General features: G+C 34.3%; 3 protein-coding genes across 4 annotated transcripts in view; 2 read left to right on the top strand and 1 right to left on the bottom strand.

Annotated features, from left to right (window-relative positions):
• LOC145290674 (ubiquitin-protein ligase E3B-like) overlaps nt 1-15,681 on the bottom strand; it is a 156,996-nt gene extending 141,315 nt beyond the window's left edge. Inside the window, exons 1-3 of one of the 2 annotated variants that reach the window (XM_080136506.1) lie at nt 15,530-15,681; nt 8,708-8,821; nt 5,367-5,416 (exon numbers count right to left, since the gene is read on the bottom strand). In XM_080136506.1, coding sequence (XP_079992632.1) covers nt 5,367-5,416; nt 8,708-8,821 — 164 coding nt within the window. In that variant the 5' untranslated portion in view covers nt 15,530-15,681. The remainder of the gene's footprint in view (nt 1-5,366; nt 5,417-8,707; nt 8,822-15,529) is intronic. The other variant, XM_080136517.1, reaches the window with a different exon arrangement.
• A 4,040-nt stretch (nt 15,682-19,721) lies between these two features.
• Nucleotides 19,722-20,531, top strand: LOC145280001 (uncharacterized). The gene has a single exon (XM_080131626.1). It carries the CDS (start codon nt 19,722-19,724, stop codon nt 20,529-20,531), a length of 810 nt encoding a protein of 269 aa, XP_079987752.1.
• Nucleotides 20,532-30,805: 10,274 nt separating this feature from the next.
• On the top strand, nt 30,806-138,034 carry LOC145290515 (uncharacterized). Its single transcript, XM_080136495.1, has 2 exons — nt 30,806-31,999; nt 137,449-138,034. The coding sequence occupies exons 1-2, from the start codon at nt 31,505-31,507 to the stop codon at nt 137,944-137,946; spliced, it is 993 nt and encodes a 330-aa protein (XP_079992621.1). The 5' UTR covers nt 30,806-31,504; the 3' UTR covers nt 137,947-138,034.
• Nucleotides 138,035-144,179: the final 6,145 nt, after the last annotated feature.

Genomic DNA, 144,179 nt, shown 5'->3' with positions numbered 1-144,179 from the left:
AAAAATTCTCTCCGGCATGCTTGCGACTAAGTTTTTTATCAGTTGCGAAGGAATTTTATCCCATGTACTGAAAACTGAATCAGAAAGTTCCTTTATCGAATCATACTGAGTTCCACCCTTGAACACTTTTTTTGCCATCCATCCCTAAAGATTTTCAATGGGATTGAGGTCCGGAGAACATACTGGATGATCTAACAATTCTATATTATTTGAAGAAAAGTATTCTCGTGCTTGTCGAGAAGTGTGTATCGCAGCGTTGTCTTGCTGGAAAATCCAATTTCTTCCACACAGACGTGGACCTTCAGTCCTGATAGAAGCATTTTCAAGCATTGAAATGTACTTCAATGATATTTGGCGGCCTTTCACTACTTGCAACTTTAGGGTCCCAGCTGACGAGAAAGCACCCCAGATCATTAAAGACCCTCCTCCACTATGCCGAATTGAAAAAGTCTCTTTGGGCAAATTTTTATCATGCCAATAGTGTTGAAATTCATCTGGACCATCTAGATTAAACCTTTTCTCATCGGAGAAAATTACATTTTCCCACTTCTCTTATTCCCAAGTCTGGTATTTGGCGGCATATTTAAGTCGGTTAGTTTTGTGCTGTTCAAGAAGACGTGGTTTCTGCAGTCGCTTTAAATGATTGAAACCCTTCATTTTCAGATGCCTTCTGATGGTTTTAGGACTACATTCTGCTGGTGTTTGGCTTTTCAATCGACTTCAGCTCATACTGAATTTTTTTTTAAAACTTCTTCTGATACGGCGATCCAGTGATGGGGTTATTTTTTTTGGTCGACCTGGACTCTTTTTGTGCCCATATTGATCTGGATTTCTTAAAAGATTTGTGATGACCGTTTTGCTATGATTCACTTCGTTTGCAATGGATCTATGGGAGAGTCCACCCCTATTAAGCTCAAAGATCCTTCCTCTCTCAAACTCTGATAATGGTTTCCCTTTTGCCATTTATAATTTAGTAAGATATTTTTTATCCACTAACAAGTTGCTTTTAGTAACATAAAAAGCTTTTCGTATTTATTTTTTCAAAACTAGCCAATTTTATTAAAGTGGCCTTATCATTTTGACCAGGTGAAAATGTTAGTTTTTTAAAAAATAATTATTGGATCAGGGTTAAGGTTTCAAATGAAGCAGATTTCATTTTTTTTCCATCATATTTTCCCTTTTGGCAATGGTTTCAACCATTTGTTTGATTAAAAATTTGATAATATGCGTAAACGCTTACTTTCTTAAGTGGTCTTATGATTTTGACCAGGACACTGTACATATCTTTTTTTCATAAGTTTTGGTTTCAGTTTCCTTTCAAGCTGATGCACCAAAGTCATATGGATATATTTTTTTTATTTTTGAAATCGCAACTTTATCTATAATATAAAGCTGAACATTTGTGTGTGTGTCTGGTCATGAATAGGCTAATATATGGTTGACTATTATAGAAAACTGATCACATATAATGATAGAAGATGTATCGAGACACAGGAACAGGTATGTTTGATCTGGCATAATGATGATTTATTAAAATTGTGGGGTCTGCGTACATGTCTGATCCACAAAGTATGGAAATAAAAAATTTAAAAATTAAAAAAAAACGTTTACAAGTGTTTTTGATATAGATGTACATAATAATACTTTGATAAGTATGTTTTAACTTAAATAGGAATGATATAATAAAATTGTGGGGTCTGCGTTCGTGCCTGGCCTCCATAGAATGGAAATAGGCACAAAGACTTTTCATATCTATCTGCATAAGTATACTTTGATAATTATGTTTCAGTTTGAAGAAATATGGTATAATAAAATTATGGGGTGTTCGTTCGCACCTGACCTCCATTGAATGGAAATATGTCACAAAGTTTAACAAGGTTTTCTTCTATATATATAAAAGCGAAAATGTATGTATGTATGTGTGTATGTTTGTGTGTCTGCTGAAAACTTTCGACAGACACAACAAAAATTCACAAACTCGGTATCATATTGAAGCTCCATCCTTTGCTCAAAAAATATCGAAAAATTGGCTCAAAACGTTCATTTTTTCAACCTGAAATCAACAATTTTTGACCGGGGGTGGGGGTCAACAAAAACGGCCCTCTCGACCGGTTCTACGCATGCGTCAGATGACGTCATGACCTGATTTACTTTAAATAGTTGAAAAACTGAACAAATTTCATGTACGTCGCGTTAGGTCAGTTGATTAGCACGTTGGTTCATAATATAAACATTTTGGGTTCGAATCGTGGTGAGATGTCTTTTTTTTTTTTCGATTTTTTAAATTTAAATATTGAACCAGTGTTATTTAAGCCATTTTTCATGTAACGATCATTTTTCTGTTTTTTTTTTTTTACTTCGCTTATCCACCCTTGACCACACACCTAAAAACACCCGGGTATCCACCGATTTTTTAAATTTTAATATCGAAACAGGCTTATTTAAGCCATTTTTCACGTGTTCGTTTTTCTGTTTTCATTGTTCGTTTGCCTTACGTTAGTTTTTTTGTGTTTTTTTCCCGCTTAAGTTTTAACGTTGTTTTCTTTTTTTACTTCGCTTATAACAAACAAACCTGGTCATTGACGTCATAGTCGTAATGCTCGACGACTTCCGTGCACGCACTTGTCAATTTGGTTCTTACTTAAATAAATTCAAACATCTTTCAGTAACTCATTCTGGCTGGCCAATTTTATTTTCAAACTTCGCCTCAGGGCTTCGGGTTCGATCCTACCAACTTTTACCCCACCCCCGGTTTCTTTTTTATTTAACACCACACACACACCTCCAAACACCCGGGCAACACCAGGTACCCCCGCTAGTTTAATATAGATCCACAGAATATTGTGATAAGTGTTTCAGTGTGTACAGGTATGGTATAATAAATTATGGGGTTTATCTATTTTATTTTTACTTTTATCATATTTTGCTTTGGTTTTGGTACCCCCAAATTCAAAGCTATCTCTTTATAACCCTTCTTTTTCATAACCTATTATACTTTCATAAATCAGAGTACATTTTCTGTAGGCTGTTTTTGAACCCAGTCAACGACGGGTACTTTTGCTAGTAATATATAAAAAATCGATAGAACATTAACTTTATAATAATATGTATGAAATCTGCAAGAAGTAAAATATTATATTTAAGCGTATTTTACTACTGGGCTACGCCGGGCATCCCTGCTAGCTTAGATAAATACATTTGCAATTTTAACAGAAGAGCTACAATAATATCAGAGCATCTCCATTTACGTTGAACATCTACAGAATGCCAACATCAATATATTACATGTGAACGAGTCCCCTGTGGAATTTCCACAGGTCCCGCTAGTTCATTATTAGTAGTAGTATGAATGCACATTTTGAGTAAGACATTTTTGGAAGGAAGGGGGTCATTTTCGTACATGATGAAAGGCTTCACAGGCTAAAAAGATTGAGAACCACTGATCTAGAAAAATTAATTTTTTATACAAATGTTTACACTATTTGAGTATTTTGGGATATGTGACATAACAACAGGTAATGATGTTGATATATCAAACAGTTCTAAAAGATTACCTACTGAAAGGTCACGTTGGATTTGTATTAAATGTTATCTGGATCCATGGCCACAAAAAACACAGTGTGCATCACCCATCGCTACTAAAACATGATGTTGGATTTTTCTCTCTGTTAACATTTGCATTAAATGTTATTAAGTTAGTATTGTTAGTATGAATACACTTTTTGAGCGAGACATTTTCTGAAAGGGGGTGGGGGGTCGAGCTAAAACAGCTTCAGAACCACTGGATTAGAATGTACATCATACGGATTTTTTTTTGTACATCATACAGATTTTTTTTGTTTTTTAAATTTAATGAGAATTCTGAACAAGAACTGAATAATCTCCCCTTCCTAAGAAAAAAAATAGCAGCAGCAAAAGAAAGAATATGAAAAGAAACGAGTGCAAGCAACTATGATAGACAATTAAGATTAATATGTATCTACCATCGTGGCTAGTCTTTAAAAAAGCTAGATAAGCCATAGGTTATTAACATCTTCTGTATTTAATGAAAAGTACAATTTTATAAATAGATGATTTTAATAATCATTCAATTAACTGACCATCTCTGGTAGAACTTTTATAGATTTATGCAAATTGAGAAAAAAAAAAATTTAGTCAAATATTTTGAAAATATTAATCAAGGACTTTTTTTATTCTGGTCATCATTTATTAGTCATTTATCCTCATTCTGTACATTAATTTATAATTAGAATTTACTCTCTTTCTTATGATTGTTTGAAAACCCAACTTGCAGATCAACAGCCCAGCCTTTGGACTTCATATGCATTTTGCAGCCCACTTTACGCATCTCATCAATCTGCACATATTATGGACCAGCGTTTAGATCTCACTGATCAGCCTTTGTATCTTATGCACATCTCGCAGACCCACTCATACCCATCTTGTGGATCCACCATCACATCAACCCCACATTTCATAGCTCAGCCCTCAAATCTTACACAGACAAAGCGTGATCATGACTTACGAATTATTGCCTATTGTTTGTATTTCCCAGGTTACATTTCTGTTCAATAAAGATATAGGTATATGTTACCCGAGAAAATGTTGGGTTACTCTTCTTGTTATGCATAAACGGAAATAAATATCTATTCAAAATTTATTAACATTTTACTTCCAAAAGCATTGCCAGGGCCGCTGCAAGAAAGGTGGGCTCTCTCTACCGTGCTAGACAACTACTAACACCCGAAAGTATCCTGTACCTCTATAAGGCCACCATTCGTCCATGTATGGAGCATTGCTGTCACATTTGGGCTGGTGCATCTGCTACTAGTCTCTCGCTCCTTGACAGGGTTCAAAAGAGAGTCGCAAACCTGATAGGCCCTGAACTGGCATCTAAGCTTCAACCTCTGTCCCATCAACGAAATGTTGCATCCCTCTGCCTGTTCTACAACTATTTTAGTGGTGAATGCTCTGAAGAACTGCAAGCACTTGTGCCCCCACGATGTGAGCACCCTCGACAAACCCGACAGGCTGCTAAATCCCACCCCCACACTGTAGAGATCCCTAGATGTAAAAGATCTTTCTACTCCAATAGTTTCTTCCCCAGAACCGCCAGACTATGGAATTCCATTCCAGGTCCTTGCTTCCCCAACAGTACTGACGTGCAGAAGTTCAAGTGTAACGTGAACCGACATCTTGCTGCCCAAATCCCTACATAGTACCCCGGTAGTTGTTGCCCCTGATAGTAGCCCCCTACACCAAAGTGGCAATTTGCCTTGTTTGGGGTGAAAATGTAATAAAAAAAATTTTTAAATTAAAAAAAAAATTAATTTTACTATTTTATTACAAAAGAAGAATGAACTTACCGAATCTGTGTCTGTAGTTTGATCCGACAGAGAAAACCCCTGACAAGAGACTGAAAAATATTAAAAGAACAATTTTAGAAAAAAAGAATTTTTTTTTTTTTTTTTAGATAACTCACTGGGATTAACAATTTCTACAAAACAAAATAATAGTTACCTGTCTTTCCAACACATATTGGTCCCTAAGAGAGTGATCAATCCATCTTACATTTAAATAAGTATGACTAAAATAGTAGGGTTTTTTTTTTTTTTCAGGGAAAAACAAATTTGCAGAGAATTTTCAATCCTCTAAGAATGGGGGGGGGTAAATACTATAAATTTAACTAATAAAGATATAACAAGCATTCGCAACTGAATATATTTTAAAAAGACGTAATAAAAGTAGATTTTATATTATTTATCATAGGATTATGTAAAATATTAAATAGACTTTTTAAAAGCAAATTCAGATCTTGATATTTGTAAATTGAGAAATAAACACATTCAAGATAGAACTATTTTACTAGATAAACACTTATAGGCTCCAAAACTATTGAGTAAAATTGCATTACATTTAGCATAAAAAAACCCTTGGGATCTGAGATATGTCATTAGGGATCAAAATTTATACTACTACAACCACTCTGTAATGAATGTAAAAGTGAATGGACCCTAAAATGTATGCATGCTTTGCACAATTTGTCAGGGAAAATGGGAGAAATATTTGTTCAAAGGCCCAATGCAAGAATATTCAAAAGCTGCCCCAATCATAATGGACACTTATGCGATTAGAAGTGCAGATGACTTGTGTGTCGTTTTTTTGTGGTAGAAATATGGAGACTAAACAGCAAGGTGAGATGTTTCCAGTGATATACAAATATCCCAAGTGTTATGCAAATGAGTAGGTTTGGGTTCCATATAAAAAATAATAAAATGGTAGTCCATAGTCAAGAGCAACTCAAAAGTTCCTCTTTTCATTAGCTACTACACCAAAATGTAGAAGAGGGCACCACTCCTTTCCCAAGATTACTCCACTTAGCCTTGATCCTCATCTTATAATGCTCACCGTTTAAGCCCAAGGGCATCAAGTGCCATTTTGTGAATCTTTCAAGAGACTTGACCAAGGATTGAACCTTAATTCACCATTTGGCAGTGAACATAATACTGTTCAGAACAGTGTTTTTGGTAAGGTTTTTTTGCTCTTGACATATCAAAGGCCTTTGATAGGGTATAGCATAAAGGCCTACTTTACAAGACTACGGTATAGCTGGAAATCTCTTCTCAGTTATTAAATTTCTCTTTGATAGGTTCATAAGAATAGTGGTTGATGGGCAGAAATCGGAAGCTCTAAGTATTAATGCTGAAGTTCCTTAGGGGCCCATCCTAGGCCCAACTCACTTCTTGATCTACATCAATGATCTCTCAAAACACATACTTAGATCACTTGTAGACATTTATGCTGACACCACTACTATCAACAGCAACACATCAAAGGCCATAAATGACCAAGTTCTCTCTGATTTTCTCTCCTCTAATATTGAGCACGTAGTACAATGGGGAAAGGAGTGGCTGGTTAATTTTAATGCATCTAAAACCAAGCTTCTATCTTTACATCTTCAACGCTCTGATCCCCATCTGGCATCAATTGAAATGAATGGCTCTCATCTTGGGGAGACTCCATGTTTTGACAAGCTTCTGGGATTGACCTCTACTCCTGATCTTAAATGGAACACGTACATCAAATCTGTTGCCAAGGTCGCTGGAAAAATGATGGGATCCTTCTACCATTCCAGTAGATATCTTACTGCTGATGCAATTCTCTATCTATATAAGAGTCAAGTACGTCCAATAATGGAGTACTGTTGCCATATCTGGGCAGGAGCTGCTAGAAGCAGATTCTGCTGCCTTGCCAGAGTTCAAAATAGACTTCATAGCTTAGTGGGGGATGTCCTTTTTTTCTTCCCTGCAACCTCTTTCTCACAGAAGAGACGTTGCAAGCCTGTCTCTGCTTTATCGCTATTTCCACAGCAAATGCTCGTCTGAGCTCCAATCTATGGTCCCCCCTCACCAACTTTTAATGAAAAACACTCGTCTAACTGAAACCACTGTCAATAATTTTCCCCACTCTTTATCTGTGCCTAAACAGAAACACAGATTCTATGAACAAAGCTTCTTTCTGAGAACTGCATGCCTGTGGAACTCTTTTCCGTTTGTCTGTTTTCCAGCTGACTACAATTTGGTTATCTTCAAGTCCAACGTAAACAAATTCTTGATGCTTCATCCCCTTAAATAATCCAATTTACCAAATTACTACTACTAACGATTACTACGAAATTATCCCATTGACTACTGTACACTCAATAACCTTTATCCTCGAGTGGCCTCTGAGCTTTGATAAGTGGTGACCCCTATGTAAAAAAAAAAATGTGTCTAAAATTGTGTTTGAAAATTACATAAGATAGTGGCTAAAAGACTAGACGTAATAAATTAGTATGTGTCATCTGTTATTGCAAATCTACAATACTTTGGTCCAGAGGGGAATTTCTGGGGTCAAAATATTATATAGGAGATAAAGCTGGATTTGTGAAAAAGGGTTAAAATTACTATACTACTTAAAATAATGATAAACATGTGTAGGCTCAAAACCTATTGGTTAGAATTTCACCAAATGTGACGTAGAGAGCTAAGCATAATAACATAATACCAATTTGATGCTAAAATACTCTCCTTATAATGAAATCTACACTTTCAGTGACTTATGGCTTGTTATGAATTAAAAAAAATTTTTTTTTACTAATATAACCCCTTATCAAGACTAAAACTAAAAACCACTCAAGGACAAGAATTTTCACCATTTACTTACCTCGCTACACGGGCCGAGTTTGACATAAAAATTGGTTTTAAATGTGGGGAAAATCCAACTCCACAAAAATGGGCACTCTGAACCGATACAAAAGTGCCTCAGTCTAGATTTCTTCTTCACTGACCAAGAACAGATGAAATGTAGTATCAGAACATATACTACATTTTGATCTTAGCCAAAAGACCCAGGAAAGAGATGAATGTATTGTCAGTTGAATGATGAAGGATATTATGAGAGGCTTAAAAATTCATAATTTTTTTTAAGGGAATGAACAAATTTTGATTACTTATAAGGATGATTTATGGCAAGTATTTTTTTGATATTGGATCTGAGGAAAACCGTGTAGTAGTCTGTAGGAAAGCAATCCCATAGTAATGTGTCCCACAGAAGGGAAATTCCATTTGATGTTAGACACATAGAAAAAGAAAAAGTTCTTTGTAGTTGTGGTAATAAGATGAGTTTTAACTGATAAAGAAAACCAAATAAACAAATCGTGACTTACCTGAATTTTAACAACGGCATCTTCTCGTTTTCTTTCAAACGCTCGTTCTTCACGTGCAGCTTTAGTTTGTTCAAGAAACTGATTTTTTTTCGTATGATCAAGTGAACTGAACATCTGAAAAAACAGAATATCAATAATTTGTTGCTTGAATGTTGAGTTTTATGGCATGTCAACTGCTTTTGGGTCAATTTATGCCGAAACTGTGCATATGTTTTGTAAACACTAGTTTTAAGATTGTTCATTTTGAGGATTGGTTTCTTCTGTGGAAAGCAACTATTTAAGTCCCTTTACAAGGACTTCTGGTTTTAACCGACCATTTGTCCAAAATATTAGCATATTCAGTGTTATGACCTTGTACATTTATTTATATTAATCTATATATCTATAAAAGTGAATGTGTGTGTGTGTGTGTGCGTCTGTGTACATTTCCCTACGCAATAACTCTGTCAATTTTTAGTCTACAAACTCGAAATTTGATATACAGGGTACTGAGATTTGGGAAAATCGATGTGATCGGTTTTTGACCAGAAATTTGGCGATTAAGGGGTCAAAGTTCAACGATTTGACCTTTGAGAACTCTACCAAACTCCTCCGACAATTTTGGGTCTATGCACTTGAAATTTTAGATATAGGTTCCTTGGACATGGATCTAACTTAATAACTTGATTTGAGCCCAAAACAATAAATGTTAAGGGGTCATAATAGGGGTCAAAGTTAAAAAAAAATTGACCTCTGCAGTCTCTTCTAAATTACTCAGACAATTTCTGGTCTAAATATTTGAAATTTTACATAAAGGGTATTCAGAGATAGGGCAAGCTTTTTTTTTTTTTTTTTTTTGTTTGGGTTGAAAATTTTTAGTTACCAATATATAAATGCATGTATGTATGTTTGCATGTCTGCCTTAAACTTTCAATAGAGGCGACAGATTTTACCAAGATCAGTATCGTTTTAAAGTTCGACCTTTTATACGACAAATATCGAAAAATTGGCTAAAAACATTAATATCTTCCCCTTCAACTAGGCACTTTTCTACAGGGGGGAGGGTCACTTTTTTCGCCAATATTTTTGAAAGTTATTCTCTCCTTTAGATTGTCTAGCCTTAATTTTAAAACATGTCGCTTCTGGTTTGGCGGTGGTCGTAACAGCATAGGTTTTACCCCATTCTTTTCCTCCTTTGTGGTACAGGTTCGAGCCTGCCTTCCTACTACCACTTTTTTTTTTTTTGCTCAACATGCACATCCAAACACCTGGGCAACGCCGGGCTGAAATGCTAGTAAAATATATATTGTTAAAATATAATTATCCACTGACATGTGTTTCATCATCTATGACTCATCAGAGTGGTTGAAATATATATATATTTGAAAATTCTTTTTAGGGTACAAAAATTAATTATGGCTAAATATGAACTAATTAACATGATGATTAAAAAAATAAAAAATTAAAATAAAGGCTAGCTAACCAGGTTTCGTTCCTTGCTCAACAGAGCTAAATCGAGTAAAATTTCAATTTAAAAAAAAAATTGTCATGAATATGGCAGAGGTAGAGAAAAAATAAATAAAAAATAAAAAAATATGCGTGGAAAAAAAATTACATAGAAATCAAATTAAGTCCTAAGAGATTTTCTTTTTGTTTGCAAAGAGAAGGTCTCAAGGACTTAATAAAAATAGTTTCTAGAATTTTTAGATGAAAGGGTGAGTGCGACTTACTCAAGATTGTAAACATGTTAGCACTGAAATTCATGGCACAGGTATGGTTATTTATAAGGTTCTTGCAAATCGCAGAACCGTATGTATTACTCAGAATATCTGAAGGTGAAACATTTGCATAATTAATCTTTGATGGTACATACAACACTTACCATCAAAGATTCGTTATGCAAATTTTTCATTCATGTTATATATCTTTTAATGGAAATCACTCCAGACAAGGTGTGAAGCCACTTGATATAAGGTGATAACTAGAAAGAAAAATGATTATCACAGACAGGAGATTCCTATTGACTTTAGTCTTACTATTTTCATTATCAACATAATTTCTCTTCATATTATTGTGAAAGCAGATGCAAGGAACGGAATTATGTGAGATCAAGAATGTAACAGTCCTTTGATCTACTCACATTATCCTGAGGTAATACATGTAAAACTACAGTCTTACATTCAAAGAGACAACTCTGGTAAATAAATTACATTGTTTGTTTTTTCAACACATTAAAACAAGAGAGAGGAATGGATTGAGCGAAGAATAAAGAGAGGGTTGGGAAGAAGGACAGAAAGATGGGGAGAGGAAAGGAAAGGAAGATGAAGAGACGGGGAGGTAGAAGTTTTAACATCAAAACGTTACATACATATTTAGTTTTGTATGGTCTCAGGCAAAGCCAGATTGTCTTGCTAGTAAATAAAATAAAATACATTTTCTTTTGATCAGAGCGAAATATACTTATCCAAGTACCTTGTGTTATGTAGTTTCAGTTTATTGGGGATATTGATAAGATTACAAATGCCTTATGCTCTCAGCATCTTTGGTGGCTTTGCCATGTACAGTATGTCCCCTCTTACATTAACATAATAATGTATTTAGATTACTGCAGTCACAAATAAAAATTTTTCTCTTGTGTAGATTCCTGCTCTTCCCAAACGGAGTGCAACCCTGAAAGTGGTTGGGAAGCTTGTGTGCCTTAATGACACCTAGAGCTAAGCCGGCGGGAGATTCATCTCCTGGCAGGGCCACCTATGCCGGACAGGTCGACGGATAGAGGCCAGACTAAGAGCACTCCACCTTCCTTCTGAGCAAGGTTGAGCATGGGGTCAGCACCCTCACCCTGGAAAAAAGAACTTGCTACAAAAGCATCCACAACAAAACCCAAGAAACTTTGGTTCTGGTAGAGGAAGGTTCTGCACCTGCAGAAAGAATGACGTGCTGTGGTCAAAGCCGAAAGGACGCTTCAGTGCCGATAACCCTCTTATCGACCAGGACAACCACCACCATTGCTACATGGAACAGCAAAACCATATATGAAGCAGGGAAGGCAGCACAAGTGTCAGCAGAGATGCGCCGATACAACAGTGCCCTGCTAGGATTGAGTGAGACGAGGTGGCTGCAAGCTGGACAAACAAGGCTGGCTACCGGTGATCACACGCCAGGCCCTGATCTGGAACCCTCAGGGAAAGAGGAAAAGAGGCCGACCAAAAAACACCTGGAGAAGAAACCTGGAGGTAGACGCTAAGCTGACTGGCTACTCCTGGAGGGAGTTGGAGCAAATCGCCCAGGACCGTGGACGTTGGCGGGCAGTTGTTGATGGCCTATGCCCAACCAGGGGCTCAAGGTTTAAGTAAGTAAGTAGATTCCTGCTAGGTGATTTGACTATACACTCACCATTAAGTGGGCATGGTGTATTGATTTCATCTGTTCTTTGAAAAACTACTCCAGTCCCTTTAGGAATTATGGTAAGTCAGCAGAGAATCCTGGAAGCAACAAGGGAAGACTCTGTCTCTCTCCTATCCTTACCCACTAGACACTCAAGCATCGGCTTTCTTCGCCCGAAGATAACTGCTGACAGACTTTATAGGTCCCAAAGAACTTCCTTTCTTTACTTGAACACTATTCCACCTGTACCGAATGGTGTAGGTAATTTTTTATTTTACTTTGGGAGTCATCGCTTATCACTCAAGGATAAAGGTTAATGAGTGTTAGGTAGAATGTGAGACAACACTGTGATGATCAGTAATGGTGGAACTTGGGTAGGATTTAATTATAGAAGAGGACGGCTTAATGAGAACTTATTTGCATTAGACTTGAAAACAATGATGTTATAATCAGCTGGGAAGCAGTCCTACCGTATTTTCTTCCATAGACTGGTAGTTCTAGGAAAGAACCTTTGCTCATGAAATTTTTGTTTAATTTTAAACACAGATAGAGAATGAGGGAAAAGTTTGCTTCTTTTTTTCCCCCCCATACAACGATTTTTATTGTATGCTACTAATATATAGAAGTATGTCTCATTTCTATATGATTTCCCAGGCACTATGGAGCATGGTAGACCATTTGTAGCATAAAGCCTACTTTCTCCTGAGTATGAACTGCATCTTGAACCATCGCGGTCCAGTTTCAACGATCCTGGTTCAGGTCACAGGAAATGGTTAACCACTCCAGATTCCAGCAATAAGACAAACTTCTTGTGGGTTTGTTAGTACAAGTTATCCTTAATTATTCTTACCCAAATTTTCAGCTGCCCATCGATACGTTGGTGCCAGACAAGTAGAGGGATGAAAGAAAAAGCCTTGCAAATAAGCTCTCCCTCTGGTCAATAAGCTGCATGTCCAAACCACCGGAGACGTCATTGAAGGACAGAATGTAGGCAGGGGAGAAACATAGGTTTAGTGTTCAGTGGAAGCTAAAATCAGGACACAAGCTCCATGGCAGCAGCACAGAATGCTGTGAAGACGGTCGCTGTCAAAGACTTGCAGCTTGTACAAATCCTGGTTTCCACCATTGCCTGACAGATGCGAGACACATTAAGATGGAAGAATGCCAACCATGCTGCTTCTATTCACCATCCAATCTCAGCCACTGCCTGCCTAGTCAGCATGATAGTAAAGCCAAGACAGACAAAGGAATCCACATTGTCTAGGTGAATGAATGAGAATATTTGTAAAAAATGGTCAAATCAATTCGATTTCAAGCACCCCCAAGAAATAAGCAAAAGAGACACATTAGGGTCTACACCAGTTGATTTTCGACGCACGTGCCATCTGTAAACAAAAAGATAATATATTCGGGTTGTTTGGATTTTTGTCACAATGTTGAGTTTTAATATAAGGAAAGATTTATTTTTTTCTGGGGTCGGTGAAACCTGATTGATTTCTAAAACTCATTAAATTTTATACTGTTTCCTCCTTTTCCTTATCATAGTTTTTTCGAAAATGAAAACAACAAGAAAATAATTCTGTTTAGTTAAAGTTCTACGTATGGCACTAATTTTCGAAACTCATAACAAAAAATACAAGTAAAAACTAATAAGATGAAATTAATGCGTCATAATTTTTACTCTATATTGATCAGAATTTAAACCGCATAAAAACATTATTTATTTTACACTTCATAAAACCTGCAAAATTTGATTAAAGAAAAATAATTATAAGGGGGTGCAGATAGAACTTTTCTAAAGTTAAAAATCACATAATAATAATAAATAATAATAAAGGCGGTGGGGGGGGGGGCTGGAGGGCCCAACATCAAAACCAGGCTATCGTAAATTAGTTCAAGAAATGGGGGATCAATTTACTAGAACGTTGTATGTGAAATTGAACACCTCTTCCAAATCTTTAAATATTAATTTTTTTTGTTTGTTTTTGTTTTTTCCCCCAATTTTTTTAATAATCTCGTAGCTTAGTGTCCTATCGATAATAATCCGCAGAAATAGTTGAAAAAAGACGAAAAGGAAAAAAAATTGTAAGGGGGCGCGGAAAGCTTCACTTAGTTTTAGTTTTATAACTGTTTGTTTCAATTATTCATTAAATAACCAAATGATATGTAATTATTATTTAAACCTTAAATCCTATACAAACAATCATTTAGTAAAAATGAAAGTAAACAAAAATGAAAGACTCCCGGGCAACGCCGAGTAGACAATGTTTGAAAATAAGCGGACACGTTTATATTTGAAGAATGCGTATTAAAATTAACAAAATATAAAAAGGAAGAAAGATCACAATATATTATCACCAATTTATTCTAGAATTTTAAATAAAGAACAAAATACTCTGAAACAAAAAAAAACTAAACTGTTTATGATGTAAATAAACATATTCGCTTTTTTATTTTATTTCAGTATTAAAATATTTTATAAAATACGAACAAAAAATAATAAATACATCCATTTTTCGTACAAAAGCTGGATTAAATTATTAAATTAATAAACATTAAAGCAATCGCAAAGAAAAGCAAATATTTGCAACAAGTACAAGCTGGTGCCGATCACAATAAGCACCTCAAGTCTATTTAGTTGTATTACAACTAAACAGACTTGAGATGTTTATTGTGATCTGTACCGACCAGACACTGACCGACGATAACAGAACTAATTCATTAACAAGCAACTTAAACACGATGTTTTTCATTGCGTAGGTGGAACACGCAATAGAATTGGTAATACGATCTTAATCTCACGTGTATTTGTAGTCAAATTACCAAAATCTATTGTTGACAGTGATCATATTTTTAGCACGGTTGGTCATCCGTACTGTTAAAAGTGAATCATATTTTTTGTTGTTGTTGCTGCTTAATGCTTATACAGAAAATCATATTTTTAAAAAATGTTATTTTATTTATTGGAAAGAAATTTCGTCAGATTATATATATAACATAAATAAACATATACTTTTTTTATGATCTTGTGGCGCTACAACTTAAAATAAATATTAAATAAGAGATCACAAATGTTATCTTTTTATTTGAATTTCTAATATATTTTTAAAAAAATCGAAGCGATTTTATATAATTTAAAATATTTTTTTGTTATTACTGTTCGCGTGTTGTAATAAAAATGTACACAAAAAAGGGAATCTCTTGTTGCGCTAAAAATTAAAATAAATAATGAATAAGAAATAACATGTTATTTTTCATTTTAATTTCTAATATATTAAAAAAAAATCGAAGCGATTTAAGATAACTTAAATGGTTTTGTTATTGTTATACGGATGTTGTAATTAAAAAATGTACACAAAAACAGGAAGTCAGTTGTTATAGACACCAGTTTTAAGATACAAAAAAAGGAAAGAAACGTGAATGGATGTTGTATTGCTTTCTGATATAAACTGTTACCTTTGTGTCACAATTTCATCGTTTCACCGATTTTGTAAGCCGGGGAAACGTCGTCTACGATTTTTGATCTGTCAACAAAAACATTGCTCCGCCCGAGAGAGACGATCAAGACAAAGTGACGGCCATCATAATATGGAACCCGGTCGGACAGCGATAGTTTCGACACAAAACAGACAAAACAACGAATACAAATGTAAACATTAATGTTTATCATTTTAGTGATATGAAAAAAGTTCATTAAAATTAAATATCTGATTATTTCAATCATTGTTGCGTCATCAAACTTCAAATTAGTAATAAAAATTATTTGGTCTGAAAAATAAATGGTTGAATTCGAATAAATTGTAATAAATAAGTAATGACCCCCCCCCCTCATGCAAGTATTTTTAATGCATTCATAATTCAATTTGATAAAAAATATTAATTAAATAGATATTCCTTATTAATAAGTGATTGTCCGGAATTCCTCCTATATTAAAAATAATAATAATAAATAAATAATTAGCATTTGTGCACTTTAGTTTTGGGGAATAATATTTTTGTTTTTATTTTTGAAGATTTCTACTCAGAACAGGGGGAGGCAAATGACTGCTCAAAGCTATATATTTTAATGATTATTTTTATTAAATTACGAAAGTTTAATTTAGTAAAAAAAGAATTCATTATATTTTTAAGTCATACATTTTCACACAAGGACAACTTTCATCAGACTTTTATTCATTTCAGATATTTTTTTTTCTTAGAGATATTGTTAATTAAAACGTTCGTTTGAAAAATACATCCATTTTCATATAATGATCATCTTCACTCATTTCAGAAAAAAAAAAAAAAATGAAAAAATGCTCCTTGCAATTTATTCTGAAATTTTTATTTTAGAAAAAAAACATGAAGATGTAAGGGAGAAGAATGGAGAAAATATGTGAAGTTGTAGCGACTGCTATATACCGCCGGAACAAATCTTCGGCAGAGACATTTCATAGCAATCTCTGTTTTTAACTCACACACATATGAAGTAGCGCAAGCTTATGTCATAATTTGCTCATCTGCACACATGTGATAAAGGAACTATGTTACATTTCGCGCACAGTGACACAACAAATAGTTTGGAATGTTCTAGAACACAGGTATATAAGCTTTTAACTGCAAAAATCAAACCAGTTTCTCTTCAGATTTCTCCAGCTCGACTTGTGTCCAAGAGACTTTGTCCACATGGGACGTTAAATTATGTAACAAAACTTTCCACGTGTTATGCTTCTTAAATTCTCAACATGAAAAAAATATCATATCTAACGAGATTTATTCTTCATGGCAACCCTGTTCTTTCAAACTGCCGTTTTTATATGTACTGAACACGCACACATACACACACACACACACGTTACATAAGCAATTAATGATTTTCTTTTCTCTCCAGAAAATAAGCACATGTGTCCCTTTATTCATGAAAATCTGTAATCAAAATTTTGCCTTTTCTACAGGACACTTATTAGCAAAGACTGCTGAATGAACATTTGTGGCAAAATCCCTTAATATTAGAATGATTTGAATTACTTTTTCTTAAACAGGTTCATAAATGTTCTTTCATCCCAGTACAGCAATCCCGAGTCTTTTGTTGAATGTCGTTATTTCCAAAAGTTATTTCCACCTTTTTAATTTATATAGATATGAATGTGACTCGGTAGAACCCTTCTGTAAATTGGAGATCTCGTTAAATTTATCTTTAATGGTCCCAGTGATACTCTACCACTTTCGACATCCCTGCACCTGCAACCTTTGATCTCTTAAAATGACAGATTCTGATTATGAATTGGTGAACACCGAATCACAGCCCAATATCCTACAAAGTGTTGAAATTAAAGTTTGTCTTTGAACTGCCAAACACTGTTAAATATTCATGCAAAAAAAAAAGAAAGAAAAGAGTTTGTAATGATCGCTATACCCAGCCAGAATAAATGTCCGGCAGGAACATTTCATAGCGATCACCACTTTAATACACCTATGCATATAAAGAGCGCATAGGAACATGATGTCATGATGCGACCGCTGCACACATAAAACAAAAGGAACTATGTTATGCTCCTGCACCCAAAATACAAAACACGAATATCACAGCAAACACAACTCCTAAGCATATAAACACCAATATATAATTCACATAACAATGCAATCGTACAACACCGACTAGATTACATTTACAATTTTATTAGCTTAAAAATCGATATAACACATGCATACATGCACAAAACAGGCGGTTGACTACAACAAATTATAGCACGATAAACAAACACAATTTAGATAGCAAAATATAAGCTAATTATCAATTTGCTCTGTGCCTTCACCTACGTCCGCAACGCCACTATAAAAACAGTAGTCGTCGCGACAAAAAGTCAGTCAAGCCCAGAGACATTCAGTCAACCAGGATGGGATAATTATCGGGTTCGTCGGACCCCCCCCCCGCCCCCGACGTTAAACCCATGTTCGCGCACATCATCCATCAACCTCTCCACGTGGAAACACCAACAGCGAGAAGTAACACTCACATTCTGATTTCATCCTGAATCATACTAGCACCCAACTTTTCTTGCCTAAGAAGTTACAAACATTAACTTTACACCAGAAACCTTCTTTCCTGAACATTCTCACATCCTTACGAACTTTGAACACTTTGTTTGTTTTTACCTTCTCGTTAAGTTTATTTCCTTAAATTAACGATTAAGAAATCAATCATTTTAAAATTTAAACACATATTGTTTGTCTGGTTCCTTCTCGCCACATACGCTTATGCATTTTATAACACTATCAGTCAGTTATTGAGTTTGAATGTCAGTGACTTTTTACAATACGCACACGCCACCCTTGAACGCTTGTTCCTATGACCATTGTCACAAAATGATCGGACAATTATTTCTGGTTTGAATTTCAAACGTTTCTAACTAACTATTATGTGTAACCAAGCCCTGACCACTGCTCTCCCTAGTTATGTCCCCTTTCTAGAGAAATCTCCTACAAAAGAGGAAGATTACTTACTGCAAGTGTCTGCTCAATAAAGTTGCTATTACACTCAGTTCTGTGTCGTTTACATTCCTATACTAATGCATGAATGTATGAAGGTCGTTTTGGGGGTCACCACTCATAAACTCTCCATTTTTATTGGGGTGTTCATAATGAGAGAAAGACAAGAGACATGTATAGTGAGCCGTTTAGACCTGCCAAATTTGCTTTGTCTGGATCAAACACACAGACACAGAACATAGAGCAGAGCACGCACAAACATAACATAACTTTGACACGCGTATATTTCCGGTGACCTTTGACATAACCTTCCGTTTACGTCCTTTTTCTCACTCTCTTTTTCGCTTGACATCAAGCCATGTACACAATAAACCACGCGCTTCATAAGCATGCACTCGGAGAGCGACAGCAATAACATGAGGTAGGCTTGTATATTTTTCACATAAATATTGTTACTTGTAAGATGCATACACATAGAGCACACAATATGAACAATCCAAGACTGTGATATTTAAGCAATATATCACTCAGTAAAATGTGAACTGTAACCTCTACTTATGCACACTTCCACAGAGGTCAACGCGTACAAACCACAAACACACGTCCTTGCATGACTACCCAATTATTACACCGATGTATAAACTTTACTTTGTTTTGTTCTAAATAAATAATGTATTTTATATATACTGGTATAATGGTTTTCTTTATTGTTAAGTCGTGAACATGCATTATATAGCCTCGCAACAATTGGTGACCCTCGACCTCGACTTACAAAACTTTTCATTCCTTATACCGAGTATCAAGCCAAATAAAAGAGAAGCATTTCCACACCAAAATACTTTGCATTCCTCTGTGAGAGCGATAAATACACCAAGATTCAATACCCATGCCTAACCACGTGTTGTAACCCTTAACCTGTCTTTCGTCTGTTGTTAATTTTTTTTAGTCCACGTGCGCACAGAAAAACACAACTACTAATAACAACATTATCCAAGCAATCAAAAAATAAAAAATAAAATAGAATAAAAGTTTCATATTTTCCTTTTTTTTTTTTTTTTTAAAATAATAAAAAAAAAAAAAAAAAAGTTTTCCATATTTTTTTTCCCCTCATTAAAACACAACTTTAGACTGAGAATATTGGATAGTATTTTGTTACTCCTTTTTTTTTTTGTGCACCACCATGACCGAGGATAAATCTGCTGCTAGTGCTGTGGAGGGCTTAGTTTCTTTCAGGATGCCTGCCTTTAATTCTCGAAAACCACACATATGTTTTTTTCAGATGGAGGCTATTTTTGCTAATAGGAAGATTACTTCCCCAATGCAAAGATATTATTATTTAATTGAGGCATTGCCAGCAGATATTGCCGAAGAAGTAGAGGACATTTTTAGAGCACCTCCTGCTGAAGATCCATATACAGTGCTTAAGCAGGCCATTCTGGAACGGACCAGTGTTTCAGAAACAGCCAGGTTGAAACAACTCTTCAACGAGTTAACCCTTGGCGACCGAAAGCCTTCTCAGCTTCTGAGACAAATGCGTGGTCTGCTCGGCACACGCACAATGGACGACAATATCTTACAGCAGCTTTGGTTGGAGAAACTTCCTCCACAATTATCCCACACACTGTCCATGTTCGTTGGAGATAAGGATCTAGCACAATTAACGGTTATCGCCGACCGTGTCGCCGACGATTACCACCACGCGTCAGCTGTAACCACCGTTGCGACCAAACCTGCCGCTACAGCCTCCGCATCCAATTCCAACCCGGAATCATCGGAAATTGCTGCCTTAACCAAAGCAATTCAAGCACTTCTAGTGGACAGACGGTCACGGCCCAACAACAGACGAAATTCCAGAGACAGACACTCATCACAAAGACGCAGGTCTTCCTCTCGATCTCCTTGGTGCTTCTACCACCGTCGTTTCAGGAACGACACACGCAAATGCGAGCAACTCTGCACCTTCAAGAAACCTGAACATTTAAACGGGTAGACCGGTGGGATTGCGCGACAAATTCCACCCCATCTCTCCAGCCGTGTCGCCTACTATATATTTTCGACACACTCTCTCGTCAAAAGTTCCTCGTGGATACCGGCGCTGCTGTTAGTGTAATTCCTCCTACACGATATAATGATACAACAACAGACCCATTTTCACTACAAGCTGTGAACGGCAGTTCCATCCGAACCTACGGTACCTCATCCCTCACTTTGGACCTTGGTCTTCGACGTCGTTTTGCATGGATATTCATCATCGCCAATGTGAAAACACCCATTCTTGGTGCTGATTTTCTTTCCCATTTTCAACTTTCCGTTGATCTAAGAAAATGTTGTTTAGCTGACACAATGACATCTCTTTCTGTCCACTGCGGTATGCTTTCCTGTGATACACCAAGCATCCGCACAGCAAGCCCATCAAACACAATTTTTGCAGATCTGTTGAGCAATTTCCTGAACTCACCCAACCCTTTTCCCACATGGAGAATGTTAAACATCATGTGCGGCATCACATTACAACCTGTGGTGCTCACGTACATGGCAAGCCTCGACGACTGTGCCCGGAAAAGTTGGCCTTAGCCTGCTCAGAATTCCAACACATAATGGACCTTGGAATAATACGGCCTTCAAGCAGCCCATGGTCATCTCTGCTTCACATGCTACCTAAGAAATCGGAAGGAAACTGGAGACCCTGCGCAGACTACCGTGCTCTCAACCTATTGACTGTTCCAGATAGGTACCCTATTCCACACCTGCATGACTTCTCAGCTTCCTTATCCGGATCAACTGTTTTCTCCCGGATCGATTTAGTCCGCGCATACAATCAGATTCCTGTTGCTGAAGAAGACATTCCTAAGACGACGATATGTACGCCCTTCGGACTATTCAAGTTCACCCGCCTACCCTTCGGACTGCGTAATGCCGCCCAGGCATTTCAACGCTTTATCGATGAAGTCCTTCGTGGACTGCCCTTTGTCTTCGCGTATATTGACGACATCCTCATCGCAGGCTCCTCACAGGAAGAACACTTGACTCACGTCACTGAAGTTTTCCAACGTTTGCAATCCTATGGACTAAAAATAAACGTTGTGAAATGCGAATTCAGTGTCAATTCCTTGGATTTTCTCGGACATCGGATCGATGAATCTGGACTTACGCCTTTGCCTTCAAAAGTGCAAGCAGTCCAGGATTTCCCAGTGCCTACTTCCTTGTGTCAATTATGTCGTTATGTTGGACTCGTGAACTATTACCGCCGTTTCATTCCAAACTGCTCACATCACTTGTCCAAGCTCAAGGATTCTCTTCGCACGCGAAAAAAGACCCTCTCTCTCTCAGACGAAGCTATCTCATCCTTCCATGCATCCAAGACCGCACTGGTGAACTACACTAAACTTTCCTATATCAACCCTGACCCGGCAGCTAAGCTCTTTCTTTCAACAGACGCTTCTGATGTAGCTGTTGGGGCTGTTCTCAATCAGATAGTGAACAGTGAAATGCAACCTTTGTCTGTCTTTTCCGCCAAGCTAAGTACGACCCAACAAAAGTACAGCGTTTTTGGTCGAGAACTGCTCGCCATGTACTTAGCAGTAAAACATTTCCACTATATGCTGGAAGGGAGACAATTCACGATTTTCACTGACCACAAACCTCTGGTATCTGCTCTTATGTCATCTATTTCTGGGAAACATACACTTCGTGAATTACGACAGATGGACTATATCACACAATATTCTGCTGATATACAATATTTACCTGGTAAAACGAATATTGTGGCAGACACATTCTCACGTTTTTGCAATCCCAACAGTCTTGAGAAGCCCCTTGACTTCGACTACATCGCAACCGAGCAAGAATGTGATGCGTCACTCACAGACTTTATGTCGACTTCAATAATTCCGCTAGAAAAGACAACAGTCCCATTCTCGGACAAGCTCATTTGGTGCGATAGATCTGTTGCACATCCACGACCTTACCTGCCTTCATCGTGTCGAAAGCGCATTTTCCGGCATTTCCACGATCTCGCACACCCTGGTAAGAACGCAACAGTCAGGCTCATCGCAGCTCGCTTTTTCTGGCCCAGCATGAACACTGACATACGCAAATGGACTCAGGCATGTATTTCTTGCCAGACTACAAAAGTACATCGCCATACCAAATCCACTCCAGGCAACTTTTCTGTACCTGACGCCCGTTTTTCACATGTCCACCTGGATATTGTAGGTCCACTGCCACCTTCCGCTGGTCATCGCTATATGCTCACCATGGTAGACCATTTTACACGATGGCCAGCAGCAATTTCTTTGCACGATATTTTAACAGAAGTCGTAGCCCGTGCATTTGTAGAGAATTGGATCTCTAACTTTGGCGTACCCAACACTGTTACCACCGACAGAGGTTCCCAGTTTACGTCACACACCTTCCGAGAACTTTGCAAATCTTTCGGAATTTCCCACTTTGCAACCACCGTCTATCATCCTTCTGCTAACGGGATGGTAGAGCGCTTTCATCGTCGACTAAAAGCTGCACTAGCTGCTCAGCCCGAACCGCATCACTGGAGTGAACATTTACCGCTTGTTCTACTAGGACTCCGGTCCATTATTAAAGAAGACTTAAACGCTACACCAGCAGAGATGGTGTTTGGAACCACTCTTCGCCTTCCTGGGGAATTTTTCACAGTCAACAGGTCCATACCGATCGCTTGAAACTCGCAATGTCTCGAGTGATGTATACACCACCGCGCTCTGTCACTTCCAAACCATTCTACCCACCTGATCTCCATTCATGCAAGTATGTCTTCGTCCGCATTGACTCAATACGAAGACCTCTCCAGCCACTCTACGATGGACCATACCTTGTTTTAGAACGTTCGGAGAAGTATTTCGTCATCGACCGCAATGGTAAGCGTGACACAATCACCATAGATCGCGTAAAACCCGCCTTCTTGGAAAACTTGTATGATACTAATTTTCCTTCTACCAGTTTTTCAGATTCAGAACCAATAATCATACCTAGCTCTGACCCGATCATCACACCAGATCCAGATGTTGTCATTACACCTGCTGCTTCCACGCCACGTAATGAACCAGACATAAACTCCCCAGACTCTGAACCTGCACCCACACCTGCTACATGCATGACTCAAAGTGGTCGTCATGTAGTATTTTCACGCAAATATGCAGACTTCGACACCTCTTAAAATTTATTTTTCTCTTTCCTCTTCATCCCAATACTCCTAGTCCACATACATCTGCATGCTCTTTTCCATTTTTCTTTCCTTTTAGCTTCCAGCTATCTGGGGGGGAATATTATAGTGAGCCGTTTAGACCTGCCAAATTTGCTTTGTCTGGATCAAACACACAGACACAGAACAAGCTGTGTGCAGTAGCACACACGCATAGAGCAGAGCACGCGCAAACATAACATAACTTTGATACGCGTATATTTCTGGTGACCTTTGACATAACCTTCGTTTACGTCCTTTTTCTCACTCTCTTTTTCGCTTGACATCAAGCCATGTACACAATAAACCACACGCTTCATAAGCATGCACTCGGAGAGCAACAGCAATAACATGAGGTAGGCTTGTATATTTTTCACATAAATATTGTTACTTGTAAGATGCATACACATAGAGCACACAATATGAACAATCCAAGACTGTCATATTTAAGCAGTAAAATATGAACTGTAACCTCTACTTTTGCACACTTCCATAGAGGTCAACGCGTACAAGCCACAAACACACGTCCTTGCATGACTACCCAATTATTACACTGATGTATAAACTTTACTTTGTTTTGTTCTAAATAAATAATGTATTTTATATATACTGGTATAATGGTTTTCTTTATTGTTAAGTCGTGAACATGCATTATATAGCCTTGCAACACATGTTACACAAAAAGAACAAAACAAAACAAAACAAATAAACACTAACAGGCATACATTTACACAAGAGATATTTAATATGTGTTTAGGAATAGAGGATTACAGCAATAGAATGTTCGTGAATATTAAGAATTTTCGTAGAGCAAGAGGGAGTCTTTAGTTGAGATATAGAAGAGTTCTGATATCGACAAGTTTAGTGCCATGAGTCGCATGGGTCCGAAATATTTTTTTTTTTACAAAGGAATCGCTGCATGAAGGACCAGAGTCCACTCGAGGATAAGGGTTAAAGAGTGTACAGTAGTCAAAAGGACAATATCAAAGTAATCGTTAGAAGTGTAAATTTGGTAAATTGGATTACTTAAGGGGAACGGCTCATCAAGAACTTGTTTACATAGGACTTGAGGATGACCGTATTCTAGTAAGCTGGGAAGCAGGAAAATGGAAAACAGTTCCATAGGTGTGCAGTTCTAAGAAAGAGACTTTGTTCATGGAATCTACGTTTAGATTTAGGCACAGATAAAAAGTGGGGAAAATTATTGATAGTGTTTTCAGCTAGACGAGTGTTTCTCATGAATGTTTGGTGAGGGAGGCACAGATTGGAGCTCATACGAGCACTTGCCATGAAAATAACGATAAAGCAGAGACAGGCTGGCAACATCTCCTTTGTGAGAAAGAGGTTTCAAGGAAGAGAAAAAGGCATCCCCCACTAGGCTACAAAGTCTATCCTGAACTCTGTCAAGGCAGAAACTTCTCTGCTCAATTATATGAATTATATTTTCTTAATTAAAAGTTATTAAAGTTCATTACTTTTCATATTATTATAAACAAATTGAAAAAATGTTTAAGTGTTGTGTGTGTGTGTGTGTGTTAAGTTGTGATGGATATTAGTTAATCTTTTTTGTGCTAACAAATCTCTGATGGAGCAGTATTGCGTGCGTGCTGTCAATTCTGTATTCAAGTACAAAGAAAGAAAAAGAGAGAGAGATGTTTGGGTTCAGCCTTCTTATTTACTTCATCATTTGCTCAACTCGCCTGAGAAATGACATATGATTGGGCAAGTTGGGAAGTAAGCTGCATGTCTATGCCAATCAGCTTTAAGCTTGTAAATGAAAAATATTTAAATTTGCAAAACATCTTCACTCTCACCGCCACAAACACAACATGATGGCAGCAGTGTTTACGGAATTCATCCATTCACTGAGAATGACAGATCGTCAAACAATGTGTAAACAGTATTCCTCTCAGTTTTAACTTCTGTATATATTTTTTTTTCTTCTCCCAGTTATTCCCACTGGATATATTAATGACATGCCCTCAACTCATGTCCTCTGATGCCATGCCTATCATCTCTCTTCAGTCTTTTTTTTTATTGCTGTTACTGTATGCAAGCAATAATTAAATGATTCTTGCCCAAACGTTTTTTTTTGCATTGATAAATTTCTGAAACAGAATATGCTCATCTCACTATGATGCCCACTGAGGAAAATATGGCAGTTATCACTAATACCACTTCCTTGACCAGCGATATGTCTGGCTTACGACTCATATTTAGTAGAAATAAGGCTGACTCCTGGAAAATGTTTCTCAGTCAAGGGCCCAACTACTCGTTTTTGACAGGACTGGAATGATAAACCCCCTCCAAAACTTGACCGAAAAAGATATTGTGGACATGATCAGATTCCCAACAAGCAGCTTTCGACTGTAAAAGTATTCAACACTGTAAACGAAGCAATCACAAACTCACTCATACTCACATACTACGGCCTCCACAAGGAACTGATTCTCGAGAATGATGCATGCGAGTATGGGTTAGAAGCAGCGTTAACGCAGGTTAACACACCAGTGACATTTGCAAGTAAATCCCTATCAGATGTTGAACAAAGACATGTACAAATTGAGAAAGAGATGTTGGTAGCTATGTACGGCCTAGAAAAATTTCACTACTATACCCACAGAAGAGAAGTGGTAATCTTGACTGACCACAAGCCCCTCGTCTCAATCAGCAAAAAAGTCTCTATCAAAGTCACCAAAACAGCTACAGAACCTTCTGCTACATGCCCAACAATACAACTACACACTTCAATATAAGCCAGGAAAAGATATCCCATTGGCAGTCATGGGCACCAACAAACAAACCAGATTTGTAAGAAGTAACATCAGTGAATAATCTGACAAGGCAACTGATACAAAACCACAGGCTTCCAGAGATTCACTACAAGACAGTTGAAAACTCCAAAATGAGATCACTGACAGAAGTAATCGCTAAAAGGTGATCAGATGATTAGAAAAACCTTCCAATTTGATCAAACTGTTCTTCTATTACAAAGATGAACTCACTGTACAAGATGAAATAATACTGTGAGGGCAGAGAATAGTCATATTACATGCTATGCAGACGGCGATGAACCAAAAAGCATATGCCGGATACTTAGGCATAAATACGTCTGTAAAGAGCAAGAAATCTCATGGTTTATTTTCAGTATGTAACTCTTGATTTCCTTCTTTTGGCCTTTAGTCTGCACATTTCAGGAGTGATATTTCTGACAAAGAGGGAAAAATAACTGGTCAGAATTTGTTCCATTTAACACTTGTCATTGAAAAGTAGTATATATATATATATATATATATATATATATATATATATATATATATATATATATATGTATAAAAAAAAAAAAGGCTTCCTTCAGTCTTGACAGACTATGGATACCCACTGTAAGGGTGCCTGCACGCGTGAAATTTATGTGGCAAGAGTTGCGCAATCTCCAACCACGCCTCTTCTGAGTCAACATTGTTGCATACCAGTGGCAAGTTGAGGTACAAGACGACTGGAAACAATGCCGAGATGAGCGGCGAGCACATATAGCGCCTAGAATTCCCAAATGGTCACCCATCTGGTATTAGCCAGGCTCAATGTTGCTTAACTTCAGTGATCTGACGAGAACCGGTGTGTCAACGTGATTATGCCGTATATATATATATATATATATATATATATATATATATATATATATATATACATATATATATATATATATATATAGCTCCTTAAGTGGTTTCATATCTTATTTGGAACAATTTCTATTAGAAAAATATTAAAAATTATTATAATTCGATAAATATTTAAATAATTAATGTTTTATTTTGTGTTTTTGTGTTAATTTAGTGTGTTTGCTTTGCTTTTAATAAAATATGATGCAAAACTTCTCTCCCTGTTTCAAGTGGAACTCTTAAAAAATTAAAACCAAAATATTCGCAAACACTAAAATGCATATATATTTTGTAATTAGGACAGCATACGATGACTTTCACAAATTGAAGAATTATGTCAAAATAAAAGCAAATAACATTTCAGGTTTACTTTTTTTTTTAACTAAATTTCTTTTTCTTACTTTGCATTACAATAAATTATTCAACTATGCCTACCTAATTGGTATTAATAGAACTAAATTCCCTTCTTGTGCTAATTACTGGTGCTGAGACAGGGAGAAAGAAAAACTGTAATAAACGACTAGATTAAAAAAAAGAAAGACAGAGTCGGATTTATTTATTTATTTTTGTTTGTTTCTTTCTTTTTGACAGTGTCGGACAGTATGGGGGTCCGAGAGAGGTTTGAACTGTAATGAACACAGGTCGAGCTTAATGGCCACATTACAATAATTCTTCCAGTGTATCGATGTTGATGACTTGTGTTAGTCAGTCAACCGGCACAATACTCCCTCCTAAAGAAGAGCCCTGTTACAAAGAGTTTGTCCGGATCTTGAAAATTTGAAAGTGGAAATTCGGGCTGGTCATCTGGGAGCATGTACGTTGGTTTAAGTCTGTGGATGGAGACCCATTTTGGTTTGCCCCAGATGATTATTTTGTGGACTTTTCTAGATTTTGTGTGCGTTTGATGACACAAGGCATTTCTTTATTTCTTTGAAAAATGATGGATGTCCTGTAGGCTTAATGAATCCAACTATTGTGCCTAGTATCTAATAATGTCCATGGTTTTGATAGTGCATTCGGAATTCCCTTTTAGTTTCAAAGCAACAATAAATAAATTCATACATTACTGCTCATTTCAATTTTAAACTTTAACATTCTTGGGCCCCCTAGATTCTTATGTGTGCTGGTATGCTTCACCAGCTGTACCCCACCTTGTGGGAGGTGCATGGCATTAAGAAAATGCAAAACCAACAGCAACAAAAAAAAGAGGAACTACAACGTTTTCTAAGTATGCTAAATTACCTTTCCTCAGATATTTCAAACATTGGGGAAAAAGCTCAGCTATTGCACAGTCTTCTTAAATCTCATTCACCATGGATTTAGGACCACCAAAAGTGCTATAAACAACCCAAGGAAATGATTTCTGATGACTCATATCCTTCATACTGCAATCAGACTAAACCCACATCATTGGAGGTGGATGTCTAGTAGAAAGACCTGGGAACAGCATTGATCCCAGATGCCAAACCAGTTCCATTTGGATCCCAAACGTTCACTAATACACAAACCAGATGCAGCAACATTGAACTAGAGATATTATTAATTGTGTATGGCATTCAGCAATATCACTTTATGGGAAAGCCCTCGCCATCACCATTCGTGCGAACCGGTGCTTAAAATATTATGAGTTACCGAACCGGTTGTTAAAATTACGTAAACCCCTATTTGTAACTACATTATAGTAGATTCTTTATTCTTATTAACATTTTCTTAGAAGCTGTTCTTAAAAAATTTGAATCCCACCACTGGCCATTACTGCAAAGTCACTGATTACAATGTGCGCTAAACCATTGAATTCAACACACTACAGCGAATGCTACTGAAGGCCCAAAGCTGGGATAGTATAAACGTCAATGATGATCAGACTATCTCATCTAGCAATTTCTCATTGGAAAAACAAAAAATGCTACAAAATAAAAGAGACAAATATTCATCCTGGACTCCATGAAGGAGGACATCCTATATCAACTTCACCAAGCATATTTAGTGTCGACTCACAAGAGAAAGTGTAAACTAGATAAATATTAACAAAGATATTGAAAGAATGTGTAAGTTATGCACACTTTGCCAAGAATAGCAAGATGCACACAAACAGGAACCAGTGTTCTCATATGACATCCTATCTCAGCCTTGGAAGTTTATTGCATTAGACATTCGAGATTGGGGGACAGCAATTCCTGCTCACTGTCGAGAGATACTTAAAGTCCCCAATTGTTGACAAAATGTCAACACCAATAACCAGCAAAGCAGTGGCAGAGTTCTTTCAACACATTATGCCAACATGAAATCATTCTCACTTTCCCCATGTAAAGAATAGTGTTCTAAATAAAAAGCCATTCTTTACATGGGGAAGAAGGAAATGCTGTCTTTTGAATTAATCATCTGGCAGTTTTTGCTTCAGCATCTTCTGGTTGCTTATGGAAGATGCAGACGCAAAGTTGCCAGAGATTGAGTTGTAAAATGGATAAGTACTGAGTTGAACACATCTTCAAATAGAATAGCTTATGATATAAGAAATAGTGAGACGAATGAACTGATGTAAATAATTAAAATAGAGAGAAAGAGGAAGGAAAGGAAAGCGGAAATGAAGAAAGGTCTATTACGACTAGGGCTATAACAAGAGAATATTCTTTTCATTGTTCTGACTCTCGGCTATATATCCAACAGTTAGACACAATTAATTAATCGAGAACCACATCACTCTATCTAAAAACATATAAGATATTAACTGATATATACTACAGAGTCAAAATAATGAAAAGAATATTCTCTTGTCATGGCCATAATTATGACATCACAATGTATTCTGACTTTGTGAAATACTTTAAGTTTGTAATAATGTAAATAATTAAAAGAAAGATAAAAAAAAGAGGAACGAGGAAAGAGAGGAGAAAAGGGAAGATATGGGGAGAAAGGAAGAAAAGGAAAGAAAGAAGCATATTACCTATCACACCTCAATGTATTTTGATTTTGTGAAATCCTTTGACTTTTTAATGGGATCGTGGAAATAATTAAAGACAGAAATAGGAGAGGAGGAAAGGATATATATAGAGACGACGAGAAAACAGAAAGATACAGAAAAGAGAAAGAGTGGAAAAAGATATATTATGACATTACTATGCATTTTGGCTGTGTGAAATCCTTTGATTTTATAATTTTTGTAAAAAAAAAACTTGGTTAACAAATTTCATGGTTAAGAAATTATATATTTCATAATATATATATAATAGATACTGATACAGCTGGTCAAGATTGATCTAATAATCATTAAAACGTAAAATAAAATAAATAAAACTGAAAACAGTAAAAAAAATAATAATAATAACAACAACAACAACAACAATAATTAAGCGTCTGCTTCGCCATGCTTCTACTCGGCGCATGCGCATTGCCGTATCTTGTGTACTTCCGCTACGTCAAGCTGAGCAACAAACCGCCAGTCAGTCAGTCAGAATGAGAAAGGAGGAGTCAACAGATTTGATCCTCATCACTTAATGATGCATCATCACTTTAATTATCATGACTAGAAAAGATGGGATTGCTGTTGCTGGAGACTAGATCTCCCACGTCTTTCATCATCAAAAGGCCTCTTAAATGTGTTTCTACTATTTTCAGTATCTCTCCTCTCAATTCTGACATTCCTTTTCCTGCTTCCATGATATAACCGTTAAGTTAACAACGCAGCCTCTTTCCCCCTCCTTCTCTTGTTTTTCTTCTTCTACTAAAAAGAAACCTCTTTCCTCACTACTCTTTATTTTATTATTTCATTTTTTTTTTTTATTTGGCTCTTTAATAACTACCGACCATCAAGCTAACAGTTAAGTTAGTGAATCATTCGTAAAAGAAAAAAAAAAGAGAGAAACAAACAAAAGTAGCAACCATGATATTATTTCACCAGGTAACTGTTCGGCATAACTATTATCTTTCATCTTCTTCTTTTTATCATTTACAACAACACGCCCCGCAAAAAACACACAGCCGAGCACGTTCGCCATTCTTCTTGGAAAACTCCAAAAACTCCCCCCAAAACCCGGAAGAACGGTCCTGCTCACCTTGGCCCTTCATCCCTTCTTCCCCGTGTCCACTACTATGAACCATAGAGTTGTTAATATCAGCAAGATAAGGAATTTTAAAAGGCTCAAAATGAAGATCAACGAAAAAAGTCTAATCCACTACGCGAACTCTAAAAGCATCTCCGACAAAGAGGGTTACCTCCTCAAAAAGGGCGAGGTGAACAAGTCCTTTCAACGGAGCTGGTTCGTTCTTAAGGGGAACCTCCTGTTCTACTACTACAAAAAGAACGACAAGGAACCTGTGGGGGTTGTGGTTTTGGAAGGGTGCACGATCGAGTTGGCCGCTGCCCATCACATCAACAACGGGTCCGCCAACAACGGCTCTTCTGGGGCTGCCATGTCTACTGAATCCTTCACCTTCGAAATTGTCTTTCCTCGGTCTGGGGCGAGGACCTATGTCCTCAGTGCAGCCTCCCAGGAAGAAATGGAAAGTTGGATGAAGGCCCTTACCTGTGCCAGCTATGATTACCTAAAGATGATGGTCACAGAGCTGCAAAGGCAATTGGAAGAGGTGAGAAAGAAACTATTTTTACCGTTTTGTTTCGTTGGTATTATTGCACATTTTCACTTTATCTCCACCCCTCGCCCTACACTCCATATTAAAATAAATGAGATTCTACTCTTTCTTAAACGACCTGAAAGAAAAAAATGATCGAAGAAAAAAACAAAAACAAAACAATACAGTTATTTTAAAATATAAAGTGGGAATCCAGTTTCGCATAAATTAACATAAAATAATTCTTTACTTCCGGACTATTCTAGCATTTTAGTGCAGTTAACCATTTTTTAGGCGATTACGTGATTTTTATGCCCTTGTCACTTGAACTTATGGCTAGTGGTAAACTTTAAAGTTTAAATGGCCTATAAATGAAAGATTATTTTACATTAATGTATAGGCGAAATTGATATCCTACTTTAATTTCTAGGTACTAGTGCAGAGAGTGATCCGGACGTAAATAATAACGTTATTATTTAAAAAGCTATTTTTAACATGAGGAGGGAGGGTGTTTTGTGTCTATTGTATACCTTACAATTGAATGAAAAAACATATCATAAAACTTTAATTAAACTTGGAAATACGATTTAAAAAATAGCGCGGATCACTCTCTGCACTAGCACCAATTTCTAAAATATTTTTTCGTAATCGCCTAAAAAAGTAGCATCTCATTTTTCTGGTAAGGGGGTGCAATTTAATTAAGTGTGCTGAATCTATAAATTTAGTTTTTTTTGTGGGTGTCTATGGAGTCTTTAATACTGTACGTCTTGGTTGAGGAGCACAAATGATTATCATCATCGAAAGTCGATAAAGCATCGTTCATTTATAAGATTGTCAAATTGATAGTAATATTTGACTAAAAGTAAGGTTAATGTGACAGTTTTAAGTGTCAAAAATCAATGATTTTAAATCATTTTCGAATTTCTTACAGCCACGACAAAAATTGCATGAACCTTTTTAAAATTATTTTATATTAGCGCACTTATAGATCCGTGCTGAAATAACGTTATTATTTAAAAAAAAAAAACATTCTTAACATAGGGAGGGGAGGGTGTTTTGTACCTATTCTATACTACAATTGAATAAAAAAAAACATCATAAAACTTTAATTAAACTTGGAAATACGATTTAAAAAATAGCGCGGATCAGTAAGTGCACTAGCACCTAATAAAATTATAAGATACTTCCATACGTATGTTTCCGCGATTACGAAATAGAATTTAATTATTTATTATTAATCGAATATTTATTGAAATAAAATCACAAAATAAAACGAAATTTTAAAAATCCGATTAAACAATAATCTCGTTACGAAATCAGTTTTTGAATATTTGAATAAAGGAGTAATGATAAAAAGATTCCCAAAACCTTGACACAATAATAGATTTTTATCGATTTTTTTGTTTTACGAAATCAGTTTATTTTTAAACTAAAAGAAAAAAAAGAAAAAAAAAAAACCCAAACAAACGATTGTCTTTTTAATCGATTAATAACCATGTATTGCATAATTGGTACTTCTGCTGTTTAAGGGCCATGCCGGGCATGCCCCCCCCCTTTTTTTTTTTTTAAGTATTTAAGATAAATTCAATTTCTGTGGTATATTTTGTTTATTAAATTGTTAGGTGAAAGTATCGAATAGTTAACAAAGCCCTCTTCCCTAGGTTTCTAAATAATAACGATATTATTTCAGCACGGTTCATAAGCTGCAGAAGTTCGTTATAATTATGTTTTCTTTTTATAAAAATCAACTGATTTTTTTTAATACTATTACTACTACTGCAGATTCAGGTAAATTCCTATTTCGGTCACGTAAATTATTACGAGTAAAATGGGATCCAGTATTATTCTTAAGCAACTAATTTTTGCATAATAGTAAAAATAAAAAGGGATGGGAGTGCTTCTACAGAATTTCAACTGAATCAAACAGACTTTTGTCAAATTAAACCTAAAACTTGGGTTAAGTTTAGATTAGGCTAAAAATAAAAGCAACAAAAAAACAATCCGGTTCGGTCCAAAGTACAAATAAAAACAACAATAATAATATTAGTAAAGTACAGAATAGCTAACAGTCGAAAACTCGTAAACAATTCAAATAAATAAAGCCAACAAATAGTAGTCATCTTTTTAACTGTGTCGAGAAAGATTGCCGCGGAGGGTTCCTATTACACAAGGGTCTGGCTTGCCGGGAGCCCGTCCTTGACTTTTCGTCAAGGATAGCAAATTTCAACAATTAAGGATATTTTAAGTCGGGTGGGCCTGGGCCTCTAGAGTAAATGTGGCATTGTGGTGGTTGCAATGAGTAGGATAGACAGAGGCTGACACCCTCTCTCCTCGATTTTTATTTTTATTTTTTATTTTTTTCATAGCCTTGTGTCTACTTTGTTTAACCTGTATTGATAAATGTTACTTTTAAGTGTAACACAATGCCGACCATTCTAGTTTGTGATTGTAGGGTTTTTTTTTTTCAAGGCCGCTGAATTCTGAAAACGAATTTGGCATTTAAACCATTTCTACGGAATGTTTTCTTACTAGGTACGTGAAAAATGTATAAACATCCCCTCTTACTTAAACATTCACCAAAAATCAGGAAATTAACCGATTTTAATGAAATTTTCAGTGTCTATCAAATAATGATTACGGAATATAATGAACTCATTGTTTTTGTTTAAATCTTAGTAGAAATGTATTGTTTTGTTTGAATAAAAAATACCTTTACTAAAGTTATGGTTTTCTGAAGTAAAAAAAAAAAAAAATGCATGAATTTATTTTTGCTTTTTTTATGAAAATAAAGCATCGAAAATTATAACAATTAAAAAAAAATATTATTTTTACAGGAACATTACGAAAAAAGCCCCTGAAGTCCATATTAATGAATTCGATATAACTCTAAGAAAAATGAATTTCTCGAACTACCGATACATTGAATTAAGCATTGTTTATTTAATGTATATAATTACATGTTTCGTATAATTTTTAAATGTAAGATTCTAATATTCTTCTTGCTTGCATGAATGTGAAACTTTCAGCATAACATTTTATTTTATTTTTTTAATTTAGAAGCAGGAACATAGAAAAATAATTAAATTAAAAAATGGTAAAAATCATACAAACGTTCACGATACGGATGCACGTCTAGGGGAAAAAAAGAAAAGAAAACCACCACCTCCTACCTCCCTTTAACTACCTGACGTCATTTTCAGATGTAAGAAATTATTTCTCACATCCCAATTTACTCTCTGCAGAGGCAAAAAAATCCACAAATAAAAAAGCCATACCTTTCAAACTCAAAATTTGTTCAAAAGTAACAGCAATGAAAGTTTATTGGTTCTGGTATTGTTCATTTGCGAAACGGTGACCAGTTTTGTCTCTATTGCGTAGCACCAGTAGTATGAACTCCTATTGACGGAGTGGTAGTTTGTCCTTCTCGAAAGGATCCATGTATGTTCATGGTGGACTTGGCGGAAGTGTTAGTGCCTATAATTAGGCATAATGCGAGTAACTTCGGACTGTAGTTGAATTGAGATAAGATCCAATATTTGGTAAATAAAACGTGAAGAAATGTTCATCAATGTCATCCTGTAATTAAGATAATTTCAGCAATATAAAATTGTTTCTGCTTGTAGAGATGTGATCCTTTGTTCACCAACAGTTTGGTGATACAACATGAAGTAATTGACGTTGCTCCCTTCTCGTGTGGGAGCCGCTTATTTGGAGTCCATCCCTTTGCTGAAAAATAAAAGCATGATGCAAAAAAAGGTGCCAAGCAAATCACTTGACACATTCAAAATTAACCAATGACGCCCGACCCCCATAACTGTGTGGGCGGCCTAAACAAGAAAGATGGCGAATGTATATGGAATTTCTCACACCCTGCCAAGGGAGGAGGGAGTAATGGATAATCATTACTTTTTCCCAGTACAAATTAATTAATACGGTCGGATAAATGACAAATAGCAAGTTAATCCAATAAACATAAGTCTTAATTCAGGCAAATTTATAATTTCAATATGTTTTAGTTCAGTTAAACTTCTTATTTTATATGTGTTTGTTTGTTGATGTATTGAATCTTCTTAGTATGATTCAAATTGAGATTCAATAATTATAACTTTAATTCAGTTAAAACTACTTAATATTAATGTGTGCCACTGTCTGCTGTCAATTTAAACTTCAATAATCCGTATGCATCCAGATATTAGCTAATTTTCACGATGTAGAATGATCTGCGGAGCATCATCCTTACAATTTGAACAAAACCACTCCCCTAAGGTATCTTGCTGATTAACTCCTACTAGGTATCCCAAACCAACATCTTATTTTCATTATATCTAAAAAGAAATGAATGTGGTCATATAGATTTTTGTAAACCATAAACAAAAGTACAAAATTTATTTTGGTAGCTCAATTAGCCATCAAGTTATGATCGTTCAAAGTTTGTCGGAAAGTTGAAAATTTGCTATCTGGTCCAGAATCCAAATTTCATAGTATATAACTAAAACTGTAAGCTAACAAGTGAAAAATCCTTATAAATGTAATGTTATCTTGTAGTAAATGAAAATTAATACTAATGAAAGCAATAATTATTAGATGAAACCAACCTAAACACTAGGCAAAATCCCACTACCAACGAGAAAAAAGTGCAAATATGACACGGAAATGCAACTTTGTTCATTTCATATCAATTTCATTTCAACAGCTAATGTATTGAATCTTCTTAGTATGATTCATAACACATTAGAGATCAAGATAATTTTTTCTTTTAATTATAAATTGATAAAACCATTCAATTGTGGACCATGTAAAAGCAGTCGAACAAACAATTTGGTAAAAAGGGTTAAAAAAAATGAGTCAAAAGTATGTGTTACTGAAATTGCTGTAAAAATGTAACGATTGGAGGTAGAAGCTTAAAACTTTGCAACTTTACTAATTTTTGGGTGAGGAATTAAAAAAATGTTTGCCTTGTTTCTAATAACAAAATTTTTTGCCACAGAAGTATTTTTACTTTCGCGAATTTAAACTCACCAAAAAAAACAAAAAAGGACAGACAGCAATAAGATTTAGAAATTTGTTATACAAAAAGTCACAAGTCATTTTTTCAAGCATTGAAAAACTTTCAACTTAAAAGACAAGAAAACAAGAAAGATATTTTCTAGGCAGAGGTCTACGATTCCTTTCTTTATTGATTTTCTCTCAGAATTCTTTCATAGGCTTCTGCTATGGTAGATATATCGAACACTCCAAATCCTACCATTACTTGAAACTGGCATTACCGAAAAACCCCATCTGTAAACAAATGCTGACTCTACCTGTGCAATGTCATCTGACAAAGGCCATTGAAAAACATCTTTTCTACCTTTAGTTTGCGATAAAAATTTTATTACAGTGCTGGATGCAGATATAACCTCAATGACTTGGCCAATGTAAAAGTTGATGTCATAGTAGACAGCAACCCATTGTCCTTGATGCTCATAAGTAAAGATATCCTGAGATGGTTCTTCATCACAATTGCAGGAGTTATCTGAATGTTCAGCAGATTCACTAAGGGATTTTTTTTTTGTTGCTTTGGAGGTGGAAATGAATTAACTGGATTTCTTCTCAAGTAGTCAGAGAAAGCAGCTTCCAGTTGAATTTTATTTCCACTGGTGTTGATTTTGACACCTAACACAACCTTGAAATATCTCAGTTCAAGTTTATCAATTTGTTGTTGACCCTTTAAAGTTGCTTTAATTCAAAAGAATGTTTCATTAAAATTATTTATTTGTTCGGAAAGAAATATATATATTTTATAAAAATCCAATGTTGCTTTAATTACAAAATTGTTTTATTAAAATTATATTTTCTTACGCAAACTTTTCAATAAATGTTTTTCCAATTATTTCTTGATAAATTTTTATACAATAAATGTTTTGGTTTTCAAATGGCGCTCGCCCAGTTTAGACAATTATGAATATGTCATTTTCATTTTCTGTTTTTAATAATAAAAATATATATACGTTTCATGAAAAACATTCCCGTTTTCATTAATTTGTGCTAATGCACTTATTGATCTGCGCTATGTTTAAATAGTATTTTCAAGTTTGATTACATTTTTATGATATCTGTTTTTATTAAATTGTAACGTTAAGTTACAGGATGCTTACAAAACACTCCCCCTCCCCATGTTAAGAATGGCTTTCTAAATAATAACCTTGTTATTTCAGCACGGATCAATAAGTGCACTAGTACCCATTAATTAAATCAAAACATTTTCAATGAAATAATTACGGATATATGTTCTCTTCCACTTTCTTTATTTACTTTTTTTTCATAGTTCTTTCTTAATATCTAGTTTAACATTTTTATTATTTATTTCTAACTTCGGTCATAGTTTAAAATACTGATTTCTCCCTCAGATTTTAACGAGAGGTGCGCAAAAAACCCCCAAAAAACCTGGCGTTTCCATTTTCGGCGATAAACTGTAGAAGTACCGTCTCTGGAATTATTAAATTTAAAAAAAAAATGATTTTTACAGTGAAATTAATTTTTTCATTTACGCGCCACATGCACATAACTTAATTATATTTTCAGTTATTTTTTAAGTAATATACAGTGTAATTAAAAAATTATTTAACAAAATGTTCAAATTTATCAAAAACGCCCGATAGAACATAAACAAAAGAATGCACATTTTTACGTGAATTTAATTTTTTTATTTACACATGACTTGTTGCACGTAACTTAAAACTTAGCTATATTTTGTTATTTTTTTTTTAAAGTAATGCAACTGTACAGTCTAATAAAAAAAAGATAATTTAACAAAATGTTAGATATATCAAAAACGCCCGACAGAATATTAGAGAAATAAGTAAACAAAAAAATGAGGCACATTTTTTTAAATGAGAAAAAAATTCCCTTCAGTCACACGCAACTAAAAATGTTTGGTATCTGTTCTTCAGATACTGCACTTCAATTTCTTGTTCTCTGTCAGTGGAGGAGAAATCCTTCACGACTGAGGCAATTTTTTATTTTTGTTCCTTTTCTCCACGTTAAAAAACGACCCTGGTGTCTAACTCTGTCCCGTGGGGAGGCATTGTAAACAGGAACTAAAAATGTTTTTTTTTTTTTTTTTTTAAATGTACCCAGTTTAATTTTTAAAAGATAATTTAATAATGTTGAAGTTTATCCAACCAAAAGATAAAGCAAAGAACATATGAAAGTTTGAAAGAAGATATAGAAAATAAACAACTGACATTATCTTTTAAATTGTCAATTTTCATTTCTTTTATTGACGGGTTTATAGCACTAAAAATATTATTTTAAACAATAACTTTCTATAACTTTAAAATAAACAAAAACAAATCCATAGTGAAACAAGTCGTTTGTTCTTTCGTTGGGTTATGTGGTTGACAGTTGATTTTCGTGACGGTCACTTGGCATTAAGTTGTAAATCTCGATGTGTAGGTACATTCACTTTTATTAGTGGTGATTGCTGGTGCTCTTTGATTTATGAGCGTAGTAATATGACACCAACAGATTATTAAAGAGGGGATATTTCTGTACAAAATGGTGGAATTTTTTCAATTGAATTTCTTTTATATTTCCTTCACTGAAGTTTTCAATTTGGATTTTTTGTTGTTGTTGTGAAAAACAACTTAAAACCCTTTTTTAAACTCACCATATTGATAAGTGACCTTTTTTCTTTAAAATGGTACTATTTTTTTTTATAGCTAGAGACTCACAATATCGCGCGCACCAAATTTGAAAAACGGCAACATTTTTTTTGTGTAAAAAAAATAAAGCCATGTTCACCAAAATTAGTGACATAACTTGAAGTAACCTGGAAAAAAACTATTAAAAACACAAGAAAAAAAAAATTATATATCTTATAGATATATAATTTTTTTTTCTTGTGTCTTTAATAGCGAAAACATTAAATTTTATTTAAATCAAAACTTTCTCAAAATAACCCAAAAAATAAATGAGATATCGCAAGTTGAAGTTAAGGGAAATTTAACTTTATTTACTAGTTTTCACATCCTAAACTAGGCCAGTTTGGGATACCTACTCCTATGCAGCTGAAATGGTTCCAGCTGTCACAGGAATCGCAGCACACCATGGGTAGCAGTGTCAGAAATTTCGTGAAAATAGTGAATAATTCCACCCCATCTTTCCAAGCTTATAACTCCTCGAAAAATGTAATTCAAGCCCTAATTTTTTTTTTCAATTAAAGGAGTAAGGACCAAGGTTTTATTTAAAAAAAAAAAACAAAACAAAACAATGTGTTTTTTTTTTTTTTTAAAAAGGTTTTAAACTTCGGACTTTACAGGTAAATTTCTAAAAAACTGATTTTTTTTTTTGTTTTAAATTTGAATATATTATTTATTGACCTTTTCTCTTCAATTTGTGATATATAAAACTATTAAACATAAATTAATTATTTACTTTTTAAGAGAAAGTTGAAAATGGGGGGGGGGCGTGAAAATGGGGGGGCGTGAATTTAAAAAAAACGTTTGTCTAAAATATTATATTCGGTTTATTGGAAAGAACATAAAATTTCACATTGACCCTGAAAATATCGTAAAAATAGAATCAATAGAAAAATTTTGATAGATTTTTAAAATTTAAAAATATTGAGTTTAAAAATTGAAAAATATTGAGTTCGGAAAATTCATTACTGTTTTAAAAAAAAATAAAAATATTTTTATTACTTTTAAAACAACTGTAATAGTTTATTTTGGAAGTATAATCCATAAAGAAAATAAATAACCCACTTTTAACAGAGAAATTACGAGATTTTTATATTGTATTCGCAGTTTCGTGTTAGGGGTGTCAAAAATTCCTACAAAAATTCTGATACTGCTACACCATGGGTGATGTTCCATCATTAGGAACTGAACAGGTTAGACAGAAAAAAGGACCTCCTTAAGTTGATACAATATCATCATTACTGTTAATTTCCAAGGGCACAAGATTTTTTAAGGAATGGACCTGTTCACACACGTCTTTAAGAACGACCGCAGAACGAACATTATTGTCACTTCCAGTAATTAATTTAATTATTTTACCAAGATTCCAAAATTGTCTGGTTTTGTTGGGAGACTTAATAAGTACTATCTCTCCAACAGATAAATAACTTAAGCGCACAATTGCTCCCAATTTTGGCATTGACTTCTCTTAATGACAAGAGGTAATCATTATGCCAGATATGATTGAATTTTTCAACAAATTTATTCCTCATTTCGAGGGAATGTAACAAGGCAGTCCTATTTGGGGAGTCAAGACATAATTCAGCATCATAATTATTAATAAGCAAACGATGTTGATAGCCTATTTGAAGAAAATGATTTGGAGTTAAAATACTAAAGCCTCTGTTTAGAGGGTTCTGTCATTTATTGCCTTTTGCATATCAGAAAGTGCAGTCAGAAATTCAAAATAATCCAACTTTCTTCTGCCCAATAGTTTCCTCAAACATTGCTTGACAGTTTTAATTCATCTCTCTCAGGCTCCCTTTTGCCAGGAAGAGTAAAAGGGAATTGTTCGATGGATGATGTGAATGGATTTAAATAGTTCCTTTAGCTTGTCCGATTTGAGCACGTTCAATAACAATATATTGGATGCAACAAAAGATTTTGCGTTATCAGAATATACATGCGTAGGGATACCGAATAAATTGGTAAACCTAAAAAAGGGCAGCATGAAAGAGCGGGCGCTCTGTCCGGCAATAATTCTAAGTGAATTGTGCACAAACTCTTGCATGTAAAGAGAAATATGTACATTTTAACTTCTACCCCTCTAAATTTTTCTGGAAAATTGACCGGTGAAATCTACACCCACTTGTTTAAATGGGCGAACAAACCCCAAGAAGGTTGATATGGCTGTAAAGATTTTATTCAAATCTTTATTCAAAAAATGTTGGCTCTTGCCAAACAGAATTATGTAACCCCCCCCCCCGGTGTTTCCATGCATTGCCGTTAAGGCACTCAACTAATCTGAGATTATTTAATTTACTCCGAAGGTGTAAACCAATAATCCATTTAATGGGAGTGCCTTTTAAATTCTTATAACCAGGACAGAGTCAGAATCCTTCTTGAGTTAAGATATTAACAACTTTAACTTCGAATTTTAAATTCAAATCCCTGGAAAATAATGCTGCAAATTTAAAAGGATTTTGATCACCTAATTTTATAGATATATTATACTCCTGCAATTTCAAGGAGGCACTGCCAATCAACATGTTCACAGCCATATCAACCTTCTTGGGCTTTGTTTTTAGCAGAACACAATTTAAATAGAATTGCCTGGGCGAAAAACGATCGCCGACTCCCACTATCAATCAAACAGAAAAAGTAGATAGGTCGACCATGTGCTTTCATCGATATTCTAAGGACAGGAAAAATACTGTTCTGTTGTCCAGAAAATGTTTTGCCCACAAAGGACTTATTTCCCTTAGGTAGGCACCGCCAAAACTGGGGGGGGGGGGCAGGTCAGTACTTTTTGACGGACCGTCTTTTTAAAAATCTACCAAAAATCAGGTAATTATCCGATCAATACGAAATTTTCAGCGATTATTAGGAGAAGAATGAACTTTATAACAGTGTACTTATTTTTCATAAACGATATTTATATATATATTTTTTTTTGCTTACAAAACCCCCCCTTGTTTTAAAGTGGGAACAAATATGCTTAAAATAATCATCTGAAACTGAAATCAACATATTGTGTTGTTGTAAGGGACAGAATTATAGATTCAAAAAAAAAAAAAAAAAATTGTTTGCATACCTTATTTTGACGTCTGAATATCAGAACTTCGATTGTGTTTAATTATCCCACTTTTGAGTTTTGAAGTGTGAAATTCGGTGAATATGTTAAGTAAAATAATTAATTTAAGTTAAGCAAAACAAAAAAAAAAAATTTTTAATATTTATACGAAAAAAGCTATTTTAAAATTTTTGATAAATAAATTAACAATTTTTTTTTAGCGAGCCGAATAATGCATGACCATTATTAAACAGGGCATTCTTTGAATAATCGATACCAAAAAAAAAAATTCGATAAATATTGTGCCCTTTGTGTTAAAAATAGCATAATTTTTTTCGATCCCGTTTGAAAACGTTTGCCGCCTTTCGACTACGGTGGACCAAACGCGCTGAAATAATTTTTTTTTATTCTGCTTTAAATTGCCCCCACCCCATTTTGGGGAGCCTGGCCCCCACACACATACACATTAAAAACCAAACTCATACAAATGGTCACCCATCTGGTACTGGCCAGCCTCAGCTTAATAATACATTGAAATTTTCGTCACTGAAAAATAAGTTTTTTTGGCCTGTTTGGTCTTCCATAGTTTTCTTATCATCAAAAGAAAACGTAAACAGAGTCGATCTGAACTCTACGTCGACGCAAAATATTTGGTTACCTATATGAATAAGTGGAATTATTTAAAATTCAGGTACTTATATTATAATATTTTTGCATATTCTCTTAGAAAATCATCCTAAATCTTAGTTAGACAATAAATAAATAAATTAATTATTTCAAAACCCCTTTTTTTTAAATATTTAAGTACGTTTTTTGTGCAAGACAAAAAATGTCAATTGTTAACTTTTTGGGAAAATTTAACATTTAAAATTGAATTAAAAATAGTAGAAAAAGTTTTACATTATTCTGTTTTCTATATGATAAAATTCAGGGTTTTATCTTTCTGGAAAAAAAAAGTTACTCAGAAATAATGGATTTTAATAAATGTAATTTAGTTTTAAAAAACAACAACAACTTGATTTTGCGGCCATTTTTGGCGGTGCCTACCCTTAGGGCACATAACACTAAAGTGGCTTTTTAATCCACAGATTGCACAAGGGTAAGGAAACCCCTTACTTCCTCAACAAACTGCATCTGAGTGTTCACCCAGACACCGAGTACATAATTTTAATTGTTTGGCCCTTCAGCATTTAGCTTCGAAGGGAGGAAATTTACTACAGTTCTTAATCAAATGATCTGTAGCTTCGCACAGCTTGCATAATAAAGTGGCCTTCACCTTACGTGGAGACGAAGACGCCATATTAGATTTCATATTGGGTGAAGAAGGCGCCAATTTTGGTGTGCAAATTTCCCGCCGAACATTGAGCGGGGCGGCTAATAAATATTCCGTAATTTCAAACACATGGGACATAATAGTATTCAGAGAAGGGAATCTTTCATCACTTCTACTCATTAATTTTCTCCATATAATATTAGGAAATTTGGCAAATAATGTGGGCTATCAATGCCCCTGAGGTTCCACCCTCAGTAAAAAAGTCAGTCCCGTAAGACTTATCAAGTTCTGTCAGATCTTGCTTAACCTTTTCGAGAAATGATCTTAAATTTTTTAAATCCGTTATGTGAGACGGAGTAGAAATAATCTCTTCAAAAACCCGATTTCTAATTAAATCTGGATTTAAATATTTTTCCCTTAACAGTTTTAGAGCTACATCATAATTGTCTCATGTTACATCTAGACTGGTGATTTTTTTTTTTTTTTTTTTTTTACGAGGTGGTCACCACTTATCAAGGCCCAGAAGCCACTCAGGGATAAGGATTATTGCATGTACAGTACGTTAGTGTGGGGATTTAATAAAAGTGTCTCCTTAAGGGGGCGGTTCATCAGGAATTTGTTTACATTGGACTTGAAGACATCCAGGTTGTAGTCAGGTGGGAAGCAGGCAGACAGAACAGAGTTCCACAGGCGTGCACTTGTGAGAAAGAAGCTTTGTTCATGGAATCTACGTTTTGATTTAGGCACAGATAAAGTGTGGGGAACATTTTTGACAGTAGTTTCAGCTAGACAGGTGGTTTTCATAAAAGATTGGCGAGGGGGGCGAGAGATTATAGCTCAGACGAGCACCTACCATGGAAATAACGATAAAACAAAGATAGGCTCGCAATGTCTCTTCTGTGGGAGAGGGGTTGCAGGGTAGAGAAAAGGGCATCCCCCACTAAGCCACAAAGTCTATTTTGTACTCTGTCAAGGCAGGATAGGCTATTTTTAGCAGCTCCTGCCCAGATATGGCAGCAGTATTCCATCCTTGGACGTACTTGGCTTTTATATAGATAGAGAATTGCATCAGTAGTGAGATATCTTCTGGAGCGGTAGAAGGATCCCACCATCTTTCCAGCGACCTTGACAACAGACTTGATGTACGTGTTCCATTTCAGATCAGGAGTAAAGGTCAAACCCAGAAGCTTGTCAAAACACGGGGCCTCACCCAGACGAGAGCCATCCATCACAATTGATGCCAGCTGGGGATCAGAGTGTTGATGATGTAAGGATAGGAGTTTGGTTTTGGATGCATTAAAGGTAACCAGCCACATCTTCCCCCACTGAACCACGCGCTCGAGATCAGAGGAGAGAGAATCAGATAGAACTTCGTCATTTACAGCCTTTGATGTGTTGCCGTAGATGGTTGTGTCATCAGCATAGATGTCAACGAATGATTTAAGTATGTGTTTAGAGAGATCATTGATGTAGATCAAGAAGAGAGTTGGGCCCAGGATTGACCCCTGAGGGACTCCAGCATTAATACTGCAGGCCTCCGATTTTTGACCATCTACCACTACTCTTATGAGCCTATCAGAGAGAAATGATTGAATGATAGAGAAAACATTTCCAGTTATACCGTAGCTGGAAATCTTGTGAAGTAGACCCTTATGCCATACCTTGTCGAAGGTTTTTGATATGTCAAGAGCAATTGCCCTAGAAAGGAAACCTTTGTCAAGAGATTCACTAATCCTATGAGATATAACCATTAGCACATCTGCGGTAGATCTTGCAGAACGGAAACCATATTGCGTGTCACTAAGAAGGTTATTTCTGCTGAGGTGGTTGACTATTTCTCTATTTAATATGGATTCCAACAACTTACTCATGACACACAGGAGACTTATTGGCCTGTACTGAGAGGGAGATGACTTATCACCTGAATTCTTAAATACAGGACGTACTGATGAGGTTTTCCAGGTTGTTGGGAAGCACTTCTCCTTAAGGCAACGTTTAAACAGTTTTGTAAGTATAGGAGCAAGTTCTGGTTGAAGCTTTTTTAACACTATAATTGGTATGCCGTCAGGGCCAGTTACTTTACTGGAATCAAGGTTCTTGATTAGCTTGTCGACCTCATGCACAAATATTTGTATGTTACGTAGTGTGTTGTGTGTTATAGGAGAAAATATGGGGAGTTGATGGTCTTGGTCACATAGGGTAGAATTAGCTGCAAAGTTCTTGGCAAATAGTTTGCCTTGTCTGATGCTGACGAGATGACCTCAGGTCCATTGATGATGGTTGGGATAGAACACACACTTCTGTTCAGGATCCTATTTGTTATTTGCCAAAACTGGTGGGAACCAAACCGCTGCTCAGCTACTTTGGATTTGACAGACGGAGCATATAGCTCTCTTGCATTTTTTATTACTCTTTTACAGTGGTTGCTGGCAATCCTGAAAGCAGCTTTAGTCTCAGTGCATCTATTACGTTGGTAGCTATGGAAAAAGTGATTTCTGTGCGCGTTAGCAGCAGTACATTCATGGGAGAACCATGGCTAGCTGTTAGGTTTTAGTTGGAATTTTTTAGATGGTATGAATCAGTCTATGCCTACAATTAACTACTCGGTCAGGTTTGATACTATAGAGGACACATCCTTTTTAAGCATGGAATGCAGAGGTAGATCAGATATGAATGTACGGAAGCTAGCTCAGTCAGCCATGGAGTATACAGTACGGTGGAAGGGTACGTCTGGAGACTTATTACATTTCAATTTTATCTTAACTGATACGACGGAGTGGTCAGAGGATCCTAGAGGAGAAAGAACGGAACATGAACATAGCTCAGGGGAAGTTGTGAGAAAAAGGTCTAGAAGGCTTGCATACTGACCTGTAGTATCGGGCACACGAGTGGGCTCGCGAACAATCTGAGTGAGGTCATAAGCAATGGCAAAATCATGACAGAACCTCCCCTCATCGTCTGTCTTATTTAAGTGGGTCAACCATTCCACGTTATGGATGTTGAAGTCACCACAGATGTGAATGTTAGCCGAGGGATGTGTAGACAGGATGTGCTCTATTTTCTCAGATATGCTCTTAAAGATAGTAACTCTGCTTTTATGGAGCCGATACAGGGCAAATATAAATGTAGTGGTGTAAGCAAGTGCAACCCAGGAGCACATATAAGGTAAATTAGGATCTTCTCTAGAGATATCCCTGCCACACGGGAAGCCGTCTTTAATGTAGGCACATATATTATACCCATGGCGATCTTAGGGGTCAGATTTAGATGTTAAATTAGAGTATCCTTTAATTATGAACTCATCTAGGGAGGTGGTCGACCCTATTCCAGTTTCGCTTAGAAAGAATATGTCCGGTTTTGTCTCCTGTAATTGGGTTTCAATCTCTGGAAGGTTGGAGCATAGACCCCTGATGTTGGAGAAGGAGACATGGTAGTAGGGGTCTACGTTGGAAGATGAGGTTCTAGGTTTATTCAAGTTTTTTTTTTTTTTTTTTTGCGAAGTTGAAAATATGTATCCATGTGCAATTATGTTTTTTTGTATGCGCTCATGCCGTGGGGTAGATATTAATGACATGGTAGTTTTCCGTCTCTGTGTTTTGTGGGGAGGGGGCGCTACGCAACAGCTACAAAATGACAGTTATCCGTAGAAAAATATTTCCTAGAAACGGGTTGTAAAAACAACAGAACGGTGAACTTACGACGGGTTAAGATGCTAGATTCGTTTTCAGCGGCCTCGAAAACCATTCAAATCACAAACTAGATGGTCGGCGTTGTGTTATGTTTTTTGTTTTTATTATTATTATTATTCAATTGTATGGTTAAAGTACAGAATAGGTACAAAACACCCTCCCCTCTCATGTTAAGAATGGCTTTTTGAATAATAACGTTATTTCAGCACGGATGGATCACTACCGTCGTTTTAAGTAAAACCCTACTTAATTGTCATGTTGAAAATAATATATCGAAAAATTACGAAAATTCATTGATTAGAACAACTGATATTGCGTTATAAATGCATTAAAAAAAAGAAAGTAACGCTATAGACAACCAATATTTAAGCCATAAGTAATTTAAAATATTCATTCTTATGTCCCATCTTCAGTCTACTTTATTATAATGTCTAAGAAAAAATGAAAATTTATAAAATTTTCCGTAAAAATTATCTTAACTATAAATAACTAGTAAATATAGGAATACGCTACGACAGAACAACACCGACCACTCTAATTTGTTTTTAGGGGTAATCGAGGGCGCTGACAACAAATCAAACCGGTCGCGAATGTACCGTTTGCATGGTATTAACACCTGAACCCATTTTTACAGCTTCCGTTTAAGCTACGCGCGAGCGCGCGATAACAAACGACGGCAGTTGAGTGTGCCTTCACGTAACAAAACTGCCTTTTCACATGGCGTACGAATCTTTTGTGGAACATTTAAAATTATATGAAAAAGAAAAGAACTCCAAGTGTGTTTGTGTGTGTGAGGGGGGGGGGGGGGTAATGTCGGAAAGACTTTTTTTTCAGAACAGAAAACCAAATTAGGGTAGTCGGTGTTCTGTTGTAGCGTAATACCAATTAAGTTATTTGTTATTTTTGGCGTAGTTGAAAATATATATCCAAAATTACGAACATTTATCAAGTAGAAAGTTATTTGAAATAACTTTCTACTCGATGAATTTTTGTAATTTTTAGATATATTACTATTTTCGATATGACAATTAAGTACGTAATATTATTTTTGCTTAGACTAAACGATTTTTTGTTTCATATTTTATCATTTTATTCAAATGTCAAATATAATTCCGTGTTTTTTAGACTTTTTTTTTTTAGTCACTAATTAAAGTTGGTACATTTTTTTATAAACATTTTTGTCTCTTCTTCCTTGAATGACACCATGAAGTGGGACAATATTCGTATTATTTAGTTTTCTCTTTTCATAATTGACCCATCTGTTCCAGTACGTCTGGAATAATGACTCGTACATTTATTTACATAAAAATAAAACACTTGTTTTTTAGTTGAAAATAAATTTAACATAAAACTGTCCGATTTTTAAAGCTTTATGCCGTATAATCTTTTTGAATTGATTAATCGATATTGCTCTATTTTGCCAGGCAGAAAATTAAAAAAAAAAAAAATGACTTCATTATATTGTAAAGAAACCTGATATTACACAGCTGTGTTAATGAACTATTTTTTTTTTCAAACAAAGAACGACGTAATCTCTGTCTCCCACGAAGTCAAATTTAGACATGGTGTTGCTTTTTAATAAGGAATAAATCCAACTCCCTCTCCCACAAAAGAGGTACTCTGGATCGTAATAAAAAAAAATAAAAGGTAAACTTTCATCAAGTTCCATCCGTTTTTGTTGACATTCTCCGTCAGCTTCTGGAAAAATCATTTCTGTTTAATGTTTAGTAAACATTGTGTACCAGTTTAAAAATATTCTGGTATTAAAAACAATTGGTAAACATTAACTAGAAGTGACTTTTCCTGGACATTCATATCAGTTGACGACGGAGAATAAAAAAAAAAAAAAAATGGACAGAATTTGATGAAAATCGAAAGGTGCAAGTCCAGAATTCAACTTTATTTAAAAAAAATATTTATGATGATTTACATACTCGTCACAGAACGAAAATATTATATTTAAAAAAATTGCTAAAAAAAGAAACTAGGATGTATTTTGGATAAGAACCAAATACAATTTGTCTCAGTCTAGAAGATCTCTCCTCCATAAACAAGAGAATAAGATAACTTTGATCTTTGCAAGAAGGCCATGGAAAATTAAAGTCCCTATTTACTTGCCTCTCCACTAAGGCAAAAGTAGACATGAGGTCGGTTTTTAATGTGGGATAAATCACCTTCTCTCTAAAAGCCACTTCAGATTGGAACAAAAATTGTTGCTTTTTTTTCTTTGAGACGTTTTACCCCAAACAAGGCCCAGGGCCATTTATTCGTGAGGGCTACTATTTGGGGCCAGATTTGCAGGGATACTATTTATGGAGTTGGGCAATGAGATGTCTGTTCACTTTACGCTTGAATTTCTGCATGTCAGTACAGTCAGGGAAGCAGAGACCAGGAGGGAATTCCAAAATGCAGTAGTCCAACGGGAAAAAGCTATACGAGTAGAAGGCTTTACTAGGATCTCTACAGTGTAGGGGTGAGATTTTGCTGCTTGTCAGGTTTGTCAGGGATATTGTTGTCGAGGGGGTATTAGGCCATTGAAATACTTGTGAAACCGGCACAAGGATACCACATTTTGGCAATAGGACAGAGGTTGGAGTTTAGATGATAGTTCAGAACTTATTAGGTTGGCGACTTTTTTTTTTTTTTTTTAACCTTGTCTAGTAGCAAGAGACTCGTGACAGATGCACCAGCCCAGATATGGTAACAATACTCCATGCATGGGTGAACCATGGCCTTGTAATGGTACAGGATAGTCTCAGGTGTGAGTAACCTTTTAGCGCGGTAAAGAGAGCTCACGTTCTTTGCAGCAGTCTTAGCAATTGCCTCAATGTATTTGTTCCAATTCATGTTATCTGTGAATGTTAAGCCTAGGAGCTTGAGGAAAGTTCTTTCAGGCAATGTATCATTGGCCATGACAATCAGTGATTGAGAAGATTTTTTGTAATTATTAAAGGAAATAAACTTGGTCTTGGCAGCATTGAACATTACCAACCAGTTCCGGCCCAATTCCACTACAGACTGGAGGTCTTCCTCTAGAGTTTTAGCATTTATGCATTTACTAATTAGGAACCCATACTCAACATGGGGAGAGGGTGATTTTTTTTTTTTTTTTTTTTTTATAACTATTCTGTACTTTGACCTAACAATTTAATAAACAAAAGATGTTCTTGGCCTTTAGGCTAGGAGCAGGATGTGGTATCTGTTCTGATACTACACTTCACTTTTTCTGTCCTCGGTCAGTGGAGAAGTCCTAGACTGAGACAATTTTTATTTTTGTTCCTATCCAGAGTGCTCCTTTTTGGGAACTGGATTTTCCTCGCATTAATAACCGACCTTGTGTCTAACTTTGCCCTCGTGGGTAGGCAAGTAAATAAGAACAAAAGATACCATAAAATTAAATGTAATTTGAATATTCTATCTAAAATATAGCATTGTCCGTATTCTACATAAGTAAACAAAAATCAAAATTCCCTCTGTCTAGAAAGAAGTCTCTCAAGGAGAGAGAAAGATAATCCCTATTTACTTATCTCCCCATAAGGCTAAAGTTAAACATGAAGTTGGTTTTTAATGTGGGGAAATCAAGCTCCACAAAAGAGTCACTCTGTATTGGGACAAAAATTAAAATTACCCTCGTCTAGAAGGATTTCTCCTATACAGATGAATAATTGATAACAGTGGTCAAGACTGGTCAAAATTCAATTTAAGAGGATGGCTCAATAAGAATTTGTTAACATTGGACTTCAAAATAACCATGCTACAGTCGGCTCGAAAGCAGTCCCATGGCGTTGTTCCACAAAGGGATAGTTTTTAAATATGCATTATGTTTCCAAAGAAATCCTACTAGCCTTAGAACTTTTAAAAATATTTCTATTCCATCCTATATATATATATATATATAAAACGAACTCATTTTTTTCCCTATGATTTTGACCTTAATAGGATTAAAAATCAAGATATTTCATGCGAATGTAATATGCACAAACTGCAGCACAATATCTGAGGTGTGTTATAGGGATATTACCTGTCTACTTCCTCGATAATCATAGATTCCTATATTTTTTTTTCTGCTGAGAGTTAACTGCCACAATCGATTAAAATCAATGGAATTAGTAAAATCTTTTCTCTCTAATAAATTCCTCCTTCCCCTGCCACCACTTACACCGTCTCTGAGATTGTTGACAAGGGACAATTATGAAGGAACACTGATTTGGCTTTTCTTTACTTCGTAGTTGCTTAAAAAAAACTGGAATGGAATTTTACTGTGCCTTTCTGTTCGAAGCTGGATAATCCACCAAACTAAATGAATTTTTTTCTGGAATTCAGTAAGACCAAGAGACTAAAAAGAAAGATATACTGTAACATTTAAACGATCCATTGGGGAGAGGAACTAACTCAGTGTTTAAGAGATAAAGAACTTTAATGGAACATTCAAATAGCTATGTATCTCGTATAGAGTTCAAGTGTTCCAGGTAGAGAGCTCTCTTGATTTCTGAGAACTTCGATAAAACGAGAGAGAAAAATTGGCATATATATATATATATATATATATATATATATATCTGATATAAATATATATATATATCTGATATAAATTAAAAGATGTTTTATGATCCATTTGTGCTCCTAAGCCAAAGATAAACATTTTTTATTAGTTTAATTTTTTTATAATAATACATATTCTTGTAATCTTATGTCAAACTTCTATTTTTGATCGTCTTTTAAAGATATATTTGTTTTACTTTTTATTTTTCTCGCAATATTTTTATCAATTCTGTGAAAACATTCACTCCGCAGAAAAAGGAGATGAGTGATAATCACATGTGGAAGATCCATTTACAAGAATCGGTTGGGTAAATAGTTTGTCATGTTTCTTTCTTGAATGCTCGTTAATTCCACTCCTAGAAGTTTGGTACACAGGAGTGCAATCTTTTTATCATTGGAATATCAGCCAATCAACTTTAAGCTGAAATATAATAGTCTGCAGAATACACACACACACACTTTTTGAAGAACGATTTGATTAGATTTTTTTATCCTTTTTTTTTTCACTCATGCAATGTTGTTAAAGGAAGCGCTTGTACGATTTAAAAAAAATTATTTGAAATCATTAAACTGAAAATTCTTATTGCGTATAAATAGAAAATTTACATTATTCAAACTACTATTCTCATCTTATGCATAAACATACATACAGGCGGCATTTGCTCTAGGCGGATTGTGAGGAAGTATCCAGCAAATATCAAATTTGTAAGTGGTCTCCAGTCGCGTTTATATGCTGATCAGGGGAGATGACGACATTATAATTTTGCAATTCTTGCAAGGTGTAGGCATCTTCCTATATACAACGCCTCATATTCCCAAATCATCACTCATCTGTTACTGACCAAGCTCAACACTGCTTAACTTTGGTGAGCTAACAAAAATGTATATATCAATGCAATTATGCCACATATATTCTCATCACAATTTTTCAACCAATGTAACCTCTGATTTTCAGGTTTATCTTATCAAACTGCAGAATCGATATGGAATTTTCAAACAGAACCTTTTATTTAATCCATGAAGGTAGATTTTCTAATTAGCTATGATGGTAGAAGTTTTTTTTACGTAATTCTTATTTTATTTTTAGTATTGATGTTCTTAATATCATGACTAAACCTTCAACTTGCATAAGACTGTCATTTAGTATTGATATTTATGTAACATATTTATCTGTTGTACTACATGTACCTGATAAAAACCTGAGAGTTCAACTAGACACACTTGAATAAGTTTGGAGGTTACATTGGCCAAAATATGAGATAGCATTCAAGATGAAAACGGTAGTCTGAAGAATTCAAATAATACAAATTATCAGTTCTCATCTAAAATAAAATTAGGAAATATAAATAGAAAATATTGGGTACTACTATAGCGGAATTCCTACCCTCATTTTCTGTTCCTACATCAGTATGGGTGATTTAAAAACAAAAAAAAAAAAACAATGAAACGAGAAAAAAACCCAAATAATCTAATATTCTTCTTCCAAGTTGATTCAACCATTTTGACTCGTAAAACATTAACCTTTAAAATGTTGAGAAACATATTCTCCTGAGATGTTACGAGAGTTTTATTCTGGAGTTGTGCACAGTGAGGAAACAGTAACACAATATCTCTAATATGTCCATGGACAGAATGTGCCAGTATGCAGTTGCAGACGAAAAGGTTGCCAGTCAGTTCGGTCAGTTAGAAAAGGGAACGCGGTCTTCCATTGTACTAATTTAAATGGAAGGCTCCACTGTAATTTGAAGCTCTGTGAAATTTTAGAGCTAGTTTACATGCGGATCCTCAAAATGCCAATGGAGGAAGTGCCAAAGCATACTGGTAGATCAACAAATACTGTGGTTGATTGAACCATGGCCACCGAGATATGAAAGGCCTGTTAACTAAAAAATGCTTGCAGGCAATGTAGGTAAGATTTGTCAAACTGTTACTGTCGATACTAGATGACAGTATTTCTAAAAAGAGCATTAAAACATGTTAAAAAAGAAAAGAAAGGAACCCAATTCGATTAATAATGAAACTGAACTTTATTCAATATAAAATATACATATTATCTATGTAAAATTATGTAATTTTAAAGCAATATATAATCCAATACTGATAAAGCTGAATTACGAATTTAGAGAACAAACAATTAAAGAAACATAAAACAAAAACAATTCTTGGCCTTCAGGACAAGATCACAGTGTAGTAGTATCTGTTTTTATGCTACAATTCACCTTTTCTGTCCTCAGCCAGTCGAGGTGAAATCCTTCATGACTGAGACGATTTTTATTTTTGTCCCTATCCAGAGTGCTCCTTATTGAGGAGCTGGATTTTCCCCCACAAGATTATATGTTGAAATATTTAAATAACTATTACTTTTAGATTGTTATATTCGCATATCTCTCCACATTTCCATGAATAAACCGGAAATCAGCAAGGCAATGACGGCAGCAACAATGGCGACCCTAAGACAAATCTGTTCGCCGTTACAACGTAGTCAAACACAATAAATACACAGGACAATTTCAAATCCCATCTCTTTAAACACACACATCATTAAAATAACTCGCACCTTACTTCAACATAGAAAACCTCCAGAGAAAGTTGCACAGCAAAAGAAAAAACCTAAATAAAAAATCACAGACACTACCGTAAACGCAACTCAGATAGCATAAAAACGCAAATAATGATTCCACAAAACACCCCAACAATACGACACCGACTAGGTTACATTCACAACTTTCTCAGCCTTAAATCGATATAACACATGCATACACACACCAAACAGATAATTCTCTACAATCCATTAAAGCACGAGAAACAAACACAAATAAAAAATACGACGGCCATTTTGACGCCGGAGCCGATGTGCCTTTTACTACGTCCGCACGTGCCGTATAAATAAGCCGGCCGTCAGAGAAAAAGTCAGTCTTCCAGCAGATCGCTGACCAGAGCAGGTCGCCTCGCTACCAGTTAGAAGCAGATACAGCTGTTCCCCTCAACCCCTTGCACCATACCAGCGACAGCCGTTCCTTCAGATCCATCCAGCAGCAGCAGCTCAGCGACAGCCGTTCCCCTCAACCTTCTAGCAGCAGCAGCAACAGCCGTTCCCCTCAACTTTCTAGCAGCAGCAGCGGCAGCAGCAGTAGCCATCCCCTTCAGCTCCATCCAGCAGCAGCAGCTCAGCGACAGCCGTCCCCCTCAACTTCTAGCAGCAGCGGCAGCAGCAATAGCCATCTCCTTCAGCTCCATCCAGCAGCAGCAGCAGCTCAGCGACAGCCGTTCCCCTCAACCTTCTAGCAGCAGCAGCAGCAACAGCCGTTCCCCTCAACTTTCTAGCAGCAGCAGCGGCAGCAGCAACAGCCGTTCCCTTCAGCTCCATCCAGCAGTAGCAGCGGCACCTCAGCGACAGCAGTTTGATTCAAAGCGCCTAGTCACCATATCACCGCTTGTTCCAGTCCCGGACGTCATCCCTAGACCGTACCAGCATCTAGGCCCCTGTACCTGCCCGAACCTGATCAGGCCAGGATCCCTACCTCTCTAATCCTTATTCCGGCCTTCCTGACGCCCAGCTGACCGTTCCGGCTTTGATTGAGGATATATATGCTTATTCACTTTGACCCTCAATAAAAGTTGAAACCAAATTACTTCATTTGTTCTCCTTGCTTCCATACGCTCGTGTTATTTTATAACAACTGGTGTCAGAGCGTTCAGCAAGATGAGTACAGACAGCTACGAGGGTTTCACGCGGTCAGAACTATTCACACTGATCAAAGAACAGAAGCATCTGCTGTTCAACTTGAGGACAAGCTCAACACAACCATCGGAAGAGGCACTTCAGGAGATCCGAAATGACATAGATGCCATGACAACCGCCCTGAGATCAACAGCAATAACAACAGCCACCAACCCCCACACAAGCAGCGACTACAGTATGCTAATGCGCCAGCAAACAATTCGGGACGCCATGAGACAACAGAAGCCCTTCCGCCCTGGACAGGACGTAAACCAGTTCTTATCAGCGCTCACCAAAATATACGCAATACACGTCTTACCGGAGGGAGCAACATACCCAAGCCTGGAGGGCGAATTTGTCAAGGCCGCGAAAGACATGCTGGACCAGGGTATATTTCAGCAAATGCTGGATTCTGCACAAGATACATCCACCTTCAACAACCTGAAGGAGTATCTACTGACAACACACGGCAGCCAAATGACCACCTTCCAACATCTAAGCAAGGCCTGGGACTTAGAACGACATGACGGCGAAAAACTAACCGATTTTGCCGGTCGACTCGAAACCACACTCAGGGAAGCGGCCGTCCACATCAAGGCAAAACACAGAAAGGACAGAAACAATGAACTATCCGTTGACGGACTCATAGCAATAATAGGCGCAATGCTTATGAGTGAAAAGGTGAAAGCATGGAACACAAATATCTACCCGCACCTCGTCAGAACAATGGACAACCACTATACGGCAACTGGTATAGCGGCTGAAGCACAGCGATACCTGGATCGCGGCATAAAATCCGATGTCACCAATTCCCAAGACTCAGCACTCCTCTCTCAAGAGCACCACTTGAGACAAAGAAAACCTTACCATATAACAAACATGCACACCCACTCTAGTGGACGCAAGCGCTCGAACTTGACAGACACACACAAGAAAACTGATCAACGTCAACATCAGCAGCAAGAAGCTCGCAGGCAAACAGTAAGTTTCCCTGTATGCCAGAGATACCTCAGAGGCCTATCCTGCTTTAGGCAAAATTGCAGATACCGTCACCCACCCCGCACCCAAACACAAGCCCTTGTCGCAACAACAGGCAACAACATGCCGGAGACAGAGGACCAGGATTTTCACTTCGGTCAGGACGAGATGTGATGCCCCGCCCGACCCGCTCCAATATCAGCCATCACGTCTTCAACTTTCAAGAGCAATCTAACTATTCACCACTTGTCTACTCCACCTTTTGCATTGGCGACACAAAGTTCTCAGACATCGCGATGCTCGACTCAGGATGCTCGACCTGCATCATACCAGCATCACAACTACCAGACGAAGCCAAGAAGCACATAAAACGCTCGGACGTCAAAGTGAGGGGCATCAATGGCAGCATTACCGCGCTTGGCCAACTAACATGCGACATTGTAATCAGCAACCAGAACACACCCGCATTCTGTGGCATAAACGCCCTAATAACGGCACAATCTACACCAATCCTGATCGGCCAAAACATCCTATGCCATGATACCCTCATCTCGTACACGGTCGACAACGAAAAAGCGAAAGTGGAGTTCAAACGCACACTTGCCCAAGGAGACTCCACACACACAGCTAACATCGTACGGCAAACGTCGTCACCAAACAGTCCCACAGACGACTCCCAGACCAAGGTTATCCAGGACTACCTAGCTATCGGACACCATCCCGAACTCCACACCTTGGATGAAAAGCTTACATGGCTAAAACACAACACAGGACTCACACTACCAAACCATCCCAACCGTGATGAACTTGAGGCCACCACCAACCTACTAATCCGCTATGCCGACATCATCGGTACTGAAAATGGCGACAAGGGCACATTCATCCGCCCCATTCGGATACCAACTAACGGCCAATCACGCAGCCAAAAACAACATCCGATTGCTCAAGCCCTGGAAGAGGAGGTCAATGCCGAGATTGGCCGCATGGCAAGCAAAGGCATCATTGAAGCCTGCAGCGACCCCAAAGGTTTCAACAGTCCAGTATTCGCCGTACGTAAGAAAAATGGGTCAATTCGCGTCGTTGCAAACTTTAAAAGAACGCTAAACAAAGTGCTAGTCGATCTGGACCCCTACCCAATACCCAGGATGGATCACCTGCTCAACAAAATCGGCAAGGGCAACAGGTATTTTGCATCCCTGGATCTGCGTAGTGGATATTGGCAGATTGAAATAGATGAGCAGGACCGGCACAAAACAGCCTTCACATGGAAGGACAAATGCTACCAGTACACACGCCTGGCCTTTGGTCTCACTTCGGCCGGACAAATCTTTTCCCGTTGCGTAGCAGAGGCCTTAGCCACGGTCACATCTCGCAGCAACATATCATCTTACATCGACGACAACCTGGTGCATGCTAAGACATTCAAGGAGTACATCATCGCGCTAGAACAACTGTTCATGGCCCTCCAAAAGTTTGGACTTAAGCTGAACCCAGACAAATGCTCCTTCCTCGCACCTGAGGCCAAATTTCTCGGCCGCATAATAAACAGCGAAGGGTTCAAGGCCGACCCCGAATATGTTCGTGCCATAGGAGAAATGAAACCCCCAACCTCAAGAAAGGAACTCCAAAGTCTCATCGGCCGCTTGGTCTGGATCAGACAATTCCTTGAGACGCGCCTTCATGAACAGATCAGATCAAGCATGTTCTCAAAACTCATGGCCCCTATACACGAACTCAACAAGGTCAACAAGCCATTCCACTGGACCGAGAATGCAGACAGAGCATTCAGGAAGATCAAGGACCGATTATCCTCCCCGCCGGTTATCTCGTTTCCAGACTTCTCCATGCCCTTCACGCTCACTACTGATGCCAGTGATGTCGCATGCGGAGCAATCCTGATGCAAGAGTCCAGCAACGGGAAGAAGAACATTGTCGGAGTCGCGTCCCACTCCTTCAATACAACAGAGCAAAACTGGTCTACAACGGAACGCGAGGCATATGCAGTGAAGTGGGCGATACTGAAATTTGACTACTTTCTACGTAACCGTCCCTTCGTGGTGTTCACTGACCACAAATCTCTGACATATCTTGACCAACGGGAATTCAACAATGCAAAAATACGAAGATGGCAGGATGAGATATCGTGCTACAAATTCGTATGAGAATACGTGGAGGGCGAATCTAACGTTTGGGCTGATATGCTCAGCAGAGGCTGTGGACAGAAGAAGATCAAGACTCCCAGCGACCCCAATCCAGCAGGAAGGACATTCATACTGGATGGCTCAAGCTTACGCATCTACGTCCCATCATGGTGCATCAATGACATCGACAGTCTGAAACTTATTCCCAAGACGCACACACCACGGAACGCCCACACGCAAAGACGCATCAGCGACGCGTTTTTCGCATACCACACCAACTCCTCCATTCCTGCTGAACAAATCTGTGAACACCTGGATATTTCAACCGAACAACAGAAGGATGACACCCTGGCCGGAATCATACACGCACTCCAAACATCATACCCGGACGGCCCACAAATTGACCCCGATGACCACCGAGCTAAGTTATTCAAGAGAAAGCTACATCAATTCTTCTTAGAACCAGGAACCACGGTCCTAATGATAAGAGACCACAAACATACCCCTAGGCTGGTCGTACCATACAAGCTCAGACCCAAATACCTGCATCAAGCACACGACGCCAACAACCACTCAGGCATAACACGGATGCAGGAACTCCTCTCCGGTTACTGGTGGGAGTCCAAGAACAACGACATCAAGGCTTATGCTGATTCCTGCATCACATGTGCAAAATGCAAGGGAAATTATGGCAGACGCACCCGCTGGCCCATGGGCCACTGCAAGCGGGGTAAGAGACCATTTGAACTCGTCTTTGTTGACTTTGTCACAATGTCCAACTCAAAGGGGAAAAGATATATACTTACGATACTGGACAGCTTCAGCCGGCATCTCACAGCTATACCATGTGCAAGAGACCGTGCCATCGCCGCCGCCCGTGGTTTATACCAGTTCTTCCTCCGACACAGAGAAATCCCACGCATAGTGTCCTCCGACCGAGGTACACACTTCACAGGGGAAGTCTATCGACAGTTCTGCGAACAAATGGCCATCACACAGGAACTGCATTGCCCGTGGCGCCCACAAAGCTCAGGGAACATAGAGAGACAACATCGAACAATGAAGAACGCCATCTACATGCTGTGTGAAGACAGGAATTGCGAGTGGACAGATGTTCTCGAATCTGTTGTGTCTTCCATGAACGCCACAATCAACAACGCCACCGGTGTCTCCCCGCATTTCACAGTCACGGGCCGCCACCCTAGCATCGGCTTGCCAACACCCCACAGAAGGGAAGCCAGGAGCGATGACCCAGGTGCATATGGCATGCAAATCAACGCCCTGCTAAGACAGGTTCATCACCGTGTCGCCCTGGCCAATGATGAAGCAGATCATAAAATGGAGAACCGCGAAAAGCACTTCTCCCACAAGAACCCGCTACAAGTAGGAGACAAGGTCCTACTTCACCGTCCTCAATCAGCCACGGCCAAATCAACACACATGCAATGGATAGGAAGCTTCACTATCACAAAAACCAACAGCTTGATGTACCAAGTACAAGATGAGAGCGGCATCACAACCTGGGTACACCGGGCGCAGATCCGACGAATAGCACCACGCCCGCCGCACCTGTCTATCACGAACCTCCCACCCCCACCCAGCATCACCGACGAACAGCATTCCACGAACGGCCCCACATGCAATCCGGACGAGAATCGGACGCCATCCTCACAAGCCGGCCAACCCACGAGATTACCAGCCAGAACAACAAGAGGACAACTCCCTACACGCTTCAGAGACTTTATCATGTAAATATGATCGAGATCTGGGGGAGCATTGTTATATTCGCATATCTCTCCACATTTCCATGAATAAACCGGAAATCAGCAAGGCAATGACGGCAGCAACAATGGCGACCCTAAGACAAATCTGTTCACCGTTACAACGTAGTCAAACACAATAAATACACAGGACAATTTCAAATCCCATCTCTTTAAACACACACATCATTAAAATAACTCGCACCTTACTTCAACATAGAAAACCTCCAGAGAAAGTTGCACAGCAAAAGAAAAAACCTAAATAAAAAATCACAGACACTACCGTAAACGCAACTCAGATAGCATAAAAACGCAAATAATGATTCCACAAAACACCCCAACAATACGACACCGACTAGGTTACATTCACAACTTTCTCAGCTTTAAATCGATATAACACATGCATACACACACCAAACAGATAATTCTCTACAATCCATTAAAGCACGAGAAACAAACACAAATAAAAAATACGACGGCCATTTTGACGCCGGAGCCGATGTGCCTTTTACTACGTCCGCACGTGCCGTATAAATAAGCCGGCCGTCAGAGAAAAAGTCAGTCTTCCAGCAGATCGCTGACCAGAGCAGGTCGCCTCGCTACCAGTTAGAAGCAGATACAGCTGTTCCCCTCAACCCCTTGCACCATACCAGCGACAGCCGTTCCTTCAGATCCATCCAGCAGCAGCAGCTCAGCGACAGCCGTTCCCCTCAACCTTCTAGCAGCAGCAGCAACAGCCGTTCCCCTCAACTTTCTAGCAGCAGCAGCGGCAGCAGCAGTAGCCATCCCCTTCAGCTCCATCCAGCAGCAGCAGCTCAGCGACAGCCGTCCCCCTCAACTTCTAGCAGCAGCGGCAGCAGCAATAGCCATCTCCTTCAGCTCCATCCAGCAGCAGCAGCAGCTCAGCGACAGCCGTTCCCCTCAACCTTCTAGCAGCAGCAGCAGCAACAGCCGTTCCCCTCAACTTTCTAGCAGCAGCAGCGGCAGCAGCAACAGCCGTTCCCTTCAGCTCCATCCAGCAGTAGCAGCGGCACCTCAGCGACAGCAGTTTGATTCAAAGCGCCTAGTCACCATATCACCGCTTGTTCCAGTCCCGGACGTCATCCCTAGACCGTACCAGCATCTAGGCCCCTGTACCTGCCCGAACCTGATCAGGCCAGGATCCCTACCTCTCTAATCCTTATTCCGGCCTTCCTGACGCCCAGCTGACCGTTCCGGCTTTGATTGAGGATATATATGCTTATTCACTTTGACCCTCAATAAAAGTTGAAACCAAATTACTTCGTTTGTTCTCCTTGCTTCCATACGCTCGTGTTATTTTATAACACTTTTAATACAGAAATTACATTTAAAGTTTTGGTTTTCTGTTCTATGTTTATTTTTTCCCCATGTTTTTCATCAAAACGTGTAGCATATTTTCATCAGTTACATTGTTAGAAATCCTATACTCCGCTATAGTCTTCATTTTCATATCCGTGCAGAATACATGAATACGAAAATGAAGTTCACATAACTACGAAAAGACAATCATACTATAATGTGAACATTGGTTAAAAACTAAGAAAATATATTTATTTTATTTTTCGAATTTTTTTTTATTTCTTTAATTCAAGTTGATTCATACTTTTATTTCGCACTTGTTTTATTTTATTTTCATTTCATTTTATTTTTATTTTTATTATATTTCCCTTGCTAAATATTTTTTATTTTTTGTTACATTTATTTTTTCATACATATTCAAATAATGCTTTTGGCCTTTTTTTTTTTTTTTTAAATTTATTTTTTTTGCCTCCTTCAAAAAAGTTTTATGATTAAATAAACCAATGAAAATCTTTTGTGTATTCGCTTTTTAGGGAGCAACCATTAAATTAAAACTCGTTTACGCAGGGTGCACGTTCCCCATGAAATACCTTTTTTATTATTGTTATAATAATAATAATGGTGCTTGTGCAGTGTACGCTCCGTGTTATATTTTAGATAAGATTTTCAAGTTAAATTTTATGGTATCTTTTTTTTCATCAAATTGTTAGGTGAAAGTGCAGAATAGTTAGAAAGCCTCTCCCTATTAAGAATGGCTCTCTAAATAACATTATTTCAGCATGGTAAGTACAAAAACCAAACAATATTTATTCTTAAGATAAACACAAGAAAATATGCTAACTAAAATTCAATGTACTCTTTATTCTTAGTTTATATCAAAACTTTAATTAAAACTGATTAGTTAATGAATTTTTAAGATGAATTTGTGTTCGTATGAATAAAGTGTTCGAGAGAATAGAAAATTTCCTATTTTATTTCCCATTTCAGTCATGTAAAATGTTATAAAACAAACAAATAAACAAACAAAAACTTAAGTTTTAATTATATTTCAAAGAAATAAATTACACCCAGTGCTAAAATATTGAAATCATCAATTAGTTTAAAAAAAAAAAATTAAGTAAAAAATCTGTTGTGAAAAATGCTTCTAACTTTAAAATATTTGGAAATACTCAATGAAAAGTTTTATTTATTATTAAAAGAACGGACTGAAAAATATTCTCATATAAAAATTGTGTTTTGCAGTTTAAAAAAATAAATGAAATGAAATATTTGACTTCCTTCGATAGATATAAAAATTCAAAAACAACCCACTTACTTTTATATTTTGTTATATTAAAATGATCTCAATGTGCAATTATTAATAATTGCAAATATATAATTATCCAAATGGAGAATTGTTTCTTCTCTTTAGGAGAATAAAAAACATGCACAATCTAAGGCAACGAAAAATAATTTTTATGACCACCTGGTTCAACCAGAAACTTTCTATACCTACATGACGTCACGCTGTTATGTTCACTGGCCTACTCTCTTGGTAGCTTCAGTTAAACACTGCTTGCGTGTTTTGAAAGGAGATCAAGACCAATTTGTTGCAATCTTAAGCAACATTAAACAAGTATGTGTTAATTAGTATATTTTTCTAAATTAATGCTTCAATTTTGCAATATTGATGACCAAAGTTAATTCTGATTGTTTAAAGTTTGTTTTATAGATTTTTCGGCATGTTTTATAGAATAAAATAGTGTCAAGAAGTATGTTTTTTTTCCTTTCCTCCTTTGGTAAGAATCACCCTAGACCCAAAAAATAGAGTAGGAATCATGCTATAGTAGCACCAAATATTTTAATACCAAATCATCTAAATATTCATTTTTTTTGTATGAAAATGACAGTCCTGAATATGACTAAATAACATTCTGTGGTCAGGTCCCAATTTGACTCAGCGTGCAATACCTGTCAGTCCCATTTATCAGTTCTAGGTCTGACATTAAAATGTCTGGTAGTATACTCAATACATTTACATAATTTATAATTATCTATAGCAAACACTATAAATATTTGAAGATATTAGCAGTCAATTCAGCAAAGAATTTAAATGATGGATTGATAACAATATTCAGACAAAAACTAATGGGCAATCGGAATCCTGCAAGGTGACAATTTGAAAACTTTAGAAAGTGTTACCATGACTTCCAGGTACATTCTAACCTGAACTGGCAGTAGTATGTGTCAAAATCTAATCTATAGATTAAATAGAATCCTTTTTGGGTCTGAAACAAAACTACATTCGATGGTGAAGTCTTAATTTGAGAACTCTAAGGAGTGTGAAATCATCCTTTCATGGCTATTGCTCTGACCTGGAATGGTAGTACCTGTTTACAGTATGATATGAAACTCCATCTGGTGGTATAAACATACATTTCAATCGTGAATAACGTATTAAAGCAAACATGAATAATTACTTGCAAAAATATGCAATTAAAGGGAACAATTTTTTGCTTGTATATTTAATGTAATTTAAATATAAGTATATTTAATGTAAGTGATGAGTTAGCTAAGGAACAGTCAATCGTGATACTTTCTTGTTAAGATATGTTACCTCCCAATGCATAAAGTAATGCCTGGAAGGATGCTATCATTACAACAGAACATACCTTTTAGTCGACAGCACATCCTGCCTAAGCATTAATATATGCCAACTGATAAATCCACTAGCCAATCTATCCACTCTAATGTTTAACAATATATGGTTTGATCCTTTAGTTTTGAATGTATAGAACACCATCTCCTTATAATTTTACATCTACTATAATTTACTACTGCATTCATGAGGTCATAATTTGGGGATTGTTAGTATTACCCCCCCCCCTCCCATTTATTCTGATTTGGAGTGATAGGATCTGTCACGGTCCAATTTGAAACTAGATTCACCCAAAACACGATTAATTGCCACTGAGATGTAAGGGACTACTCTGAATTAGGGACCATGTTTACAGGGAGTTGATCAATATGATGTTTGTTCACATTACAATTAAATTTCTGCATGTTAGTACAGTTGAGAAAGCCAGTTAGAGTTAAATGCTCTCTAGTATCTGAGGATATCTACAGTAAAGAGGTGGGATTTTGCTGCTTGTTGGGTCAGTAGGGGGTATTTATGTTGAGAGAGCACTAATGTTGTGAGTTTATCGGAGCACATTCCATTAAAGTACTTGTAAAAATGCAGCATTGCGATGATGGGATAGGGGTTAGAGCTTCGTTGACTTGCTAGATTGGAAATCCTTTTTTGTACTGTATTATAATTTAATAATTGTAATTATTAACAAAAGATTAAAATGGCTGATTTGTTTACAAAGAAACAAATGCATTCTGGTAGATTTAATTTCGTGATTTATGTTTTACGAGATAGAAATGTTCAAAAAGTTAGTGTTCATACTTTGCATAATTACATTTATGATTTAAATAAATAATCGATTAATAGTAAATGAAAAGGTAGTGAAAGTCACATAGAGGCAAGAAACACATACACATGAGATATTGTAAAATAATTTTATTAATATAGATAATTTCAGATGTACTTTGTTGAATATTGATAGACATCCTTTCTATAAACTTTTTGTCATTCTTTGTAAAATTCCAACTTTTATATGGTTTTGCATATAAAGTAAATAAAAAATATTCTAAAAAAATCACCTTGTTCTTTGGGACTTTATTTCTTGCGGTTTCTGCTTACGTTTTTTAGGAATTGTAAAACACATGTCAGATCAAGTATGGACACAAATGTTAAGAGAAAATTTTTAATATTGAATGCAAAAAGGTTTGGATACTGAATTATGTATGTCAATCGAAATCTTCCTTTTCCATTCAATGTTAAAAAATACTCCTTCTCATGTGTGCCACTGAGTATTTGATCAAACAACATGTATGTTTAACAATTCACTTAGATGATAACTGAAAGAGTTAATTGAAACCTTAGGTAAACAAATCTCAGAACATGATTTTTGAAATTTTTTTTATTTAGATGACACCTTGACTGCAATTTTTTTTTTAAATGATCGTCAGAAGAGACACAAGGTCTTTCCTATTCATTATTCAATGATATATATATAATAACTTCATTATTCAATGATATATATAATAACTTCATTATTCAATGATATATATATAATAACTTCATTATTCAATGATATATATATAATAACCTCATTATTCAATGATATATATATATAACCTCATTATTCAATGATATATATATATAATAACTTCATTATTCAATGATATATATATAATAACTTCATTATTCAATGATATATATATAATAACTTCATTATTCAATGATATATATATAATAACTTCATTATTCAATGATATATATAACTTCATTATTCACTGATATATATAACTTCATTATTCAATGATATATATATATAATAACCTCATTATTCAATGATATATATATATATAATAACTTCATTATTCAATAATATATATATAATAACTTCATTATTCAATGATATATATATAATAACTTCATTATTCAATGATATATATATAATAACTTCATTATTCAATGATATATATATATAATAACTTCATTATTCAATGATATATGGCTAAAGGAACAAATACCGGCAAACTTCAGGAATATATATATATATATATATATATATATATATATATAAAATCTCAAAAAGTTAACTTGAAAAAATAGATTTTTTGGAAATAAAGGGTTCACCTGCTTAGATAGATGAAATTCTACCTGATTAAAAGAAGCAATTATAAGAAAAGATAGATAATAATTAAAGTTATATTAGAACTTGATTACATTATCATTTCAATAGGTATGTATTTAAAATCAGTGGACTTCCTTACATAATGCTGATTTTTTTTTCTCTTCTGATGAGAAATATTTAGCTTTGAAATACCATGGTGTAAAAGGTTTCCCCCTCATTCCCCTTTTACTCACTGTAATTACCCCTATCTGTATTGACATGATCCCTATATATAATAAATGAGGTGCAGTTTTTTCCCCTCTGGATCAAAATACCGTAGGTTTACAACAAAAGATGGCACATACAAATTTATTATGTTTACACTATTAGGCATTACCTTATTTAACTGTAGAATCTACATTCTAGACACATTAATTCGTAACATTAAAACATTACATTTATTCCTACATCATCATCAATGTCATAACCTACAGAGGAAGTAGTTCCAATTCTACCCTCTAATCCATAAATCCTCTTACGACCCATTCTTCACCGCGTGAATTTATACTTTTTCCTACTTTCCTGTGTATACGCCGTCATTAACTGTCTACTGAATTCATACACATCGCATACTCTTACCACACTTTTCATCTACACAAATAATGACATCTCCCTTTACGTATTCACTGGGTTTTAATTGACTGAACTCTAAACATTCCTACATTCTAGATTATTGGAATCAGCCTCAAAACCGAACGCTCACTTTTATTTCAATATGGCCTCTTCTGATTACATACATATGAAAGAGAAACCTTCTGACTTATTACTTATCACATCAAACACACCGACAACACATTACACATATACTTTCACATTAAAAAAACGTTGCTGTGTGTGTGCCATTAAACTAATAGGCTGCATAAACTTCCGCACGCATGTGCTTGTGTTTACACACATACATGTGCGTGTGTTTTTGTTTACTTGTGTTTGTTTGTGTGTGTGTGTATGTGTGTGTGTGTGCCATTAAACTAAAAGGCCGCAAAAACTTGTGAAAGCATGTTTGTGCTTCTACACATACATACATATGTGCAAGCATGTTTTTTGTTTGCTTGAGTGCGTCTGTGTATGTGTCAAAACTATTAAGCCACGTAATATTGGACACACGTGTGTTGGTGTTTATACACATGCATGTGCGTGTTTGCTTTTTTTTGTTTTGTTCTTGTGTGCGTGTTTGCTTTGTGTGTGCATGTGTGTGTGTTTTCTTTGTACATATATATCCGTTATATTTATGTTAACATGAACGTGCAGCATCAGAACACATACTACACTTTCAGCCTTGGCCCGAAAACCAACTCATTATATTTACTGTTTCAAAGACGGTAGTAAATAAAATAATAAAATAATGTGCAACTGATGAAATACTACTTTTTTTTAAAAAATACATGGGAATTCATTCATAATTATGAAATTATTCAAAATTGGAGAAATACAGAAAAAACGCAACTGAAAAAATTATTCAAACGGTCCTTCGGAATATAAATATGCCAAATGAAGTGGTATTTATGCACTTATATTAGCGTGCTATTTAAAAAAAAAAGTTTTTTTTTATAGTATTTTCACGTTAAATTCAAGTTTTATAATATCTTTTTGGTTATTAAATTGTTAGGTGAAAGTACAGAATAACTGAAAATAAAATTATTTTTGGTAAAATTTTCGGAGAATGCACTGTTTTATGATGTTGTAAAAGTGGAACGGAAATTTAAATTTTGTTCCTTTTTAAATTTGCTACATTTTTACATTACGGCCAACTCATTGTTCACATTCGACATGTCAACTTCTATAGGTCTTGGGGTATGCTGACAAGGTTGGAAGTGTCTATTCAGAAAGCCGTTCTTAACATGGGGAGGTTGAGGTGTTTATTTGTTGTATGCATATCCGAAGACCTATAAAAGTCTGCATTTCAAATGTGAACGGCGAGTTGGACTTACGTAAAAAAATAATACCAAAAAGGTATACCGTATTATTCCGTTTTTGTTTATAAAATATTTTTTTTATAAAAAAAAAAAAAGAATAAAGATTAAAACAGAATGAAATTTAAATTTCCGTTCCATTTTTAGAACAACTGTAAAACAAATCATCCTCCGAAAGTTTTACCTGATTTTTTTTATAATAAAATGATTAGCCCTATATATGAATTCAAGTTTTACAATATCTTTTTTTGTTTATTAAATTGTTAGGTGAAACTACAGAATAGGAATAGTTACAAAACACCCACCAGCCCGGTAACATAAGTGCATAAGTACCAATGAAGTGATTTTTAATATCGTATTCAGCTAAATCCATAACAAGCGACAATTAAATAGTTTATTTTATTGTTGCCACACCATAATCACGTGATTAAAATTTTAGCAGACTAAAAATTGGGAGACACAAGGGCTAGGAAAATACAAAATAGTAATTTGAGCAGGTACGCATGGAAAAAGTACTAGAAATAATAATTTAGTCAGAAGGATAACGAAATAGTAATTAATTCTTTGCTGGTAAATGCGTGCCTAAATAAAGAAAACTGCAAACAATAATCTATATATCTATAAAAGTAAAATTGTCTCTCTGTGTGTGTACCAAACTACTCTGTCAATTTTCAGTCTACAGACTCAAGATTTGACATAAGAGGTGTTGAGATTTGGGAAAATCTTTTTAATCATTTTTCGGCTAGAAATTTGGCTGTTAAGTGGTCAAAGTTCAATGAGTTGACCTTTGAAAACTCTACCAAACTCCTCTGCCAATTTTAGGTCTAAAGACTTGAAATTTTAAATGTAGGTTACTTTGACATAAATCAAATTAAAAAATTTGATCTGAGCCCAAAACAATAAGTGTTAAGTTGTCAAAATTTGACAGCCATATTTTTGGCTGAAAATTGATTAAAAAGATTTTCCCAAATCTCAGTACCTCTTGTGTAAAATCTCGAGTTTGTAGACTAAAAATTAACAGTATTTGGTAGGGAAATGTACGCACACACACATACACACACAATTTCACTTATATGTATATATATATATATATATATATATATATATATATATATATATATATATATATTTATTAGGAGAAATAAAAACAAAGTACTCATACATATAATATTTTACAGTTTTTATAATTTGGAAAATAGATTTTCACATTTTAACATTTTTGAATCGTGAGCTGTTGATAGTGGGAGGGTGCAGCTGAAGTTTTTACATTTTCCTAAATGCAACAACACATGCAGGGCAAATAGATTTTAGTATCAGTATGCAGTTTAAAATTCTAAGAACATTTGCCATGTAAAAATAGCTGAATGATTTTTGGCTCTTTTCTTGTTTTCTCTCTCTCTCTATTTTCTTTTTTTTTTCTCACTATATATCTATTTCTGTTTTTCTTGCTCTATCTCTTGCCGTCACTTTTTCTCTCTTTGAAATTCGAGTTATCAGTACACATTTGACTTGGGCGGATAATAAAATCAACGCCAGCTAAAGGCAGTTCCTTCTTGTAGGCACATCTAAATCTTGTTTAAATCTCATTTAAAAATTTTTTTTTAAATTACATTTTCACCCCAAACAAGGCACAGTGCCACTTTGATATACTATCAGAGGCATAAGTTGCAAGGATACTATGTAGGGAGTTGAGCAGCAAGATATCTGTTCACATTACGCTTGACCTTCTGCATGTCAGTGCAGTTGGGGAAGCAGGAACCCAGAAGGGAATTCCAGAGTCTATCACTTCTGGGGAAGAAACTATTCGACTACATCTAGAGATATCTACTGTGTAGGGGTGGGACTTTGCTGCTTGTCCTGTTCGACAGAGGTATTTACGTCAAGGGGGTACAAGGGCTTGTAGTTCGTCGGGGCATCCACTATTAAAATACTTGTAAAACAGGCAGAGGGATGCAACATTTCGTCGGTGGGACAGTGGTTGAAGCTTAACAGGTTGGCGACTCACTTTTGAACCCTATCCAGGAGTGAAACCAATAGCAGATGCACCAACCCAAATGTGACAACAATATTCGATACATGGGTGAATGGTGGTTTTATAGATGTACCGGATACTTTCAGGCATAAGTAACTTTCTAGCATGGTAAAGAGAGCCCACCTTCTCACCAGCTTTGGCAATGCTCTCGATGTATCTGTTCCAACTCATGTTCCCTGTGAACATTAAGCCGAGGAGTTTGAAAGAGATACTTTCAGGTCATGTATCTTTAGCTATTACTGGTTGAGAAGGTTTCTTGTAATTATTGAAGGAAACAAGCTTAGTATAGGCAGTATTAAATGTGAGCATCCATTTTTGTCCCCATTCTGCTACAGACTGGAGGTCTTCCTCTAGTGTTTCTACCATTGCCTTAGATATGTGTTTATTCGTTTTCTCCTTGTGCCTGTTATAGAGCGTGGTGTCATCAGCAAATATACCGACCTCAGAGACAATTTTATCAGGGAGGTCATTTATGAATATTAAGAATAATAAAGGTCCAAGTATCAACCCCTGAAGTACACCCACATTTATATCATATTGTTTAGATGTACGACCATCGAGGATATCCTGGATTCTTCTCTTATTTAAGAAGGATTTAATTATGTTAAGTATTTGTCCAGTGATACCGTATGATCTGATTTTCCTGAGAAGATCATCGCACCAGTAGCAGTGTCAGAAACCGATCTTAAGAATGCGTGAAAAAAATTGAATTCGACCTCCTATCTTTACAAGCTTATAACTACTTGAAAAATGTAATTCAAACCCTAATTTTTTTTTTCAATTAAAGGAACAAAGACCAAATTTAAAAAAAAAAATAACAGGTTTAATAGCAAATTATGCAATATTTGTTTTTTTTTTTATTTGTTTTTTTAAATCGGTTTTCTTTAAAAAAGATTTGAAGAAAATCAGCAAAATTTTACTTCGGTTATAAAAAATCGATATAAATTCGAAAAATCACTTACCTATAAAGCATACTATTGAATGCTTAGTTCCATTCTTCATCGTTCAGAATTTATCCATATTTATATTTTAAATTCCATTTATTTTTTAAATAAAATAATTTTTTAAACACTGTTTGAAAAAAAGCGCGATTACGCAAACATTTTTACGTCTTTATCAAAAAAACAGAACTACGGATGGACAGAAGGCAGTAAAAACCACACGTTCGCGTTAGCCGTTTAGCCTTGTGCCTGAAGAAATATGTGTTCCCATAGGTTAAAAATAGTCAAATTTTACTTATAAGTTTTTGCCTTAAAAAAACACTCAAGAAATTTTTTTTCCTTTTCTCAAAGAATACATAAATTTTTGATTTATTATATTTTCAATCTTCTTTATCGAGTGAAATTTTTTTTAAAAATATCTAAAAAAAGAAAACATTGAATGAAATAAAAAAAGATGTCCTTAGTGTTCAATATTGACTGGAAAATTCTAAACATAAAATAAGCTTCCACTTAAAAAAAAAAAAAAATCAATGTGGTTTTAGAAAAAAAAAAAAGGATTTACACTTTGAACTTTACTGGTAAATTTGCAAAAAACACTTTTTTTTTTGTTTTAAATTTGAATAATTTATTTATTGATCTTTTATCTTCAATTTGTGATATATAAAACTTTGGTATGTAAATTCATTATTTAAATGTTAATAGACATTTCAAAATGGGGGGGGTAATTTAACAAAAAACGTTTGTCTAAAATATTAAATTTGGTTTATTAGAAAGAGCATAAAATTTCACATTGACCCTGAAAATATCGTATAAATTGAACCAATAGAAAAATTTTGATAGATTTTTAAAAATTGAAAATATTTAACTCGTAAAATTCAATTGATTTCATTACATAAAAAAAAAAAATGCCTGCCTGAACGCACACAGGCATTTTGTAAACACTGTTTTTTAAAAAATAAAAAATAATAGAAATATTACTTTTTAAACAACTTTAATAGTTTATTTTGGAAGTATAATCCATAAAGAAAATAAACAACTCACTTTAAAAAGAAAAATTACAAGTTTTTTATATTTTATTCGCAGTTTTGTGCTAGGGGTGTCTAAACCCCCCCCCCCCCAAATTCTGATACACCTATCACACCATACCCTGTCAAAAGCTTTAGATATCTTTTTAGTGAACTTTATATTTTCCCAGTCTCATAAACAAATTTATCATTTCATTTCTACACAAACACAAATGTCCACCAAATGTCTAATATCAGTCAGTAACGTTAGTCTCTTTGTTTTCTTCTAATCGATAGATTGCTTCCTGCAAAATAAATATTTGATTCTGCTTCATCAGTTTTTCTTGTTAATCATTGCTTCATGTTGTAAAGAATGATTAAATGTAATTCGATTCAATTCTTTCCAGAAAATACTTATGTAACTGTGTTTGCCCATGCAGAGTTATTTCCCTTTAGTTGGTACAAATTTAGTAAAAATAACTGAAAAGTTTTAAAAAAAGAGAAGTAAAAAAAAAAATTCAGTTAAATATGCTACTGGCCAACATCACGTTGGTAGAGATGATGAGGAAGAATTAAAAAAAATTTTTATTACATGAATAGTTTAGCTTAAAAAAACAAAATCCCATATCGGGAACATTTCTTTTTCTTTTGTTTAAGGGAGATCAAACTGCTGGGGAACCATGATTTAATATACTGTTTTGTTTTTAAATCCCCCAAAACAGTGTTTCATAGTAAACAACTGATGATTCCTAAAAACTTTAGACTGTTGTAAATTTCATAATAGTTAGTAACAGTCCGTTTCCATTGTGGTTTTCTTAAAACAAAATTAAAAAAAAAAAAACATAATGGAAATGAACTGCTACTATGAAATTCAAGAAGTTATTGCAGTAAAAGGCAAGTGTGTTCCATGTAAAATATGCAGATAAATCCTGCTTGAAAGTTTATATATATGTTGTTCATAAAAAAAAATGAGTACTTGTTGTATCAACTGAAACAGTCCTATTTGTGAATTATGAAACGTTCATAATATTGGTTTTTCTACATGCTGATGAGGCGCAGTGTTGGGCAAATTTATAATTTGATGAACAGTTATATTTTTATATGCCAACACCGGGGGCTGAAATAATTGTACAAAATGTTGTGACCAATAAAAAAAAAACTTTCCAAGCATCCCTATTAACGTGGCATCTTTAAAAAAAAAAACTGTTTATAGCTCTAGTATTGAACTAATTGAGGACTTTATTTGTATGTAATCACTGCTCCAAGTCTACCTCTTACATTACATATAAACATATAAGCTATATATATATATATATATATATATAAGCTATATATATATATATATATATATATATATATATATATATATATAATGATAATATTTGTAAAATAAATGTTAATTATTTTTAAACCTACATATACTTCTGTTTCGGACTTGTGTTCACATCAGTGTAGGAAATGATAATTACTGCCAGTTTTGAGATTTTAATCCAGTCACTAAGTAAACATTGACTCCATAGGCTGGTATTCAACTTTCAGGCTACCGTTAATCAGCACAAGAAGGGAATTTAGTTCTATTAATATCAATTAGGTAGTCATGGTTGAAGAATGGATTGTAATGTGAAGCAAGAAAAAGAAATCTAGTAAAAAAAAACATAAGTCTTCAACTTGTGGAAGTCGGTGTATGTTGTCCTAATTATGAAGTGTATTTAAATTGTTTTGGCAAACCTACATCCAACACTCAATCCAGTCTAAAAATGTTAACTTAAAAACAAATTCAGATAACTATTGATAAAGATACAAATTTTCAGATTATAAGCATTTTTTAAAAATTGATTTGTTAATTGAATTTCAAGCAAGTTTCCAATTATGAAATAAATTCTGTAAACATTTACATCTAACCTTTACTTATTTATCTCTCTCTCTCTGTTTCACACACTTTTTTTTCACTTTTGTTACGCTCAAACAAGACATATTGCTATTTGGATGTAAGAGGCTACTATTTAGTCGCATGTCTATAGAGATCTATGTTAGAAGATGAGCAACGTGTTCACATTACATTCAAGCTTCTGCATATTAGTACTGTCAGGGAAGCAGGGAGGAAATTCCAAAGCAGTTTGAGAAAAGAAGCTATTAGAATAGAAGGCTTTCCAGCATCTAAGGACCTCAACAGTGAAGAGGTGGGATTTTGCTGCTAGACTTATTTGTTGGGGTATGTGCATCAATGGGGTACAAGTACAATGAGTTCATCAGAGCACATTCTATAAAAGTACTTTCTCTTTCATTCACCCTTTTTTCTCTCTCCCTTTCTCTTTTACTATGTTACACACTTTTTTTTGCTCTCATTTGCCTATTTCACTCTATCATGCTCTTTTTCTTTCTATCGTTCTCTTTTTTATTCATCCTCTTTCTCACATTTTCTCTCTCTCTCTCTTACTCTCCAACACTTTCTCATGCCCTCTCTTTCTCATTTGCCTTCTTTCTCAAGCTTTCTATTTCTCTTTCAATCAGTCTCTCTTTCGCTTGCTCTCTCTCTCTCTCTCTCTGTCATTTACTCACTCTTTTTTCATCTTTAATTTTATTTCTCTCTCATCCTTATGATTTTTTTTCTAGATATTTGCAATCTTATCGAATGTCTATACCCACGAGATACGAGATCATTTTCCTTCATTAGTCTACTAAATAAAGGAGTCACTTCAACTGCACCATGTGACCCACATATGAGATGTTGACATGAAATGGCTGCTTACTAGAATCTGTTCACTAAAATCTTTTTTTCTTGGATCTAGATGTATCCACGCTTATCTAGAAGAGGTTTTGTCTGTTCTTTCATCTTCATAAATCTTTAATAGTATTTTCATTGTTAAACATGCAAATGCAGATTAAATGCAAACAAATTAAATTCTTCAGTGTAAAGTCATTCTTGAAATAGAAATATGTAGTTCCAAGCAAAAAAAAAAAAAAAAAAAATGACAGCATAAATCCAGTTAGAGAAGCTTTTCTAGGTAAAGAATTAATCCAGTCATGATCAGCAGAAACACACTGGTGTTCTCACATTGAGATGGATAGCTGAATAATTCAGAAAGATTCAGTGTATTTTATACAACTGTTCTGGTATCTGATTGGTTCATTCTTATTGCACATGGTCATAAATAGAATTTCCGAAATCTTTCTGCTCATATCTTTTTTATAATACTAAAAATATTGCATATTTGTTCTTGGTTTCCTCTTTCCAAATTGAAGGTGGTTGCAGTTCTATCATTAGGAATGGGAAATCTCTGAACAATAGGCCTTGCGGACAATTCTAGTATGAATTTTAGGAGCCTGAAACTATTTTGTTTCTAGACATAAATATAACTATTTATTAAAACTACTATATTACTATATGTATGTTTTTTTACTCCTCACTTATTACTATTTATATATTATAATAAATAGTTCTCATGCAGTGTTAAATTTTATACTAGGTCTGCTTATTAATTGATCATCACCCAGCATATGATCTGTTTCTTTTGAGTTGTCTTACTCTTCATTGTTCTTCTGTCTATAATTTTTACTTCATCCAATAAAGGCAGATGGTTTTCCTTTTTTCCTCCATATATGGAACCATACTCAACGTTTCAATTTGTCCACATATTACAGCTTTTCAATGTTCTTCTAACCTTACTTTTATTGAACGACCTATCTCACATTTGTATAGTTTTCCACATTTACATGGAATCTCATAGACACAGTTCTAAACTCATGATTCTTTCCATAGGGAGCTTGACTCGCACAAGTTGTTTCTGGAGAGTTGAATCTTTCCTGAATATCGTTCTGATGTCATGATTACATATTCTTTGAACTTTTTCAGACATCTTTCATGTTTGGTATGCTGACTATGGACACAAGTTTGTGTGATGCATCTACATGAAAACCAATAGTCGATGTATCAGGTTTTCTCCACAGCCATAATAGGTTAAACAGTATTCTTTATGCAATTTAATTTTGTGCCCACTCGTTCCCATAATTTTGACAAATATATTTAGAATCTTATAAGGAAAAGAAAATAGTAATTTTCAAAGTAAGAAGAAAAACTATAAAAATTTCATTACAGGATTTTATTGACAAAAATGTTAAAACTTTGACAATATCTGTTAAAGATGTTTATATTACCATACTTTAAAGAATTAAAAATGACTACAGATTTGTGTGGCATGTCTAAATCAAAGATGAAAAAGATTCGTGCATATGGTACAAAATGTTGGTAGTCCTTGACTTGAAGTGTCCTTGTGTGAGACCATATGCTTCCTCGCACTTAATAACAATGACTGACCCCAATGTTGTTTCTGTGGTCTTCTATTCCATTTTCTCTTCCAGTTCGGGCCGTCTTATCTTCTTTCATATTGGAAACTGCCAAGAGGGCACACACAAGTATACAAGGAGGGAAGCAGACGTTGATAGTATTACACTTACATTTGGTAATAAAATAATTTCCATGAAAAATTGGGAGATAAAACTTTATGGAAAACAATACTTCACAAAAAACAAATCCTAATCTATGTCTAGCAACCCTGCAGTATGTGAGACTCTTCACAATATTTTATTAAAGGTTGAGCTATTGCCAGATTTTCAAATTTAGATCCAGATTACAATTTGTCTAAAATATTGATATTTGATTTAGACTAGCTTTTTAATTTTTTTTTCCTTTTTTATTTTCAGAAATAATTCTTGTTAAGAAATCTTTTAGAGTGAATACATTTTCCTTTTCTCACTGAATATGCTTAAATATAAAATAAGTTCATGGAAATAACTATACATAATTATTTTCCTTTAATATAAGTAATTATGCAATGTTATTTCTTTTGACTTGTGTAAAAATCACCAAAATTAATTTCCATTCCTTTATAAATAAGTCTGTCATTATTTTAACACCTGGACAACGCCAGCCAGTAGCAGCTAGTCTCATAATTTACTTTGTGTCTGCTTAAGTTAATATTTTAATTTCATCATTTTTCTATTCTCATTTGGCACGAAACACATGACGTTTTTTTTTTTTTTTTTTTTTTTTCAAATGAGGCATGATTAAAAAGAAAATTTGCCTTTGTTGAACCATGCAAAATTGAAAATAGCCTTGTACAAAGTAACCTATGTAGATCTTGTAATGCCAATAAAAAAAATAAAATTCCTATATATTTTTATAGGCCTTCCCAGTTAATTAAGTCTATTGATGAAAATCTATGTTGTCTATTTAGTCAAGCTGTTTCATTGCAGAATAACATATTTAATTCTAGAACAATCATTTTTAAAGTTTTTGCTGTGCTTAGGACCTTACATGAAACCTTTGCTTTTGAATCATGCCCAGGGCCGGTGTGCAGTAACTAAGGCTAACCCTTAGATTTTTATGACCTTGAAAGTATTGATAATCTAATGTAGGTGCAGCATCCCCATTTCTACATTGTTTCTAACTGTTAAAACATCAATGATCACACAGTCTTCATCTTCTGCCTTTATTACTTCATCCATGCAAATAAGCAATTATTTCGCCTTCATCTGACATTCTCCATTTTAAGATTCTACTTCGATCATCCATAACGCTATCCACCAAAATCTCATTTATTTTTTATTTCATTCCATTTTTTTACTAAGTTTGTAACACACTGGTGAGTCAACTCTGCTCATTCCGCAACAAAAGTGACTTTCACATCATCATTGTTCTAATATGAGTTACAATTGAGATCGTATGAGTCTATGATTCGATTTAATAAGTCACCTTAGCTCCCTACTTTGAGAAGAGGAAGACATATGCAACCGACCTTGGTCCCCCACTTTGGCTACTAGAAGAGGAAGGTGTGCACAAATGAACAGAGATCAGGGCAGAATGCTTCTTTCTTTTACTTCTCTCACTCAAACATTCCATACCTTTTTCTACTTGAATCAAAGGAGTGGCCCGGAAAAGGGATATCATAAAACAAAGAACAACATGGGTGGTTATATTGTAAAGTATGCTACTCTCTGGGCCAAACCATATGCAACACTTTGAAAGGATTTTTAAGAAGTTAGAAAAAAAGAAGTGTTCACCTGGAATGAGAAACCTTTCTTAGGAAAATTCTGATTTGCTAATCAAACTTTTCATCTATTAATATGGAATTAACAAGGACCAGTGGGATATCTCTATATCTCCAAATTAAGTAAATACAACTCTTATCATCTCTCTCAATATATTTATTAGCCAAAGGACTGTTTCTTATTTCCTGTTGATATACATAGCATCACACCTGCTCATTTAAACAATAACGCCTCTATCTCATATTCCACGTTTTCGAGAACCAGTTTCTGTAATAATAAAACTTTCTTCAGTTTTATACACTTTTGCCATGTTGTTGTTTATCAATTGCCAACTGACGGGCAGTTCCTCTTACCAATAAAGACTGATGGAGTTAGGGTTAAAAAATATATGTTTAGTCAGAAATACAGGTTGTGACAATGACCAACCCAACAAAATCTCCTGTTTTGCTCACATTTCCATTTGTCTCAATTAGTTAATTTCTTCTAAACAAATTTACCACTATTATGTAGTTTTATTTATTTTTTAATCAGCTGAAAATTTTGTTTGTCTGATTATAGTTCATATTTTGTCTTTGATTTTCTGCTGAAAATACATTTTTCTGATCATAATTTTTTTTTTAACTGTTTTTATCTCCAAGCAGGACACAATGCTACTTGGATGTAAGGGGCTACTATTTGGGACCAAATTTACAGGGATACTATCTAGGGAGTTGAGCAGCAAGATACCTGTTCACATTACACTTGAACTTCTGCATGTCAGTAGTCAGGGAAGTAGGGACTCAGGAGAGAATTCCAAAGTCTAGCAGTCCTAGGGAAGAAGCTATTAGAGTAAAAGACATTCCGGTATCTAAGGATCATTACAGTGTAGGGGTGGGATTTTGCTGCTTGTCAGGTTAGTTGGATGTATTTATATTGAGGAGGTACAAGTGCCTTAAGTTCATTAGAACACATTCCATTAAAATACTTGTAAAACATGCACAGGGATGCAACTTTTAGGTGATGGGACAGAGGTTGGAGTTTGGTTGATAGTGCAGGAGTTATTAAGTTAGAGACTCTTTTTGGACTCTAAGATCGAGCAACTAGTGGAAGATAAACCAGCAATATTCCATGAATGGGCAAATTGTGGCCCTGTATAGATATAGGATACTCTCAGCAACTTTCTTGCATGGTAAATACATCCTGTAGATGTTCCATAATTGGTCAAATTTGTTCCATCATCAACCCAAGCATTTTTCAAAAAGAAAAATGCTTCCCCGTTTTTTTTTTTTTTTTTTTAAATTATGTTCTAACTGGAGGTGAATTATCCTCCTAGGCATTCTTCTGTTATCTCATACATTCTAATTGAAAGTTCTTAAGATTCTAACCGTCCATTTAAGTGCAATTGTTTGTATTGCACTAGCAATTGGTTCACCGGGTATTAATATGGAATTAACAAGGACCAGTGGGATATCACTATATCTCCAAATTAAGTAAAGACAACTCTTTATCATCTCAATATATTTATTGGCCAAAGGACTGTTTCTTATTTCCTGTTGACATACATAGCATCACACCTGCTCGTTTAAACAATAGCGCCTCTATCTCATATTCCACCTTTTCAAGAACCGGTTTCTGTAATAATAAAACTTTTTTTCAGTTTTATACACTTTTGCCATGTTGTTTATCAATTGCTAGGTAGTTTTTGAAATTTTTTTTCATGAGTTCAGTTACTCCTATAATTAGTGAAATGGAGATCTTCCTAAGATTCCAATTTCTTTTGATGTCATACATAAGACTTTGATATTTGGTTGTTTTTTTTCCTTTCAGCTCTGTTTAACCCAGTATCATTGGAGACACTAACTTCCACTAAGGTTTCTTCTTTCTTCTCTCTGGTTCATATGACTGTCAGGTTTAATAATTCTGTTTTCTACGTATGTAGCTGGAGGAATGCATAGTCATAGTGGATGATGTATGACTTATTTCCAACTTTTTTTTTCTGGTATGTATTGCCAGAACTTGCTGCTACATTTGATATTCAACTTGTGCTGCACATTAAATAAACATTGCAAAAGAAGTCAACAGCATCATCCAATGAAAACTATTCCAATAATCTCACTATGATGGATCTGGTTACTTCTTGGAACATAACAACACTGAAGACCTGATTGTCCGGTTACTTTTAACATGTTTTATGGTATTCCCTTGTTTGATGAATGTGCTGTGAATATACAATAGCAATATACAAAAAGAAAGTGGAAAAACATTATTGTTTTTATTTGGACTGTTGTTGTCACCATAATTATTCATGTTTCAGCTATGTTTCGATTGATCTTCCCTCTTTAGATGTATTATTCTTTTAGTGATATTTTGTTTGTATTTTTATTCTTTATTTATGAGAGGGCCACTGCTTATCAAGGACTAAAGGCTACTCGAGGATAAGGGTTAATGAATGTCAGGTAGACTGAGACAACCGTTGTGATGTTTAGTAATAACTTGGGTAGAGTTTGATTATTTAAGTGGACGACTCAACAAGACGTTTTTTTTATGTTAGATTTAAAAACGATCATGTTATATATCAGCAGGAAGCAGCCTCATGGTGTTGTGTTCTACACATGAACAGTTCTAGGAAATAAATTTTGCTTATGAAATTTTCGTTTAGTTTTAGGCACTGATAGAGAGTAAGTAAAATTGTTGACAGTTGTTGTAGCTAGACGAGTGTTTGTTTTGAAGGGAAGGTTCCCGCCTACTAGATTTTCAGAATGGTTTTGAACCCTGTCAAGGCAGGAAACGGTGTTCTAAGCAGCTTTTCAAATGTGACAACATTACTACATCTTAGGGCGTAATTTGGCTCTTGTATTCAATATTTTTGATTATTGTGCATGTATATGATTTTTATGTGTGTATGCAAATAATTTGTACATACTTAAAATTCAGTGACCTGGTTATTTTGGTGCTATTTTTTTATTTTTTTGAACAATCCTGTATAACCTGACATTAGAAATCACATGGGGCATAGCATAAACATTCTTATTAACCACAAGCAGGGTTACCTGGCGTTGTAATTTATTTTTGTCAATTAAATTGATTTCGTAAGTATTGTTAAATGCAGTGTATAACTATAAAAACTGATATAGCTAATTGAAATAAAATAACAAATATGTGATTTAAATCTTGAAGAACAAATATACAAGTAAAGTTTTATCAAAAAAAAAAAAAAAGAAGATAAACAAGATAAGTTCTATTAATATAAAATTTAAAAATAATCCGCTTTCTTTTGAATCTATGAATAAAGTATTTATGTGCTCGTAGATTAATTCTTGTTTTACTTACAAAAATATCAGGTTGTCTGAAAATATGGGCTTCCTGAAGTGAATGCACCAAACATTAATGCTATTGCTTTTTCCTTTTTGCAAAACTTAATGATATAATGCAAAGCCGAAAACAATTTTTCTCTAAAAAACAACAAAACCACACATAATGAATAAATATTTGAAGACATAAACAAAAAACTTTTTTCCAAAATTAATGGATTCAATATTAAGTAACCTGAAAAAGGTTGATATGCCATAAAACGATTAAAAATGAAAAAGGTTTTTGCTTTATTCTGATTATTGGTTATTAAGAAGAAGCCTACCAACTTTACTCATAAAAATAAATTTGCATATGAGATTATTCTTTCCTTTTCTAATTATCAAATTTTACTAAGATTAAGCTTAGCTTTAGTTGTTCATAAATTTGCATACACGATTATTGGAGAGAGCTGAACACATGTTAACTTTTTTATTATATAGGTTGAATTTAGAAACTTACCTTTTAAATTTTTTTTTGTTTTGTTTATTGATGGATTGGCCCATTCTTTGGTTAAAATTAATTGTTGGTATTAAAATTGAATTTCTTTTATATTTAAAACTTTTCTTGATTCTGTTCCCCTTTTTTGGGTGGGTGGGGAAATTGTTATTGACTTGTATGATTTAAACCTTCCTTTTTTTTTGCTTTTAAAGTCTGCCAAAACTTGGTTTGTTTGTAAAATGAACATTCAAAGTTTATTCTTTGTGCCGAAAAGTTTGGGTAAAAAAAAAAAAAAAAAAGATTCTCATATCTGATTACTTTATTGATTGGTGCAAGATGGTCTTGCTTCAAATTCAGTATCAACAAATACTTGTCATAAGCCATCTTAATGAGTAGTCAAATTTTGTTAATTCCATTCATCATTTTTAAACCTCTCATAATATTCTTCATCATTCAACTTATATGTCTCATTGACCTTTATCTTTGAGTAACTTTGAGCCTTGAGAAGTGGTGATTCATTAACAACAAAATAATTTTTAAACATAGCCACCGGCTACATACGTTCAATATTTTCAAAAAGTAAATTAATTTAATTTTGGAGAAAAAAAGGGGGAAAAAAATACAAACACTCAAACTTACCCAAAATTTGGTGGGGGAGGGGGGATTCAAAGAAAAAAGATGAAATATTCCAACCGTTCCTATACTACAATTGACACCTGCATTTTACCATTATGGTACATAATTCTTGCACTAAATTTGTTATTTTAGCTGATTCAATCATTTCAGCAAATTTCATTGGGCATTTTTTAAAATAGTCAACAAAACAAAACAGCGGTGAAAAAAACAAAAAAACAACAACTAATAAATCTTACCAACGGCAAGATAAGTTACTCTTTTACCTACCTAGATAAGTTTTTTTTTTTGTGTTTTAACTTAATCATTTTTTAATTTATTATTTATTTTTTTTTTTTTAAATAAAAGTAGTGTCAAATCTAAGTTAAAATGAGAAATAAAAATGGTGGTCTCGTTCTAGTCATTTCAAGTAATCATAATAGCTCAAAATTGAAGATTATACTGATAGAACATTAAATTTTTGCATAAAAACCTAGTATCTATAGCTTATCAACTTATTGCTGTATCATGTATAATAAATATGATTCTCTTAGAAACATTAAGCCATTTGTATTTATTGCTCCTAAAATACATAGATATACATGCATAGCTAGCTATCTAATATATATACTAGCATGGGTGCCCGACGTTGCCTGGGTGTTTGGAGGTGTATGTTGAGCAGAAAAAAAAAAAAAAAAAAGTAGTGGTAGTAGGTAGGCAGGCTCGAACCCGTACCACAAAGGAGGAAAAGAACGGGGAAAAAACCTGACGTCTTTGCTGTTATGACCACCGCCAAACTGGAAGTGATGTAGGTTTTAATTAAGGCTACAATTGAAAGTAGAGGATGACTTTCGAAAATATCGGCGAAAAAAGACCCCCCCCCCTCTAGAAAAGTGCCCAGTTGAAGATTAGGATATTATTTTTTTAGCCAATTTTTCGATATTTGTCGTCTGAAAGGTCGAACTTCAAAACGATGCTGATCTTGTGAAAATCTGTCGCCTCTGTCGAAAGTTTTAGGCAGACATGCAAACATACATGCATACATACATTTATATATTGGTAACTCAAATTTTCAACCTAAACCGATTAAAAAGCTTGCCCTATGTCTGATACCCTTTATGTAAAATTTCAAATGTTTAGACCAAAAATTGTCTAAGTAATTTGGTAAAGACCGAAGCGGTCAAATTTTTTACAACTTTGACCCCTATTATGACCCTTTAACATTTATTGTTTTGGGCTCAAATCAAGTTATTAAGTTAGATTCATGTCCAAGGAACCTATATCTAAAATTTCAAGTGTTTTGACCCAAAATTGTCGGAGGAGTTTGGTAGAGTTCTCACAGGTCAAATCGTTAACAGTCAAATTTCTGTCCGAAAATGGATTACAAAGATTTTCCCAAATCCTCATACCCTGTATATCAAATTTCGAGTCTGTAGACTGAAAGTTGACAGTTATTGTGTAGGGAAATGTACACAGACAGACAGACACACACATTCACCTTTTATTTATATATATATATATATATATATATATATATATATATATATATATATATATATATATAAAGGTACACAAATAGTTTTACAGCATTAGTTATTTCAGCAAGAATGTCAACATCTTACACGTTTTTATTTTATTATTCAAATCCTTTGAGATGAGTAATTTGTATGTTTGTCTATTTATTTGTGGACTTTTATCCTCATCTTTATAGTTGTTGTTTCATGACATTTTGGCCTTCTTCAGGTAGTTAACTGTAACGGGATAGGAATGCTGAGTCTCTTAATTTAATCCTAAGTAATTACTGCCTTCCATAGTTGTTGTCGTCTCACCACATTTTGGCCAACTAATTCTCCAGCCGGCTTTGGGTAGGATTGAAACTGCTATCTTTAGACGATGCTTACCTGGAACTGTAGAAATCCAATGCCTCTATCCACTGCGCCACAGGCCCCTATGGAGAGCGGTGTTGAATTTCTACAGACTTGACACTAATTTTGTTTTGTAGTAAATAAATGCTTTAAAATAAGTTTTAAACACAAATAGAAAACTTATCCACATAGGTAGAAGAGTAACTTGTCTTTGGTAACATTTACTGGCTGTATATTTATTCCCCCCTTCATTTTTTTTTTTAATTTTTTTTTTTTTTTTTAGCTATTGTAAAAAAAAGGCCTACTACTTTTACCCTATCTGCCTTTTATTTATATATATATATATATATATATATATATATATATATATATATATATATATATATAATTTTATTTGGGTAGTTAATTAACCATAATTAATCAGCAATTTCCCTTTACTAACAGAACGAAACAAAATAATAAGCCCGGGCTTCACTAAGGTAAGTAGGTTTTCACTCCCTCAAGGAAGTTTCTTGTTTATTGTTGTGAGCAGAAGGCATGTGCATAGCAGCCATATATATTCTTTTCATGTTTTTTTTTTCTTCTTCCACCCCCTCCCTCCCTCATAGGTATGAAGATGATAATAACAATTATAATAATAGCAATAATAAATAAAAAAAATATTGGTTAGTACCACAGAAAATGGTTACAAAGTGTCAAAAAGGATGGGAGAAATAAAGAGAATACAATGCACATCTCCACTGGAAACGTATGGAGAGAACTGAAACCATGATGAAACTTATTTCCACTCACATTCCAGAGAAAACTAACAGTCCGTACACTGGTAAACGGTTGTTGTGAGAACACAAATTGATTTGAAATGGTTGCCAAGAGAAGTGATGATTGTTGGAAATCTGGGGAGACTTCCTTGAAGCAATAACATCCATGGAATAGATGTTGCAATTTTTTACTATAAAGCAGAGTGATTTTTCAGCCCAGTTCTATATAAGCTTCCTTAAAGAGCAAGCACTCTAAGAGAAAGATGAAACGATTTCTATGTAAGCTGCCATGCAAAGTTTTCCCCCTTTAATAATGAAACACCTATTGAGACTAACAATTTGTCTTAACAATAAAATTATATATATTTCTCTCAAATTTCAACAGTTGTCACCATGACCTCTTAGATTAAGGTGTTAGATTTTGACAGTCAATGGTAACTGGAGGTTGAGATTTGAGTGAAGCGACCAGCAAAACAGTTTTTATAGCCACACTGATAAATCTTATTAAAGGTGAAATATGTCTGGATATAAAATCATAAAAAAATTAATTTTTTATATATATATATATATATATATATATATATATATATAATGCATTTGCTGCGTCTAACCACACTGATGAATCTTAAAAAGATGAACCATATCTGTAGATAACACCATCTAGATTTGATTTCTCTTTGTTTGTTCGTTCCACTGTTTCTTGAAAACTATTAGCTGAAATTTTATATAAACCTATGTTATGATAAGGTTCAGAAAACTAAATATTATGGTATGTTCTATACACAAATTGGGATGAATAAAGATTAGTATTTAATGCAAAAATTGTTAAAAAATTAACCATATTCAACCATTAATTTAGCATAAAGAATTCTTAAGTCAATGGGCTAATACTGTGTCCATTTTTAATGGGCTAAAGAGTTGGTACTCTTGCAGAATTTGATCCAGATCCTCGGAATTTTTCGTCAATTATAGTTCAGGCTCGACAGGCAGTCACCACATTAAGCTGACTAAGGTAACAGACACAGATGAATTTCAAAATAAACAAACCAAAAAAGCAAAAAAACAGAAATATAATAAATAAAAAATAATAAAAACCTACTGTAAATTTACTGAATATATTTTTTTCAAGAAAAGTTGCATTTCGTATTATTTATTTATTTTTATTTATTTATTTTTTTTTTAAAAGATGAATGGGTGCTTATGCACTTTTGTTACCATGCTATATTTTTAAATAACATTTACAAGTTAAATTTAAGTTTTATAATATCTATCTTTATTAAATTGTTAGGTGAAAGTACAGAATAATTACAAAACACCTTCCCCATGTTAAGAATGGTTTTCTAAATTATAATATTATTTCAGCACAGTAACAAAAGTGCATGAGTACCAATGAATTTTTTTAGCCGTAAAGTGTTAGGTGAAAGTACAGTTTGTTTTTTTTGGTGTTTTTTTTCAAGAAAACTTATATTTTTTTTATTTTTTTTTTTTAAAGAAAATTGGCAGCAAACATTTTTTTTTTTTTTTGCGTGTGTGTGTAAACAGAAGTTCTTTTTTTTTTTATAAGAAAAGATGAATGATTTTTATGAAAACCGTAAACTGCTAGGTGAAGTTTTTTCAAGAAAATTTACAAATTCTTTTTTAATAAATGTTAAAAAATAAACAAAAAATATTTTTTACAACTTAACCCAACATAGTATAAACACCCCCCCCCCCGATGTTAAGAACGGCTTTCGAAGTTGGAGGGTGTTTATTCTGAAAGCTATTAACATGGGTAGGTTAGAGGTGTTTATACTATGCTGAGTTAAGTCGTAAAAAAATACTAAAATGCCACCCCCCCTCCCATCACTCCAAAAAAAAAATGTTTAAATTACGTTTTGTTTTTTTTTTTACACAAAAACTGTTGATTTAGCGTTTCAACAATTAAACAATGCTCAGCTTAATTCGGTGATTGCTGGTAGATCCTGAGCCATAATTGATGGAAAATCCTGAGGATCCGGGTCAAATTCTGCAAGAGTACCAAAAAGTCACTACTGTTGACTACGGTATGTTACTAGTCCTGTGCATTTGTAGGAGGTCCACCCTCCCAAGCTTTGCCTTCTCTCTTTGAGAAGGAATTAGTTTATTGCGGCATTCCCTCTGGGGTTGCTCAGGCATTTTTGAAAACCAGATTTCTCTTCCTCTAGGGTACTGGTTCATCAATCCCACTTTCTTACCCTTGTGTCACGTCATCCTGTCATCGAAGGGAGATAAATAACCTTGATCTTAGCAGCTGGCAAGTTGCCCAAGAGGATTGGAGTTCACTTGGTGGTGATGAATATCTAGGGTTTAAAGTTGGATGCACTCTATGTTTAGCTATAGTGATGAGTTAAAAAAAAACACATTGTAGATAGTAATATTTTATATATATATTATAAATGATACTTTACAGTGAAAATTGAATAACTATTAGTACCAAAGGTTTCAAAGCAGATAGTAAATCCTGCTGAGGGGATAAATGCTAGTCTTCTCATTGATCAACAAGCTAATGGTGTTGTGCTTTTTTGTCTTGGTGCAATGATCATTATCTTACTGACCAATGAAAAGATGGTGGCAATTATCCTACTTCAACCCTTCACAGCTGGATTTATTACCTACTTAAAAACCTAGTATCTATGGTTTATCAACTTATTGCTGTATCTTGTATAATAAATATGATTCTCTTAGAAATATTAAGTCCTCTGTATTTATTGCTCTTAAACTACATAGCTAGCTATGCATATATATATATATATATATATATATATATATATATATATATAATATAGTATGAAAAAAGGTACACAAATACAGCATTATTTATTTCAGCAAGAGCATCATTTTATAAGGGTTTCAGATTTATGCACGACAAATCCAAAATATATATTTATCACCTGTACATCAGTTGCACTAAATGGCAAGGTAATCATAATAGGAAAATGAGGAAAAATATTTTTTCACATTTATTCATTTAGAATATATATATATATGGTGCGTTAGGTATCTGAGGACATCTTAAACATTTTTAGAAAAACAGAAAATGTAACTGTTAAATCATTGAAATTTACAATTTCTTGTAACAAAAATAAATATATTAATGTACGTTTAATTCTATATATATTCTCCTTCAACTTCTATCGCCAATTTGATTTGAATTTGAAAGCTACTGGAAGATTTGATTAGGTGGTCTTTATTTATACCCTCTATTGCTCATCCTATTGCTTCCATCAGAGAGGATTTGGTGTTATGAGGATGCTTATTAACTTCCTTTTCAATGATGCCCCACATGTAATAATCCAAAGTATTAAGGTCTGGTGAGTTAGGAGACAATAAGTTTGATGTGATATAATCATGAAAATTCTCAGCCATCCAATTTTGGGTTTTGAGAACTTTATAGGATAGTGTTGAATCTTGTTGGAAGATATAGGCCCTATCATTGGCTGTGTTGCCTATCCAAGGCTTAAAAATGGTTTGACGAGTCTCAACATTGGCATCTGCATTGACTTTATAAGGTCCTCTTCACTGCTAACAACACTGAAAACCATCATTGTTGCTGGAAACTTCATGTGCATAACAGTGGGAACTTCAGTGGGGTCCACACATAGCCACCTATCATTTCTTTGATTGACTTTTTTTTATCGGACAAAAACCAAAGACACACCTGTTCTTCTGAGTGCTTCAATTTGTTGAAGAGTTTTTTTTTTGCACCCATTAAATGATTCTCTTGAGTTTTTGGTGACATGACCTGATCTCGTCTAAGAACGTATGGTTTTTATCTAAGGTCTTGAACAACATTTCTTATTGTTCCTTCAGACACTTGAAGATCTTTAGCAAGGTCCCAGGCTTTTCGTCAGTCATGCCATGCACCCTTCTGACAAACTCAGTTGTTCTGAGTGAGTGAGAATGTTGGCAATGCTGTTTTCTCTTGCTCATGGCCAATTCATCACCATTGTTCTTATTTACTTCATTTATAACTTTGCAAATGAAAGATCTGGCAACGTTTACAAATCTTGCAATTTCTGAATCGTGTTTCGTTTTAATAGACACTATTACAACATGTCTTTTCATTTCATTAGTTATAGTAATATCTGATATGGGATCTTCTGAAAACAACCAAAAAAATTTAATTAGTATCTTTAATTTAAATTACAAAAGTATAACCTTCCTCACTACCTTCCGCACCCTGTGATATATATGTACACCATGCAGTCACTTCTTCAAAATTTATAAACATTTTTATATATATTTAAGTCAGAAATAGGCAATTTTTTAGCAGTCTAAAATTGGAGTTGGAGGTTTTCTTTCTAGATTTTTTTTTTTTTTTTTTTTACAGCTGATTACATACCTCTGATATGTGTACATTGAGACCCTCATGCTTGCAGTTTCCCTCATGGCTATTTTCATATTAGCCGTGGTTTCCTTCATCATTCAATCAAGCTGAACCAAAGGTTCTTTTGTTAAGATCATATATGGTTCAGTCCATTGCTAGGAAGTGCACCCTCTCAAGCAATACCTCAAATAGTTGGTTTATTGCCGATTGCCTGAGGCATCCTTACCAAGGAATGCCAACAAGTCCATTCTTGGCTATTTTTGTACCTAGACAAAATGCATCATTGTATGGAACTAGCTTTGTCCCCCTTCCCGACCTTGTGTCACACCTTACTTAATTAGCAAACAAATACAAAAGCCAGTGCTCATCTCGAACTAAATATTATGCATGAGAATTTTTCGATGGCTTCACTGATATTCATGCAGTCAATAGTGAGTTCCATTGTTTTTGAGATGTCTCATTAGTAAGAATGGAATGTTCTTGTGTAAAACCTGCAACTTTGTTAGCATCCAATGGATCTTGTTTTGGGGTAAATGCAAAATCCATGGAGTGGGATTAGCTTCTTGGAAGAATTTTTCTCTTTTGTAAAAACTTCAGGTTCAGCTATGGCTTCATATAACTAGCAAAGATAAAAATTATATTCTCTCTCATCATGTTAATGTGATAGTAATTATTGAGCCATCTGTAGTATAAGTTATGAAACTATATGGTAATTAAGCTACACACAGAATCGTCCACATTTCTTCCTCACGGGGAATTGCCAGGCTAAAATGCCATAAATACTAAAAAAAAAAAAAACATACGTAAAGTATGTATCAATATAGTATATTATCTCCTTTATAACATTTTATGTTGATACATGAAATGTATATATATTGTGTATATTAAGTCGGTGCTTTTTGTTCAAGCAAACATTGTTAAAAATAACAAATATCTGCTTCATTATAACTTTTTAATTTTTTGATTTTTATCAAGATTTTTTTGTGTTAAAATAAAAACAAATTAATGTATGTTGCATATGTATCACAAAATTTAAATTTTTAATATCTTTCCTGGAATAGTGTGAAAACGTTCTTTTGGCATATAACTTTGTGGCCAATTTCATAGTAGAGGGCGGCAGTACTAGGAGTCTATCTTCAAAAACCATTTGCACCTAGCTTAATCTCTTCATTAGGATGATAATAGATAGAGAAAAAAAGAATTTTTGAAAAAAAGTCATTTTTGGCATGTGGGGGGCTTTTTTTACGATAGTGCCCCCACCTCCCCCCGGGGGCCCAAAATCACCATTTGCAGCAAAAAATTTACATTATGCAAAATTGCATGCACCTAAACGTCCTAGATGGATACAAATTGGTATAGATAGTTGAGACTGATGATTTCTAGCCATTTTTGAGGCATTTTTGGGTTTATAGGATGAAAAGAAGGGCCAAAATGAGCCAAAATTTGCTCAAAATTACCCGAAATCTTAAAAAATCAGCTATTTGGCTACTATGTTACTCCAAAATCGTCCGAAATGACTATGAATGGACTTAGTTGGCTAAAACTTACATTACCCCATAATTTCTAGCCATTTTTTAGGCATTTTTGGGTTCCTAGGATAAAAAGAAGGTCCAAAATGAGCCGAAATTTGCCCAAAATTACCCGAAACTTAAAAAATCAGCTATTTGGCTACTATGTTACTCCTAAAACATTCCAAATGACTATGAGTGGACTTAGTTGGCTAAAACTTACATTACCCCATAATTTCTAGCCATTTCTGAGGCATTTTTGGGTTCCTAGGATAAAAAGAAGGTCCAAAATGAGCCGAAATTTGCCCAAAATGACCCGAAACTTAAAAAATCAGCTATTTGGCTACTATGTTACTCCTAAAACATTCCAAATGACTATGAGTGGACTTAGTTGGCTAAAACTTACATTACCCCATAATTTCTACCCATAAGTCGATTGGCATGCCTGCATAAATGAAGACCTCAATAGAAAATCAGTGTCCTAGGGGGTTAGGTCCCCCACAGGTTTTTCCCAATTTTTCAGATCCTGCCCAAAAAGCCTTCCAAAAATTTCATCCCCCCACCAGGGACATAAATTCTATCAACAGGCTTAAAAACCATTCACAGAAACTGACTAAGCAATGTAGGTATATGTGACATAACAACATACAATCCCCTGCCTTTAATAAGCCACTTATTCGAAACAAATGTTTCACCTCAATGTTTTTGTGTGCATAATTATTATTTGTCTCTCTGGGAATTTCCCTTAGGGGATTAAGTGAACATTGCATTGCATGGTTTATTAACTGTTCTTTGGGGGATTTCCCTTTTATGTGAAATGGAACTAATTCCTTTCACAGTTTTGGAGTGGGGGAGGACACTAAGAGAAATGAAGGACCCAGCAGAAATGAATTTCTGTTGAATAGAATAAGAATCTATTGCAGTGTTATTATGAAGCCATTGCAGTGTTGTTATCAAGAAGCCATTGCAGTGTGTTCTAGCCAACTAAGTCCACTCATAGTCATTTGGAATGTTTTAGGAGTAACATAGTAGCCAAATAGCCGATTTTTTAAGTTTCGGGTAATTTTGGGCAAATTTCGGCTCATTTTGGACCTTCTTTTTATCCTAGGAACCCAAAAATGCCTCAAAAATGGCTAGAAATCATCAGTCTCAACTATCTATACCAATTTGTATCCATTTAGGACGTTTAGGTGCATGCAATTTTGCATAATGTAAATTTTTTGCTGCAAATGGTGATTTTGGGCCCCCGGGGGGAGGTGGGGGCAATATCGTAAAAAAAGCCCCCCACATGCCACAATTGACTTTTTTTCAAAAATTCTTTTTTTCTCTATCTATTATCATCCTAATGAAGAGATTTAGCTAGGTGCAAATGGTTTTTGAAGATAGACCCCTAGTACTGCCGCCCTCTATTCATAGCTACTTTTTTAAATTTTCATCTTTTCTCTAGTTTTTTATTTGTTTTTTTGTTTTTTTTAACCTGATGATGATTCGACAAAGAATTGAAAACTTTCATAATATATATGGAACATAAATGAACTTTTTTGATTTTAGCATGAAAAGATCATTGAAAAAATCAAAAATATAATATACTAGCATTTCAGCCCGGCGTTGCCCGGGTGTTTGGAGGTGTATGCTGAGCAAAAAACAAAAAAAAAAGAGTAAATTTTTTTTTTAATTTGACCCCTATTATGACCCCTTAAAATTTATAGTTTCGGGCTCAAATCACTTTATTAAATTAGATCCATGTTCAAGGAACCTATATCTAAAATTTCAAGTGTCTAGACCCAAAATTGTCGGAGGAGTTTGGTAGAGTTCTTAAAGGTCAAATCGTTGAAATTTGACCCCTTAACAGCCAAATTTCTGGCTGACACCCGTCACATCGATTTTCCCAAATCTCAGTACCCGGTATTTCAAATTTCGAGTCTATAGACTAAAAATTGACAGAGTTATTGCGTAGGGAAATGTACACAGACAGACAGACAGACACGTTCACTTTTATAGATATATAGATGTTATTCTGAACAATGTTTGTTCTGTAGGTATAAAAATAATTGTTAATTATTTTTATAGTGTTAATGTTATAAAAAGGCCCCATTAAGAAATTTAGGGAATTAATAAAAAACAAAAAACTATCCACTAAATGCACAACGTAATGTCGTTGAATATTCTGACTGTTTACTGTTTATGCCTGCTGGTTAGGCATGTATAGGGACTTAATTTTCCTCAATTTTTCTGTTAATTTCTGGTATCTTCGAGGTAGAATACTAGCCTATGAAGTCAAGGATAATGTATAACCCAACTGAATTGTCACTTCCTACACTGATGACGCAAACATGGAATACTAGTGTTTGTAGATATAAAAATAATTGTTAATATTTATTCGAAAATTCTTATCAGTGTGCGTGTATATATATATATAAAATATATATACATAAAAAATCTTGTCATCTACAGACTCCAAGGATAATTAATAGCACTATTTTGGCTTCTTTCCATTATCTCTTGTGAAGTATTTTATTTTAAACATGTCTTCAATGCAAACAGTTGCAGGGTAGGTCCTATTGATTAGAATTTTGACTGCATTTTTATTTGGTTTGCAGTCATGACATACCAGTAATAGAACTTTTCTCAAAATATGCTATTAGATAAATACAGGGAGACAAGTTCATGCCTTACACAAAAAGGTCATAAAATGAGAATGAATATTCTTAAGATGTGTCTATTCTATGCATTTAGTGATGAAAATGAGTTTTTACGCTTAAGTGTGATGTGTTGTTGTACTTATTAAAAAGATGCATTTAAAAACACCATCTATTAATCTTTTTTTTATGGCACCAGACCATGCCAAGTTGCTCTGCAAGTTTCAAACTTAAGCATAACAGAAACCTTCAAAAATGTAATTCGAAACTGAAGCGTGACAGACGTATGTACTGAGTTTCTTATAGCACTTAAATGCATTGAAAAACAAAGATAATAATTCCTAGCATGTGACAACCAACATACTTAAACTATGAACATTAACCAGCTACAAGGAAACTGCAACAGCAACAAATGCACTCAAGGAATGATATCTCATCTTATATATAAAAAAATAAATATACAAATAAAAAAGTAAATAAAATTTAAAAAACAAAATAGAGCATCAGTCTCAGCTGATAGCATACAAAATAGCTGTAACAGGTCAAAGACAATGAAAAAACTAAGGAGGGAGATCACTAATCAGATCTCCACTGGAACAGTGCAGAGAGGACTGGGACTTTGGAGATGGAGACCAATGGTAGTTGACAGCAATTAATCAATGGTAAGTGACTGTGGTGATAACAGTCAGTTTCAAAAGTTATTGAAAGAGATGAAAAGTACTGAAAATGTAGGGAGACTTGTCACTCAGACTCCAGGGAACACCATCTATTATCAGTGAGTAATCTCTGATGATAACTTGTGAGAACTCCTAGTGAGTACATAATAATAATGCAAGAACTTCAGCCGGTTTATTCCTTTTTATATCTGCCTTTTAATTCAGCCTTTAAGCTTTGATGTTAATAAATTGCAAAAAGTTGTTAATCATAAAAAATGTCTTTTAGCGTCCATCTTGCTTTTTATTATTATGGCTCTTGTTTGGCTTGTGTCTTTAAGTTCCCCTTCTTTGTAGTCATTAATTTTCTTTTGCTAATTATAAGCGATGCTTTTTCATTAAAAAAATGGATTGCCTTTATATTTGCTTTATTGTTAGTATTGTTGGATTTTGTTGAAATTTCTACTTCTTGTATATTTACACATTTTACATATACATATGGCAATTATAGTGAAAAGTTTGTACATCAAAGATATGATATAAAGACAAACTGAAAAAGCCTTTGCAACAAGATGTGATTCATAAAACCCACTTGCTACTGCATGAGTATTGTAGGGTTTTATTACAATTTATACATTTCTTAATTTTTTAAATAACTATTGATAATTCGTATTATTTGGATTATTCAAACTAGTGTTTTTATCTTGAGTATTATTTTCGCATTTTGGACGATGTAACCTTTGACTTTTAGGTGTATCTTGTTGAGCTCTGGAATATTTCTGTTAAATGCAGGAATCTGCACAGAATTTTGAATGGAGTTGTTTAATTTATGAGTGTAGCATGCTTTTGTTCATGATCGTGCGGAAATCCTAAATAATTTCAATTGTATTTTGAGTGTTGCCCGCACTGGAGATTAAACCTTCAACATTCAGAAGAGTGTAACTTACAACTGAATTTTACCAAGTACGTTATCCACTGCGCCACAGGTTCTTGCAACGGAAATGTTATAAAAGTAATACTTAAGATGAGAAGAATAGTCAGAATAATCCAAATAATATGAATTTTACTACATTTCATGTTTACACATCTAAATAAATAAATGCAAAAATTGGGCCCAGTTCTTGCACAAATAGTAAAGTCAAGATGTCCTATTTCAAGTTAATTCAACTTTAAATGCACCATCTTTTATGTACTGCTTATGTATATATGATATCAGTCACAAGGCTAATTTTGCATATTAGTTTTAAAAAAACATTTTATTAATTATCATGATTATTTTTTTTTCAATGATTGTTTTGATTTTAATATAGCAAATAGTTTCTGTTCAACTGTTTAGCATTTATATTCAAATTTTCCTTTCTTTAGGGAGACTGCTCAACAAATTGTGATCTATATCTAAATTGCAAATGAAAGGCACATTGATTTATTTCTTTTCCTTTCTTTTTGGTCACAAAGATAAATAAGTTAGTATCACAATTGCCAAAATGTTAATGTTTAGCTACCTATATGAATGAGAAAGGTTTTGTTTAATGTTTATAAGAAAGTTATGGATGAAATGTTTAATGTTTCAAGTATTTCAAATAGCTATTTTTTTTGTGAAGCAACAACAAACTGGCAAACTCAACTAGTTTTATATACACAAACACCCAAATGAGCCCTCCAGCTTTTTTGTTGTTGTTGTTTTTTGTCCAGTTACTGTAGATGGGTTGCTGTATGTATAAACTAGTAGAGCTACCCAGAGTTGCTCAGGGAAAAGTGTAACCTGTTATTATTAAAACTTTTATCTCCTCCCAATGGTTTCCCTCTTCTTTTTTTCTCTGCCTAGTCCATTCATCAGGCACAGAGAGACGGAGGGACAACGCTCTTTCATAGATTTTTTTTTTTCTAAATTTTAGATACTATTCATTTAGGACAATGCTAACCAAGAAAATACAAACTTTGTGGGCATTGTTTTGTTCTTTTTGACTTTTAGCTGGACATACAAACATGCACACAGATAACTGCCTTTTATATTACAGATGAACAAAAAAAACCCTGAATTATTTTATTTAAAATATAAATAATAAAATATAAATAAAAGGGGAAAAAATGAAATTGTTGCTTGTGAGGAAAATGTGCATGATTTTGTACTTTCAAATTGTCTCCCTTGAAAATTAATGGAATAGAAAAAGATTTTTAATATTTTTATTGTTCAAGCATTTTCCAATTACATTTTTTTATACGTAAAACTATTGATTACATCGAGCAAAAGAGAAACGGTAAAATTAAAAATGATGAACTCTTGAGTCATTTTTTAAAAGAGGATTTTGTCAATATGCAAGCAAGACTTACTATGATTATTGTATAAATCTTTTATAATCTATATATAAAGTTAGGTGCGTTTATATATTTGTATGTACAAGATTCACTTCTAAATTAATTAACCAGTCATCATAAATTTTGAGCATAACTGCTGAACATAAAGGGTTCAAATGTGGTCTATATTTAGTTTAGTTTATTTTTATGCAAAGAAGTTAAAAAGGGGGTAGAAGCCGTTTGTGAAAACTCAGATACCTTCAATTTTTTTTAATTTTTACAATACGAGGGGAGTGCAATAACTAATGCCCCTGACCCACTTCGTAGATATTAAACATAATTAATAAATATGTTTGAAATTTTACTTCACAACTAGTACGTGAAAATTTCTTCTGTTCATTTACAGCCTCTTTCTCACAGAATAGATGGTGCTAATATTTCTCTACTCTATCATTATTTCCATGAAAGGTGCTTGGCTGAATTCTAATCTTTACATCATTCACCACAAGAACTCATCTTAACACAATCGAAATGAACTCCTCTTCTTCCTCCATGAGCCCAGTGTCAGGCAGAATTTCTATGAACAGTTTCTTTCCAAGAACTTTCCAACAGACTATAGCATAGTTGTTTTCAAATCCAATATCAGCAAATACTTGCTATTAACTGTTTTCATAATTTATTATTATTGTTTTAATCCTTTCATAATATTCTACATCTTTCAACTGATAATGCAGGTATTGTTAAGCCTTATCCTCAAGTGGCTTTTGGACTTGATAAATGGTGACTCATTAATAATGATTATACTAAAAATTGTTAACTACTGAAGAAAATATTGTTTTGATTGTTTATTTCTTCACTAATTTGTTAGGAGGCATTAATCGGATCCAAGGAAAATATTTTGGAAGTCTTTACTCATCTGTACCAGTTGAGCGATGGAGGCTGAGCAGATGTCTTAATAGTTACTCTTGTATAATATGGAATAGGTAAACCAATACAGTCAGATGGAGATTTGAAAAGTTCTGAATCTAAAAGAAACAAAGACACTCAATTCTTGTTTTTGCTTTTTGACATATCCATACTTTTCCTCCCAGACTACCTCTGAGGACAACATGCTTGTACCGACAGTGCTGAAATGCGTTTATCCCAGTGGAAAATAAATATTTATTTTGAACTCCGCCGCTGCTTCCATTACGTCATTGTCTGCAGCAAAATGTCGGTTAGCTAAAACTTTTTTTCCTTTTTACCTTTCAAGTTAAGGAATTAGTGTAAGTTGTATGAAATCAGTTCTGTTTAATAACCATATGGAGAGTAGATAATGCAGCTCCAGTAACTTTCGCTTCTCTTTTTTTGTCCCTCAGTCCTCATTTCCAATGAGTAATGTTTCTGACAAAGAGTGAAGAAAAAGCTGCTTTCCAGGTTGGTAGTACTTCGTGAACAGTAGTCTGAGATGTCGGAAATTTTCTGTTCCTATGTCTATCCTTGTGGTCATGTCACTAGTAAGGGTGCTGGAGGTAAACATTTCATCTGGGCTGACGTTATCCGTCTGATAGTCAGGGACCCAAAACTTAGATTAACCACTAGAGGTTGAAACCCAATTACAGGAGACGAAACCGGACATATTCTTTCTAAGCGAAACTTGAATAGGGCCAACCACCTCCCTAGATGAGTTCATAATTAAAGGATACTCTAACTTAATATCTAAATCTGCCCCCCCCCCCCAAGATCGCCATGGGCATGGTATATGTGCCTACATTAAAGATGGCTTCCCATGTGGCAGGGATATCTCCAGAGAAGACCCTAATTTACCTTATATGTGCTCCCGGGTTGCACTTGCTTACACCACCACATTTATATTTGCCCTCTCTCACCCCCACAACAGCGGAGTTACTATCTTTAAGAGTATATCTGAGAAAATTGACCACAGCCTGTCTGCTCATCCCTCCACTAACATTCACATTTGCGGTGACTTCTGACTCACTCAAATAAACTGTTTAAGCGTTGCCTTAAAGAGAAGTGCTTTCCAACAACCTGGAAAACCTCATCAGTATGCCCTGTATTTAAGAATTCAGGTGAAAAGTTATCTCCCTCTCCTCAGTACAGACCAATAAGTCTCCTGTGTGTCATGAGTAAGTTGTTGGAATCCATATTAAATAGAGAAGTAGTCAACCACCTCAGCAGAAATAACCTTCTTAGTGACACACAATATGGTTTTCGTTCTGCTAGATCTACAGCGGATGTGCTAACGGTTATATCTCATAGGATTAGTGAATCTCTCGACAAAGGCTTCCTTTCTAGGGCAATTGCTCTTGACATATCAAAGGCCTTCGATAAGGTATGGCATAAAGGCCTACTTCACAAGATTTCCAGCTATGGTATAACTGGAAATATTTTCTCTATCATTAAATCATTTCTCTCTGATAGGCTCATAAGAGTAGTGGTTGATGGGCAGAAATCAGAGGCCCACAGTATTAATGCTGGATTCTCTCAAGGGTCCATCCTGGGCCCAACTCTCTTCTTGATCTACATCAATGATCTCCCGAAACATATACTTAAATGATTCGTTGACATCTATGCTGATGACACGACCATCTATGGCAACACATCAAAGGCCGTAAATGACAAAGTTCTCTCTGATTCTCTCTCCTCTGATCTTGAGCGCGTGGTACAATGGGGTGGCTGGTTACCTTTAATGTATCTAAAACCGAACTCTTATCTTTACATCATAAACGCTCTGATCCCCATCTGGCATCAATTGAAATGGATGGCTCCCATCTAGGGGAGGCCCCATGTTTTGATAAGCTTCTGGGCTTGACCTTTACTCTTGATCTGAAATGGAACACATACATCAAGTCTGTGGCCAAGATCGCTGGGAAAATGGTAGGATCCTTCTACCGCTCCAGAAGATATCTAACTACTGATGCAATTCTCTATCTATATAAAAGCTAAGTACGTCCAAGGATGGAGTACTGTTGCCACATCTAAGCAGGAGCTGCTAAAAACAGCCTATCCTGCCTTGACAGAGTACAAAATAGATTTCTTGGCTTAGTGGGTGATTCCCTTTTCTCTTCCCTGCAACCTCTCTCCCACAGAAGAGACGTTGCAAGCCTATCTTTGTTTTATCGTTATTTCCATGGCAAATGCTCATCTGAGCTCCAATCCCTGGTCCCCCCCTCACCAATCTTTCTCGAAAAATACCCGTCTTACTGAAACCACCATCAATAATTTTCCCCACTCTTTATCTGTGCCTAAATCAAAATGTAGATTCTATGAACAAAGTTTCTTTCTTAGAAAACTGCACACCTCTCTGCCGCTTGCCTGTTTCCCTCCTGACTTCAACTTAGATGTCTTCAAGTCCAACATAAACAAATTCCTAATGAACCGCCCCCCCCCCTTAAGTAATGACACTTTATCAAATCTCTGATATTAACTATTACTACGATACTATCCTATTGATTACTGTACACACAATAACCCTTATCCCCGAGTGGCTTCTGGGCCTTGATAAGTGGTGACCTCCATGTAAAAAAAATTAAAAAAAATAACCAGAAAACAAATTCTTATCTGGAGTTACAAGATTGTTGCCAGTATAATTTCTGAAGTGCGAGCTGGAGCATTAGTGACACTGTGATAGACTAATTTTTTCATTTTTAACAAATCACTGAATTTCTTAACTTGAAGAATCTGTAAAATTAGAACTAAGAATTAAAACCATGGAATTTATACATTTTTCCTGATCTGTCTATTCCACTTTTTCTTTTACCGGGCCAATTGCTTGTACTTTTGTACTGACCTTTGCTATGATAAGGTGCAGTGAACTAAATATTCTAGTATTCGTTCAATCGTCAGGGTTAAATAGGGATTAATTGCTATAATGTTTCATTTATACTAGAAGTTTGACATAAAGTACTCATTCTAAGTTGATGGGTTATAACTTTTACTTATTTTCAACAGACTAAACAGTCTAGTTAATAAATAATAAACAATGGTGTTGAAACTAACAATCTTTTTCTTGAAAATCATGTTACAAAAATGCACTTTAAATGAAAGAAAAATTTTTCAAAGAAATGATTAAAGATTTTTGTTTAATCTATCATTTGAAGAGAGTATATGATTTAATATATACATTTTATGGAAATCCCTCTGGCTCACTTGATGTAAGGAGGTAAAAAAAATTAGTCAACATTAAGTGTTAGATGGATAGATTCTGACCCAGAAAACAGCAACCCCCCCCCCTTTAAAAAAAAAAAACATTGCTCCTGGAATATGAGGACTAAAGGAGAAAATAAGGGAAGCTAATGTTAAGAAGCTGCTTACAGTAAACCCACAACCCACTTTCTACTCTCTTATATAAAAAATATATATTTAAAATACTCATCTAATGTGATGTTTTTTCTTGTTGCTCCGAATGTACAAAATTTATAAAGAACTGCACTTGTGATACTATAAAGTGGCCCTGGGGTGAATTTGAGCCACTAAGTGCTGAGAAGGGAGAGGGAGGATAGACAAAGGAAGAGGAAATAGCTTAGAATAAACAAAGAAATCGGAAATATCCTACAATCAACAATAGATAGGAAATAGCAAACAATAACAATAGAAACCTACTGATAAAACAGGGAAGGGCAGCTTCCGGTAGCCAGGGTGGGGGTGGGCGACCTGAGAGACAAAGACAGAGGAGACAGGCAGTTGAGATCTACATGTGCTAGAGGGCAGATGGAAGAGGAGACAGGCAGTTGAGATCTAGATGCGCTAGACGACGGATGGGAGTTGATAATGACTGCAGTTGAACAGTTATAGAGTTGACTGTGAAATAGTCGTGGACAATTTTAGAGTTGACTGTGAAACAGAGATAGACGAATGTAACATCAATAGGACGGGGAGAAGACACGCACACACTCACAAGTCCAACAGTCAATTTATATGTGAATATTGGCGTTTGTGTTTTTCCTTTCTTTGTTCATATTTGTACTTTTTTTAAACCACGCGTGTGTCCCCTCCGACAGTCGCCAGCGAGAAAATGACAATCCGGCCATGAACGAAAAATCCACGGTACACGACGTTGGGAGTCGGCGATCTGACGAGGGAGTCACACGTTTGGGGTTACACACTTACAAATCTATGCATGTGGCTTTTATTATGAAAGCTAACAATACAAGTGGACTTTCCTTTGATGGAGAAAATTCTGGTTTCCACTTAGCATAAAAGCAATATTCAAAAAGAAGCCAGTACTTTCAGTTATCAATACTATAAAAAAAAAAAAAAATGAATAAATACATTTAATGTTCCACTTCTGGTGACTGTTCCAGTAGCTCAGTTGATATAGCACTGGGTGCCACTGGTGTCCGGTTTTCAAATCTTGCTATCTTTAGCAACACTGATGTGTCATAGATGCCTAAAGGTAGGTCTATGAATGACTATATATAAGTTAATTATATAAAAAAAATTATTTTATATAATTAGAATTCATAAGAAAATCTCACTTGGTGCCATCTTAACAAATGATATCCAACTTGCAACTCTTTTTTTTTTTTTTTTTTTTTTACTTATGTATTCCATTGTTCAATATTTGATGTTCTTTTATTTTGTTTTTGTTTTTTGTTGAAGAGAAAGGGTCTTCATATTTAATAATATGGACAATTGTTGAAGATTATCAATCCCTCTTTATTTTATGCTGGTCTATTACATAAAGACTTTTTAGAAATGTGCATAAAAACTCTATTTTGGAATTTTTTACTCCTGAAACCTGATTTAAATACTACTTTAAATGTAAACTCATAAATATATGCAAGGAGTCTCAAAATTTGATACTAATTTATATTTCAAAATAGATGATCACACTATATATATATATATATATATATATATATATATATATTCATATTTCAAAATAGATGATCACACTATATATATATATATATATATATATATATATTTCCTCTTAGTCTTGATGGAGGGGAGACTAAAACTTACTGCTATGGTTTCAAATGATCTGAAATATCAGCAACGGGAGACTTGATTCCAAATATTTCTCATGTTATATTTCCTTTCTTTTGGAAATAGGCTACAATTATGAATATCTTCAGTATCAAATAATCCCTTTGCACTGAAATTTACTTTATGCATGAAAAACTAAAGAGGGGAGATACAACATATGAGAAATATTTGGAATCAAGTCTCCCCTTGCCGTTATTTCAGATCATTTGAAACCATAGAAGCAAGTTTTAGTTTCTCCTGGATCCAGACCAGAGATTTTTGGGAAATATATATATGTGTGTGTGTGTGTGTGTGTGTGCATAAGACCTTGGTATTTTGTTATCTTTTCCCTCTCAGCTCTGTTTAACTCGGCATCATTGGGGACATTAACTTCTAAGGTTGTTTCTTTTTTTTTTTTTTGTCTCGTATCACTGTCAAGTTTTGACTCCTTTTCTAGGTACGTAGCTGTAGAGATTGCATAATCATAGTGAATAGTATGTGACTTATTTCCAACTATTCTTTCTGGTATATGTTCCAGGACTTGCTACTGCATTTGATATTCAACTTTTTACAAATCGTCCAATAGAAATATTTACACACTCAATTGTGTTGCATTGTATAGTCGCCGTCTCCCAGCAAGATCTTACAGTTAGATGTCAGGTGGCTTACATTCTAATTTTGTATAGCACAACCTGCACTTGCTGTCATTGCTTAGACCATTCATGTTTTTAAAAGCATTATTCATCAAACCTTGATCTTGAGCAGCCATTATAATTCTCTCTTGATTATAGTGGAACGATCCTCTTTTTAGCCCTTCTTATCTATATAATCCTGAGTGAATTCACCTAGAAAATACTTAGCACGTTATTGGTTGGCTCATTCTTCCATTTTTTTTTTTTTTTTTTTTTGCAATTGAAGTTTTTGGTGTATTTTGGGCGACTTTTGGGCTATTTCCGTAGCAGACCCTTTTTCTGGTTCTGCCTCATTTTTAAGAGTTTTGTCTAAAATGTTTGGTCAGTTTTGTGATGGAGGTTGTTTTGCTGGCTCTTGTTTCATAGTTTGAGGTTTGGATTTTGGAAGATCATCACATATTGCCTGGTGCTCACAATAGTCACACAATGTTGATAGTCAATCTCTGAAAAATTCTTACCCCTTGCTCCTCTGGGCAGACACAGTCTAGGCAGACATTGGTTTCTGTATGTTATTCTGTATAATCTCAGCATTTTTTGTGTTTTCGTATTCAGTTTGTTTATGTCCCTTTGTGGCCAATCGACAATGCCAAATCTGTATGTTAACACCGGTATTACTAGTTCATTAATGTTACTTATCTTGTTTTTGTCTCAAAGTTCTGTTTTGCAGATTTTCCCTACACAATGTATATATTCACTGCCAATTTTTATCTTGGCATGCTGAATTGAATTGTTCTTTTCTATGCCAAAGTATTTGTATTTTTCCTGCTTTTCTGGGTCCTTAATATCAGTATTTTCATCAAGCTGTATGTTTTCTGTTTGGACTTTCTTTCTAGCTTTGATGAAGCACTTAGCAAGCTTCATTCCAATATCTTTCAGTTCCACCATTATATGACCTCTTAACAAGAAAATTACTGAATTTGATTAAATTTTGTAAATACTTACTAAAGTTGCCTTGCATCATCTCCAGAAGTGCTTACTACCTCAGCTGTTTAGTCATATTAGATATTGGGTTGAGAAAAGGGGAAAAATAAGTGAATTCACCTGAATTGAAATGTGTCAAAATTACCTGAAATTAGTCTGATAGGAAATGTTCTTTATTAAAAAACACCTTCTGATTAATTTTGGAAATAATTAGGTTATTTTCTTATTTATGGTCAAATTTTAGCTAAAATACGTAATAAAAAAAAAATTCTAATCATTGAGTTTTGAAAAAGAAATGGTGCAAGTTACCAACTTCTAACTGCCAAAATCAGATTCAGCACACTAAAATGAACATAGAAATAGAGGTCTGGATAATGAAATTTGGACAAGAACTACTCAAATTATTCATGTTTTTTGATTCAACACTTGAAGTTTGGAGTCAGAATTACAGAAAAAAATGGCTAGACCAAAATTTTTGCATTGTAATTGAATTAAAATGGTTCCCAAGAGTGTTATTTTTTCCCACCTAAACAGTTTTGGAAGGCTTACCATCTCCAGATTCAAATTTGTGAAACTTGAAAAAATTCATCTTGGGTTTTTATTTTTTTATTTTTTTTTTTCGATCCTTTATTGGAATATGTCAGCTGGACCAACATTTTGTCCATGTTTTAGCCAAAAGATGCTAATTTAAATGGTATTTTATGCAAAAATATTTGTAAATCTGTTAGAAAGTTGTTCAAATAACCCAATTTTATATATTTATTTTAATTTTGTGTATCTAATAGACTTATTTGATGAGTGGAGGTTTAGGGGTTTTTACAACCAAATCAAGAGGTGCACTCGATTTTTTCCAATTAGTCAAATCACCAGATTTGTCTAGTCCTAAAAATTTGGAATCTACAAACTTTAGATGGTCATATCTGGAGAAGCATTAAGAGTTAGAAGACAAATAAGACCATTTTTTGATACTACAGAAATTGAACTTTTCAAATATCTAAGTCTCAAAAGTCATTTGAGAAAGTTTAAAAAAAAAATCCAAATATCTACTTTGCTCAAAGTCAAAAGATATCAATGTCTAAAATAATTTCTGAAAGTTTCATCAATTTTTCAGGCATGGATGGAGGGAGGTAGAGCATCACCTTGCACCATAGATTTTTTAATTTAGTTGATGAAAAATGTGTATGCTAGTGCGATTAATGTTATACCTCTCACATATATATGTATTATTACAATTAGAAAAGGAAGATTATTTTTTTTTTTAATATTCATGATTAAAAGTAATAAAAAAGAAAAAAAATCAGCCAACCTGTTTCGCTCTCACTCATCAAGAGCTTTATTAAGGGATGGTTGGTTGACTTTTTTCTCTCTTTTATTACTTTTAATCCGACACTACATCCATAGTCAAAGCTGGCATATATTCCATTTTCTGTGTGGATTGTGATAAGATCTACATTGGTGAAACCTAGTGTAATCTGAACAAGAGAATTTACAAATGCAAAAGAGACATGAAGACTAATAACACACTCAATGCCTTATTTTCTTATTTGATAAAATATGGTCATAATTTTGACTTTGAAAACGCAACTTAAATCAAACCAGTACAAAACAGATCTACACATTGTTTAATTGAGTCCGATCTCATAAAACCCACTTCAAAAATACAATTAAACAAGCAATGGTTTCTATCATGTCTTCCCTCACCCATCAAAACTATTATTAATGAAAACAACGTAGACATGGGATAATTGTTTCTAGATTATTTCTTTCGGATATCTTTTTTTTATTATTATTTTTTTATTTGTATGTATAATTTATGAATGTATATATTTCATGTATGGATTATTTATGTGTTCATTGGTATATCTTCCTTATTTACATAGATTTAAATATGTTATACATCCTCACTATATAATTTCTCCTAAAATAATTGATCCTCTCATTATTACGATTGTTAGCTTTTCTTTTTTTTCTTTTTTTTTGTAAGTTCTTTACGGTCTTCTTTTTCCATTTTTAATTCATATTGTCTGATTCATTTTATCCTTTTTATATCAATATATGAAATAAGACTAAATTATTAGTTTTGTTGCTTCATACTTTGTCTTCTATTTCATTTTGCATTTGCACGTCTCACAATTGTTGCCTTCTCTCAAAACGCATGGTTGTTTCTCATGTTATTCTATTGTTTCTTCAGTTGTAATACAAATGATGTATTGATATTCATTTTTATATTTTGTTTTGAATGCTATCTTTTTATTGGAATTTTCAAGTTTTTCTAGCATGGTGACCCTCGCGAAAAATGTTTGTATTTAGTTTATAAACACGAAACAACCATAATATTTAACCTTAATTTATGTACTTAAATTAGTAATTTCTGACTAGAATAATCTCCAGTTTAAGAAAGTAAGATATGAGTAAGGTTGGTAGTGTTTAAACTAAATTGCCTCCACTGAATGCTGTAGGTCCGATAGCACCATTTTGTCTCCAATATACTAATCTGGACGTAACTCAGGATAATCCACCTTAGTCAAGTGCTTTTAAAGTAGAGGATTTGACCATGCTGCACGCTGCAACACAAGAGTTCATCCACCAAGCAATAACTTCATAACCCGGAAGGCCAGCTATAGATGCGGTTACATACCATCAAACCCACGTTAAACCTACCTCAAGTCCACAGGTTTATAGTGTTTGTTGCTGAGCCTGGGACTAGCTTCCCATAATTATCTTGGCTGGTGTAGATCATCATGCATGATCTATGTTCATCAGGAAAAATGTGCTCTCTGGGAAGAGCCGGCTCAACTCCTCCTGGGTGAATGTCACAAGTTAAAAAGTCAGACACGAAAAATGACAAAATGTTTATAACATATTTGAATATTGCAAGCACTAAACATGGATAACAGGTGTGAGATATTGCCTAGTGTTATCCCCCCCCCTGCAGTCTAAAATGTTTGCTGTACCATAACAAAACTGGAGAAGAAATTCTACCATTTTGTATTTGGAATGCACAAGGGATTGAATCCTAAATGAAATTATTCAATCGAACAATTATTTTTCATGATGTTTTTTGTGTTTCTACAGTATAATAGAATTTCAAACAAATACATTTCAGGTAAAAACACTATTACACACTTGCGTGTCATGTTAGAATTAGAATTCCAAAAATTACAAAAAATTATTCCGTAGAAAAATAATTACAAGTAAAAATTAAATTTATTGAATTATAGATTTTTATTGTATGATTTCAGATGGAAGAGTTCTTAAAATCCTGGGGAGGTAACTGTAATCTATCATTTTGACTTATCTCCCTTGCTTTTTTGTTTTCGGTGAAAATCTGTCATTTCAAGATAAAAAAATGTTGGACTGCTAGTATCTATGATTTTTTGAAAAATAATAAATCTAGCACATCTACATGATCATTTTTTTCTACAGAAGCACCCCCCCCCCTTTTTTTTTTTTAAATTCCTAGAACAAATAAAAATTGTATCTTGAGAGGGCCACTATTTTTGTAAAGAATCAATTTTTGTTTTTACATTTTGAGAATAAATTAGAAACCACTTTTTTGTATGCAGGGTTTTTAGTTGTCCATGTTAATTTTGAAACAATATTGCTTCCCATTTCTGTCTTTTATTTGTTTTATTATGTTATTATGCACACCCTCTATCTTAAATGATGGGGGAAAAATTATGCTTTGCTAGTTTTTGCACTAATATGTTTTTGTTTTTTTTACATTGTCATGTTGATCTTTTTTTTTTTTTTTTAATTAGTATGTTGACTATTCAGTGTGTAAAATTGAAAATCGTTGGTGTTCGTGGTTTTATTTTTTATATCCTGTTCACTTATAAATTTTTTTTTTTTTTTTTTACAAGGGAATCAACACTTATCAAAGCCTGAAGGCCACTTGAAGATAAAGGTTAATGAGTGTCAGGTGGCCAGTGAGACAACATAATGATCAATAATGTTGAAAATTGAGTAGAATTTCATTATTTAATAGGGTGACTGAACAATAATTTGGTTACATTGTACTTGAAATACAACAATAACAAATGACAAAATGACTAGTTAGAAGCAACGTTTGATTTTTCAGCTTAAATATTATTTAGGTCTGACTTTGAAAATCTAACAAAATAACTTTATAGATTAGATTTTGTCTCAACCTCTCTAACTGTCCTTCTTCACCACATGCTAGATAGATAACGATCTAGTTTACATATTGGTTTGTATTCATCCACATCATATTATAACGAGCAGTGTTCTGTATTATTTGCATCATTCAGACTACTGTTCCCATCTTGGATAGTAACCTCTGACCTTCTTCAAATGTATCTTGTTGAAGATTGGAATTTGTATGGAATGTTGAATAGAACTCACGGAGATAGCTTTGTCTTGTTCCGTGAGCCATAACTGGGTAAAAGATTGAAGTAATTTGTAATTGTATTTGTAGTATTGCCTACATTGAAGATTGAGCCTTCAACCTCCAGAAGACTGTCACTTAGAATTGATTATTACTTAACATTTTATTTATTACGACACAAATGATACTAAGAATACAACTGCAAATTACTTTACTCTTCTATCCAGTCATGGCTGATGGAAAGAGAATAAGCTACCTCCATAGATTAAATAAAAAGGTTTCCATTTGAAATTCCCTACTGATTCAAGAGTTCAGCAGAAAAATTCCTGAGTTTAGCAAGATACATCTGAAGAAAGTCGGTGGTTACATTGGCCGAAATGTTATGAGAATAACATTTAAGATAAGAATAGTAGTCTAACTAATACAAATTATCAATCCCCATCTTAAAAATTCTTAAACCCTAGCAAAGTTCTCTTTGAAATTAACTCATCATCGAATATAGCTGGTAAGCAGTGTTGGGTAACTTATTTAAATCTACATTTTTATACGGACGCCGTCATTGCTTGATTGCTAGTTTAAGACTTATAGCAAACACCGCAATACTAGAAGGATGGATATCTATGCAGCAACCTTCATACGACACAATTCTTCATTCCTCCCTACAAATAGGATGAATTTGTAACTATAAAATTCTAGGTTTCCATAAAATAAATGTTTGTAGGGATGGGTATACATTAGTACATCCCAAGATGACACGTGACCTCTAAATAGGTCACACACTAATTATTTATTGTAATTGGATAATGTTTATGTAATAATTATTGTAATTGAACAACAATGGTTTCCATCTATGATTATGATGCACTCATTAAATATTTGTTTTGAAATTTGTCGTAAATACAAATTTTTCCAGAAACTAGTGTGTTAAGGGTAGAACAAAGCATTGGGATTGGCAATTGTTGGGTGGGGAGCATATGGCTTTACACTATTATGATGATTTATACGTTAATTTTAAATGAAATCATTTACTACAATTCATCAAAAGTGTGTGTAGTTCATAGGATAACATACAATTCTTAGGGAAATTAATTATGTACAAACCACGTGTATGTAGAACAGGAATATCAGGTGTATTTTGGGCAAATACTAGAAATCTAGAAGTGTAAGCCATGTTTAGTTTCAGAACAGTTTCCGATGGTTCGTTGTTACACACAAGTCCTGAGAGGTGACTTGTTTGCAGTAGACAGTTCCACAGAGCAAAAGATTCTTACCGTGTCGAGACGGAAAAAAAACATGTGAAATTGCTACAGAAAAGGTTTAATATTTATGGAGCAATTCTGGTTTCTGATTGGTTGGTAGCAAAACGTGAATTAATTCGATTCGTCAGTTCCTAGCAGCATTGTTTATAAATAGAATCGTCCGACTGTGTGGGATCATACCCCATTATACTTCCAAAATATTGCAACATCCTCTCTATTTTTTATAATGGGGAAGTCTTTTGTGTTCGTTCTGCTCAAAAATAAATATATATTTTATATTCAATTATACATAAAAATTAGAAATCATTAGGATCTTAAAATTTTAGCATGTAAAAAGACGCCATTTTTAATTGTGTTCAAATGTCAAAACAGATATATGTATACAGAGAAGAGAAATAAAAGAAATGGAAGGTATTTTAACCTTAAAAAGGGGTGGGTATGTGAAAAAGAAGCCATTTCTTAAATTTGATTATGCAGTTTTGAAATTTAAAAAAAGTCACGTTTTTTAAAAACCTCTTTGTAATTTTCCTTTTCGACAAAATACTTTTTACATGCTTATTTTAAGGCGCGCAGAAATTACAATTGACTTTTATTTTTTTTTTTGTGCACATTAGTTTTATTTCTTATTTTTCCAAAATGTCCTTTTTTGTATTGTTTTAATTAACAAAAAAAAAACGCATACATATAAATAAATATACATAAAAATAAACATATATGCAATATGTACCCGTTTAAAGAGTTTTTTTTTGTTTTGTGTTGTTTGTTTTTTTTTGTTTCAGCAAAAGTATTAGTTACGCATTAGTAGGTTAAAGTGTTATTATAAATAAAATGGATACAGTTTAACGTCTTGTCCAGGACTATTTTTTTTTTTTTTTTTTGATATATAGAAATTTATATACATATAGGCTCATGAAAAAAAAAAAAAAAAAAATTATTCATTCGAATCCCCCAACAAGTTTGGAGAAAAAACGCTTTAACTTTATTCTTGTTGCAGGTTTCATGAATATATCAGCGATATTTTGTTCTGATAATATGTAATCCAAAATAATGGATTCCTTTTTCACCTCGTTTTTTATGAAATGGTATTTTATATCTATGTGCTTAGATCTTTGGTTGATTATCGTGTTCTGTGCTAAGACTATACTGGTTTGATTATCACAATTAATTACTACGGGGCTTTTAGTTAATTCTGGCTCTAAAATAGTCTTTAGGATATTTTTAAGGTAGAGTGCTTCCTGTGTTATGTGTGTGATCGCGATAAATTCTGCTTCACACGTAGAGAGAGATACAATCTGTTGCTTTTTAGATTTCCATGAAATAATAGGCCCATTTTCTGAGAGTCTGAAACAATATCCAGATATACTCTTTCGATCTTCGTCGTTCCCCAGTCTGAATCCGAAAACCCTTCTAATTTTAGGGGATTACTTGTTTTTCTAAATACTAACTTCTGTTCTTTAGTTCCTTTTAAATAACGCAGGACTTGTTTAGCTCTGTTTAAATCCTTCATTGTCGGTTGTGATAATTTTTGTGACAGTTTTGTTACTGTATAGCATATGTCGGGCCTGGTTGCAGTCATTAAATATAGAAGACTACCTATAATTTTGCGATATTGTTTGTCATTTATTATTTCAGATTCTGTGTGTGTATTTTTATTAATATCATTTTCGACCGGTGTAGAGCGTTTCTTGCACTCTCCCATTCCAAATTTTAATAGTATTTTGTCGATGTATCTCGATTGAGTCATCGTAACAAGTCCTTTGCTTTGAGTAAATTCTATCCCCAGAAACCAGGATATTTTGCCGAGATCGGTCATTTTGAATCTTTTACTTAATTTGTTCTTAACATCGGTTAACATTATGTCACAATTTGATGTGATTAAAATATCATTGACCCACAAAACCAAAATCAGTAGTTTATTGTCTTTGTGCTGGGTATATAAACAGGGGTCTACAGCATATTGTCTAAATTGTTGTTTAATAATATAATCATGGAATACTGTATTCCAACACTGAGCACTCTGCTTTAGATCATATAATGACTTGTTAAGTCGTCACACGTCATTTTTATTTTTCATTATAAATCCCTCTGGAGGGGTAATATAAATTTCACAGTCTATTGGGGCATTCAAATAAGCATTTTTTATATCCATTTGATGGATGTTTAGGTCATATTGCGATGTGATTTGCAGGAAAATTCTGATTGTCGTTAGGTTTGTGGTCGGTGAAAACGTAGAAAAATATTCTCTACCGTAAATCTGAAAGTAGCCTTTAGCAACAAGTCTAGCTTTGTATTGTTCTATGCCTGATGCTGTAGTCTTTTTTGTAAAGACCCATCTTGTAGAAATAACATGTTTATCTTTTGGGAGAGGCACTACCGTATAGGTATCATTTTCGGTTAAGGCATCTATTTCTTTTTTCATGGCAATTTTCCATTCATCACAATGTTCTGAATTAATTGCTTCGTTAAAGCTTTTTGGCGCATTTTCCATTGAATAGCAATAGTCGATTTGATAATCTTTTATATTGTCGACCACAAAACAATTGGGTCGTCTTCTATTTCTTTTAGGATATCTTTCGCCTTTATCATCATCATCATCATCATGGACACTCTTGTCTCCGTCATTTTTATTGTCTTCGTTTGTTTTAATTATTTGAGAAAATATAATTTCATCTTCTTCATATGACAGGTTTTCGTCTGTAAAATTAAACGTGTCTGTGAATTTTACACATCGGATTCTTTTTATTTTATTTTTCTCTGGAAAAAATACTAAATTGGCTGGACTTTTTATCATATCCAAAAGAAAAAGAACGCAACTGTCTGTGCGGAATTAATACGGTGTTTAGATGACTGAAGTCTATCACTGGTAATGTGAGAAGCCCTGGACGATGGCTGCAAAGCATTGAAAATATTGAGAGAGCATTATTTATCGAAAGGAAAACCCAAAATTATTTCTTTATACACTGAACTGACCTCTCTAAAACGAACGGAAACCAAAACTATTACTGATTATATTATAAGAGCTGAAACGACTGCAAATTCTTTAAAAATGTCTGAAGTTATAAGTGACAGTCTGTTAACTTCCATGGTCCTTAAGGGATTACCGAGTGATATCAAGACATTTACCATCGTGATAACCCAGAAAGAAAAACCCATGACTTTTAGCCAATTCAAGGTAGCACTCAGAAGTTACGAAGAAACTGAAAAAATGATCACAGAAAAAAAACGAATCCACAAATATCATGAAATTTAAAAATACACACATAAAAACACCAAAATTAAATTATACCCATGCCAGGAATAAAAACCGCAACTTTGCAAAAAACAATTTTTCTCCTAAGAAAAGTACAAAAATTATTTGCTATAATTGTGGACGACCTAATCACAAGAGTTTCCAATGTAGATACAGGACTCACAATGGCGACTCCATTAAAAATGTAGAGAGCTCTGTTAGCGAACATACATTTTTATTTTCGTGTACGTTTAATGCTTCAACAAACAATAATAATTTTCTTGTCGATTGTAGGGCCATGGCACATGTGATTACAAAGGAATCTGATTTTATCAATTTTGATCCCAACTTTAAGCCACAAAATCATTTTGTAGAACTAGCTGACGGGAGTCAAGTAAATGATATTGTTTTGAAAAGAGGCGATGCTAAAATTTCGCTAAAGAACAATAAAGGTGAACTATATTCTGTATTCTAGAAAACGCTCTTCTAATTCCAAAATTTAAATTAAATATATTGTCTGTACAAGCTGTCACAAAACAAGATGCAAATATAAACGTTAGCCCCAATAAATCAAAACTGGTATACCCGAATGGAACTGTATTCAACATTAAAGAAAATGGAAGACTATATTATTTAAATAGCGTAGTCCCATCGAAAACCGTCTGCCATGATCTACAGACATGGCATAAAATTCTTGGACACTGCACTTTTTGTTATAGCAACTAGTGTTCAATACATTGCATATAATGTACCATTTGAAATAGGTATTCAATGTTGACATTAAATACCCATAAAAACTGTTTATATGCCACAAGAGAAAAAAGGAAATCTTTTTTTTTTTTTTTAAAACCCTAAATGGAGTTTGGACCATGTTGTAGCTTCTGGTGTGGCCTCTTAATGTCATATTGGTAGGAACTGCTATAACTTGTACTTTTCAATGGTCTACAAAATTCCTCCTTCTTCACTCATGCTTTCATCCTTATTCTATCTCTCTCTCTCTCTCTCGTTTTTTCTTTGCCCTACTCACTCTGCTGACCACTTCCACAAACTCCAAAGAAATCAAGTGAAAACCCAAAACCACAACTTTCGACGGAGGAGACTGCCACTACAAGTCTCCTTCTTCAACGGAGACTGCCACTACATGTCTCCTTCTCTAACATCAGGCATCTGCATTCCAACCTTCCAGAGATTGAAATACAATTAGGGGAGATCAAACCTGACCTGTTGTTCTTGTGTGAAAGTCACGTTAACTCAACTGCTTCCTTAGACAATTTCTCCATCAAACGCTGTTCTAACGTCACTGATGATGTTCACTCGGTTGTCTCAATAAAAATAAAAACAAAGTATAACAAAACCCGAAATATCCCTCTCCATCGAACAGTGTAGCGATATTCGATGCCTAACTGGGATAGTTTCTGAACATCCATATTGGAATTACCCCTATGCTCTGTTTAAAAAGAATGTGTCTGATATAGCACCAGACAACTGATTGGTTAACCATCGGCATAGAAGACTACATACTCTCCAAGAAATTCCAAGATAAACTGAACAGCCAGCTATGGTACACGCCTGAATGTGCTGCTGGCATTGCATAGAAATAACTACTTCAATTGCTTTAAATGTAATAGATGTTTTGAAACTAAAGTTGCTTTTTGCCAGCAATTACTGTTAAAGGTTTATAGAAAACGCAAGAGTCATATGCTCAGTCCATCAAGTCCAAAGTAAAAGAATAGAGGTTTGATTCCCATGAGTTTTGGCAAATAACAAAGTCCTGAATAGATGCGTTTCTATCCCAACCATCATCAATGGGCCTGAGGTAATTTCATCAATATCTGACAAAGCCAAACTCTTTGCCAAGAATTTTGCAGCAAATTCAACCCTATGCAATTATGGCCACCTACCTCCATGAATTTCCTCCCAAGATCAAAAATAATGTGAGCGACATCCACATACCTGTTTGTGATGTTGCCAAACTCATCAAGAACCTTGATACCAACAAAGAAACTGTTCCTGACAATGTTCAAGTTATAGTACACAAAATCTGCAACCAGAACTAGCACCAATTCTTGCAAAGTTGTTCAATTGATGCTTAAAGGAGAAATGCTTCTCAGCATCTTGGAAAACTTCATTAGTTTGCCCAGTATCTAAAAATACTTGCGATCAGTCTTCTGAATCTCAGTATGGACTGGTGTAACTATTGACAGGGGTTTCCTCTCCAGAGCAATAGCTCATTGCATAGAGTTTGGCATAAAGGTCTACTACACAAGATTTCCAGCTATGGAATATCTGGAAATGTCTTTTCAACCATCGTATCCTTTTTCTCTGATAGGTTATTACAAGTAGTGTTAGCGTTATTTATGAGTATATAACGCTGTCTATACATAATAGGCATGTGATTGTCTAGTTAAAATTTGCTGTGCTTTAACGTGTTCTGAAATGTGTACACTTGCTGTTGACAATTCATTCGGTCCACCTTTTTGAAATATCTATGTTAAACATAACATTTACTCAAATATTAAAACATTGCGCTTATTTACACAAATCTGTGACTTGTGGCAGACAAAGTGAAATGGAAGGGCAGTGGATGGATGCACGACGAAATACCCACTTGTCTCTTTGCATTCTGTTCATTGTTGGTTGGTGACCCTTCATTTTATTCACGGTGGGAATTTTTCATTGACGTTGGAGTTCATGCTGATGGCCTTGTCCATTGTTTATTTTCTGACTCGATTTACATCATCGATAATTAGGATATATAACTATTTACAATAGTCCATCAAGGTGGCTGGTGTTGGCCAGCTCCAAAATCACATAACATTAGTCGTTGATGGGCAGAAATCTAAAGATCAAAGTATCAATTCTGGCATACCTCAAGGATCTATCCTGGCCCAACTCTCTTCCTTATCTTCATCGATGATTTCCCAAATCACGTAAATTTCTTCAACATATATGCAGACGACACTACCATCTATGGCAACACTTCAAAGGCTAACAATGATCAATATCTCTTCGAGTTTCTCTCCTTAAGCATGTGATGCAATGTGGCAAAAGGTGATTGGTTAATTTTAACTCATCAAAAACCATCTATCTTTTCACCATTAACTCTTTGATTCTCACTTGACCTCAATTGATATAAATGGTTCTCGTCTCAAAGAAGCTCTCTGCTGTGACAAGCTTTTGGGTCTGTCCTTCATTCCTAACCTGAAATGGAAGACCTATATCAAATCTATTATCAAAATCACTGGAAAAATATGCCATTCTATTACTCCAGAAAATATCTCACTCCTAACACAATCCTCTATCTGTATAAGAGCTAGATATGTCCTAAAATGGAAAACTGTTGCCACATCTGGGCAGAAGCTGCTTGGAGCACCTATCCTGCCTTGACAGTGTTCAAAACCGGCTTTGAATCCTAGTAGGAGATGCCCTATTCTCTTCCCTGCAATCTTTTTTCCCCACAGGAGACGTTGTGAACCTGTCTTTGCTCTATCATTATTTTCATGGCAAGTGCTCATAAGCCTTCACAAAAAAAAAAACACTCGTCTAGCTACAACTACTATCCACAATTTCCCTTACTAATCTGTGCCTAACTCAAAATGCAAATTCCATGAACAACACTTCTTTTCTAGAACTGCCCGCTTATGAAATTCTGTACCGTTGGCCTGCTTTGCAGCTGGCAATCATATTGTCATCTTCAAGTCCAATGTGAACAAGTTTTTATTGAACGACAATAATGAATAATCAAATTCTACCCAATTTACACCACTAACCATTTTGTCCCAGTGACCTCTGAACTCATTAACCCTTATTCTTGAGTAACCTTCGAGTCTTTATAAATGGTGACTCCTTTGTAAAAAAATAAATAAATACATCCGATCAAATGAATTGACAGTGGAATTAATATCGTTTTGATGCAGTTAGAATGAGAAAGTTTTTTCCCCTCATTTACTTCAGTGTAAGTTCTCATAAATCAAGCAACTCATTCCTGGGGCTAACATTTGATCTCCATATAAGATACATAGATATTTGAAAATTCCATTAAAGTTCTTCATCTCTCAAACTTAAAGTTAGTAAAAAAAGTGAAGAACATTAATTTTTCTCTCCTTATCTGACTAGTTAAGTATGTTATAGTATACATTTCTTGCGGTCTCTTGTTGCTTCCAGAGTCTGAGACAACAAATCACCTAGTCTTGTGAAGCGTCCAGTTAAGTGCTATTATTTAAGGTAACATCATTAAGAGAAGATGCACCATTCATGCTCCTATGAGCCATAGTATAGTTGTGTCATGGTGTTCTTATTTGAGCTTTGAATACTATATTATTTTGAATATTTGGTCAAGGTTTACTTGTAGGATGAAATATCCTTATGTCAGTTTGTTCTGACAAATCCTTGTACAGAGATATCGAAGTCTAATAGGTAATTTAAACTCTTCTCTTTCTGTATGTGCACAGGAAAACTTAAGTGTAATATCTAACCCCCACCACCACCTTTTTTCTGCAAAAAAAAAAAAGACTTTGAATACCAAACCCACGTCTTATCTTTATCCTTACCTTTAGAGATATATTCTAAGGGAGAAAGCTTTACAAATAAAATTTAAAGTAAACAAACATTTTAATTCTAGGTTGTGGGAGGCACATATCAGATTCTGATGACAGGCATGTGCAAGCTTTTTCTAGTCTCACACAAAAACACGTGTTCACATTTCAAACCACGTTTCTTGTCATACACATACGCGCACACAAACATTTGCACACGTACACACACGTACATATATTCACGTTCACGTACATACTCACATTTATGTGCATACACACACACACGCTAATGTACACACATGTATGCACACATGGGCAACGTCACTTCCCTTTAAAAGAAATCCACACATGCGCAAAAGACCACCAGAAACAACTATAAAAGCAAGAGACCTGAGCTGTTTTCTTCTTTTTCGATTCGGCTCCTGACCTGGGCGGTTGACGGACCAACCGCTCCCTGCGGGGCGCATGCCTGCGCACCTCACGTCACCTGCTACTGTGTGTGAGGCAAGAGCCAATAGACAGTACGTACACCTTACACTTTCTATCTCCATGGACAGGATTGACTTTCTCTCTCTCTCTCTCTCTCTCTACAACAATAGACTTTCCCTCTCACCAGCTAACAGCGAGAGACGCACGCCAAACTGGATTGCCTTTCTCTCTCTCTCTCTCTCTCTCTACAACAATAGACTTTCCCTCTCACCAGCTAACAGTGAGAGACGCGCGCCAAACTGGATTGCCTTTCTCTCTCTCTCTCTCTCTCTCTCTCTACAACAATAGACTTTCCCTCTCACCAGCTAACAGTGAGAGACGCGCGCCAAACTGGATTGCCTTTCTCTCTCTCTCTCTCTCTCTCTACAACAATAGACTTTCCCTCTCACCAGCTAACAGTGAGAGACGCGCGCCAAACTGGATTGCCTTTCTCTCTCTCTCTCTCTCTCTCTCTCTACAACAATAGACTTTCCCTCTCACCAGCTAACAGTGAGAGACGCGCGCCAAACTGGATTGCCTTTCTCTCTCTCTCTCTCTCTCTCTACAACAATAGACTTTCCCTCTCACCAGCTAACAGCGAGAGACGCACGCCAAACTAAACACGTGCTGTACCCTTTTCTTTTATTTGTTTCTTCATGAAATAAATTCTAGTTCGTTTAATTCAATTTAACACGTTGTTCGTTTCTTCTTCAAAACAATTCATTTTTCCTATTTTGTACGACTGGGGGATATGTATAATATATCCACTAATCCACCACAAATTGGTGACACAAGAACGTGAGATGAACACGCATTTCCTTCTATATCCACCAGTCATTACTACTCAATAAACATCACCTGCATCCCTGGCACATCCAAATTGAAAAAGATGCAATAAACTCTCTATTTGTGCAGTCTAGGGATTCAAATCAATAGCTTGGGTTGGTTGTGTGCAATTTAGTCATGAGAGATAAATAGGAGGGAGGCAAAAAAAAATAAACATAACATTTTCAGTTTCTTTTTAGAATAACTTAGAAAACAGATTGACTAGGAGAAATAGATGAAAACGTCCCCCTTACTTTTGCTCATTTCTGGTAGTTCCCCCTCCCCCAATGATAAAAACAAAAAATTATATCACCGTATGAGGTCATTTGATGATATTGTTTCAGTTTTTCTATTTCATCTCTCCATTTTGTCTTATTTTATCTAAACTGTTTCCTTCTATCTGACATATAAAATGATACTGGTGAATTCTTACCATCAGACCTAAATAGTATTGTATTTGCAAATCAATATTTTATTCTGGCTGACCACTCGGTTAAAAAAATTAGTTATTCGCATAATAAAAAAATAATTTCAATCTATTTCATTGATTACATATTTTATGGAGAGTAGAAAGTGAACATTAGCTTTACTCTTGGTAACCTTGTAACTCTTGCTTCCTCTGTTGTGTTCTTTGATCCTCACATTCCATGAATGATGTTTCTGAAAAATGAAAAAAATTGCTGTTTCCCGAGTTGATTGTTGTTGGGTGTAAGTTGTATGTACACGTTTTCAATTCTCTCAGTATTATTCATTATTTTGTTTGGATCTTGGTTCATTAGTAACAAAAAATAAAATAAAATAAACTGCATGAAATTCACTGTTTACTTGTTACAGTTGGAAAATGCAAATGGTAACAGCTGATTAATCAATATCCATCGTTGCACTTTAATTAGGTGTTTCCTGTGACATATAATAAAATAGATAATAGACATTTCAATACATATTAAAAAAATCTAAATGTTTCTTATGTGTATTTCAGAGTTAAATACTAAATTTAATTTTCAATTGTTTCCAGACACTTTTTTGTTTCATTTTACTTCAATAGCGGTTCTCAGAAATCAAGGGGATCTTTCCTGGCGTCACACATAGATATTTGAGTGTTCCATTAAATTCACCTTTACTTCTCAAACATTGAGTTAGTGAAGAAGTGAATGACACAAATTTTCTTCTTCCCAATCGACCATTTTCATTATGTTGTAATATATCTTTCTTGTTTCGTAGTCTTTCCGGATTCCAAGTCAAGAATGTATCTATTCCAGTGCTATTACAATAAGTAAAATGTGGATTTTTGCAAGCGGATCTTATTTGGGCTGTGAATACTGTTATTTTTAATGTTTAGTTGGGGGTAGTGTTGGGACGATTCCTAATTTTTATACGATTCCGATTCCGATTCCGATTCCAGGAAAATATTGATTAACGATTCCGATACCAAGTACGATTCCGATTCCGATTCCTAGGGAATTATTGTTTTGAAATATTTCAGGTAGTGTTATACTTATGGTCGGTAGTTCCCAAATATGTTCCCTAACTTTGGAAGAGATATTTTATGTCTACACCAGTACACCGTCGTGTTTTGGTTTAAGCAAAATTATTATATAATAAACTAAATGGAAAACTTAGCAAAATTTATTTTAGAGAAAATTTATTTTACTTAATTGGAATACAGAAAAAAAACTCAAAGAAAATAGAATTTATCCTTCAGAGAAAAAACAAATAAAATAGAATTTATATAACAGAACAAAAACAAGAAAATTAGAGAATAAATACACACGATTCATTATTTTGGTCCTCATAATTAACAGATTTAATGAATTAAATAAAAAAAAATATAGCGGAAGAGAAAGAAAATATATACTAATTAAATATAAAAAACATAAATATTTAATTTAATAATTTATAAATGAACGTGCGTAATGAAAAAAAAAACAATATACCATGTGACATGGCGCCGTAGATACAAAATAACCTTTCCAAAGTCAACGACCATATATGAGAAATACCATTAATCGAAAGTTTTTGTGTTTTATACCAAAAAGGTAGGTATAGCGAAAAGTTACAATTAAAGGAATTTCAAAAACGATTTTTTGTTTGGCTATTGATAGTTGTATTTGTGACGGCAGTTCTTCAGACCTCCATAATTCACAAGGAGTAGTTAACAACTATTATTTTTTCTTACTTTTTCATTGCTTTTACACGTTTCTAACGTGAAGAATAAGTTTAGCCAAACTAATTTTGAAATAGGGTATATCAAAGGAACACATATAAAAATGATACCACTATAAAAACAAATGAAATACTAGATAAAATTGAGCAAACATAATTATCAAAATTACAGAAAACGATAAAAAAAATGGTGAAGTTTGTTGAGTGAAATGAATTATTGAAAGAAAATTAATTGAACTAATAGAAATGTTAAATAAAAAAATGTCACATTTCAATATTTTTTTAATAATTAAATTCTCAGGGTTGTCGAAATTAAAAATTAAGTGATTTTTTTTATTAGACTCCTTTCGAAGCTTGTTACCTTGAAAAATACATTTAAAACCCTGTTTTTTTAAATAAATTGAAAAATAAACGCAATTAAAAAAATTTAATTGATAATTGAAACTTAAAAACATATTAAACATTGAAAAATTACTTATCTCACAAATTAACGTCCAATAAAGTAGATCCAGTCTTCATACAAGAATTCGGTTATAATAAATATATCTTTCCCAAACTTAAAAATTAAATCTTTTTTTTTTTTTTTTTTTTTTTTTTTGAGAGAGAGAGTGCTTTAAAATCGCCGGGGAGTGCCGCCTAAAATTTTAAAGAAGTAAATTTTAGGAGTTTAGTGCCTTTCAAAGACGGTTATCATAATTTATTATCATCATTTAATTTCCTTTTTTTCCTCCCCCCACACCTTTCCACGTGGTTCAGTAGTTAACCAGTGCTCCTGTTGCTGTCAGTCAGCTATCTTTACCTAAGTTTTAATTTCTAGTTAAAAGAATTTTTCATGAATAGAATCAGCATTTTTAAAAATGCTGATTCTATTCATGAAAAATTCTTTTGATGGATGGCTCTCGTCTGGGTGAGGCCCCGTGTTTTGACAAGCTTCTGGGTTTGACCTTTACTCCTGATCTGAAACGGAACACGTACATCAAGTCTGTTGCCAAGGTCGCTGGAAAGATGGTGGGATCCTTCTACCGCTCCAGAAGATATCTCACTACTGATGCAATTCTCTATCTATATAAAAGCCAAGTATGTCCAAGGATTGGATACTGTTGCCATATCTGGGCAGGAGCTGCCAAAAACAGCCTATCATGCCTTGACGGAGTACAAAATAGTCTTCGTGGTTTAGTGGGGGATGCTCTTTTCTCTACCCTGCAACCTCTCTCCCACAGAAGAGACGTTGCGACCTATCCTTGTTTGATCATTATTTTCATGGCAGGTGCTCGTCTGAACTCCAATCCCTGGTCCCCCTCGCCAATCTTTCACGAAAAACACCCGTCTAGCTGAATGCACTGTGAAAAATTTCCCCCACTCTATATCTGTGCCTAAATCAAAACGCGGATTCCATGAACAAAGCTTCTTTCTTAGAACTGCCCACCTGTGGAACTCTGTTCCGTCTGCCTGCTTCCCTCCGGACTACAACTTGGATGTCTTCAAGTCCAATGTTAACAAATTCCTGATGAACCGCCCCCCCCTAATTAAACACTTCATCAAATCTCCACACTAACGTAATGTACTTGCAATAACCCTTATCTCTGAGTGGCTTCCGGGCCTTGATAAGTGGTGATCACTGTGTAAAAAAAAAAAAAAAAAAAAAAATCCGCTAAAAAAGACAAAAAGAAAAAATATAAAGGGATGGGGCGGTAAATTGTACCAACCGGTAGTTAACAAAAAAAACTTATAGAATTTAATTTTTGAAACCAATGTATAAAAGTTTACATAATGAAATGCAAATATGCATTTTCTTTTGAATTTTTTTTTTTGGTTGACTGTGTTCAATTCACACATGGTTGATGCGGTTCAATATTGCTAAACTATAAGTCTTAAGTAAAATTCTATTCATAAATACTTTTTAAAATTAAATTATTTAATTAATCGTAAATAGTATTTAGACATAAAAATTAATTGATTACAAAACCTTTTAAAAATATATATATTAATTTCTTTTTCGTTCGGCAAAAAAACTGCGCAAAACACTTTTAATTTTCAATTTAAAATTCTAGAAAAAAGATTATATTATTCTGCTTTTAATATAATCAAATTCAGGGTTTTATCTTTCTGGAGAAAAAAATTTAAAAAATGGATTTTATTTCAATGAAATTAAAAAAAAAACTTGACTGAATTGAATTAATTACCCTTGAATTAACGAAGGGGTTATTTAATAACTTTAGGTTTGGAAGAGATAGGTATGGGGTCGATTTTTTGGAAACATTAAAAGAAGCCGACAACTGTCAAAACTTTGCGAAATAATACAACGTGATCAATTTCATTTTTAGAGATATTTCTTTCAAAAGCCTTCTTTTAAAAAAAGAAAAAAAAGTACATTGTTCTATTAAACCGTTTACTGTTTAAATAATTTCACTTTGCTCGTTTTATTTTAAGAAAATATAAGTTGAAAAAGCATTTTCATTCAGTATTTGAAGATTTGTCAGTAAAAAAAAACAATCGCCAAAAAGATAAGCGTTTTTTTATTTTTACTCGCAATGTAGAGCCCTGCATACTTCTTTTCAAGTTAACTCTTTTGTAGTTTTGATTACAATAGATCTGAATGAATGAACCTTGTAAGGGAGGGGCACTAAGCATTGCCCTGTTAATAATGAATTTCTTTTGTTTCTTTTTATAACATGCTACATTTCTCTCTTGCGGACATTTTTTTTCTTTTTTTCAACATCAGACTAAAAGAATCGTAATGAAGGAATCGGAAAATTAAGGTATTTTTTAACGATGCGATTCCGATTCCGATACCTCCCAAAATACACGATTCTTACGATTAACGATTCCGATTCCGATTAATCGTCCCACCACTAGTTGGGGGATTTTTTTTTTTTATTTTTTTTTTTACAGTGATCACCACTTATCAAGGCCCGGAAGCCACTCAGGGATAAGGGTTATTGCAAGTACATTACGTTAGTGTGGAGATTTGATGAAGTGTTTACTTAAGGGGGGGGGGGCGGTTCATTAGGAATTTGTTAACGTTGGACTTGAAGACATCCAAATTGTAGTCCGTTGAGAAGCAGGCAGACGGAACAGAGTTCCACAGGCGTGCAGTTCTAAGAAAGAAGCTTTGTTCATGGAATCCACGTTTTGATTTAGGTATAGATAAAGAGTGGGGGAAATTTTTCACAGTGGATTCAGCTAGACGGGTGTTTTTCGTGAAAGATTGGTGAGGGGAACCAGAGATTGGAGTTCAGATGAGCATCTGCCATGGAAATAACGATAAAACAAGGATAGGCTCGCAACATCTCTTCTGTGGGAGAGAGGTTGCAGGGTAGAGAAAAGAGGATTGCTTCTAGGATGAATTATCCTGATGCCAAGTTGTCTTGACCCCCTGTACAGAGAGACCTTAGACACTCCTCGTGGGCATTTAAGTCCTCTCCCTGGCCACTATGATTAAGAACATATGTGGCAAGCTAAAGTACACATAAGCAAACGCTTTATATCTCAAATCAAACAACTTAGCTGATTATATGTTCATTAGCTGAGCATATTATTAGATTAGTAGTTATTCAAAACAAACACATTCACACACACACATAGTAAGATAGTTTCTTTGGTGATGGCTTCTGGTTTTGAAATCGGAAATTGGCAGCTGGTATTAATCTAATAACAATCTCCCATTATATTTTAGGTCAGATGTTTTGTTTGTTTTTCAATTAATTTGTTTTCAACATTTTTTTTAAATCAACACATAAGAAAATCAAGCTGTTTTATAACTGGACATTTTTATTTTTTTATTTTTTTTTTTTTACACAGTGATCACCACTTATCAAGGCCCGGAAGCAACTTAGGGATAAGGGTTATTACAAGTACATTACGTTAGTGTGGAGATTTGATGAAGTGTTTACTTAAGGGGGGGGGGCGGTTCATTAGGAATTTGTTAACGTTGGACTTGAAGACATCCAAATTGTAGTCCATTGAGAAGCAGGCAGACGGAACAGAGTTCCACAGGCGTGCAGTTCTAAGAAAGAAGCTTTGTTCATGGAATCCACGTTTTGATTTAGGCACAGATAAAGAGTGGGGGAAATTTTTCATAGTGGATTAAGCTAGATGGGTGTTTTTCGTGAAAGATTGGCGAGGGGGGACCAGAGATTGGAGTTTATTTATTTTTATTACAAACTAGTGGGACTTGTATTCAGGCGTTGCCAGGAGGAAATAGAGAAGAATGATTTAACTTAAAAAAAAATAAATAAATATTAGCGTATTAAGCTAACTTCTTATTTAATAGAATAATAGTCTGCAAATAAATAAATAAAATGTTCTTTTTAGTCTAGTAGGATTTCTACTTCACTGACCTAGGCCAGAAAAGATAAAGTATAGTATACTACACGTTAATGGTTATTCTATTTTAAAAAGTAAAATAAAATAAATTGAAAATAAATAAAAAAATATTGTAAAATCAGTAAATATTTAAGTTGAGGGTAAATTTGCAGATAGTGATGGGTATGAAAGGTGCTACCAGTCAAAATCAATTTAGTATTACATAGGAAATCCAAAGAAAAACACTTTTTAAATATGCTAGTGTTATAATGATATAATTAAAAAAATATTAGAATAGCAATCCTCAAAAAAATAATCAGAAAAAAACCCATATCACTCTAAGTAATTTAGGTGATTAAAATAGGATTTTGCCATGTTTTGGCAAATATAAACTCTTCTAGACTGAGGTATTTTTTGGCGTAACCAATCCCGTGCCCCTTTTTGAGGAAATGTGTTCTTAAACAAAAAATGACCTATTAATATTTTTTTTTTTAATTTTGAAATCAAGAAAAAAAATTTCCATCTATTCTCTCTTCTGTTAATATTTTTTTCTAAATTGAGGTCATTTTTATGGTGACACCAATTCGAAAATCAATTTAAAGTGTTTCATTGTTTGAACTTCAAAAACTGTATTTTCTTATATGAAGGCATCATACAGATGTTGGCATTTGCAAGCCACCATGTTTTTATTCATTCTTATCTTGTTAAATTAGAATATTTACAGAATATATAAAAATTCAGAATAGCCAAGTATGAAGTTTGGTATTTGTTTACTCTGTAGAAGGAAGTGATTGTTGTATAAAAGTTTGTATATTATGTAACAACAATATGAAGGAGAAAATTAAATAATTTACGTGATTTAATCAAAATTCCCTTCTATTAAGAAAGCACTCGATGGTGGTTGTAGTAGATATTATTAAGTGAGTAAAAATAACAGCCATCTTCTTTTTCTCTTTCTGAATTTTTCAGATGAGAGTTTATAATTTGTATTGTTTGGACTACTGTTCTTATTTTGAATGTTATTCGTACAACGTTTTGGTTGATGTAACCTCCAACCTTCTTCAGGTGCATCTTGTAAATCTTTTTGTCAAACTCCAGGAATCTGCACAAAATTTTGAACAGAATCCTTTATTTAATCCACGAGGTAGCATGTTCTCATTTCATCAGCCATAACCAATAGAAGTCTTAATTAATTCATAATTGCATTCCTTATATCACCCGCATTGAGGATTGAACCTTCAATCTCATAACATTAGTCATTAACATTAACAAAATTTTACTTAGTACTCTGTTATACCTTATGACATAACGGATAAAATACCAGAGTTCAATTAGAAATTCTGTGCAGATTCCCGAGTTTAAGAGAAAGATTCACAAGATACACCTGGAGAAGGTTGGGAGTTACATCAGCTGAAATATTATGCAAATAACATTCAAGATGAGAACAGTATTCCAAATTGACTTTTATTTTTCAATTTCTCGTTTGTTTCATCCTGTTTCAATCGCAGTTGGGATTAAAGCTTTCTGAAATATTTATAAATTTTATGGATTATAATAATTTGGTATTGTTTTCCAATGATTTATGAAACAAATATGAGAAAAAACTTTTGCTTTGTGAATCAGAATTGTTCAGCTCATATGATTCTGACATATAACACACATACATTGTATACATAAGAACTATTGAGGAAAGGAACACTTGTTTTGTATCCGGCTTCTTTTTTTTGCAATGATTTAATACTTATAAAATTTTTTTTTTTTTTAATCTAGCGTTTTTCTATAGAACAAAGCGAAGTTTTCCAGATTAGATATAATATTGTGTGCATGTGTTGTAAGCTGAAAAACAGAATGCTTTGTTTTTACAGAAAAACAATATCAGAATGAAACTATTTCAAAGTAATATACAAACACAACCACATGCACATATTTTTTTTTCTTTTAATAGTTATCTTTGATTTAATTATTCATAACTATTAATTGTTAGCGTGAAAAAGAACAAAATAAAAACCTGACATTTATCTTTTATTTAAAAAAAAAAATAAACAAAATGAATTAAAATCTAAATATATCCCAGTAAGATTAAAACCAGAACCCCAAATTTCAATGTATACCCTCACTATCAGGTCTCCTTCTCCAACATTAGGGATCTACATTTCAACCTTCTAGAGGTTGAAATCCGATTACAGGAGACAAACCTGATCCGTGGTTTCTGTGTGAAACTAGCATTTGCTCAACTGTTTCCTTAGACGATTTTTTGATTAAAGGTTATTTTAACTTAACCTCTAAACCTGACCCTCAAGATTGCCATTACATATTATATATGCCTAAATTAGGGATGGCTTTTTTTTCTTTTTTACAAGGTGGTCACCACTTATCAAGGCCCGGAAGCCACTCAGGGATAAGGGTTATTGCATGTACAGTACGTTAGTGTGGAGATTTAATAAAAGTGTCTACTTAAGGGGGCAGTTCATCAGGAATTTGTTTACGTTGGACTTGAAGACATCCAGGTTGTAGTCAGGTGGGAAGCAGGCAGACAGAACAGTTCCACAGGCGTGCAGTTCTAAGAAAGAAGCTTTGTTCATGGAATCTACGTTTTGATTTAGGCACAGATAAAGAGTGGGGGAAATTTTTGACAGTGGTTTCAGCTAGATGGGTGTTTTTCGTAAAAGATTGGCGAGGGGGGACCAGAGATTGGAGCTCAGACGAGCATCTGCCATGGAAATAATGATAAAACAAAGATAGGCTCGCAATGTCTCTTCTGTAGGAGATGGGTTGTAGGGAAGAGAAAAGGGCATCCCCCACTAAGCCAAGAAATCTATTTTGTACTCTGTCAAGGCAAGATAGGCTGTTTTTAGCAGCTCCTGCCCAGATATGGCAACAGTATTCCATCCTTGGGCGTACTTGGCTTTTATATAGATAGAGAATTGCATCAGTAGTGAGATATCTTCTGGAGCGGTAGAAGGATCCCACCATCTTTCCAGCGACCTTGGCAACAGACTTGATGTACGTGTTCCATTTCAGATCAGGACTAAAGGTCAAGCCTAGTAGCTTGTCAAAACATGGGGCTTCTCCTAGACGAGAGCCATCCATTTCAATTGATGCCAGATAGGGATCAGAGCGTTGATGATGTAAGAATAGGAGTTTGGTTTTAAATGCATTAAAGATAACCAGCCAAGTCTTCCCCCACTGAACCACGCGCTCAAGATCAGAGGAGAGAGAACTTTGTCATTTACAGCCTTTGATGTGTTGCCGTAGATGGTCGTGTCATTAGCATAGATGTCAACGAATGATTTAAGTATGTGTTTAGGGAGATCATTGAGATCAGGAAGAGAGTTGGGTCCAGGATTGACCCTTGAGGGACTCCAGCATTAATACTGCGGGCCTCTGATTTTTGTACATCGAATATTACTCTTATGAGCCTATCAGGGAGAAATGATTTAATGATAGAGAAAACATTTCCAGTTATACCGTAGCTGAAAATCTTGTGAAGTAGGCCTTTATGCCATACTTTGTTGAAGGCCTTTGATATGTCAATAGCAATTGCTCTAGAAAGGAAGCCTTTGTCAAGAGATTCACTAATCCTATGAGATATAACCGTTAGCACATCTGCAGTAGATCTTGCAGAACGGAAACCATATTGCGTGTCACTAAGAAGGTTATTTCTACTGAGGTGGTTGACTATTTCTCTATTTAATATGGATTCCAGCAACTTACTCGTGACACAGGAGACTTATTGGTCTGTACTGAGAGGGAGATGACTTATCACCTGAATTCTTTAATACAGGGCATACTGATGAGGTTTTCCAGGTTGTTGGAAAGCACTTCTCCTTAAGGCAACGCTTAAACAGTTTCATAAGTATGGGAGCAAGTTCGGGTTGAAGCTGTTTTAACACTATAATTGGGATGCCGTCAGGGCCAGTTGCTTTACTGGAATCGAGGTTTTTGGTTAGTTTGGCGACCTCATGCACAGATACTTGTATGTTACGCAGTGTGTTGTGTGTTATAGGAGGAAATATGGGGAGTTGATGGCCTTGGTCGCATAGGGTAGAATTAGCTGCAAAGTTCTTGGCAAATAGTTTGGCCTTGTCTGACGCTGACGAGATGACCTCTGGTCCATTGATAATGGTTGGGATAGAACGCACACTTCTGTTCAGGATCCTATTTGTTATTTGCCAAAACTGGTGGGAACCAAGCCGCTGCTCAGCTACTTTGGATTTAACAGACTGGGCATATAGCTCTCTTGCATTTTTCATTACTCTTTTACAGTGGTTGCTGGCAGTCCTAAAAGCAGCTTTAGTCTCAGTGCATCTATTACGTTGGTAACTATGGAAAAAGTGATTTCTGTGCGCGATGGCAGCAGCACATTCTGGGGAGAACCATGGCTAGCTGTTAGGTTTTAGTTCGAATTTTTTAGATGGTATGAATCAGTCTATGCCCACAATTAACCATTCGGTCAGGTCTGATACTATAGAGGACACATCCTTTTTAAACATGGAATGCAGAGGTAGATCAGTTATGAATGTACGGAAGCTATCCCAGTCAGCCATAGAGTATCGGTATACAGTACGGTGGAGGGGTACGTCTGGAGACTTATTACATTTCATTTTTATCTTAACTGATATGACGGAGTGGTCGGAGGATCCTAGAGGAGAAAGAACGGAATATGAACATAGCTCAGGGGAACTGGAGAGAAAAAGGTCTAGAAGGCTTGCATATGGGTGGGCTCGCGAACAATCTGAGTGAGGTCATAAGCAATGGCAAAATCATGACAGAACCTCCCCTCATTGTCTGTCTTATTTGAGTGGGTCAGCCATTCCACGTTATGGACGTTGAAGTCACCACAGATGTGAATGTTAGCCGAGGGATGTGCAGACAGGATGTGGTCTATTTTCTCATATATACTCTTAAAGGTAATAACTCCGCTGTTATGGGGCCGATAGCGGGCAAATATAAATGCAGTGGTGTAAGCAAGTGCAACCCGGCAGCACATATAAGGTAAATTAAGATCTTCTCTAGAGATATCCCTGCCACACGGGAAGCCATCTTTAATGTAGGCACATATACCATGCCCATGGCGATCTTGGAGGTCAGATTTAGAGTATCCTTTAATTATGAACTCCTCTAGGGAAGTGGCCGGCCCTATTCCAGTTTCGCTTAGAAAGAATATGTCCGGTTTTGTCTCCTGTAATTGGGTTTCAACCTCTGGAAGGTTGGAACGTAGACCCCTGATATTGGAGAAGGATACATGGTAGTAGGGATCTACGTTGGAAGATGGGGTTCTAGGTTTTTTCGAGTTTTTTTCTGGAGATATTTCATGTTGAGTTTTTGGGATTTGTGGAACAGGTTGGCATATTTGGTTAGAGCAGGATAGAGAGGGAAAGTAAGAGAAAAAAAGACAGGAAAAATTTTCATGTGTTTTTTTATGTAGCACATGATAAGGTAAAGCTGTAATAATTACCCACTAGTATAGCATCGAGAGGCCCCACCAGAGACTACTGCATGGTCCAGAATCCATTCACCAAATGGCAATACAGCAGCCCCAGTACTTTGCACCTGCTGATAGGACAGCCTCCTTAGTGGTTAATCCAAAGTTCGGGTCCCTGACTATCAGGCGGATAACGTCAGCTCAGACGAAACGTTTACCTCCAGCACCCTTACTAGTGACATGGCCACAAGGATAGACATAGAGACAGAAAAATTTCCGACATCTCAGACTACTGTTCACCAAGTACTACCGACCTAGAAAGCAGCTTTTTCTTCACCCTTTGTCCGAAACTACTCTACATATGCTTCCGAATAACACTTACTTACAGCACCACTACTATATCTTTGCTCAGAAATCTGCATAAACATGGGTATGGGAGTCTACAAGCAAAAATGTGCCACCTAGCTCTATCCCATCAAGTGAAAACCTATGGGGGAAAATCTCCATGTGATACCAAGCTCTGTATGTGCTAATAATTATTATATTCCGTAAGCAGTGACTGGAAGTGTTAGTGGCAGGTTAGTAAGATGCATGCATATCAACGGCAGAGGCAAATGAAGGGAGAACATGGATCTGTAGTCAAAATTATATTTTTTTTTGTTTTTATAAAAATCAACCAAATAACAAAGAAGAAATGAACAATAGAAATCACGATAATGATGAGGGGAAATGAGTTGCTCAAAGTTTTTGATTATAGGATGCAATATAGAGATGCAAGGTTCTTATTTTTGCAAAAAGAAATAAGAGTCACCACATAGGCTGATGTGTGCCAATTTTAGTCATTCAAAGTTAAAATTTCATATGTTCATATCTGAAATACCTCTATACTCCCATTTTCAAAATTAATCCGACAATAGATTGGCTAACTGTCGATATAGACAGCTACATACTCTCAAAATAATTCCAACTGAAATCAAATAGCCAACCGTGGTACACCCTCTGAATCTGCTGCTGCAATTGGACATAGAGATCACTATTTAATTGCTTTAAACAAAACAGATGTTCAGAAACTAAAGCCACCTTTAGGACTGCCAGCAACCACTGCAAAAGAGTAGTCTGGAAACATCTAAGACAGATATGTAGATGTTGCTCAGAGTATTTTTATTCCTGGGAAGAAAATTAGGGGGTAATCGAGTCTTTTACTCTGTTAAGTCTAAAGTAGTTGAGCAGGGGCTAGGTTCCCATGAGTTTGGGCGCATAACAAGGTTCTGAACAGATGTGTATCTTCCATCCTAACCATTATCAATGGATCTGAGGTGATTATGTCAGCATCTGACAAAGTCAAACACTTTACTAAGAACTTTGCATTAAACTCCATCCTATGTGATAAGGGCCACCTACTCCTTAAATTTCTTCACAGGACTAAAAATATTTTGAGCGACATCCATATATCTGTCCTAGATGTTTCCAAATTTGTTAAGAACCTTGATTCCAGCAAAGCAACTAATCCTGACAAAATTTTAATCATAGTGTTAAAAAAAACTGCAACCAGAACTAGCTTCTATACTGTTTAAATGTTGTCAAAGAGAGATGTTTCCCAACACTTTGAAAACTTTAACAGTCTGCCCAGTATTTAAAAATACAGGGGATCAGTCTTCTGTATTTCAGCATAGACCAATCAGTCTTCTGTACGTCATGAGTAAGTTGCTTGAGTCTGTGATAGAGAAGTTGTCAACCACCTTGGCAAAAACAACCTATTTAGTGACAATATGATTTTCATTCTGAGAGATTAACAACTGATATACTGATGGTAATATCACAAAGGACCATTGAATCTATTGATGACTTTGTTTCTTGCCATATCTAAGGCATTTGATAGGATTTGGCATAAACATGCCTAATTTGTTTAAAATGTAAATGTTTTATATTTTTGGCTAATAAATGATTGAAATAGTAGTAATGTAAAATTTATTGTAGGAATTATCCTCAAATAATATAATCAAAGTGTAGTATCTGTTTTCCAGATCATCAGTCCCAGTTACTGATGGAAATTTTCATGGAATTATTTCCTTTGAAAAATTCAAATTACAGACATGCATACAGAGAAAGTGTCACTTAAGTGGATAAAATAAAAATTGTACTTGTTTCAAATTAAAATGTCTTTAGTTATTTTAATAAACCAATAAATATTTGTCAGATAAATAAAATTGCAACTTAGAACCTTTTCCAAAATGCTTTTTAGTATTTTTTTTGTTTTAGTTTCTCTACTTCATTTTAATATTTAAATTTAAATATTTTCTCATATTCCCAGCACATAGAATGAGTCATTTAAGTGATACCCCCCCCCCCAGTTTTCCTTCTTTTTCATATATTTAAAACGTCAATGTTTTATGATTGGTTCATGAGAAATTTAAATGTCTAGTCAATGACCTTTCTACAACAATGTACATCTCTATTCATATTGGAAAGAAGGATACTGGTAACAGTTCCATAATGAATCATTCTGGTATTACCCAAAAGCAAAATGAAACCATTATATATTCTGAGGAAGGACCTACTTTGGAAAGAAATGTTAAGGATGAGGAAAGTGTTTTAATTGATGAGCTGGTGAAGAGGTCAATATGTATCAGGAAAAAGCAGTTTAGTGAAGGCTATTGTTTAAATTTTAATTTTTTATACTTATACTTTTATTCGATTTTTATTTATTTTAACTTTTCCTGTAACTGACCAGAAGAGACCTAATCATTTTTGCTCTCCAAAAGTTTATACAGAACTTCTTGGAACTAAATTGATGTGAAAACATTACAGGTAAGATATTAGAACACCTACAAAAATCCAGTATTCATGTTGCACCAAAATACACATTTTTTTTTTCTTATTTCAGTATAACTCTTCTTGTTTATTGTATTTATGTTGTGTTATTGTTTATTCACTTTCAGTACTAACTGTCATGACCTGACTTTGCCCGGGATTATTCAAACTAAATCAATATTCTTGTTACACATTTAATAAAGATATTCAAAAGCATACAAAAATCCGGTATTCAAAAATACATTTTATTTATTTTAACAAAAAACAGTTTTTGTTTGCTGTATTTATGTTGTATGTCTATGCCATTCATTTTGTTTGGGTATAACAATGACTCCTTTTTGATTCACACAAATAACACACAGGCTAATAATCATTCAGAACCCCATCAACCCTGAAACAAACTCTTAAAGAGAAGATACTCCATTTTGTATTGACTGTTGTGCTCCATTTATAGTGACTTAATAGATATTGATGAAAAGTGTATTGATTTATCTGTTTTGAACATTAACAGGTGGGTGACCTGAAAGAACCTTTTTGAGCAGATCGAGAGACATTTTTGGATTTTTAAATAAAGTAAAATTGTACAAAAAATATAAATATTTCATCCGTTTTCTGCAAACTATTCCTTGAAAAAAAAAAAATGCTAACAAATTCATATCTTTCTATCAAACTGATTATTTATTTTTACTTTTAATCAGTATTAAATGACCCATTGAGTTGTTGATATGCCATGAAATAAGTCAAACCAAACTGTTTCTTTTTTCTATATTTGTCTTTATTTTTATTTTTCATATCTTGCTTTAATTTCTTGTTAAGTTTGTCTTTATTTCTTTTTTATTCTTTGAAATACTTATATACTTGAGAAAAATATGTGGCCTGTTTGGTCACTTCTCAACTATGGATTGTTTGAATCAGAGGTGGGGATGCAAAGCCAGTAAGTATTAAAAAATAAAATAAAATTACAAAATCCAAAATTAGTTGCTTTAATCTTTTCTCTTTCCTTCTCAGCAACAAGTTAAATTTTATTACTGCTTGTGTTATATCCTTTTTAACTTGTTATTCTTTCCTTTTTGTACGATTCCAAAATTTTTCCTGATTCCAATAGAATTACTGATTTCCTTTTAAATTCTAAATTCCAAATTCTGATACAATTACCGATTCCAAATCTTTTAAAATTTTTAAATAGAGATTTAAAAAAAAAAATTTTTTTTTTTTAATGTAAAATCTTTATGTAATGTCTGTATATTTTTGCAAACATAAAAATACACTTAGGGGAGCATATATTATACAAGTAGATTTTCCTAAATATTTCTTCTAAAATATTTTCTTTGTACTGGATTGAAAATAGTGAAGTTACATTAGTTTGCCATTAATTGACAAAATACAATTTGAAAATAATTGACGATTGATATGTAAAATAAAATGATGTAGGTACAAGATAGTTTACAAAGCTACCTTCCCATTTTAAGAACGGATTATAAATAACATAGTTGCTATTTAGAAAACCATTAACATGAGAAGAAAGGGGCAGGCATGCATAGTTTTTGCCTTAATTATATTTTAGATTGATTTGTTTTACTGTTAAAAAATATTTTAAAATTTCAGATAATAATACTATTAATGCCACCACTACTACTAATAATGGTACATTGTTAGATTAACAACCTCAATTAAAACCCCCACAAAAAAAAGAAATTCTACCTTTTCGGCTGAGTATATGCAAACACTTTAAAAACTTAGCAAAAAGAAAAATAGCAATCATTGGAAAATTTAGAATGGGAAATAAGTTTCATATATAAATTTAATGTAAAATGATCATCATTTCTGGGCTATTTTAATGTTTTAGGGATGTTTGTTTATTATTTTGGGTTTGTTTTACAGTAGACAGATATACGAAAAAGTGGTAAAAAAACCCAACAAATATATCATAAATAAATGTTATCAAAGGCAAGATAAGTTACTCTTCTTCCTAGCTGAATGAATGTTTGTTTTTACTTACTTTAAAACGTTTATTTGGTTAAAAACTAGTAGTGTCTAGCATTATATGACAACAAGAAAAATGGCTGCGATTTGACTCGTACATCTTTGAAGTCTCGATAATGACTTAAAGATAAGACAAAATACTGTTAGAAACCTACCCAATAAATGTTACTGTGACATGCATATAAATACAATCCTGCCATAAATAAAAAATGACCCCCCCTCCCCCATCACACACACAAAAATAACTTTCCTTTTGCGGACAGACAATGGCAAATTCCTCGTTTTTACCACTTTTCACTTTTTTGAATCGCTGTGGATTGTAAAACAAACCCCAAATTTTGTTTTGAAAACTTGAATTTTGTCTGGACAAGTCCTTGAAAATCTTTGAAAAGTCCTTGAAAATGGAAATTGAAAATCTGTAAAAAAATTGTTTTAGAAACAGTATACAGACATGGGAGAGGAGGGAGATCGCCAAAGGAATTCCTAAGTCTTAGTAAGTCAGTAATATAGACATGGAAAATTATCAAGATTAAAGAATGGATGTCAGAGGGTTTTCAAAAAATTGATGAATTAATTTAAAATCCATGACATAATTTTAGTTGTAGAAATTTTTCCTGAAGATTTTTATTAAGCTGAATGAAATTGATAAATCTCTCGTTTGTTTATTTCATTTTTTTTTTTTTTTTTTTTTTTTTAAATTCTGTTTATCTTCTATTTGTAAATTTATTGAGGAAAACGATAAAACAGAAAAAAAAAAAAGTGAGATGAAATGTAAGGAGAATACATGGATAATGGCAATTTATTTTTTTTAACAGTACTTAACCAGCCAGGGTGGGAGGAGCATATATGAAACTAAAATCTATACAACTTCCTATGAAAATGTTTTATGTTTACAAAAACATATGGCACATCTTACGTGAGTTTTTATGGTAACCTGTAAAATATGTTAAAATAAATAAAAACAATGACTCTGTAGCTAAATATTTAGAAATGTAAAAAGGATCAGAATTAGTAATTGTATTAGAATTGGGTATTTAGAACAGAATTGGTAATTGTATTGGAATCTGAAACAATTTTGGATTCATGCTATTACTTAGAGAATTATTAAAGCGATAGTTTTTTTTTTTTTTTTTTTTTTTTTTAGATCTTGTTCCATTTTTTTTAGTTTTTTTTGTTGTTTTTTTTTTCTTTTTCAAATACCTACATGTATATTTCTATTTCTTTGCAGGCCAACCACAACCAAAAACTCGATCAAAGTTGGGAGAGCACCCATCTTCACACTCACACCATTGCTTCTTCGGATTACTCCTCTCCAATTTCTTCTTCTCCTACCGGTTCAGATACACCTTTACGCAAGACAAACCTTTTTGCTAGCTGTTCTTCAGATTGTTCCGCAAACCGTTTAGACTCTGGTTGTGAAGTACTTACCTCTTCAAAAGAATCTTGTGACAGTGAACTTGCTTCTAACATGGTCCCCATGCGACGCCCGTGCCGGGTCAACCCCTTCAATTCTTTGGACAGTGATGGGGAATATTCATCCCCCTTGTCTCCGGATGAAGCAATGAAATTGCATTCGTATTCTAATGACTCTTTACACGGCAAAATATTGGATTTCACAGAAACAAAAATTAGTCAAACTCCAGGGAAACCACGGAACTTCCTACAAATGCACGAGGAATTCGGACGACTCTACAAAAGCATTCCAACTGCAAAAGATTTAAACTAAAAACAATTAAAAGAATTTTTGCAAGTAAATTTAAAAAATGTTTTGTTTTTTCTTTATATTGCATGATATTAAAAATACATGAAATTTACAACTGCCTTTTTATGCTTATAAAAAAAAACATTAGTAACTTTACACACACACAATATAAATATAAGTCATTTAGGGCTGAAAAAAAATAATCAAAATCAAGAATTTAAGGAAATTGAATCATATATATGTGGGAGAGGGGAGAAGCTTGTATTACAAGCAAAATATTGTATGTATATATATATATATATATATATATATATACATAAGCCTGACAAATCCTAGTGTGAATGAAACGCGGAATATTCTGTGTAGTTTAATTGTCATATATATTTTTATATAACTTACTACTATATATAAAATATTGACACTTTTTAGATATTGTTTAAAAGTTAAGATGTTATTAGGAATTTTAGAAAGATAAAAACAAATTTTTTTCCTTAAACAAATTATGTATTTGACTTAAACGAATGTGCAAGCTTTCAATTCTGTAAGGTCCTTCTCAAGCATTAAAAAAATTGTTAATCATTTTTCTGTTGCATATATATATATATATATATATATATATATATATATATATATATGCAACAGAAAAATGATCAACAATTTTTTTTATGCTTGAGAAGGACCTTACAGACCTTACAGGAACAAACTGTATTATGTGTTCATCAGCGTTTCGTCTTTATTTCGAGATTCATCCAGAGGAAGTCTCGAAATAAAGACAAAACGTTTTTATATATATATATATATATATAAAAAGGAACAAACCGTATTATGTGTTCATCAACGTTTCATCTTTATTTTGAGACTTCCTCTGGATGAATCTCGAAATAAAGACAAAACGTTGATGAACACATAATACGGTTTGTTCCTTTTTATTTCTCTATTTTGTCGGAATACTATTTCCATTATTTTCATCATATATATATATATATATATATATATATATATATATATATACACACACACACACAGTAGTTTCAAGGGATTAATGCCAATGAACTAACAACCCTACATACATCTCTTATATATGTCTAAACTAACAAAATTAACTGATGACAGATAAAAAAGATTTACATTATTTATTAAATCATCAAATATTCAAAGATAGGAATATATATAAGTTATTCCTTAACCCATGGAGGTTTGGAAATTTATATTTTCTCACTATAGAAAATAAATTTATTATATAATACTCATATTTTTCAATTCATTTTTCATCTAATTATATATATATTATTGTCTAGGTATCAAATATGTTCAACCTATCTAATGAAACAAGAGAAAGGTATGAATTCCCCTCATCTTCAGATAGAATAATACAACTACTGTTCTTCTAATAATTTGTTTACAAAATTAAAATATTTGTTTAAAAATAGAACTCAACACTTTATTATAGGTTATTATAATGAAAAACAAATGAAAATCATTTAAGAATATGTTCAAATATTCACGCAAGCCTGAAACTGTGATAAAATGTTAACTTAAACCCCTTTTAATTCATTATTGTTTTATATATATATAGTATTTCTCAAGAGGTTTTGTTCATAGGAGTTGAGTAAACAAACCTGTTAATCCTTACAGTATTATATAATGGTGCATAATAGTAAGTAAAGTTATATATTTATTTAGTATAAATTTTATTTATACAAACATTTTGGCCACATATGTGCATACATGTTTCAGCTACAGCACTCTTAGGTCGAGTTGTTAAGGTGACCCTGACAACTTAGCTTGTGGAAACCCAACTTGTAATCGAAACCTCTATGCACATATCTTTGTATACATAAAATATATATATATATATATATATATATATATATATATATATATATATATATATATATATATATATATATAAATTTATTTTCTGAAGTAGCTTGTATAATGAAGGGAATGTAATATTTAAAACAATTTCCACAAAATCTTGATTTTCATTGTTTCTGTCTAATAAGTCTCTCTCTCTCTCTCTCTCTCTATCTAATATATATATATATGACAGGAAAATCAATTAAACACAGGAAGAATTATAAAACGAAATGGAAGATTTCACTAATTATGTTCGGATCAATGAGTGTCTTCAGAAAAAGTTGTTCTTGATTCAAACAAAACTGATCAAATCTCCCGTTTGTTTTTATTTCTTCCTATGTTGAATTGTTTTTCCTTTATGTCGTTCATACATTCTGTTTCCACAAATTTTCTATTTATGATATGTGTATTTTATTATATATATCGTATCTAAGGGTAAAACACCCTACCTAATGGTTCTCGCTTCCATTATTCCATCCCCCACCCCCACCCAAACAAAACATACCATGGTGGCAAATTAATCACTTTTAAGTTGGCTATAGACCTGACTAGTTTATCTTATCAGAGGAGGCCAGGTACTGGGTTGAAATAAATTATGAGATTGGACTAAGACTGTGTGGAATTTTTTCTTTTTACCCTTATGTATGCTCTGCTTTGCATTGAGTTCTCACATTTGAGATTTCTTATAGCGACCTCTTGATCTTTGGAATATATTATATTATATATATATATATATATATATATAATTTTATTTGGTTCTTGAATATGTTATTTTTTGTTACAGTGCTCAATAATTAGATAAAAGAGCAAAATATCTTTGCAATTATGTAATTTGGTAGATATTTTCAAGTACCAAGCACAAGTTGCATCATATGTTGTTGACAACCATTGGATTGTTTTTGTTATTTAAATAACTAAAAAAATCAACCAAGGATTTCCTACAAAGCATATCACATTGTGTAGTGGCTTTATTATGAAAAATATTCTTAAGAAATGACACAATTGTTTTGTTTTTAGCAATCAAGAAAATGTAACATTAACAGAGATGATCATATTTAAAAATGTTTAATAAACTCTTGAGGAATTTCAGAAAATCACTTTTTTGTGGAAGGGAAATAATCTTCTCTGAAATACGTTTATTGGAAGTTTATAAATATTTTTTAAAATGTTGCAATTGCTTTTAAAAAATGTACTCAAAGAAACACTTATTTAAAATGAATGCATTATATTCCATATTGCCAGTTTTTTTTTTGTTTTTTTTTTGTCATGGTACATGTTTTCATGTTAAGTTTATGTTAATATTTTTGTATCTCAATCCAGTTATTAATGTTTTTTTTTTATTAAAAAAGGCTCTCATTGTTGCTGTTGGGTTTTAAATAAAATGTATTTATAATCAAATACATAGAAAATGACAAAAATGAACAATTATTTAAAAAAAAAAACAAAAAAAAAGACTAAAGCTAAGAACTTGATAATAATGAAGTGTTTGAAAGAATAAAAACATTAAAAAAACAAAAAACAAATCATCTGCAAATATAAACAAAATCTTAATGTTTCTAAATTTTTTAGATGAAGATTGAAAATGCATTATTTTGATTCTTCAGACTACTGTTTTCATCTTGGGTATTATTCTCACAATATTTCGCCCAATGTGACCTTCGACCTTCTTCAGGTGTATCTCTACAATGGCTCTTATTGGTGAATGGTCAAAAGAATGTTCTTTTGTCAAGATATATCTGAAGAAGTTTGGCAGTTGTATTAGCCAAAATGTTGTGAGAATAACACTCAAGCTGAGAACAGTAGCTGAAAACAATCCGAATTAACACATATTTTCCTCCTCTCAAAATATTCAGAAACATATCAAATCAGGATGGACCGAAATTAATATGGAAATGTTAACAACTTGATATTCTTTCCATTGAATTCTAACGAATATGATTCATTAGAAAACAAAAACAAAAATATTCTTTGCACCATTCATCAATAACAGCCATTGTCAAGATACACCTGAAGAAGGTCGAAGGTTACATCGGCCGAACCATAATAATACTCAAGATGAAAATGGTTGTCAGAACAATCTAAATAATACAAAATCTGATTAAATTTTTTAAAAGTGAAATTTTAAATTGGCTTGAGTGTTATTTTCAAAAATATCCCAAAAAAGGCTTTTTGTTTTCTTTGTTTATTAAATGTGCAATTTGGTTCCCACTTTCCAATCTTAACAGAATTTCTCCCCCCCCCCCCAGCAAGCCTGTTTCTCCTTTCCTCACTTCAATGTACTTTAACCCATTCCTTTAAGCATATATTATTCTCTTATTCCACTAAACATGCATTACCTCCCCCACCCCACACACGTCTATTACATAAAACATGCATTATCCTCCCTCGTCATCTTCTTAGAATACACCATATCTCCGCCAATCTTCCAAACATAATGTTTCCATTCTTCCTTTGTTTTAACATTCTGGCTTGCCTCTTTCCAACATACTTATAAGCCACTTCTCCTTCTCACAGGCTCCTTCTCTCAATGCATTGATCCACCCTTTTCATCTCATCTCAATGCACCACCGGGAGTCTTACTCTCATTGTAATGTCACTCTTTCCTCTCGTTAACACACATGCTCTGCCTCCTGTATCAACACACCTGATTGTTTTTAACACTAAAGTCTAAAACAAAACGAACAAAACCTTCCCTTTCTCAATTTGTCGTATATTTTAACTTTTCCTCCTGATTTGTCGAATGATCTGAAGGGATTACATTCCCCACTGAAGCACATTTGCTGCTCAAGTTAGTTAGAATCCCTTTTGGATTTATTTCAAAGAGGAGAGCGAATAAAACATTTTTAAAACACACTGGACCACTAAAGTGATCAAATGTCTTTCCAATGCATTGTGATCACCCCCACCCATATTATGTTTCTTTAATGACAAAAGATTTATGCAAATTTACAAATTTTCTGCAATATTTTTGTTCTTTATTTTTTAAAAATGTTTCTATTATTTTTTTAGACATAAAAGATAAATAAATGGTGGTGGTTGTTTTATTTTTTAATTTTCTGTCGGCTTGGATGTTTTCTTTGTTGTTTTTTTTTTAATTCTAAATAAATGATGAAAATTATAGTGGTATGGTCATTTTGTGTTAAAATATTCCACATGTCTTAGACCCCCATCCCAACCCACTCTCAAGAAATAAAATGTTGCCATATAAATTCGGCAATAGTGCATATTTATCGATCCAAGTGATTTTCAGTTTTAAAACTCATTGGAAATAAATGGTGTTACTTACTCTGAAGACCTCAACGAAAATCTAAGTCAACACATAAGCATATGTAGAAACTGATTTTCAATGAAATACATTTATTTACAGTAAAATTTTTAAATAAAAATGTTCATTTACAAAAAATATTTACAGAATTAATACTGAAAGCAAAAAAAAAAATTTTTTAAATATAATTAATTAAAATAAGTAGAAAAAATATGAACGAATGTTTACTTAACATTGTTTTAAAAAAATGAATTCTTCACATATAATAAAATAAAATAAACATAATGAAAATAAAATGTCATTTGTCTAAAAATAATTAAATTACATAAACACGCATCCAGTAGATGATATTGCAAAAAAAAAAAATCATAATGAGGTTTTAAAATTAAGTAACATGATTTAGTTCCGGCAAGTTTCAAAACCGAAAGTCATTTGGATCAGTAAATATGCAAGATCGTCATATATTATCACCTTGCCAGAAATTTGATTTTTTGATTTACCATTAATTTCCTTAGATTTAATTTTTTCCCTTCCCATCATAATTAAGTCAGGCGAGAAGTGTTTTTTTTTTTTTTTATCCATATAAAAAAATTCCCTAACCAGCAGCCTTCTCCTCGATCTCACTATGGGCCAATTAATATAAAAAAAACCCTGCCAAAAGGCATACATAAATTGGTACCAAGTTGGAATAAGCATGAATAAGTGAAAGCAATCACCTGTGCTGAGTGAGATGCATTATAATTTTCAATATTAAATGCAAGCAAAAATGAGTCTTTACAGCCAGTAGCCTTTAACCAAACTAGCATTGTATATTATTATTGTGCTTAAAAGAATGCTGACAACATTTACCTATAAAAATGATATATTTTTATTGCCAGTTGCAGTGATGAAGGTGGAGAAATCATAAGAATTGATAGAAGTTGATCTCAAAATGTTAGCCAGCAGATTCATTTTGATTTCAATTTTGCCTAGTTTATATAACATTTTTGGACACTCATATATCCACAAATGTAAGCACTCAATATATAGTCAATGTAAACCCATATGGGCAGTGGCTTCCGTTCATTTTATTGCTTATTCAGTGACCAGTATATTATTATCTACAGATAACTTTTGCAAATAATCTTCACAA

Source organism: Euprymna scolopes, chromosome 1 (assembly GCF_053919585.1).
Source record: "Euprymna scolopes isolate OS-2025 chromosome 1, ASM5391958v1, whole genome shotgun sequence".
Classification (NCBI taxonomy): domain Eukaryota; kingdom Metazoa; phylum Mollusca; class Cephalopoda; order Sepiida; family Sepiolidae; genus Euprymna; species Euprymna scolopes.
Note: the sequence above shows the minus strand (reverse complement) of the source record. Positions and strands in the feature narration are given on the sequence as shown.

Coding starts and splice junctions, on each gene's coding strand:
- LOC145280001 (XM_080131626.1), top strand. CDS start 19,722: ATGACCGAGGATAAATCTGCTGCTAGTGCTGTGGAGGGCTTAGTTTCT.
- LOC145290515 (XM_080136495.1), top strand. CDS start 31,505: ATGAACCATAGAGTTGTTAATATCAGCAAGATAAGGAATTTTAAAAGG. Junction 32,000..137,448: donor TGCAAAGGCAATTGGAAGAG/GTGAGAAAGAAA, acceptor ATTTCTTTGCAG/GCCAACCACAACCAAAAACT.